Source organism: Mustelus asterias, chromosome 9 (assembly GCF_964213995.1).
Source record: "Mustelus asterias chromosome 9, sMusAst1.hap1.1, whole genome shotgun sequence".
Classification (NCBI taxonomy): Eukaryota; Metazoa; Chordata; class Chondrichthyes; order Carcharhiniformes; family Triakidae; genus Mustelus; species Mustelus asterias.
The window spans coordinates 38,452,236-38,566,264 of record NC_135809.1 but is presented as its reverse complement, the minus strand read 5'-3'; the positions used below and the strand labels follow the sequence as shown (position 1 = coordinate 38,566,264).

Genomic DNA, 114,029 nt, shown 5'->3' with positions numbered 1-114,029 from the left:
CAAAAGGACGAGCTATCTGGTATCTAGCTTAAAATAGAATCAGAGCCAGGTTGAAGAAGCTGCGACTAAGGATATGCCAGTATTGAGAAAGAGGTCTACCTATGATTCTGAAAATGCCAAGAAGTTGTGTTTATAAATAGTGCGGTATTTAGATGTTAATTTTTAAAAATGTTTTTGTAGCTATTCTGTAAAGTTGTCACATACATTGTTCAATAAAATATAGCTGTTGCCTATGGCCAAAAAAAACCCTGCTTTAGTGGTTGGCAACTTCTTAGTAAGACAATGGAATTTTGTCACTTATTTAATGCTCATATATTCCTGCCCCCTCCCCTCCCCCTCCCCCCACCCCAGATAGATAAATGGGGAATTTGGAACAGTGATTCCTTTCCAAAATCTGTAAACACAGGACATGTTGCCGCTTGCCATGGGTTAAAGTTAATGCCAGCAGCATTACCATCATTCACAATTTTCTGTCCCCGTCTTTTTCGACTTTTTGAACCAAGCAGTGGTCGAGTAGGCAGCTTGATTTCAAGCACAAGAGTAAAACACTCCGGAGGGTTGCTGGAAATTGAAAGCAAAACGGAAAAGGGTGGGAAATACTCAGCAGGTCAGGCAGCATCCGCGAAGAAGAAGAAAAATATAGTTTAACATTTCAGGTCGATTATCTTTCATCAGAACTGTGTGACCTGCTGTGTATTTTTCAGCCTTTTCTGTGTACTTCCCCCTCTTAGGCTAAATAGAAACATAAAGCCAAGACAACACCAGACCACACCACAAATCCGGCTCAGTGTGAAGAAAGCAGGCTCCCCGAAAATAAAAATAAATCCAAACCAAGTTAACAAATTTCCCAGGAATATTGAGACAACACTGGGACGATGCTCCCAATGCAATGCTACGATATAGGACTACTTCTTGGAGCCAATCTCCTACCAGCAGGAATTCATACACTGAGGAATGAGATTATTTCTGTACACTCAAATATTCCATCCTGTGTCAATATTCCCCACCCCTGCAGGACTTGGCTGACCTGGAGACTCTTCCTGGGGCAGCACGGTGGCACAGTGGTTAGTACTGCTGCTTCACAATGCCAACGATCTGGTTTCGATTCCTGGCTTGGGTCACTATCTGTGTGGAGTCTGCATGTTATCTGCGTGGGTTTCCGCCAGATGCTCCGGTGTCCTCCCACAATCCGAAAGACGTGCTGGTTAGTTGCATTGGCCATGCTAAATTCTCCCTCAGTGTATCTGAACAGGTGCCAGTGTGTGGTAAATAGGGGGATTTTCACAGTAACTTCATTGCAGTATTAATGTAAGTCTACTTGTGACACTAATAAATAAACTTTAAAACTCTTACCATCTGCCATAGACATACTGAAAAGATTTTGCTGGATGATAATCATGTTATGCCATGTTATGAATGAACCTTCCTGGCCATCAAGTCCAGGAATGGAACTTAAAGCCAGAGTTTCTGGTTCAGAGGCAGACACATTACCACTGCACTCCAAGACCTCACAATAATGACGACACTTAAAAAAAACTTCCTTGGCTTTTGACTAAGATCAAGCATCAGATCAAGCCCAAGATGGAGTGCAACGCGGCACGGTAGCACAGTGGTTAGCACTGCTGCTTCACAGCTCCAGGGACCTGGGTTCGATTCCCGGCTCAGGTCACTGTCTGTGTGGAGTTTGCACATTCTCCTCGTGCCTGCGTGGGTTTCCTCCGGGTGCCCTGGTTTCCTCCCACAGTCCAAAGATGTGCGGGTTAGGTTGATTGGCCATGCTAAAATTGCCTCTTAGTGTCCTGGGATGCGGGGATTGGCGGGTAAAAAGATATGGGGGTAGGGCCTGGGTGGGATTGTGGTCGGTGCAGACTCGATGGGCGGAATGGCCTCCTTCTGTACTGTAGGGTTTCTATGATTTCTATGATCTTGTCAGCTTGGATCTTGTTTGTCTCTCTTGTGGGGACCATGAATTAGTTTCAATTGGAATTTGTTTTTTGGAGCAAGCAAGGAATGGATTTGGGTTTGCCTGGTCCATTCTGAGCATTGGCTTTGTAACTTTAAGGATAGGGTAAAAAATAAAAAAATGCATTGGAATGCTCTGAGAATTGAAAGGTGACATAGGGCTGTAGTGGTATTATCACTAGATTAGTAATCCAGAGGCCCAGGATAATGCTCTGGGGACTGGGGATCGAATCCCAGCATGGCAGATGGTGAAATTTGAATTTGAAATCAATAAAAATCTGGTATTAAAAGTCTAATAACTAAGTCTATAGTGCCATCTTGTTCACCAATGTCCTTTAGGGAAGGAAATTTGCTGATCTGGCCTACATGTGACTCCAGCCCCACAGCGCTGCAGTTGACTCTTAAATGCCCTCATATGGATGGGCAGTAACTGCTGGCCCAGCCACACCCACATCCCTTGAACCAATAAAAGAATGACGTCTTTCTTTCTAAATACAAAAGATGAAAGAAGATCTCAATGGCTGAGAGCGAACTGGGAAAACCAGTAAATAATCTTGAACGTCACAGCATCTGTTCAGACACGGCTGATTACTTTGGAGGGAGAGAGTTGGGAACGCTTTTCCAAACTAGATGACAGTGTTTGCGTTATACAGTGAGCCCGGACTTGCCCCGTTTCTCATGCGATTGTTACACCAAGTGCCAGGGAAATTTCAGTATTTCCACAGAACTTTTTTTCATTGCACAACACGGATCAACGAGAGATCAGTTATATGTAAATAAGCCGTATGATTAATCAATCTGAAACCAACCTGCGATAGAGGGCGTAGACTAACCACTACAGTTCATTGTCGCAGTTTTCACTACTGAGCCAACCTCGAAATGCTTCAATTCTGGCCACAAACCCAGACTACAATCCAAAATTGTATATATCAGGGAATAACTACCACTGGGGGTAGCTTGCCCTAAATTGTATCAATATTTATAGCTTTCAAAAGGAATTAAGAGTAACAGTTTTAATCAGATGTTTCAAAAAATACCACACGTTTAACCCAAAGAAGGAAATCAAAAAAAGGAAATAAAAAATAACATATTAAAAAGTCCCATCAGCTTTCAAGATGTTCCCAAGTTCAAAGTTTAATCATAAGGCACTTGATTCCCAAACACAGCCCTCTCCACTCGCCAGAACAGAACTTTAGCCGTGACCCTGTTTTGGACCTCTCGTAGGCACCTTGCTCCAGGCAGGAAGTCCGCATGACTTACCCTGCAGAGCGAGGCGCTACGTGACTTGCTCCAGACGTAGGTGCTGGTTTTTGCACTCATCAAGTGAAGGATGTCAGTTCGTCACCCTGGATTACTAATCTCCCACAAACTATTTTCCCAACTCTAGTCTGGTCCCTAAATGCCCCACTGTGACAATCAATCTCCGATTCCAGTCACCCTGCGGCATTTCTGCCTCAAAGTGATAGACAGTTGTGTACAGTGGAACTCGAGAGAGTTGAAGTATTCTTAAAGCTGACATATATGTAGGAACCCTACATTTAATCAGTTTGGGCTGCATCAAACCCACAATTGAGACTACAGGAGGAGTTTCCATACAATAGATTAAAGTGAGGGAAAGGGGATTTAATCCATTAAAGTTACCTCCTTCTGCAGTGTGATGTTTAACCTGTACAATCGCGGATCTCACAAATCTATCAATCTCTTCAAGAAGGTAAAGTTCTCGGCCAGAGAAAAGTGAAGCCATTTCTCCCTGAATCTCAATTGAACACTGACTGATTGCCATGCATGGATGTTATTGCTGAGGTTCCCATTTGGTGGCCTCGGGGTAGGTATTCCTGTCCAGGTGCTGACTAAGAGCAATCTGGGTGAAGCAGGCTGGAAATGCATTGCGGCAAGAACACAATCTCAGTGCCCAATCTTCCTGTTGGGCTGCATTGAAATATTAAAGGACAACACCAGGCATGCTATTGGAGCACTAAAGAGAAAATGTTGCCTAGGCCTTAAAAGCCACAGCGGACATAAGGAAGTAGGTCCGATGGAACTTTAATCATATAATTGGAATATGTACACATTTTACTATGTTCAAGTGCCATATAAAGCTAAGTTGTTGATGCCATTGTAATCTTTTTTGAAATGCAGTTTTACCCGCTAAAGTGACAAGTGTGGAGTGACAGGAAAGGACAAGGTCAGAAACCAATACATCATGATGATTGCGAAGCATCAAAGACAGTAGCTGAGAAGGCACTGAAATGGTATGGTCATCTCTTGTGGTGTGAGAGATGGTGAGGTGAGCGATAGACATGAAACTGGCAGGAAGAAGAAGGCCTAAGAGCAGATGGAAAGGTACGGTGGCACATTTAAGGTCCTTAAATGCAGCAGGATTGGAAGAGGAATGGGTGACTGACAGGAGGAGATGGAGAAGGGTGATCGACAAGCATTGTGGCTACCCCAAGTAAAATGAAATAAGATTTATGCCCAATAAAAGTTGTGATGGTGGTACCTATGGTGGTCTTCATGTTTATTTAAAGGGGCTGTACACTGTACCATCCAGGTCACCTGTAGAAGCAGCCCGAACATTCATGAGAAGCCTTTACTATCATGGACGCATCACTATTCCCAGAGTTGCAACATGTAACACAGCATGCACCTCGTGGAATTCACCAACCAAACTTCAATGTTTTGTACTGTTCTCAACACCTGAGTCAAGGGTTAGTGCTCCAAAAGCATCCTTCCTTTAAAAGTCCCACCCTGAGACTTACTCCTCCGGGTCCACAAGGACACCCCAGTTAAGATAACAAAAAATAATTACCTTTCTGGGCCTATTCTGGCTGTCACTACTCTCCTGATCAGCTCTCAATTAAAATAGCTGATTGGGTATATTTAATAAATCCTGCCAGTTTGCCCGCTCGAAGAATAGGTTAACATCAGGACATGGAGAGAAGGGAAATGGATCAGAGGGTGAAAGTTACGCCTTTCATTTTAACTGTCTCTCCTGCCTGGTTTCCACCACACAGTGTAGTTAAAATTGAGACCTCAAAGAAACTATCTGGGATAATCCAGAAAAAAAAGTCATTTTAAAACTGGAGCTAGACTATGTTGGAGTAAAACGAGGAAGCATTTATTTCATGCTGAAGGCAGTGTTAATGTGGGACTAATCCCCTCAAGAGGGTGTGGATACTTAGTCATTTGAAAAGACAGATCGATCTATTTCCGTCAGGTAAAGCAAGCAAGGGACATAAAACAAAAGAGAGTAAGTAGAGGTGAGGTACAGATCAACCGTGTTGAAAGGCAAAACAGGCTCGACCGGCTTAATAGCCTATTTCTGATCCTATCTTATTTTGCTTCCTATGTTAAAATCTTTTTGTATTATGGTCAGAAGTTTTGAGATGCTGATCCACATTTAATTAATCTTTCTGATGGATTCGGTTGCTCACAACAAGACCCAGCAAAGCCTCTCCCTTGCAAGCAGTCAACCCTGCTGGAGGAAGGGGTCCTCCACATATGTTAGGAATTTCCTTCCTTCTACTGCATTTACTTTCCCCTTGTCCCAACTAATAATAAAAGCAAATTACTGCAGATGCTGGAATCTGAAACAGAGACAGAAAATGCTAGAAAATCTTAGCAGGTTGATAGCATCTGTGGAGAATGAATAGAGCCAATGTTTTGAGTCTGGATGACTCTTCATTCTCATATTGTTGACTTCCATGTGGCCATGGCAGCAGCAGGGTGGGGGAGCAGGTATGGGAAGCAGGGTCGGGGAATGGGATGATCAGGGAGTGGGAGAAGAGGAGGCAGGTCAGGAGCAGGGGAGAGAGCCAAAAACCAGGGAACAGATGGGGAGGAGGCAGGGTCAGGAGCAGGAGGGGGGAGGCAGGGTCAGGGAGCAGGAGGGGGAGGAGGCAGGGTCAGGGAGGCAGGAGGGGAGGAGGCAGGGTAGGGAGCAGGGGAGGGAGAGGAGGCAGGGTCAGGGAGCAGGAGGGAGGAGGGGACAGGGAGCGGAGGGGAGGGGGCAGGGCAGGGAGCAGGAGGGAGTGGGAGAGAGAGGGAGGCAGGGTCAGGGAGCAGGAGGGGAGGAGGCAGGGTCAGGGAGCAGGAGGGAGCGGGAGGGAGGGAGAGGAGGCAGGGTCAGGGAGCAGGAGGGGAGGAAAGGGTCAGGGAGCAGGAGGGGAGGGGGCAGGGGGCAGGGCAGGGAGCAGGAGGGGAGGAGACAGGGTCAGGGAGCAGGAGGGGAGGAGGCAGGGTCAGAGAATGGGAGGGGAGGGGTCAGGGAGCAGGAGGGGAGGAGGCAGGGTCAGGGAGCAGGAGGGGAGGAAAGGGTCAGGGAGCAGGAGGGGAGGGGGCAGGGCAGGGAGCAGGAGGGGAGGAGACAGGGTCAGGGAGCAGGAGGGGAGGAGGCAAGGTCAGAGAATGGGAGGGGAGGAGGCAGGGTCAGGGAGCAGGAGGGGAGGGGGCAGGGCAGGGAGCAGGAGGGAGTGGGAGGAGAGGAGGCAGGGTCAGGGAGCAGGAGGGGAGGAGGCAGGGTCAGGGAGCAGGAGGAAGCGGGAGGAGAGGAGGCAGGGTCAGGGAGCAGGAGGGGAGGAAAGGGTCAGGGAGCAGGAGGGGAGGGGGCAGGGCAGGGCAGGGGGCGGGTCAGGGAGCAGGAGGGGAAGAGACAGGGTCAGGGAGCAGGAGGGGAGGAGGCAGGGTCAGAGAATGGGAGGGGAGGAGGCAGGGTCAGGGAGCAGGAGGGGAGGAGGCAGGGTCAGGGAGCAGGAGGGGAGGAGGCAGGGTCAGGGAGCATGAGGGGAGGAGGCAGTGTCAGGGAGCAGGAGGGGAGGAGACAGGGTCAGGGAGCAGGAGGGGAGGAGGCAGTGTCAGGGAGCAGGAGGGGGGGACACAGGGTCAGGGAGCAGGAGGGGAGGAGGCAGGGTCAGGGAGCAGGAGGGGAGGAGGCAGTGTCAGGGAGCAGGAGGGGAGGAGAGGGTCGGGGAGCAGGAGGGGAGGAGACAGGGTCAGGAGGCAGGAGGGGAGGTGAGGGTCAGGGAGCAGGAGGGGAGGAGGCAGGGTCAGGGAGCAGGAGGGGAGGAGGCAGGGTCAGGGAGCAGGAGGGGAGGAGGCAGGGTCAGGGAGCAGGAGGGGAGGAGGCAGGGTCAGGGAGCATGAGGGGAGGAGGCAGTGTCAGGGAGCAGGAGGGGAGGAGACAGGGTCAGGGAGCAGGAGGGGAGGAGGCAGTGTCAGGGAGCAGGAGGGGGGGACACAGGGTCAGGGAGCAGGAGGGGAGGTGAGGGTCAGGGAGCAGGAGGGGAGGAGGCAGGGTCAGGGAGCAGGAGGGGAGGAGGCAGGGTCAGGGAGCATGAGGGGAGGAGGCTGGGTCAGGGAGCAGGAGGGGAGGAGGCAGGGTCAGGGAGCAGGAGGGGAGGAGGCAGGGTCAGGGAGCAGGAGGGGAGGAGGCAGTGTCAGGGAGCAGGAGGGGGGGTGAGGGTCAGGGAGCAGGAGGGGAGGAGGCAGGGTCAGGGAGCAGGAGGGGAGGAGAGGGTCGGGGAGCAGGAGGGGAGGAGACAGGGTCAGGAGGCAGGAGGGGAGGTGAGGGTCAGGGAGCAGGAGGGGAGGAGGCAGTGTCAGGGAGCAGGAGGGGAGGTGAGGGTCAGGGAGCAGGAGGAGAGGAGGCAGGGTCAGGGAGCAGGAGGGGAGGAGAGGGTCGGGGAGCAGGAGGGGAGGAGACAGGGTCAGGAGGCAGGAGGGGAGGTGAGGGTCAGGGAGCAGGAGGGGAGGAGGCAGTGTCAGGGAGCAGGAGGGGAGGTGAGGGTCAGGGAGCAGGAGGGGAGGAGGCAGGGTCAGGGAGCAGGAGGGGAGGAGGCAGGGTCAGAGAGCAGGAGGGGAGGTGAGGGTCAGGGAGCAGGAGGGGAGGTGAGGGTCAGGGAGCAGGAGGGGAGGTGAGGGTCAGGGAGCAGGAGGGGAGGGGAGGGTCAGGGAGCAGGAGGGGAGGAGGCAGGGTCAGGGAGCAGGAGGGGAGGCAGGGTCAGGGAGCAGGAGGGGAGGTGAGGGTCAGGGAGCAGGAGGGGAGGAGGCAGTAAGCTCCAACAGCATATTGAGGACAGGAGGATTTCCCCTGGGCTGATGAGGATCACTTTGGGCAAAGTTCAGAGTTTTCAAAATAATTTTGTAATCTCCCACCCACCCCACCCCGATCGCAACTCCCCTTGCAACTCAACTCCCTCTCACCCAGCTCCCACTCACCCAGCTCCCACTCACCCAGCTCCCTCTCATCCAGCTCCCACTCACCCAGCTCCCACTCACTTAGCTCCCACTCTCCCAGCTCCCACTCACCCAGCTCCCATTCGCCCAGCTCCCACAACCCACCCCCCACATCCTGCTCATAACCGAAAGCTTGTGGCTTGTGCTACCAAATAAACCTGTTGGAATTTAACCTGGTGTTGTGAGACTTCTTACTGTGCTTACCCCAGTCCAACGCTGACATCTCCACATCATAACTCCTCACTCATTCATTCTCCCCCACCACCCAAAATATGTTCGGAGTAGAGAAGCGGGAGAAAAGAATGGAGACAGAGGAAGAAGGGGAGTGTTCGCTGAATAAAGGTAAGTGTATTGTTTGACTGATCCTGAAAGATTGACTAGTTATTAATTAAAATGAAATTGTTGGTTCCAGAATCCAGGCAATACCTGTTACATCTGTAGGTGACAGTACGATAGGTCTTCACAATATCAAATATAAATTAGGAGACAGAAAAATAGATCTAAGCTGTTGGTTTGGTTTGAGTCTTCCTGCATTATTTCACCTTAGTCAGTACATCTGCATCAATGATCCTCTTCATAGTCATTGACTGAATATGTAGTGTGCAAAAATAATATTGGAAATTATTTAATCTGCAATTATCATTCTGCAAAGCTTGACATTTAAAATCTGCCTTCAGACAGGATCTTATATGTTAATCAAATCCATGCAGCCCTCTCAAAACTGCACTTAGACTAACAGCAGTGGGGGAGAAAGAGAGAAGTTGCAACTCATTTAGTAGCATTCTAAAGTTAAAGTTTATTTATTTATCAGTCACAAGTAGGTTTACATTAACACTGCACTGAAGTTACTGTGAAAATCCCCTAGTTGCCACACTCCAGCGTCTGTTCGGGTACACTGAAGGAGAATTTAGCATGGCCAATTCACCTGCACATCTTTGGACTGTGGAAGGAAACTGGAGCACCCGGAGGAAACCCACGCAGACACGGGGAGAACATGCAAACTGTACATAGACAGTGACCGAAGCCAGGAATCGAACCCAGGTCCCTGGTGTTGTGAGGTAGTAGTGCTAACCACTGTGCCACCGTGCCGCCCCAGAGTCACAAGCTTTCAATTCAAGTCCCACTCCTGGATTTGACCACAAAAATTAAGGTTAAACACTCCAGTACAGTATTGAGGGAGTGCTGCACTGTTCAGGGTGCTGTCTTTTGGATGATATGCCAAACCAAGGCCCCAGTGTCTGCTCAGTCAGCCATAAAAGATTCTGTGGCATAATTTTCAAGACGTGCTGGGGGTTTATGTCTGGTGTCCGGTCGATGCTGATCCCTCAAATTAACATCATAAAAACACATTATCTGGTCATTATCAAATTGTAGTTTGTGGGAGTTTACTGCGCATAAATTGGCTGCTTGTGTTTTCTACGTTATATCGTCCCACATCCCATTCCTGCTTTAGCAGTTTGCATTCCTCTCCCAGGTCAATGAGATTTTTCAAGCCTGTCTCCAATACCCCATCCTCTTCACTGACACCGAGATAGGGAGAAAAATAAATTGTCAAAAGGAGGTAGAGAACCTGGAAAGGGATATAGACAGGCTACGTGAGTGGGCAAACATTTGGCTGATGGGTTATAATGTGGGAAAATGTGAACATGTCCACTTTGGCAGGAAGAATAGAAAAACAGTACCTATTTAAATGAAGGGAGATTGCAGAACTCGGTGGTGCAGACTGATCTGGGTGTCCTGGTACCTGAATCCAGTAAGAAGTATGTAGGTACAGCAAGTGATTGCAAAGGTAAATGGAATGTTGGCATATACTGCAAGGAGAATGGAATATAAGGGAACATAACGGAAAAGTAGGGAAGTTTTATTGCAGCTGAGCAGCATCTTGCTGAGATCACATCTGGAATAGTTTTGATTGCCTTATTTGAAAAAAAGCTATACTTCCATTAGAATCAATTCAGAAAAGGTTCACTCAACTCATTCCTGGGATAAAGGACTTATCTTGTGGAGAAAGGTTGGGTCTACACCCATTCGAGTTTAGAAGAATGAGAGGTGATCTTATTAAAACATACAAGATCTTGAGGGGGTGTGATAGGGGTAGGTACCTGGAAAATGTTTCTTCTTATGGGAGGGACTAGAACCAGTGCTCACAGTTTAAGAATAAGGGGTGGGATTATCCCAAAAAATTCTAAGTGTCGAATTTGTGTAAAAACTGGAGTAAATCACGCTGTATTTTTCAGTGGGAGTCTAAATGAATCTCCCACACTCTGTTCTCTGCAGAGTGCCTCAGTGTGAATCACTCCAGCAACCAGTGGAGAGGCTGAAATCAGCACACAGAGCGGAACACTGCGCATGTGCCAATCTGTAAACACCGAGATCGGAGCATGATCAGTGGCCTGCTGGGGGGCCTCGATTGCCCCCCATCACTTCAGCGGGGCCAGGCCGCCAGCTCCTTGCAAGTGGGGAACTATAGTAAACCCCACTGGAGTGAAATACTCTTGGTGGGGAGAGGAGAGGCTAGTGGGCCCGGAGATTTCAGTCCTGGGCCCGCTAATGGGATTTAAATTAGATTCAGATTAGGGCCTGTATACATTAGATAGCTCCGCGCTATTTTCCGGCACAGAGCTGACGGTGCTGGAAATTTGGTGCTGGGAGATGTGCAAAGGCCTTAATGCCCAATGCGAATCGCGCAAATCGTCCGCCACTCGAGTCTCCTTGCCCGCTGCGCTAAAAAAGCAACACAACGGGATGGGAGAATCGTCCCAAAATGTTTACCATTTTAGATGGAGATGAGGAGAATTTCTCTCTCTTAAAAGTTAATCTGTGGAATTTTCTTCCCCAGAAAGCAGTGGAGGCTGGGCCATTGAATTTATTCAAGGCCAAGTTATACGGAGTTTTGACAGACAAGGGCTATGGGGGACTGATGGCAAAATGGAGCTGAGACACAACCAGATCAGCCATCATATTACTGACTGACAGAACAGGCTTGATGGGCTGAATGGTCAGGTCCTGCTGCTAAGTTCTACCACATGATTGTGATTTACAAAGATTCGTTGTCACACTGAGCAGATACTTGCAACCTCAAACCCTTTTCCTCCCAAGATGCATCCCCATACCTTTCTCTCATCTGGCCTAATATCTTATGTGGTCTACTGTCAGTAAGGTTGCTTACCTTTTGGTTTGGCACATAAAGTAGATCACAATTTTTAAATTATTTAGATTAAAACATCCAGCTTTAATATGAGCACAAAAATGAAAACTGTACAGTAAGCAATAGAAAATGTCCACACTCCCAGCCACAAGAGGGTGATAACATAAAATGGCATTTTTCTCTTCCTGAACATCAAATTTCTTCCTGTATTAACAATGCAAAAAAAATCAAAGTTAATATATGAAAGCAGTTTCTTCCCATCAAAGTGAAATCTCAAGTGAGGTGCCCAAAGAATGTAATGTCACAAATGCAAGAAACAAGAATATAACTTTGCCAAAGTGGGAACATGTTATGCAAAATTTTCCCAAAATAATTCTAAGTGTCACAACAGCAAGAAACCGGGAGTCCTCCACGTCAGTCTTTTCAGCAAACTCCGCACTGCAATCTTCCGACAAGTTTTTTGACAGTCTTTGCTGGTGGAGACCAGTAGTGATTCGAGTTGGCGTGTCATCTCGCCGGAGAGGTGGAAAACTTCCAGGAGGGGGAAAGGAGCCATGCTGGACTCGCTAATGAAATGATGATCCATGCACTCTGATGCTAATAAGCTTCGCACCCTTTCTGGGCATGAAGCCGCTCTCGGCAAGAGAAAGGGTCCGGGAAGATAGCAATCCGATTTGCACTGGTTGCGAATCAGTTTTTTGTGGGGGAATTTTCCTGTCCCACCCGCCACGGGAATCGTAGCAAGCGGCGGGGAGGGGGGCGTTGGTATCAGACCATGCAAACGTCCGTTGCCCTCAAGAGGGATTTTCCAGTTTTGAGGCGAGTACAGCCAGAATGTCCGCCCTTGGTGTCTCATGTTATTTTCCCGACTCGCCATGCTGATCGATGGGCCCGGCAAGGTGGTAAGATCACACCCATTGCATCTCAATGAACCTGGTTTTTTAAAATACTTTTCCAATTCAATCAAATCAAGTCCAATTCAGAGTCTCAACAAGTTGAGACATTTCCGATCCAAGCTGACAAGACAGGGCCTTTATACCTGTCTTGGGCCTGATCTACATGAGCCAAGCTGATTGGAGGAGGGGGAGGTTTCCTCCTCCAAGGCTTGATCTCATTTGCATCTTAGCCAAAAGGCCGAGATGCCGCTTTTAAAAATTGCTTCAATTAGACAGGGGAAACTTTACATTGGCGAACAAGGTCTTGGGAACAAGTGCGAAAGTTGAGTCTTGCAGTGGTAATGGACAGGGCTGAAGGTGTTATAGGCTAGCATGTGGTTCTTGACTTTGAAATTCCTTTCCTGTCTTCTCTACTAATGGGTTCTTGTTGGGTTTTTCGATCAATTGAGCTCAATAACAATGCAGTGATCCTGAAGCAGCTGGTCTCTTAACAAGGTAGAAAACCCTCGAGTAAGATCAGTCAATATAACAGCTAGGGAACCACCTAGTGGACAAAACCCAATGCACAACTATAGGAGAACATCCCTCAGGGTGCCAGGTTGTTCATTGACAATGCTGAACGTGGCAGTTTAAATGGCACTCTCTCATCCAACCAACATGAATTGTCGTTCATCAGCAGCAAATGAGATGCCAATCACCTCTGAAGGGTCACTTGAAGAAAGGAGAATGACAGTGTGCGGGTTTGTCCGAGGTCAGCACAAGAGGGAAGAGGGAAATCAGGAGGGCAGAAAGAAGACATGAGGTTGCTTTGGCAGACAGAGTGAAGGAAAATCCAAAGAGATTCTATAGTATGTTAGGAGCAAAAGGATAGTGAGGGATAAAATTGAAGACCAGAGTGGTAGATTGTGTATGGAACCAAAAGAGATGCGGGAGATACTAAATGGTTTTTTTGCACCCGTATTTACTGAGGAAATGGGCATGGAGTCTACGGAAATAGGGCAAGCAGGTAGGGAGGTCATGGAACCTTTACAGATTAAAGGGGAGGAGTTGCTCGCTGTCTTGAGGCAAATCAGAGTGGATAAATCCCCAGGACCGGACAGGGTATTCCCACGGACCTTGAGGGAAGCTAGTGTTGAACTTGCAGGGGCCCTGGCAGACATATTTAAAATGTCAGTATTCACGGGGGAGGTGCCGGATGATTGGAGGATGGCTCATGTTGTTCCGTTGTTTAAAAAAGGTTCGAAAAGAAATCCGGGAAATTATAGGCCAGTAAGTTTGACGTCGGTGGTGGGCAAGTTATTGGAAGGTGTGATAAGGGATAGGATCTACAAATATTTGGATGGACAGGGACTTATCAAGGAGAGTCAACATGGCTTTGGGCGTGGTAGGTCATGTTTGACCAATCTATTAGAGTTTTTCGAGGAGGTTACCAGGAAAGTGGATGAAGGGAAGGCGGTGGATGTTGTCTACCTGGATTTCAGCAAGGCCTTTGACAAGGTCCCTCATGGGAGGTTAGTTAGGAAGGTTCAGTCGCTGGGTATACATGGGGAGGTAGTAAATTGGATTAGACACTGGCTCAATGGAAGAAGTCAGAGAGTGGTTGCGGAGGATCGCTTCTCTGAGTGGAGGCCTGTGACTAGTGGTGTGCCGCAGGGATCGGTGTTGGGTCCACTGTTGTTTGTCATCTATATCAATGATCTGGATGATAATGTGGTAAATTGGATCAGCAAATTTGCTGATGATACAAAGATTGGAGGTGTAGTGGACAGTGAGGAAGGTTTTCAAAGTTTGCAGAGGGATTTGGACCAACTAGGAAAATGGGCTGAAAAATGGCAAATGGAATTTAACGCAGACAAGTGTGAGATATTGCACTTTGGAAGGACAAACCAAAGTAGAACGTACAGGGTAAATGGTAGGACTCTGAAGAGTGCAGTTGAACAGAGGGATCTGGGAATACAGGTACAGAATTCCCTAAAAGTGATGTCACAGGTGGATAGGGTGTAAAGAGTGCCTTTGGTACATTGGCCTTTATAAATCGGAGTATCGAGGATAAAAGTTGGAGTGTTATGGTAAGGCTATATAATAAGAAGTTTAACAACACCAGGTTAAAGTCCAACAGGTTTTCCAACGTCACTTTTAGGGAATTCTGTACCTGTATTCCCAGATCCCTCTGTTCAACTGCACTCTTCAGAGTCCTACCATTTACCCTGTACGTTCTACTTTGGTTTGTCCTTCCAAAGTGCAATATCTCACACTTGTCTGCGTTAAATTCCATTTGCCATTTTTCAGCCCATTTTCCTAGTTGGTCCAAATCCCTCTGCAAACTTTGAAAACCTTCCTCACTGTCCACTACACCTCCAATCTTTGTATCATCAGCAAATTTGCTGATCCAATTTACCACATTATCATCCAGATCATTGATATAGATGACAAACAACAGTGGACCCAACACCGATCCCTGCGGCACACCACTAGTCACAGGCCTCCACTCAGAGAAGCGATCCTCCGCAACCACTCTCTGACTTCTTCCATTGAGCCAGTGTCTAATCCAATTTACTACCTCCCCATGTATACCCAGCGACTGAACCTTCCTAACTAACCTCCCATGAGGGACCTTGTCAAAGGCCTTGCTGAAATCCAGGTCCAACGCCGGCATCTCCACATCATGAAACCTGTTGGACTTTAACCTGGTGTTGTTAAACTTCTTACTGTGTTTACCCCAGTCCAACGCCGGCATCTCCACATCATGAAACCTGTTGGACTTTAACCTGGTGTTGTTAAACTTCTTACTGTGTTTACCCCAGTCCAACGCCGGCATCTCCACATCAAGGCTATATAAGGCATTGGTGAGGCCAAATTTAGAGTATTGTGTACAGTTTTGGTCACCTAGTTACAGGAAGGATGTAAATAAGGTTGAAAGAGTGCAGAGAAGGTTCACAAGGATGTTGCTGGGACTTGAGAAGCTGAGTTACAGAGAGAGATTGAATAGGTTGGGACTTTATTCCCTGGAGCGTGGAAGAATGAAGGGAGATTTGATAGAGGTGTATAAGATTTTGATGGGCATAGATAGAGTGAATGCAAGCAGGCTTTTTCCACTGAGGCTAGGGGAGAAAAAAACCAGAGGGCATGGGTTAAGGGTGAAAGGAGAAAAGTTTAAAGGGAATATTAGGGGGGGCTTCTTCACGCAGAGAGTGGTGGGAGTGTGGAATGAGCTGCCGGATAAAGTGGCAAATGCAGGGTGGGGTCACTTTTAACATTTAAGAAAAACTTGGACAGGTTCATGGATGAGAGGGGTGTGGAGGGATATGGTCCAAGTGCAGGTCAGTGGGACTAGGCAAAAAATGGTTCGGCACAGACAAGAAGGGCCAAAAGGCCTGTTTCTGAGCTGTAATTTTCTATGGTTCTTAAGTATGGCAGTGAGCTTTGACCCGTTCAATGGAAGCATCCTTGTCAAAAGCATGGAATTATTGCTGGGTGACTGATTTGAGTTGATGACATGATGGTTGAACAAGATGCAAGTGGAGAACGGTGATGAGGCCTTCCAGGAATCACATGAAATGATAACACAGTCTATGGAGATGGCAAAAGGCTAATTGTACCAAATGGCAAGTAAACTATTCCATGCAACGGAATTCCTATTCAAGACAGATGAGAGAAAAAGTCTCTCAGCGGGTCATGAGTCTTTGGAACTCTCTTCCTCAAAAGGCAGTGGAAACAGTGTACTTGAATATTTTTAAGACAGAGGTAATTAGATTCTTGATAAGTAGTCTGGGGTGGGGTGGTGGGGGTGAAAGGTTATCGGAGTAGGTGAGAATATGGAGTTGAGGTTACTACAGGTCGCCCATGATCTTATTGAATGGCGGAGCAAGTTCGAGTGACCTGCTCCTAGTTCATATATTTGTAACAACCTGGAGGTAGTGTTTAACATTGCGAATGTTGTAAATTTTTTGAAGGGTGCGTACCTTGCAGCAGGTGAGCATGTGTGCAGCAAAGGAAGGGACATTCGGGACATAGCTAGACAGGCTGACCTGCTGGTGAAACGAAACCTTGAGACTGCCACAATGCCATCAGTAGATACCTGCTGAACAGTGGAATGAGAGGTCTGGTGTATTTAAGGAACAGACTTGGCACATGGGGTCCTCACTGCGGTTTGTAAAACCTGAAGGGATGTTCACACATCCAGCTAGGTGCCTGACTGAGGCGTGGCAGTGACTGACTGGGGAAAAGAAGTTAGTGACATGGGGACTGGCTTGAAATTCTCCCAGCACAGTTTCTCGGAGTCCAGCACGGAGGCTTGCTTTCAGTGGCGACACAAGGATGATAGTTTTGACTATACAATATATGGGCTGAAGTGTATGATAGAAGCTGATGAAGGGTCATCTAGACTCAAAACGTTGGCTCTATTCTCTCCCCACAGATGCTGTCAGACCTGCTAAGATTTTCCAGCATTTTCTGTTTTTGTTTCAGATTCCAGCATCCACAGTATTTTGCTTTTATATAGGGGAGAATAATTAATGGTTTTGGCAAATGAAAGAGAAAATTTTGATGCCTGGCAACAACAGCATTCAAGGGGTTGTGTACAAGGCTCACTAAGGAAGGAATCTCGAAAGCACCTTGTCGCCACAGATCTCACATTGGAGACCTTCTCCAGTAGAAGCAGGTAAAGAGTTTGGCCACATGGTGTTGGCTAGCTTGCAAGGTGCCATGGAGCTAAATCCAAACAAGCCTAGTTGTAGACTTAGGGACAGATAGTCACAGATCATATTGTGACTGGGCATAAAGTACAAGTTGCCAACTGCAGGAATGAGAGTGACCAAACACAAAAAAATTGAAAAGATGTGGTCCAAGTTAAAAAGGTCTGAAAAATTTTTAAGACAAGGACTCAAACACCAATGATCTCACATAAACTCATAAAATTCTTATAGGGTTAGACAGGGTAGATTCAGAAAGAATGTTCCCGATGGTGGGGAAGTCCAAAACAAGGGGGTCACAGTTTGAGGATAAAGGATAAAATTTAAGGGCAGCAGGATGGCACAGTGGTTAGCACTGCTGCCTCACATCTCCAGGGGCCTGGGTTCGATTCCTGGCTTAGGTCACTGTCTTTGTGGAGTTTGCACGTTCTCCCCGTTTGCGTGGGTTTCCTCCGGTTGCTCTGGTTTTCTCCCACAGTCCAAAGATGTGCGAGTTAGGTTGATTGGCTATGCTCAATTGCCCCTTAGTGTCCCGGGATGCGCAGGCTAGAGGGATTAGTGGGGTGAATATGTGGGGTTACGGGGGATAGAGCCTGGGTGGATTGTTGTCAGTGCAGACTCACTCGATGGGCCGAATGGCCTCCTTCTGCACTGAAGGCACTGTGATCTACTATGATCTCACATGATAGCTCAAAGCAGTAAAAACACTGCTGAGTGAGGTACTGGAAAATTATAGAACTTTATCTGACTTGTGGTGAAATGCAAATGCTTCTGGGTCACTTCAAATGCATGGAATTGGAACAGTACCATGAGATGAATGCAGTTGGTCTCATTTTCAGACTCTTAAACCTAACAGCCACCTGATCTGACCGGATGCTGACTTTCCAGTTAACTCATTAAATAGAATACATCAATCATACCCAAGAGAGGGGAAAAGAAAGGAAAAGGGCTAGGTAGGGGGAAAGTGAGAGTCCCTCTATCATCCCCTCACCTACCCTCTCCTTGATCCACATATCTAACCTAATCCTGCTACAGGCAAATAGTGGATTTGGTTTTGATCTCTGGAGGCAGGTCAATTAATTTTTAAAGGTCTTGAATTTTCTGTAGTGCATTTCACAAACCCATGACATCCCAAAGTACTTTACAGCCCATTAAGTAATTTTAAAATGTTAGTAACTGTTCAAATGTAGGAAATTTAAAACATATATTGCAACATACATGAGATCTAATGTGATTTCTTCATTAAGCCACCAGTAGGTCATTCAGCAACATTGGGAACATTTCTAGAGCTGTTCCCTTACAAATACAATCAAATATTGATTTGGAGGTCAGTGGTCCCAATTCTTCTGGTGATTTTGAGTGCTTTCCTTGTCACTATCTCACTCACCACCTGTTTCCTGAACTCATACAGCAAATACTGAGAGTTTAACAAAGCAAGCTCTTCATCTTCCTATTGTAACAGCTGCTCCTTTCCCGCTTTTAGTTTTAGAAACACTGACCTCTTAATAAACAAGTCTTTATCCATTAACAAAACAATAAGACCCTTTACCCCAAGGCACACTCAGAAATGGCCAGTGTTACAATGCATACAGAAGGACTCTCGGTGTTCAGTAACACACTGAGCAGTAACAATGAATGCATTAACAACAATTAAACTTGGCTAAATTTATTCACACTTCTTAAAGAATCAAAATCTCAGTTGATACCTGAGCAGAGATCCCCTATCCCCAGCCAATGTGGGGGGAGCAGAGACCCCCCCCTTCCCCAGCCTGGGGGGGGGGGGGGGGGTGGGGGAGCAGAGACCACCTTCCCCAGCCTGGGGGGGTGGGGGAGCAGAGACCACCTTCCCCAGCCTGGGGGGGTGGGGGAGCAGAGACCACCTTCCCCAGCCTGGGGGGGGGGGAGCAGAGACCCCCCTTCCCCAGCCTGGGGGGTGGGGGAGCAGAGACCACCTTCCCCAGCCTGGGGGGGGGGGGAGCAGAGACCACCTTCCCCAGCCTGTGGGGGGAGGTGGGAGCAGAGACCCCCCTTCCCCAGCCTGGGGGGTGGGGGAGCAGAGACCACCTTCCCCAGCCTGTGGGGGGAGGTGGGAGCAGAGACCCCCCTTCCCCAGCCTGGGGGGTGGGGGAGCAGAGACCACCTTCCCCAGCCTGTGGGGGGAGGTGGGAGCAGAGACCCCCCTTCCCCAGCCTGGGGGGTGGGGGAGCAGAGACCCCCCCTTCCCCAGCCTGGGGGGAGGTGGGAGCAGAGACCCCCCTTCCCCAGCCTGGGGGGTGGGGGAGCAGAGACCCCCCCTTCCCCAGCTTGGGGGGTGGGGAGGAGCAGAGACCCCGAGAGTGTGTGTTGGGGGGGTTGAGTGTGTGCCGGCGGGGGGGGGGGGGGGGCGGGTGAGCGGGGACAGCGCGCGCAGCACCTGCTGCTGTCCACAAGAGCCCCACATCAGCCGGCCCGGCCCCGCCTCGCCTCACCTTCCCTGGGACCAATAGCGGGAGGCAGGAGGAGGGGCCTGATCACAGGGACCAATCGCAAGCGAGATCTGGATATTTAAATCAGCAGGGGGGCGGGGTCCCGCCTTGGAGACCAATAGGGAGAGGCAGGGGCGGAGACTGGGCATTTGGACCAATAGGAGGAAGAGGGCGGGGCGGGTTGACAGTTGGGGCTGGTTGAGTGCGCGTGCGCAGTAGTGCCATCTCTGGTGATGAGGTGATTGTTTGTGTCAGTGAGAGTGGTGTCTGTGGGAGTGTCTGTGGGGGTGTGTGTGATGGAGGGTCAGTAATACCAGGGGGGACAGTGAGGCAGGATCAGAGAGCGGTGCATTCAGACTGGAGCACAACCCCTAGCTCCCGGCCTGAGGGAGGGGGTCGCCAAGCCGCTGATAACACACAGGCCTCCTTGCCTCGTTACCGGTGGATTGTCCAAGAGCAGCTTCGTTGCTGGATTCATTCAGGCGGAATATCACCAGCACATCTCGCTGAGGCCTTCCTCATCTGGTGAATCATCTTTCTTATCTCTTGGGAATGAATGGATTGGCTGCTGGAAGAGTTGAGGCTGCGGTTTGGTGTTTTAAACGCTGGATCCCATGATAAAATAACAATTTGCAGAGCTGCATTGGACCATATGGAAATCGGGAACAACAAATAGTACTTGTTGACTTTCCAGCCTCAATATAAATCTTGTTGGGTTACATAGTTCCTAAAGGATGGCGACCTTTCTCTTCATTTGTAGGATACCTCCAGCAATGTTCAGACCCATGTTGAGAGCCACTGTCTTGATATCAGGCAGTCCTGCATTGAAAGCATCTTTCAGGTTGAGGAAGTTACCAAAGCTCACTCTTGCTTGTCTCGGTCTTGGAGCTTCATCAGTTGCAAACTCCCAGAAGATGGTCACCGTAGAGGCAAAAGTGCTACACCGGCCAAATTCAAGGGCTGCACGCTCATTTTTGAAAGTTCTATTCTGGAAGCTACATTTCACTGTTCATGTGGCTGTCCGAGCTGTGATCCTGCTGCTAAGGTTTGGGCCTTTGTTGCTGCTGTATCCAGTTTGTTTTGCATCCTCCAATTTGACTTTGCTTTGGTGTGATCTGCTATTGAAATCCATGGAGGCTGCAGGCCCTACTTTCATTAAACTGGGCCAGTGGTTCAGCACCAGAAGAGACCTCTTCTCAGCAGAGTTCTGTGATAAGTTCTCCAGACTTCATGTCCATGTCACACCACATTCTTGGGGTTACACTGAATATAGTATGAAAAGGGCCTTTGGAGAGGGCTGGAAGAACATATTTCAGTTTGAAAATAAGGAACCCATCAGATCGGGTTGCATTGCTCACGTCTATAGAGCTTACAGTGATCCAAAGAGCATCAATAACTCTGAATTTCAGAAATTTGCAGAAAGCTTTGAAAAAGAGGATCAATTTGAAGCCTGGGAGGTATTTGGGCTTCAAGGGATATTTCATCACATGTTTGGTAAAAAACAGAATGATTTTCCAGATCAGACCAATGAAGATGGCCATCATGATCCCCAAAATGGGTCTGAACCTGCTGAGGAATTCATTGGAATACCAGAACCGGAGAATGGAAAAGCAACCCTTCACCCTGAGTCAACAGCACAGCAGCATTCTCTCATTCCAGTGGCTATCAAGGTATTACAATTCCTACAGACTACAACCTGTACGATGTAACTAACATTTGTATTTTATAATTCAGTAGAGGGAAGTTCATGGAAAGAAAGAAAAGGTTTTACATATTTTGCACACAATGTCCGCATCAAATAATTAGATATAAATTAAAACTCATACCTCGCCTCACAAGCAGATCTCAAATTGGATAAGTAAATTGGATAAGTAAGAATGCAGGGCAATGCTCCACCAACCCTCAATGTGCCTCATTCCCCAATATCAATAGAACATCTAGCATGAAGACCATTTCACTCCCCATGATAGCTGTCATTGAGTTGGACTGAATTTCAGCGTCAGTTAATGCTGAATTTTCAGCATTTCTGTAATCTTGGCTGAGTTCTTTAAGCTGATCCAAATGCTCTTTTTGGGATCATTTACAGTTTTCAGAGAGAGATGATTTGCATCCCACGATATTTAGGTTGTTTATAATATCTGGCTGCAGAGCAAGACAGTGTGTGAGGCCATTCTACAACCCAGAGGTTCACAATTGTTTCTCTTTTGTAGGTGATGCATCCTGGAATAGTCCATCGAGTCAAAATGGATCTGCTGCTGATGAAAGCATCAAGCTGGGTTCTCGATCTTCTGCCAGGCCTGAAGTGGCTGAGGTGGACTGAAGTAGTGGGAGAGTTTGAAAGGCTCATGACACGACTGGTAAGGACACAAGTTAACTCCATCTGGTTCTGACCAGGATCTTTTTCAAATCTGTGAGCAAGGAGGCAAGAGAGTGTGTTAATGGTGGTGCTCTTTTTTTATTCCATTTGCAACTCAACTGCTCTTCAAAGGCCACTTAGGAAAAGACACGTATCTGTCATGTTCCATTTTTTAAATGCCATATGGCTAAAAGTGTTACAAATTAGTGTGTATTAGTGGGTAAAAACTAGCAGTTGCTGGCATGAAAGTTAAATAATAACATATATCATAACCATGAATGCATCAAATCATCAAAATGATGAACAATTTAACAGCAGAAAACTGAGCAAAGCAAATATTTACATTTTTTTGACAGTTTAACAATCTCAAACTGGCCAATAAGTGCCAATGTTAAAGTGGCAAGTGACCAACCAGATCACACAAACATTTAGCGAACTTGGCTTGTGCTGCCATCTTGCATTCCTTCCCCAACTGAAAAGGTAACATGTTGTAACCATTGAACCCTGTTAACAAAATCAGAAATAATTCTGAATAAAATGCTGATTTGAATCATATAGTTAACTGCATGGTCATTTTATTCTGAGAGAGACCCAACCATGGGTTGAGGGCCTATCCCTTAATCTGAAGCACTTGACGTATTACAGTTGTTGGGTTAAGTGTTTTGCCTGTTCCTTTTGCAAATGCCTTGCTACTTTGTGATTAGTTTGTGATAGTTGACAGAACTATTAGTTTGTGATAGTTGATGGAACATTTACAATTGGAAAACAGAATCTCAAAGTAACAGTGACAGGATTAGCACTTGCTTTCGAGATGTATCTCCATGTTATTTCCTTATATGGAATTTAAAATATTTTTCCCTCTGATCCTTACGATTTGTCTCAGGTTAGTAAGTATTATTTTTTGATAGGAATCCACTCAGAAACAGAATTAATGAGAAATCACTTTGTTCTAATAGTATACCTCATAGGGTGCTTGTCTAAACTAATCACTGTTTCCGGGCATTACCCCACAGATCGACTTGAGATATGAGGCAAAGAATTTGGAAAGATTCCGAGAGAATTTTCAGGATATGGAATCTGTCAAGTTTCCAATACCTCTCAGGCCATTTGTCACAAGAACAGTTCTGGTTGAAACCTTTGAGGTATTTTTTAAAATCTACACTTAGTTGCTAAAATGTGCAGTGCTGGAACAGGGAAAACATGGTTTGAATTTGGTTTTCATTGAGTTCTTAATCCCTGGCAGGTTAAGGAGATGAGAATTTAACCACAGGAAAAGAGGGAAAGCTTGAGTTGATCATATTATGTAGAAAGTAACTCAATAAAGGAAACATCACAATTACATTACTAGCTGTGACACATGTGGTGTGGGAATGAAGTATGCAATCTATTTATCCAGCCCCACATCTACTGCCGCTCATAATAATGAATGGCAATTAATTTACAATTTCAGGACTACAGTATAAATACAAAACTAACTCTTGATGAAAGCTTGAGGTTGGAAGAATTCTTGACAGCTGATCCATATGTCAAATAACATTCAACATAACATGGTGACTACTCCAAAATAAATTATTTATGCAAAAGTCCTTTGAGATGACTTGGAATGATAAAGTACTAAATAAATACATGTATCTTGTTAAAGTTTTAAAAATATCTAATTAGGAAAATTATTAAAGGACTACAGAGGTATGTGTAGTCAAAAAATCTAATCTTACCTGAGGATTCTCAGCTTTGCAAGCAGGGGTTTGACATAATATAAGTTCTCATTTTACACAGGAACATAGTAAGTTACAGGACTGGTAAGGTTAAAATGGCTTGTTAATAATCTGTTCTCCTAAAGAAAGAAATCCAATATGTTGAACTATCATAATTTAAATGAAATAGTTATACTTAACCATTTAAGAGGTCCTAATAATGATGGTACTTGTACTTAATGCATTCTGAAAAAGAGGAAAATTATAAATTCCAGCACATACTGCTGGAAAATATAGATTCTTTGCCTCATTGATAAGGCTGGTGAACTTAATTGCAGAACAGAGCTTCTAAATAATTATCTTTTAACAGCCTTTAGAATGGACTACATCCGTAATATTCTCAGCCAACTCAGTGATATGGAGGCAGATGCATTTGCGTCCATGGACAATACATACAGGCCAGTAAGAAACTGGAGCAATGAAGATAAATATTGCATAATGCATAGATGGAATACACTTGAGGCAGCAATGCAAGTGTGAGGTAGGGCATGGGAAGGGTTAAGGAAAATGTTGCAAAACGTACTGAACACAACACAGCTCTGAAAGCTGGAGCTTTCATCTTTACTGCATGGTCGGTAACCTGGAGGAGTGGATCACTTGTCACCATGGAACATCTCCCCACCATGATTGTTTTCAATGGAATTAAGAGTGGAGCTGTTTATAATGTATGGGGGAATCACAGACTGCCGTCTGTTCGGTAAAGATGAAAAATTACCCCTGTGTATTCAGATTATTTCTTTTCATGTTTAAAACATCAATCTATGTAATATGGGCCTTTTGGCCTTTCATGCATAGTAGAAAATGGGTCGAGGGACAGCAATTTCTCACTGGAATAAGTAAAAGAAACATGATCCAGGTTGTTAAAATCTTCGCAGAAATGGTGGGATTCTTGGTCAGAGTTTTTTGGGCCAAACTAGAAGATAAGTACATGGGAGTAACACTTGTGAAACCAGCAGAATACCACTTAGTGCAATGAATGTGAACTCAGCATTCAAAAAGGGAGTAGACGCGCATGGGCTTTGGATCAGGACAGCGCTGAGATTAAAATGGTCTGAAAGGGTCTCTGTTATGGACCTAAATCAATGGTGGATTGCTCTTTGTACGATTACCTCACTGGCGGATATATCCTAATTCAGTGTCAAAAATGTAAAATATATGAAAATTAATATGGGCATAGGTTTAAACTATATGTGGTCTGTGTTGTGAACCTATGCAGCCCAGAAAGACAAATGTCTGGTAATCCTTCACCTAAATGAGCTGAATGATTGTCTTGTGATCTTGTGCATTGCCCAATGTATAGGTGACTGTGGTGTTTAAGCCAGCAGGAATATTTCTTCTTTACCTCCAAATGTGTAAAGCAGAAGTGTCCTTGGAGTATGCACTCTCAGCCAGAGAGCATGGTTACTACAACATTTCACATCATTCTGCATTTACGCTGGGAATGTGTAAGCTTTGCGTGGTACTAACGTTTGCTCAGTATCTCCTACAGAACAAAATTGTTTGGTTGGTAAACCAATATTCTAGAGTCTGGATACAAAACTCTAAAAACTTTCAACATTGAATTAAATGCCACTGGATGCAATGATGAAAGGTCATGTGACACTAATTCTTCTGTGTTGTAGGAGAGTGAACCCATCTCGATGTACTTGACAAAGGATGTACCTAAAACATTGAAAGAGAGGTTGGCAAGAGTCGGGGTGGAGATGCTGCTGAAGATGGTAACTTGGGGGCAAATGGACACGGGACTGAAAAAGACACGAGAAAGAGAGGGTCAACCAAACATTTAATGTGACAGTCCGCGTTATGTAAAAGGTCCCCATGCACAGGAGAATGTGGGAAATATTTGCTGATTGAACCAGATGGCAATTGCAAATGAGAAAACAAGGTTGTGCTGGGAAGTTGCATCCATTGGTAGTAACCAAATAAACATTTTCCAAACACGAGATTTTACCCTGACATAAAAGTGCTAACTCATGCTGAGTACCTTGCCATTCTTTGTGTATAAGACCAACTGAACATTTCCATCCAGCAGAACCCTAGTACAGACTGGAGTTCAGCTGGGACCTTTTTTAGTCTCTTTGGCTCATGTGAGAGAGCAGACAAACCTCCTTATTCATCGATATGCATGTGTATAATACGTGTAATTATATACCTGTTTGTCTTCCTTAGTATTGTCCGCGGTTAGTCAGAGGAAACAATATGTTTCTTTAAATGTGTTTGTTGTACCAGCCGGAGGGTGTAGTTCAAGCAAAAATAACAGATACTTCCTTGATCTATTATTCCACATCATTTCCCCATTGCTTCCCATGCATTCCCTCAGCCTACTCTTTCTTTGCTACCTCCCTATCTATAACTGCTTCATCTCTCTCAACCCGTCTGACTGTAAAAACCTTACTTTTCAGAGGTTATAGCACCATCAGCTGGAGGAAGTAACAACAGCAGATATTACCGCCATCATACCATCGTTGATTGTAATAGACTGAGGAGTTAAATGTTACCGATTGGTTACAATGTACTGTCAAAATTACGAAAAACTCAAAACAAACAAGCTCTGAGTTTTAATATGTTACTACAATGTCTCTCATGGTCTTGTTCATGGTGAGCCAAGGATTTGATGCAAAATGAGATGCTTATGATGTTTAGTGGATAACACCTGGGCCCCTGACTTACAATAACAAGTCAAATTCCATTGTATTCAAACTGGGCAATCTGCTGTTTGCCCAGGAGATTATTCAGGCCAAACAGATATATTAATAAAGGAATAATTGGAATGAGGGGTTGTTGAAGAGGGAGTGAGCAAGGAGGAACAGGACAGGGAGAAAAAGGGAGTGAGCAAAAGGAAAGGTTCAGTGGAGATGGGGTTCATAGAATCCCTACAGTGCAGAAAGTGGCCATTTGGCCCATGAGGACTGCACCAACGACAATCTCACTCAGGCCCTATCCCTGTAATCCCATGTATTACCCTGCTAATCTTCCTGACACTAAGGGGCAATTTAACATGGCCAATCCACCTAACCCGCACATTGGGGTGTGGGAGGAAATTGGAGCACCTGGAAGAAACCCACGCAGATACGGGGAGAACGTGCAAACACGACTCAGACGGTCACCCAAGGCTGGAATTGAACCAGGGTCCCTGGCGCTGTGAGGCCAACTGCTGTGCCACCATGCCATTGGGGAGGGGAGAGGAGAAATGGGCGAAGAGATGCAGGAGTGGAGTGATAAGAGGGGAATGGGGTGATGAAGGATGGGGATGAGTGAGGAGATGTGGTGGAAACAAACGCAGATAAATGGAGGTTGAGGCTGGGGACGAAGCAGTACGGGGTAAGGTAGGCAAAGAAAGTGCATAAGCTTAGTTAGGAGTGGCATGGGAAGCAAGTGTTGTGCAAAAGTAGTGAAGGAAGTAGTGGAGTGGCACGGGGCAGTTAGGGCTCAAGAAGGGAGTCGATATGGCGATCATGATCAAAAACAGGTGGAAATTGGCAGATATGGTCAGTGAGAGGTTAGAAACCTGAGGGAGCACATGATCCAGAGGCTTGAGAAGTTTATAGTTCAATAACTGTAACACTGTAACTTCTGTCACTGACTGGAAAGACATCAGGAACAGATGTGCAAACCCAGACTGGAGTTCAGCTGGGACCTTTATTAGTCTATTTGATTCATGCGAGTGAGCAGCCAAAACTGCTTATCCATCGATATGCATGTGTATAATACATGTAATTATATACCTGTTTGTCTTCCTTAGTATTATCCACGGTTAGTCGGAGGAAATATGTTCAGATTTTCCCACCAAGGTGATGGGTCCGTGCCATTTCACTCCCAGGCCAGTTTACCACTGCAACGAGGCCTGTTTAACTGAAACTTTGATGTTTTATAAATAAAGACATACAATGTATTTAAACAAATGATCAAGTTGGAAAGGCTTTGTGCAGGGACTTCCTATACAGCCTGGCTAGTTTAGTTGGTAAATAACAGGATTCTTGATCCTAGGATCATGGTATCAAGCCCCATGTTGGGGAATGCGCTTGTCTTTAATTTTTTTAAATTGATGTTACAATGGTGAGGCTCCACTTTAAGGGGACTAATTGGCTGTTCGGGGGAAACACCTAGCTATCACTCCCAGACAATCTTGTATTCACTATTTGAATAACATTTTAAATTTGAAGGGACATTAAAACGGTTGTTGTCTGATTCATTGCAATTTTTGCCATTAACTAATTTTGTTATAAAGGAGACAGTTACAAGGCACCAGCTTGCAAAAAAAATGCATAAGTCCTATGTTCACTGACAAAGCAGGGCTGCACCTAAAGGCACCTCTCACTTTAAACAGGCACTAACACTGCACCTGTCTGTATGCAGGAAGTGCTCCCCCTAGTGCTGTGGCATGAAAAATGTCACTGCCTGAAAGGTGGCTTCAATAGAAAGAAGGAATGTTGTATCAACTCAAATTGCAATAGAAATCTTTTCCCAAAGTATACCAAATGAATGATTCTCAAAAAGAATCCCTTTTTCATCTTTGTGTTATTGTGACATTGCTCTCTGTTAATATATTTGTCTTTTGATCTGTTTGTCTTTCCATAGGTGTTTGTGGATAACTTTATTCATGGAGACCTTCACCCTGGAAATATCCTCATCCAAGGGGTTGATCAATTCAGCCTACAAAACGATGACAAGACAACCATTGTAGACTTATGTGATACACTCATCGTTAATGTGCATCCATCCCAATGTCCATTAAAGCTTATTCTTCTAGATACTGGCATTGTTACTGAACTCCAGCCAGCTGACTTGCATAATTTCAAGGCTATCTTCACTGCTGTAATTGAAGGGCAGGTAGGAATCTGCAAATTCTTCTCCCACTATGCGCACCATCCCATCCTCAAAAGACCAGGCAAGGGACATGCTACATCTTACCTGACAATGTCGGTCACGTGGCTTGTGTTTCTTTTTATCCGAATGTTTAATCTAGCTGATGATTTTAAGTTTTAAATAGGACAAATAATTTATCACTTTGATCCACTTGGAAACTGGAATTTTCACTGTTTCCTTCTGCAAATATTTGACACAAAACTAATATTTGGATAGCAAACCATGAGACATGGCTTTGTGGGGTAGCGTGCTGTGGCCAAAATTACTAGCTCTAATTTGAGCAATATGTGGCACTGGCGGCATTGTGTTCCAGTCAGCAGAAAGGCGTAAATTCATCTGCCTTTTGCTTACTAGAATGACAGTACAGGAAGAGATGACAGTATTGAGGTATTCTGCTCTGGGTGGCACTGTGGGTCTCACACTGACCTTTCACTTGGCGCAGTCAAAGTCAAAAGCTTCTTGTTGCTGAGATTAAGTGACTTTGTCAAACTTAGTGCTATTTCCCTGTATGAGTTTAGCATCATTCAGCAACTTGAATATGGAAGTCATTTAATTAATTCCAGTGTTAAAAAATTAACAGTTGGCTTGCATAATTGACGTTGTAACACATGGTGACTGTTCAGTACTGTGTATTCCTTGATCTTTCCTTTTCAGTCCATTCAGTCCGATATAGTTTCCTGTTCATTTGGTTTTTAGCCATGCTTCCATTTTCTTCATTCTCAAAGCTGGTCTTTTGTTTGGATAGGCCATGTGTTGGGGGTGAGGTGCTCAAACTGCATGCAGGCTAAAACAGGTTTATCAAATTCATCTCGATTTCCAGCTTCAGAATGTGTAATTCTGTGTTTTTTATTTCCAGGGTGAACAGGTTGCAGAATTATTGCTGACCCAGGCCAGAACCAGTGAATGCCGGGACATACAACTCTTTAAATCAGAAATAGAAAAGCTCTTCAGTGAAGCCAAGATGAAGACAGGTTCCCTGGGAGAGGTATTAGCACACTAACATCCCTTAGCTAAGGGATGTGAGGCCATAATGATATAATGCAGCATTGCGGAGCAGGCAATGCCAGATCATAAAGCTTATTCAGTTTCTCTAAATAATGTGTTTCTAGTAATAATGCTAATTTCTACTAAATTGTCCCAGAGTCAAGTGGCTGCATGGAATACTGCAGTTGTGTAGTTTGTTTTAGCTGATGAGATTACTGTCAGAGAGAATGGTAGGTGGGCTGATGCTACCAGTTGATGAGGGAGGAGGAAAGAATTGTTCATTGCCTAGAGATACGTCTGTGTTAGCTGATCTCATTTTAAATACTTTTCCTCTTATCTTCTCAGCTCCATATTGCAAGCTTACTGTCTCAGGTTTTGGAGACACTCCTTACACACAAGGTAGAGTGGAATTCTGGACTTGGTAAAATGTGTAGCTCTTTGTTTTTGATTGATTGAAATATGACTGCAGTTTTATGTTTGTCAACACTAGATCAAGGTGCAAAGTAACTTTGCCTCCATCATCTTTGCCTTCATGGTCTTGGAGGACCTAAGTCGTTCTCTGAATCCTAGGTTGGACTTGCTGGAAGTGGCCAGACCTTTGCTACTGAAAAACACCACAGGTTTGTAATGGCAGTCACAGCTGTCTGTAGCATTCCATTTTTGCCCACCCTTACTATGGGAAGGAGGGAATACATCTACCTGAGTTCTACATCAATTCAATGTTCGATCGTCATGATAGCGGGGATTTACTAATTTATTTAACGACAGGCTGATGCCAAGGCCAGTAATAGTCCATTTGTAGAATAATTCATAATGTATCCCCATGTTTTGAGCTCTTGTGAAACTGTGAGCAAAAAGCATGATTAAATGTGTGAATGTGCACAGAGTTCCTGGATATATTGATTTTATCCCATTGCACTGACAGACTGAACAAATGTGATTTTCAATTACTTAAGTCTATGTAATTAGAACAAAGTGGAGAGGGTTAAAAAGTTGGTACAGTGCACAAATACTGAAGAACTCTGTACCATAAATTAATAAAATGTGACAACCCAACAGATTCCCTGTCTCTTGAGTTCAACCGTATTGTGCCTTCTGTTACATACGAAAGAGAAAGAAAGGAATGCTTGCATATAGCGCACCTTTCATGATCTCAGGATGTCCCAAAATACTTTACAGCCAGTGAAGTACTTTTGAAGTCATCTTCCACCCTGAGGGACTGCCAAAGAAGAAGACGTTAGAAGTGAAATCACTGTTATAATGCAGAAAACGCAGCAGCTAATTTGCACACCGCAAGCTCACACAAACAGCAATGTGGTAATGACCAGATAATCTATTTTTAAGGTGTTGATTGGCCAGACATCAGGGATAAATCCCCTGTTCTTCAAAATAGTGCCATGGAATGTTTTATGTCCACCTGAGAGGGCAAAGGGGGCCTCAGTTTAACATCTCAACTGAAAGACATCATCTCCAATGGTGCAGCATTCGCTCAGTATTGCATTGAATTATACATCTCTAGAGTGAGACTTGAACCCATGATCTTCTAACTCAAGTGATTGTGCTATCCACTGAGCCACAGCTAAGACTCACAGAGTTATGGAGGACTCTGGGCAACATTTTGATTGGGAAAGCTCGATCAGATTTTGCAGGGGTGGAGATCTGAAAAGGAGCTTACAACAATTTGGGTATCACCAAAGATTGGAGTTGCACAACTCTGACAACTCATTTTGTTGGCGAGTTAAAATAATTATACTCTTTCATATATTTTGAGATTCACTCAGTCTCTGTATGTGCGTCTATCTCTGTACGCAGCAGAGAAAGGTATCAAAAAAGCAATGACTATTTCATACATAATGTTTCCTACTTCCACAGACCACCTACAGTCAGCAGGCCCAATACTGTCTCCATTTACTTAGTCTGCTTGTCATACAACATGCCACTTTTTGTTTCTTCCTGCACGTTCCTCCAGCATTCTTAGCCCAACTCACTGCTGCTTCTCTGCTTTCCCATCCCACTTCTGTCATCCCCCTTGGAAAAGCTCATAGTTACCTTCTGTTTGTCTCTCCATCCTTCAAAGGGAATTGATTAAAATGGCAGGGACAATTATTTAGTAGTTTACCTGTTGAGAGATAAGTTTTGTGCTAAAAATGAAGATTCACTCGATTTGAATGAAAATGTTTTTGGAACGCTGTTCGGTGAACTAAAAGAATATGTTAGCATTAATTCTGGAGATAGAAAGGATGATAACAGTCTATACTTTCTAGCGGTTCTACATAGTCTAACTCCCATGGGCACGCCGACAAACAAACTTGGATTCAAGGAACCAGCAGTTTCACCGTTGCTACAAAACTTGAATCCTGAACAAGGACTTTGCCAAGGGACAAGATTGATAGGAAGATGTTTTCTTCAGTGATAGATGTTGAAAATGTAACAGGCAGATTTCAAGGAAAAAGAGTGATTTTTCTTCAAATAACATTGAGCCCTTCAAACTTAAACCTGCCTTTTCAATTCAGGATAAATTAAAAATCCTGTTATTCTGTTGCAATAGAACTGCTAATTTGATCTGCAAATGTTTTGCAGATCTCCGCTAAAGCCTCTTATTCACTAGGTTGATCTGTTACAGTTTTGAAGGTTTGGACCCTGTTGAATCATTCGTGAATAAATCTGAAATCAGAACACAAATATCAGTAATTGTTGGCAACCTGAGATACATACAAATGAATGGAAACATGATTTTAAATTCTGAGTCCAAAACTGCTTGCCATTTCAACAGACTTTGCTCTAACTCTGACAGCTGTTTAGCAAAATAGCTACAAAATTTATCAGGTGCTGAAAATGTCAGGTCCCAACTAAATTTGGAGTTTCCCACTGATCTTGTTAGTAGTGGAGCCTCTGCCACTTACATAACTCCAGACAAGACCACTGTCCATTCTAGACAAGACCACTGAGCCCACGCCAGACAAGACCACTGTCCATTCTAGGCAAGACCACTGATGCCACACCGGACAAGACCACTGAGGCCACGCTGGACAAGACCACTGAGGCCACGCCAGACAAGACCACTGAGGCCACGCTGGACAAGATCACTGAGGCCACGCCAGACAAGACCACTGAGGCCACGCTGGACAAGATCACTGAGGCCACGCCAGACAAGACCACTGAGGCCACGCTGGACAAGATCACTGAGGCCACGCCAGACAAGACCACTGAGGCCACGCTGGACAAGATCACTGAGGCCATGCCAGACATGACCACTGACTATTTCTAAGCTGAGCTGACATTAAGCTTTGCTTGTTACATTCCGGTGAATAGTCAGGTACGCAACAACTTATGTTTATGGCTATGCTATAGTGAGATATCAATCCTAGTTTGGGACATGGCTATTGTGAAATTAAGATGGTTCTTAAAATATAAAGCAATTCTTACTATTGACATTTTTAGCAGCTGATGCACACAGGAGCTTTGCAGGATCCTGGTTGTGCTTAAAAATATATTATTTAATTCAAAAAGTACGCATTATTCTCCCTCAAATAACTATCGTTATTAGCACGAGATTCACAGATCTGTGTTTAGAATAAATTCAAGTTTACAATGATGTATCAATGCCTATCACTACTGCTGTACTTGTCAAGCTGACAGGTTTGTTTCTACCCCTGTTACTTCTCTGTTGGGAATAGCAATTTTGTAATCTGCCTCCTGAATTGAATTTTTTTGGGATTTGAGGGAATGCGAGTACAGAATTATGTTTGGATGGTGGCATAATACAGGCAATATTGGATTGGTCACCGATTATACACAGCAGTTGACAGCCAGCTCTATTGACTGCCATGGAATTTTCTGGAAGCTATTGCTATTCCTGACTACAGTGAAAAATCACTGATAATCTATACTTACACGGTCTGGAGTAACCAGCATTCGTTCAGAGCCCTGTCAAACTATCAAATTAATCACATGCTTAACAATAAACACTACAATCACTCTGAATAAAACTGAGGACAGGTATGTGATTACTACTGCTCTACGAAATTGTATAAAAGTGCCACAAACATCTGAAGAGTCACAAGGCTGTAACTATGAATGCAATTCCTAGAAAATGACACTGGCAGTTTTTTTTTTAATGTTCTCTGGACATGGGTGACACTGGTAAAGATGTATTTATTACCTATTGTTAGTTACTCTTAAAGGATGTTGGGCTTTCTTCTCCAATGATTATTTTTATAACTGAATGGCTTGCCATGGTAGCCAATCACATAATGTGCATCCGTGACTATTAGTGAACTAATGGTTTTAACAATAACCCACAGTTTTTGGGTTATTTTTTCTCTGTCAGCTTGGATATTACCATGTTGTTGAATCAAATTTCACAACTTGACAAAGTGGAGATTTGAACTCAGAACTGTTGCTTTGACTGATCCAGTACCACAATCATTACACTACTGAACTCTATCATCATAGGCCAATGATGTTGCTCAAAATGTGAAGATCCCATTTATTTTATTATAATAGATTGATGCAGCAAACACTCAGAACAGTATAACTGATTCATGATATTTATCTGGTCATTAGAAAAAATGCACAAGCCATGAAGGAGTAAAGTTTATTTATTAGTCACAAGTAAGGCTTATGTTGACACTGCAATGAAGTTACTGTGAAATTCCCCGAGTCGCCACAGTCCGGCGCCTGTTTGGGTGAATGCACCTAATCAGCACGTCTTTCAGATTGTGGGAGGAAACCCACTCAGACACAGGGAGAATGCGCAAACTCCACACAGACTGACCCAAGCCGGGAATTGAACCCGGGTCCCTGGTGCTGTGAAGCAGCAGTGCTAACTACTGTGCTACCGTGCCACCCCAAGGAAATGCAGGATTAAATCTAGGCATACAGAATGCACTTGATCAGCAACTGTCTTCCAATCTTGCGCAAAGTTTCATGATACTGTATGAAACTGATTATAATCGCTCACAAATTCAGATATTAAGGAAAATTAATTTTAAAACTGTTCCTTATTTTTTTTGTTTTCAGAACTAAAAGTGGCTTCCTTCATGGTCAGAATATTTAGCTTGTCTACAAAATTAATAAAGATTAATTGACACTCTTCTGCTGGCTCAATAAGTAAATGTCAGGAAGGTTGCTGGTTAGATATTTGGCCTGTGCTAAGTTAGCTGTTATTGAGATAAGGAGACAAATAGCCAGTGTTTCTGTATGTTATCAATATCCAGCTAATGCTGCCGGAAAGTAGTGTTTGTAGATACCCAGGTCAGAATGCCAGAATTGGCTGTAATGCCCCTTGTTGTCAGCTAACTCTCCAATACTCATTCTTCAGAATGGCTACAGGTGGCTGCCTGCAAGAATGAAACTGTAGCCCAGGAGAGGTGACTCTATCAGGAGGAGGGTATTTTTATCATGGGTAGGAGACCAGGTACTCAGATTGCCAAAATGAGGTGCCTACCATGATTAGGGATGCAGAGTGGCAAATTGTTATTGCAAATGATTGAAACATTGTTCGACACAATAAGGTGTGTGTCTTTACTTAGTGAAGGCTGAGATCTCAATTAATCAAGTTGACTAAAATGATATGACTGTTGATGGAAGAGAAGTAAATTTTCCCTTCTCTTTGTAGTTTCCTAAAGTTCTCGGTTGCTGCTTCTGCTGGTTTCTTTTGTCGGTAACAGCTGAGCTCATCTTATGGCTGGGATTCTTCCTGGAGGCCGTCCCGTATATTCAATAGCCTCCTCAGCTGGGAAAATAAATTGGGTCACCGTGGTGTTGGAGTGGCAGGCAGAAGTTCCGCCCTGCTGCAATACTGCATTAAAGTAGGCAAATCCAGCCCCATTAGAACCATGGAAAAATATTTGACCAATGGAGGGGATATCAGATATTGAGGAACATAATACTAGCTACTAGTTGCCTGATGGACAGCAATGATCATTTCCAATCCTGTACATTCCTGTATCTTTTTAAATGATTGGTCTAACTTTGTTTAAGATGTGAAAACAGCAGCAATGATCTAATCACAGCATTCATAGGGTAAAGTTGCAACCTTTGCCTTTACTGGCCATGCTTAGTTTTTTAAACAAATGTTTCTCCTGCCCCTTCCTTTTCTGGTCTTCATATTGCTTCTGCCACTTCTCTGTTTTCTTCATAATTTGACTTTGTCCATCAAGCTTGACCTTGAGCAAATGCTGAGGAAAGTATACACAAGAGCAAAAGCTTAAGCCATTTCCTGGAACAAAATAACCATGAATCTAAATAACACAAGTACAAAATTCACAACCCTAAAATGAGGTCAGAGATTAGAAGAAATACCCCCTCTTTCCTCTGCCCCCATTCCTTGCAAGAACTTGTAGAGAAAAAATAGATAAATTGGGGATCAATTGGAAACTTACAACCCACATAGCGAAATCGATAACTTTTAAAAATAATTTTTTAATAGTTGAATGGATGACATGACGAGATTTTACTTTTTAAAAACATTTGCTGTAACAAAAAGACTAAAAGCAATATTGACTAAACACCTTTAAAGGCAACTTGTAAGCCTACTTGTGACACTGATAAATAAACTTAAACTTAATTTAAACTATAGGCAGAACTTTTAAGACAACTGAAAACAACACAACATATACATCACACTGTTCTTTAAGCCCAAATTCAATTTTCCTGGAACCAGTCCAAAAGAATTCTTAGCTCTTGAGGGTTTATTTCTGATCTTTTCCTTTCTCAGCATGGAAACCTTCAACTCCAGAACAGTCTTGGTACGAGTTTTCCTGGAGACTTCTCCTTCTAGCTAAAGCTAGCAAAATTTCCAGCTTTGTTTTAATTTCTCATGAACTTGCTCTTTTCAGTCAGAGTGTGAGGTCCTGCCTGCATTCCTGCGTGGTGAATCATAGAGATAGCTGTTCTCTCTCTCTCGCACCCTGGCAGGCTAACCCACCTCTCAATGACATTCAGTGATATTGTAGGAAAGCCTGTAACCTGATTTTTACAATGGCTTCCTCTGCACCCTTCTCCATGGCAACGTGATTCACATGTGTCTTGTATCCAGGTAGAAATGCTGACTAGCTATTCTCTAGGCTTCAAGTCTACCCTATCCTGGAATCAGTTCAAAGATAGTTCAAAGTATACCCTTTTACAAACTGACATAGCACATCCATGGGATGTGGGAGACTCTTAGTCTGTCCTTCATATTGTCATGATGTGGAAATGCCGGCGTTGGACTGGAGTAAACACAGTAAGAAGTTTAACAACACCAGGTTAAAGTCCAACAGGTTTATTTGGTAGCAAAAGCCACAAGCTTTCGGAGCCTTAAGCTCCTTCTTCAGGTGAAGGAGCTTAAGGCTCCGAAAGCTTGTGGCTTTTGCTACCAAATAAACCTGTTGGACTTTAACCTGGTGTTCATAGAATCATAGAAACCCAACGGTACAGAAAGAGGCCATTCGGCCCATTGAGTCTGCACCGATCACAATCCCACCCAGGCCCTACCCCCATATCCCACCCCCTAATCCCTCTAATCTACGCATCCCAGGACACTAAGGGGCAATTTTAGCATGGCCAATCAACCTAACCCACACATCTTTGGACTGTGGGAGGAAACCGGAGCACCCGGAGGAAACCCACGCAGACACGAGGAGAATGTGCAAACTCCACACAGACAGTGACCCAAGCCGGGAATCGAACCCAGGTCCCTGGAGCTGTGAAGCAGCAGTGCTAACCACTGTGCTACCGTGCCACCCTAAACTTCTTACTTCATATTGCCTACATGTATGAATGCCTTGCACCTTTTCCCAGTAAAATGATTTAAGTCTTCCTTTAATCTTGAGCAGATCCATTGCCTAGACCTGTTGTCAAACAGACATCACACAAGTCACAATCCCTTTCATTTTACCACAAACTTAAAGCCACAGTCCCAAAAAATAACTTGAACAAAAGTTTAAGCAGAAGTCCATAGTACAATAATCATACACAGTAGTCTTGATGGGTGAAATGGTCTTATTGTGATTTATTTTATAAAGGGGAGATTTTCCTGTCCTTGTCTGCTCCAGTGCTGGGAACAATGCATTGCAGGATTGCAGGGATTCTGTTCAGGCCAAAAACATGTCTCAGGTGGCACCTTGTATAGACCTGGCCCTGTTCAGGGCCGAGTATCGGTAATAAGTTCAGGAAAGCAAAACACAACCATCAGGTGTAATGACTTCAATGAAGCCATTGAGTTTGGCCTCTTGAAGTATGACCTCCTTGACTGAGTTAATGATTGCCTGCCTAATCAGGGAGTCTCACCTGTGTATATATATTGAGGCGTGTCAGGGCTACTGACACTCCAGATTATGACCTTGTACCTGAAGCACTTTTAGAAATGGAATTGAGTTTGTAAATAAAGGGAGTCTGGTGATGGGACACTGGCCTCTGAGGAGTTATTTGATTGGGCCTCGGGACCATCACAATTTACTACCATTACTGTCTAAACTTGGCTGGGAAACATTGAAGTTGATGCCAGAGAGCAGGCCTTATTCTTATGCAACTGGTTAAAAATATGTGGAAGGATTGGAAAGAGCGGAGATTCCTCTTTTACACTGGGCTAGGAGATAGTGCAGATAGGAAAGTTGAGCAGGCGTCATCATGAGAATATGGTTCTTCTGATATTATTTCTCTCTGCTCTGCTCATGCTTTACACCTAAGTGCTGTAAAAGGGAGATCTCTTCCATTGTTTTGGGCATTAACAAAAGGCGATCTGACCATAATGTGGTTAGAAGGACAGTGGATGAGGGGGCTATAGGAAATCAGTTTCCACACCAAATTTAGAACTCATCTTGAAGAAGCATTGCACAGAAACTCACAAATATAAAACTTGTTGTGGGGTGGAGGTGGGTGAGAATATAAGCATTAAAACAAATGCCTCTGCAGGCTAACACTGGGCTAGTACCTGAGTAGGATCAGTATTTTCAGCTCTTGGTTGGTTTGCAAGTGTTGCTTTGGCAATGTAGTCAGGCTTCAGTGACTGATCATCCACGTCACAAATAACTCTCTGCTCCACAGATCCAGAGAAGGAAACCCTGGGACAGTACTTAATTGTCTGGGATGTTGCCTGAAGAGTACCTGAGAAAGAAAAAAGTAAAGCTGTTAGGTTTTTTACATTGCACACATAGATGCACAGTGGTTAGCACACTGTCTCACAGCGCCAGGGACCCAGGTTCAATTCTGTCCTCGGGTCACTGCCTGTGGGGGTTTCCTCCCACAATCCCAAAGATGTGTGGGTTAGGTTGATTGGTCATGATAAATTGCCCCTTGGTGTCAGAAGGATTAGCAAGGTAAATACATGGAGTTACAGGGATAGGGCCTGGGTGGGATTGTTGTTGGTGCAGACTTGATGGGCTGAATGGCCTCCTTCTGCACTGTAGGGATTCTATGATAAACCGAGTTTTTAACTTAAAATTTCCAAACTTCTGGGGGCAAATCATAATGTAGTTTTGGTGGTAGATTGGCACGGGCAGTGGTTGTAATTTGGTAACAAAGGTATTTTTCAAACTTGCATCTTTGTCCTCAGGATCTCCTATTGGATAGTATAATGCCATCTTAAGTCTCAGACAGAAAAATAGGGTAGGTTGTCCTTCCATAGGTGACAGCCACTTACTAAATATTTAAATGACCCTCTCCTTGAGATTGGGGTTGGGGTCAAAGTGGCAGATGGAAATCCTGCTGCACCAAACTTTTAAAATCCTTACCGAGTTTTTAGTCTTTTGTATCTGTTATTTTCCATTATTGATTTCTGCCTTCAATATCTGAGAAAGCCACCTTGCTTTTAATATTTCTCTCAAATATCCACAATTGAATTTTAAGCCCAAATCATGGGTCAGTTTTCTTACATGGCACATCAGGCGGAGCATCCACTCCGCCCGCCTGATAACATCAGCAGGAGGACTGATCCGCTTTTGTATTTAGGTCTCATTATAATATTGTAATCAAAGCAAGTTACCAGTGCTAATCATACTCCCTTTGGTTGGGAGCAAGAAGAATCTAATGGGAATGTTCAGTAGTAGGGTTAGGTTTGGTTTTATGTGCATTGTAATGGAGTGGTTGTGGAGAAGGTTGAACTCAAAATCTGGCCAACTTGACAAGAATAGGATTGAACTAAGAACTTGGGAATGCTGATTTACTTCTCCAAATGCAGAACCCAGAACTGGAGGGAATGCAAGGCCAAACCTGGCGGCTGGAAATGATGAGAGATTCTTAAGAAGGAAACAGATGTGGATGACATCTGGTCTTAAAACCCCTGTATAGGACCCTCATTTACACATATGCATTAGGCTCTGTTTCAGGTGAAAGCACTAGCTGCCTTAATCCAGGCCTTATTGAAAGCATTGGGCAGGTCCCTGGGACAAGATCAGCATCAAATTTTTTAAAACCTTTGTCCCACTACTGCACCTTTCACACATTCACACTGTTCATACAACTCAACAGGCAGATGAAAATTTCCCTTGCATAGCAGAGTGGATTGTTCAATGCTAATTTTTTAAATTCATTTGTGGGATCTAGTTGTCCCTAGCTCATCCCTAGTTGCTCGAGGGCAGTTGAGAGTCAACCACATTGCTGTGGCTCTGGAATCACATGTAGGCCAGACCAGATAAGGACAGCAGATTGCCTTCCCTAAAGGACATTAGTGAATCAGATGAGTTTTTCCGACAATGGTTTCATAGTCATCAGTAGATTCTTAATTCCAGATTTTTGTTATTAAATTCAAATTCCACCATGTTCTGTGGCAGGATTCGAACCTGGGTCTTCAGAACATTAGCTGAGTTTCTGGATTAATGGTCTAACGATAATACCACTAGGCCATTGCCTCCCCTCCTTATAGTGATATAATATTAGAAATTCAATACTACAGTCACAATTCTAGATCTAACTGTGAGGGAAGCATATGTCAACGGACCCACCAAACATTATCATAAACTTAGCCAATATCTGGCATACTTTCTAGGTATGCTATGGGCAGTAGGTACAAACAAAATGTATTGGTCTCACAACAGAAAAAACTCCTCACCAGATTTCTTCTGAAGAGGAGCTGAGGGGATCCTTTCCCCATATTTCCACGTATCCTTTTCTTTCATCTTGTCTTTTGTGCTCTGATGATGTTTAAACAGACCACAGTCTGTGTTTAAAGCTCTGCCTATAGTTGTGGATTTAGTCCTGTTCATATCAACCACATTAGCAGATTTACACTTTAATGTCTTCTTGTCAGTAATTCTCTCAAGTGAAGTCTTGCTTATTCTCCCATCAAACTCTACAGGCTTAAGTCTCTTTTCTTTCATCAGTGTATTCGACTGAAAAGGCAGATCATGTTGAGTGAGCTGTTCCATTACATTCTGACTCAGATCCTGTCTACTCAGAATTGTCCCAGGGATCTTTTCACCTTCAAGCCCATTTCTAGAGACATCAGACCTGGCAGGACACATTACATCTGGGCCCAAGTAACTTGCTGGATTGTCAGGGATCCAGCACAATACTTGGCCACAATGAGAATGAAGGCCTCGGCATTCACAAGCGACCCTGAACTGACATACTGGCTCAAACACGTCAATGCTACTCTGTGATCTTCGATACCCAGGTGGCACAATCTGTGGATAATCAGGGTAAGTTTCCAGAAGCTTCTGTTTAGCTGTGATGGTCATCTGGAGCTCCAAAATGATTCGCTCACCCAGGAGCACAGGGATCCATATTGCTATTCCGGGAGGAACCTTCTCCGTTCTGCCATTCCAGAAATTTACAATCAAGCCTTCACAGTCATCATGACCTGAAAACAAAATTCGAATGAATTTTCGTTCCTTTTCACTGATTAAGCCTCCTTTGAATTTGCAACAGTTTAGCTAAGCAAATTCATCATTGAGCATTGAAAGTGAATAATATTAACGGCAAAGTTAAAGGCAGGATGAATAGAGAGATGCGGGTGGCACGGTGGTTAGCGCTGCTGCCTCACAGCGCCAGGGATCTGGGTTTGATTCCAGCCTTGGGTGACTGTGTGGAGTTTACACGTTCTTCCCGTGTTTGCGTGGGTTTCCTCCGGGTGCTCCAGTTTCCTCCCACACTCCAAAAATGTGCAGATTAGTTGATTTGGCCATGCCAAATTGCCCCTTAGTGTCCCAAGAAGTGTAGGTTAGGGGGATTAGTGGGATAAATGCATGGGGTTATGGGGATAGGGTAGGGGGGTAGGCCTGGGTAAGATGCTCTGTCAGAGAGTCAGTGCAGACTCGATGGGTCAAATGGCCTCCTTCTGCACGGTAGAGATTCTGTAATTGTATTTAAAAATTCTATAATTCTAGGCCCAAAGGGAAGCACACAGAAGTAGGAATGCAAATGCAAGGAAGCAATGATAATTCTGTACCGCGCTATTAGAAATACTGGGTGGGATTTTCTGGCCTCGCTCACCCTGAAACCGGAAAATCCCGCCCGAGGTCAATCCATGGTCTGCCCTTCGCCTGGTCTGGTTCCTGTGGTGGGTGGGGCAGTAAAATCCCAGCCACTGTGTGCAGTTTTATATTAATTAAAGGGAAAGTTCACCAACATCCCACATTGGGGGGGAGGGGGTGGTGGGGATGTGTGGCAGTGGCATAGTGGTATTGTTACTGGACTAGTAATCCAGAGACCTGGGCTAATGCTCTAGGGACATGGGTTTGAATCCCACCAAAGCACATGGTGAAATTTGAATTACAAGTTTAATGACCAATGATGCCCAGATCCATGAATGAATAAAGAAAAGTGTTGCAAAGCTCACACAAGGCTCATCTCTGCAAAGGCAAATGCTACAAGCATGCTGCAAATTGTGCCCAATGTGTGGACTGGATTCAATGCTTTAAGGTACTGCAGCTATCGGAGGAGGACTGGGACGAATAATAAAATGATTGCTGGTAAGATATAATGTGAGATGTCAATGGTATGTAATACATCAGGTCTACTATCTCAGACACAAATATCTGGCAATAAATATGCTGCGGTGCCTTAGTGAGGCTGCAAGTAAATTGTAGCTGGGGTTTGCCATCTTCTTCATAAAGACATCCAAATGTCAGCCAATGTGTGTAGCATCACATTTTACCAAATTTTACAATATTGCCTTAAATTGTATTATCATAGTTATTCACTGGACATTTAGAACTGCATCATGAGGATGAACAATGCTTTGGAAACTCCTCACTGACTTTCCAGAAGAATACAAGTACCCATGGTTTTGCTGCCTGCTCTACACTCTGGAAATGCCAGTGTATTTCCCCTGTGGCCTATCAAATGTGGCAAAATACAAATAACAGTCACACTGCTAACCCAAGCTGCCTGCATGCTGCATAAAATAGAACTGGATTAGATGATGCACACCTCCTCCCAATCCCATGATACCAATGTTCTACCTATATGCATGAAAATGCCACATGTGACAGGCAGCAAGAATTCTAATGCATCAAGAAAAACACCTTTTCATCTCGGGTAGTCTTTCAGATTGTCAGCTGGGAAGCAATCAAGGGAGTGGGGCAGGGGAAGGTGCTCAGAACTAGAACCATGTTTTATTCATTATTCTTTCTACCTCTATCTATATACTCGCTAGTTCATTCATTGAAACAATGAGAAACTGTGGCTCAAAGGAGCATAAAATACGAATCTAATTTGAAGGGATGTCTTATCAGTAGCAAAAGCTATGTTCTTTCTCAGGGAGACCCCAAAAGGATAATGTACACCACATAACCCCAGCATCTTGCCAAGTGGATGATCTATCTCGGCCTCCTCCTGTAGCCCCCACCATCACAGATGCCTGTCTTCAGCCAATTCAATTCACTCCATGTGATACCAAGAAACGGCTGAAGGAACTGGATACTGCAAAGGATATGGGCTTTGTGAAGAGTACTAAAGACTTGTGCTCCAGAACTAGCCATGCTCTTAGCTCAGCTGTGTTAGTACAACTACAACACTTATATCGATCTGGCAAAGTGGAAAATTGCTCAGGTATGTCCTGTCTACAAAAAGCAGGGCAAATCACACCTGGCCAATTTACCACCCATCAGTCCACTCTTGATCATCAGTTGTTGGAGGTTAATCATCTCAGTCGTAGGGTATCACTGCAGGAATTCTGCAGGGTAGGGTCCCAGCCCAACCATCTTCAGCTGCTTCATCAGTGACCTTCCTTCCATCATAAGGGAAGAAGTGGGGATGTTCGTTGATGATTGCACAATGTTCAGCACCACTTAGGACTCCTCATATACTGAAGCAATCGGTGTCCATAGGCAGCAAGACCTGGACAACAGACGTGAGCTGAAAAGTAGCAAGTAACATTTGTGTCATGCAAGTTGTAGGCAACGACTATCTCCAACGAGAGAGAATCTAACCATCTCCCCTTAACATTCAATATCATTATCACTGTTGAATCCTGCACTATCAACATCGTTAGGGTTACCATTAACCAGAAACTGAACTGGACCAGCCATATAAATATTACAAGAGCAGGTCAGAGGCTGGGAATTCTGCAGCAAGTAACTCACCTCCTGACATCCCCAAAGCCTGTCCAAATCAGGAGTGCGATAGAATACTCTCTATTGCCTGGATATGCCAATCTAACACTCAGGAAACTCAACACCATCCAGGACAAAGCAGCTCGCTTGATTGGCACCCCATCCACCACCTTAAATATTCACTCCCTCACCACCAATGCAGCAGTGTGCACCATCTACAAGGTGCACTTGCAGCAACTCCCAAAACTCTTTCAACAGCACCTTCCAAACCTGCGACTTCTACTGCCTAGAAGGACAAGGAGAGTAGATGCATGGGAATACTACCACCTGAAAGTCCCTCTCCAAGACACATATCATCCTGACTTAGAACTATATCGCCGTCCCTGCACTGCTGCTGGGTCAAAATCCTGGAACTCCCTCATTAACAGCACCGTGGGTGTACCTACACCACATGGACTGTAGCGGTTCAAGAATGCAGCTCTCCATTACTTTCCCAAATGTAATTAGGAAAGGGCAACAATTTCACCTAGCCATCTATGCCACATAATTTTTAAGAAGCCTCACAGTTACCCTGCATTGCTCTTTCCTACATTGGCAAGTACCAACCCAGAGAAGGTTTAGTCAGTGAAAGCCGGAGGTGATTCACTGAGCTTGAGTACGAAGAAGTAAGTGCACATGAAGTTGAAGGAGCAGTGATTCAATGCCAGACATAGCTAACCTTCTGCTGCTGATGTACCTTTGCTGGAAAAGAATGTTAGTGTAAGCTGGGTGACAATTCACAAGGAGCTTTATTCATGATGCTGAAGACCAATTTCACCCCCAGAAAGAATTCAATGGAGAGATGTAAAACAGGTTGCTGATTTGCTGTTACCCATTTTACTGTATCACAAAAAAGTCAAAATCTTCCAACTTGTTCTGCAAGCCAAAAGATTATATTGAGAAATTGCAAACACCTGAAGCACAGACAATGTCATGTAGCTCTAAGTCTCAGCCTGACACAAACTGAGCAGATATTAGGATATCTCACAGACATTTCTGCTAAGAAATCTTTTTAAGCATCATTGCTACACACACAGTGGGGCAGCATGGTGGCACAGTGGTTAGCACTGCTGCCTCACAGCGCCAGGGACCCATGTTCGATTCCCGGCTTGGGTCATTGCGGAGCCTGCACTTTCTCCTCGTGTCTGCATGGGTTTCCTCTGGGTGCTCTGGTTTCCTCCCACAGTTCGAAAGACGTGCTGGTTACACGCATTGGCCATGCTAAATTCTCCCTCAATGTACCCGAACAGGCGCCGGAGTGTGACGACTAGGCGATTTTCACAGTAACTTCATTACAGTGTTATTGTAAGCCTACTTATGAAACTAATAAATAAACTTCAAACACAAGCATTTATTGACACATTCATTCTAGTAGCAATTTTAATGCCTGGTTTGGGGGTATTTTCCGATGGTTGATAATATGTGAGCTCTTTAGTTTAAATGGATTAGTGCTTGCCTTAAAATAATGCTGAATTTAAAAGGTCACCCATTTGAAAACTTCCTCTCATATATATTGCTTGTGTGTTTTGTTGAAATTCAGTACCTGAATTTAATCCTCGTTGTTCTCTTCCCTGTAACACTGTCCCTGGGCCGTACCAGTCCATACCAACCTCCTGTGGTGCCAAGACTTTGCATCCAGGTCCAATGGCATGCCTTCTAGCATCTTCGTAGTGTATTATATCATGGAGGGCAGTTTCCTGCAGACGACATTGGGCTTTTCGTTTTGTCTTCTTACCCTTGTCGAATTGCACCAAAACTCGACCTGGATAACCCTAAATATAATAGTTTCTCAGACATCATGCAACTTAAAGACATCATTTAATATACCTCACTTTGGATTTAGGAATGGTTGGCTCACCAATACTTTCACAACTTTTTTATGAGATTGAAAAGATTGGACAAAGTCAATATATGGTAGATGTCAGTCTGTCAGAATGGACAAAGTGACCATTTTTAAGTTCTTTGCATCCTTAATCATGTACAGCCATTATTTTGGTCTTTTCCTCTACTCACTAGTTTAGCAAAAAGGTAGATGTACATTATCAACAGCTCACATTATAGTCAAATCTAATAGGCCAATTGTATGTGTAGTATTGTTCTGAGGACTGATCACAACCAGCATTAATTCAAGACTGGTAAACAGTATAATACAGATTTTTACTTGTCAAAAACATATTAAAGGCCAATCATGAAAAGGCCATGTGGCAGGTAGATGATTGTAAAAAGTGCAGGTTAGAAGATTAAATCTCTTAAGAATTCACTACTCACAGGAATGAGATTTCACAATTTCTATGATTCCCCTTCTGGACTGAGATGGTTAAGTGGCATTGGAGGAACAGTCAACTCTTCATTATAAAGGGCCTTTGTACTGTTAAGTCCGAACATTCTGTAATTAATGCGCAAATGCAGCAATTGCTTAAAACTGCGTGGGACTTTGATGTTGAACTGCTATTTTTGCCAGGTGAAATATCCAACATGCATTTCTCTGCAGAGTGTTTGGATTTTTCTTTACAAGGGCAGAAACATCACAAATATTGGCCATTATTGGGATAGTTCAGAAGAAGCTTTTTCGTGTGTCTAACCTGGGGTGCTAAATGCTGACAAATTCAAAATAAAAAGAATTTTAAAAAGTAGAAGCTGTTTCTGTCATTTTGCAGTAAAGCACTTGCAAATCACAAGCAACACTGAGCATATACAATGTGGAGTTTTCACTACACTGAAATATCTACAATTGATCTGAGATTGAGAACATGACAAACCTTTTCCCACCAATCGAGTGTGATCTTACTAAGTAGGTAGGTTGAATTAGTGTCATATTGCATTTTTGCACCATGGACCTATTACTTAGAATTCTAATCTGATGGAGAATCTATTGGAGCAAAAGTGACAGAGAAGGAAATGGCATTCCATCTGTCTGGGAAGGGTCTGAACTTTCTGTGTCTCAAGAACATGGGAGAATGAAGGAGTGTTTCATCTTCGTAAAAGACCTAGATCTGAGGAAAGTGCTGTAACTTCAGGGACATTGATGATGATTGATGTGGGGAGGTGGAGATATATACAAACGCATAATCACCTCAACTTCTTGGCCAAGTCTTCCCAGATAATAATATCCATTATCCTCCCTTCGAGCCAATACACAAGCTCCCCTTATGAGCTCTCCAGCACTGGAATCAATTAAATCTCCTTTTGTTATAACCTTCATACCTCTGGGGTGCAATGTACTCCAGCAATACGGAAGAGAGCTGTGTAAGTCAGACAGGCACAAAGGATATATATCAGATATATCGGATACATAGCAGATAGAAAAAGACCCGCTGAAAACGTAAATCTTTGTTCAGCATTTTATATGTAGCCAGAATGTTTGAACATTCTGTTTTTGGCTCAGTGCAGATCTTTGTAATGTAAATGATACTCCTCTTCCACAGGAGCAGGTTCTCCTCTTCAGTGTTGAGAACTGGCAGGGCAAGATTTCTGCCCGCCCTCCTTATCCACCACAACCCTAACTCATTAGACTAATTAAGTCTGGACTGCAAGCAGATTTCTGCTCTAAAAGTGACTAGCAGTCCAAAGGCAGCAAATTCTAGTGGTGTTGCAGTGAGGACATCACTGTAGCATCAGATGATCCACAACGAGCTTAAACTGTCCCTGGCACCCAAAGATGTCCTCTTGAAGGCCTCAGCTTAGCGCGGGGCCTTCAACAGTTAAGCATTTGGGGCCTAAACCTCACACCGTTCACTTGAAAACTGTCCTAAGTACTAGAATTCCCTTCCTACACCTCTCTGCTCTCTACCTCTTTTTCTTTCACCTCTTAAAACCTACCTCTTTGACTATGCTGTTGATCACCTGTCTAATATGTCCTTATGTGGCTCATTGTAAACATTTGTCTGATTTTCGCTATTGGAAAGCCTCTGAGGACATTTTAATCACATTAAAGGTGCTATATAAATGCAAGCTGTTGTTATGGTTGATGATGATCAGCATTTTCTCCAAACTTTGACAGTGATCAAATGTCCTAGCTGAAAACATACATATCAGCTGTGAAGAACATAAATACCATTTTGCTCCCCATAACAACATACCTGAAAGATACAGCTCCATGTAACTGTCTAAGAGGGCTGTAGGGACCTCTATTCAATGCTGCAACCATACTGCAGTATTTCAGATCTGAGTAGCATGGTCTCATCAGGTCAGAATAATTGAGTTGGTAGACTGGGATAAGCTGCAAAAAGATAAGATAGTACAACATTTCCAGGGCTGATGTTAACAAGCTTTGTATTAATTCCTTTCACATTTTATTCTTTAAAAATATTTGTTAAAATGTATTTTAATACTTTGGGATCCTCACAATTAAATTGTCAATGTTGTCTCAAATTTTAGCATCAAGCAATATCTACTGCAAATGATAGAAAGCTTTCTCTACGTTCCCCACTAGATGTATATATTTTATACATAATACACACACACTTACACACGTACGCACAGGTGGATTCCCTGTGGAGTTGCTTATGTTGACCCGTGCAAGGGTTGCTGGGTGTAGAAGTGCAGAACTGGGAGATGAATCTTAGGGCGATGAGCAAGGGTGGAGGATGTGTTGCAGGGTGCCACTGATAAAAACGTTTTGATAAGTGGATAAGAGGAGAAAAGGCATGAGCCTGGCTCAGCGACAAGGTGGAAAAGTTACAAGTGGTTAGGTGGGGTCAGAAAGAGCAATTGGGAGCTGTAGTGAGGAGAGGAAAAGTTATATATCCTTGCCGCAGGTGGACTCAAGTATAGGAAAGACTGTCAGTGGATCAGACATGACAATGAAAGATGGACATAATAATTTTAAAAGTCATGTTAGTAGTCATTACACTAGCCAAGACTTTAGTCACCTCTCTTTGCTTGATTTGCTCATTTTGGCCACTGCATATCTATGACAAATGACCATCATTGTTTAATGGTTGCAATGTATTTTAATGTCTATACCATTTATATCTCAATAGCAATCAGCAGAAAAATGATTAACATAAGAGTGGGAAATTCTAGAACTCTTATTCCAGTGTGAAGGGAAGTATTGAATAAAAGTTCTGAATTTAAATATATTTATTTAACTTTTTGTTTCTAGTAGTGTTGCAGTGATATTTTCACAGTAACTTCATTGCAGTGTTAATGTAAACCTACTTGTGACACAAATAAAATAAATATTTGGAGAATAAGTAAAATCCAAAATAATTTAAACTTTTTTCAAATGTTATATTTCACTGCAAAACATAGGTCTTAAATGGATGCTGTCCATTTATATTTTTTGGAAAGGAACTATATTTGTTACACATATTCTCTAACATGTCCCTTTTTGTGGGCAGATGTTGTAAGGTTGCTGTTGTAGACAGTAAAGACAGTCCTACAAATCACAAACAACCGGTAAATGACGTCATTTTAGACATTTTGACACCCACTTGTTCCACTGATCCACTTCTGTTGAGACTTGCTGCTTGAAAAGAAGCCCCTGTTTGCCATGATAGTTTTTCCAAGAAGTCATAAGCTTCAGGCTTGCTGCAACTTCCCACCACATAAAGTGTGTGTACTGGTCGACCCATGGCTGCAAATGTCAACAGAGTGTAGATTTCCTGAGGGTCGATGTCAGGTATCCCATCAGTTATTAGGTAAACAGCATCACTGGCAGGATCATCAAATGCAACAGCTAAAGCATGTTGCATGTTTCTACCAGTTTTGCATTCCAGAGATTTGATCCACGGGATAGTTTTCTCTACTGCCTGAGGTGTGCAATCAATCAAGCTGTCACAGTATTTTGCAACCTAGTGAATAGGTAAACAAATAAATATGCGTTTAGTCACTCATCAGAATCGCAAGAAACCATAATTGTGCAGCTTCGTAACCTATGGAGGTTTTACATTGGGGCAGAATGAGATGGGCTGTACCCAGTACATGGGACATTACAGCTGGACAACCTCAGAGGCAGTGAGGTAAATACTTAGCATAAAAGTAACAGAATATAAGAATCAGAGTGGCTTAATATGAATTTAACTATATTATGAACAGGCGGTGGTAAGCACAGCCTGACACATATGCTGAAAATACTCAACACTGACATATTTTATCATATCAAATTTATAAATGAAATTTTGTTAAGAAGGCACATTATCATCAATGACCAACATATAAGACAGCAGTCACGTAGCAGTGGTCCAGAGTGTGAGCATTAGCTAAGAAAGCAGTAGGACTTGATTTGGAATCAGAAGTCATCAGGAATATGGTGCATGTATGTGTTTGTCATAGGAATCTGCCTCTCTCTCTCTGCATCACCAACCGTCCCTGAGAGTGTGAGGTTTGAAGGGACAGATTTCATGGGAACTGGGAGCAGTCTGGGCAATTAGGGATGGGCAATAAAAAGAAAAAAAGAGCCTGCCCACTGGCACTCAGTTTGGGTTCCGCCTCAGCTCCTGCCCTCATCACACCCTTTATTCAAGCAAGGACAAAGAGCTGAACTCCAGAGGGGAGGTGAGGGTGACTGCCCTTGACATCAACATAAGAACATAAGAAATAGGAGCAGGAGTAGGCCATCTGGCCCTTTGAGCCTGCCCCGCCATTCAACAAGATCATGGCTGATCTGAAGCGAATCAGTTCCACTTACCCGCCTGCTCCCCATATCCCCTAATTCCCTTATCGATCAGAAAACTATCTACCGGTGATTTAAACATATTCAACGAGGAAGCCTCCACCACTTCAATGGGCAGAGAATTCCAGAGATTCACTACCCTTTGAGAGAAGAAGTTCCCCCTCAACTCTGTTCTGAACCGCCCCCCCCTTATTTTGAGGCTGTGCCCTCTAGTTCTGGTTTCCCGTGGAAAGAATCTCTCCACCTCTACCCTATCCAGCCCCTTCATTATCTTATATGTCTCTATAAGATCACCCCTCATCCTTCTAAACTCCAACGAGTACAGACCCAATCTGTTTAATCTCTCCTCATAAGCTACACCCCTCATCTCCGGTATCAACCTGGTGAACCTTCTCTGCACTCCCTCCAAGGCCAATATATCCTTTCGCAAATAAGGGGACCAAAACTGCACACAGTACTCCAGTTGCGGCCTCACCAGTGCCTTCTACAGTTGCAGCAAGACCTCCCTGCTTTTATATTCTATCCCCCTCGCGATAAAGGCCAACATTCCATTCGCCTTCTTGATCACCTGCTGCACCTGCAGACTGAGTTTTTGTGATTCATGCACAAGGACCCCCAGGTCCCTCTGCACAGTCGCACGATGTAATTTTTCTCCATTTAAATAATATTCCAATTTACTATTATTTCTTCCAAAGTGGATAACCTCACATTTGCTAACGTTATATTCCATCTGCCAGATCCTCGCCCACTCGCTCAGCCTATCCAAATCTCTCTGCAGACTTTCCGCGTCCTCCACGCAATTCGCTTTCCCACTCACCTTCATGTCATCAGCAAACTTGAATACCCTACATTCAGTCCCCTCCTCCAGATCATCTATGTAAATGGTAAACAATTGAGGCCCCAGCACCAATCCCTGCGGCACGCCACTGGTCACCAACTGCCAACCAGAAAAGCACCCATTTATCCCAACTCTCTGCTTCCTGTTAGATAGCCAATCCCCAATCCACGCCAACACCTTACCCCTAACTCCGTGTACCCCAATCTTCTGCACAACCTTTTGTGAGGCACCTTATCGAACGCCTTCTGGAAATCTAAAAACACCACATCCACCGGTTCCCCTCTGTCAACCGCACTAGTGACATCTTCATAAAAGTCCAGTAGATTCGTCAAACACGACTTTCCCTTCATGAATCCATGCTGCGTCTGCTTGATCGAACCATTCTTATTCAGGTGCTCTGTTATTTCCTCTTTAAGAATGGACTCTAGCATCTTCCCAACTACGGACGTTAAGCTAACCGGCCTGTAGTTACCCGCCTTTTGTCTACTTCCTTTTTTAAACAGCGGCGTAACAGTAGCTGTTTTCCAGTCAGCCGGCACTACCCCAGAGTCCAGCAAATTTTGATAAGGCAACATTTGACTGAGTGCGGCATCAAGGAGCCAATAGAGCCACTGGAATCAGTGGGAAATAGGAAAGCACCCCATTGGTTAGAGTTATACACGGCACAAAGGAAGTTGGTTTGGTGGTTGGGGGGGGTCAGTAATCTCAGCTCCAGAACATCACTGCAGGAGTTCCTCAGAATAGTGTCCTAGGCCCAACCATCTTCAGCTGCTTCAGTAATGACCTACCTTTTATCACAAGGACTGAAGTGGGGATGTTTGATGATGACTGCACAATGTTCAGCACCATTTTCAACTCCTCATATACTGAAGCAGTCCATATCCAAATGCAACAAGACCTGGACAATATCCAGGCTTGGGCTGACAAGTGGCAAGTAACATTTGTGCCACACAAATGCCAGGCGATGACTGTCGTATGGTGATACAGTGGTTAGCACTGCTGACTCACAGCGTCAGGGTCCTGGGTTCGAATCCTGGCTTAAGTCACTATCTGTGTGGAGTTTGCACATTCTCCCCATGCATGGGTTTCCTCCGGGTGCTCCGGTTTCCTCCCACAGTCCAAAGATGCGTGTTAGATGGATTGTCCATGCTAAATTGCCCCTTAGTGTCTGGGGAGTTAGCTAGGGTAAATGCATGGGGTTATGGAGATAGAGCCTGGGTGGGATTGTGGTCGGTGCAGACTCGATGGGTCGAATGGCCTCCTTCTGCACTGTAGGATTCTATGATTCTAAGAGAGGATCTAACCATCACCCCTTGACATTCAATGGAATTACCATCACTGAATCCCCCACTATCAACTTCCAGGGGGTTACTATTAACCAGAAACTGAGCTGGACAAGCCATGTAAATACTATGGCTACCAGAGCAGGTCAGAGACTAGGAATCATGTGGCAAGTAACTCACCTCCGGACCCCTCAAAGCCTGTGAACTATTTACAATACACAATTCAGGAGTGTAATGGAATGTTTTTCACTTGCCTGAATGACTTTTCACTTGCTCCCAACATTCAAGAAGCAGCCAGTTTGATTGGTACCCCAACCTCCACACCCTCCACCACTGAGGAACAGTGGAAGCTTTGTGTACCATCTGTAAGATGCACTGCAGGAACTCACCAAGGCTCCTTAGGCAGCATCTTCCAAACCTACAAACTCTACCTCCGAGAAGGGCAAGAGCAGCAGATACCTGGTGCCACCACCTGGAGGTTCCCCTCCAAGTCACTCACCATCCTGACCTGGAAATATATCACCATTCCTTCACTGTTGCTGGTTCAAAATTCTGGAAATACCTCCCAGACAGCAATGTGGGTGTCCCTACACCGCATAAACTGCAACACTTTAAGAAGGCAGCTCACCACCACCTTCTCAAGGGCAACTAGGGATGGACAATAAATGCAGGCGTAGCCAGCAATGCCCACATCTCGCAAATGAATTTTAAATCATTTAAAAAAGCATTTCAGTTTGTTGCTGTAAAAGTCTTAAAACTTGAAATCTTGTGCAATTCCTTTAAGTTGGTCACTGGGAATTCAAATGTCTTTTTAAAAATGATTGATGTCTTTGGGGACCATAACACATGTATATGGTGGGCAATCATCATGGAGACATGGACCGGAAACCAATCAGTGTGAACCCAAAGACCATCAGCCAGTAGCTTACTGCAACAGTGGGCCAGCATGAGGTGGACTGTATCCTTGTCCGCTCCCACACATGCTAGACAATTTTAATTCAGTTAATAAGATAAATTTTGAATAATGCCAGTAATGGTGGCAGTGAAACAACTACCAGATTATCATAAAAACCCAATTGGTTCACTAATGTGGTTTAGGGAAGGAAATATGTCGCCCTTACTTCATCTGGTCTAGTTGTCACTACAGACCCAAATCAATGCTCCAGCATTAAAGGACCCAATAGATCCTCCCTTTCCCAACACCCATGTCACTGACCAAATGTGAGCATCCAGGTGCGACCAAGAAACCTCGAGTCACTCCTGAAAGAGCCTTCAGTGTACCCATGCGCATGGGCAGGAGGCTTAGAGCTGCCCTCATCGCAACATGGTTCCAGGAGGTTCAGGATTAGGGAGGACACTTGGGAAGATTTTCTGAACATGGCCCCTCCTATGTCAAAAACGTTTTTTCCCCCAAGTGTCTAACAATTCTGGGCTAGATTGTGCCGACAGGGCCAGTGGGATTCACTCTAGTTTTTGTACCAAAAATTAACCAAACTTTGGGAAGATTCCGCCCTTACTTTTTTTATTCCATATGTTTTTATTGATTGAATTCAAATTTCACTAGCTGCCATTATGGCATTTGAGCTTATGTCCCCAGAGCATTAGCCCGGACCTCTTGATAACTAGTTCAGTGACATTACCACTACGCCACCATCTCCCCCTGATCTGGTCTAGATAAACTAGAAAGTAAAAATAGGAACAGGACATTGCACATAAATAATGAAAAGTGTTAAAAGGAGACATGATTAGTGTTCAGACTAGATGCATTTGCAGGAGAAAGTTGGTGCAGAAAAAAGCTAGAGTTCCTTGAATGAGCAGAGAATCAAAAATTAAAATTAAAATGAAAACTTGAAAAGGAAAAATGTTAATGAGAAAGAGCAGAGGAGGGGGAATACTTGGATAACACTTTCAAAGGGCCAGCTCAGCACAATGGATCAAATGGCCTCTTTCTGTGCTGGAAGATTCTGAGAGGTTTTAGAAAAGAGTACATAACAAACCTGGAGCCAAGAATACAGAAGAAAATCAAATACAAAAGTGAGTAGAAAGGCTAAAAGAGAGGCTGAAGAGTAACTGACAATAAAATAAAGAAAAATAATCAAGACTATTCTGTTCAAATAGAAAGTTGTGGCTATAATGAAAGAACAGGGCCCATTAAGATGAAGAACAAAATCTTATTCAAGCTAAAGAAGGGGCATGAAAGAAAGTGAGAGTAAAACACAAAGGAAGCAACTTGTTGCACCACGTACCTTGCCAGAAAAGGCAATAATATTGAATTTGCAGTCATTCACTGTGTGTGCCCACGTGTACAGGGTCTGGATCAGGTAGTGTTTCACTGCATCTAGCTTGGAATGCATACTCTCAGATATGTCCAGAACAAAGGTTACATTCTTGTCTTTAATATCTCTGAAGAGAATTGACGAATTCCCAGCAAAAAGCAAAGGACACCAGATTGACATAATGGCACCCTGAAATGAAAAACATCCAATTAACTATATATCAAGTTTATCTTCCAGTTCAGCTTCCTGAGGTCCAATAAAGTGTCAAGAACTTAAGCTCTGGAACTCAATAAAACACAGACCCTTTCATGATGTCTAAAATCTCATTTCCAAATTATTTCACGCAATGACAATTTTGTACTTCCAAAGTATTTTATTTAAAATTAATCTACGCCCTCCAAAATACTATACCCAATAACATCATGCTGATTCTAAAGTTTCCTCTACTGCAAACCATCTTCTTAAATCCCTCACCCTTGTACCCTCATCTTCAGTAAGATTGACACTATCCAATCAGCTGTCTCTTATCAATTCCTTTCTTTCCCCTATCCCACAGGAACAAACTTCCTTAAGGTTTCCTGTTGTCCTAGCTCTGAACTTGCACCTTCCTCTAGTTTCTCTCCTCATGCCTTCTCCGTGTTTATTTTGTCTATGAGACCACCTGCACCCTCCGCCTTATTCCCACCAAGCTGCCTGAATTCCACTCATAGCTTCCATGCTAGCTACCAATAACACTTTCCTCTTCTCAGGTCCTGTCCCCTTCAAAACTGCTGCTATCAATTTTTGACCTCATTATTGCTGACTACTGCCCCTTATTTGAAATCTATGGTCTCTAAAGCACAGCATTCACCTGAACTGTGCACTCTTCATAGTAGATATCCAACAACAATCTTCAATTTCCATTGCTTTTATTAACATTTACAATGTATAATTTGTGAGTAATAAAATTAGAATTTATATCCTAGCTTGTGATAAATATTACTGTGATAACCCTGATGCACTATCAGTCGAGCCAAGACTAGTTTTGAGCAAGACAAATAGGCTTTTATTAGCAAGAACTTGGAGCCATCCCTGTCGGTGATCTCGTCTGAACTGAGAGCAAGGGGGAGGAGCCACTGCCTTTATACCCAGACCAGGGGGAGGAGACTTGGGCGGAACCGACAGGGATGTGCCACATATACAGGTACTGAGAAATACTAACTATGTTAACCACTATAGATAACATATAACAGTGGTTTGCCACAAACCCCATGAGTTCGATGGGGAATCACTGATTGATCTCCCTGTGGAGCTCGTTAAGTATGAGTTTCTCTGGTAACAGGCAGTGATCTGCCCAGTGGGAACTCATTTTATAAGGCAGGCCCAGGACTGAGCCTGCTGAGCGATTGTCCCAGGCAGGGACTAGTGTGTGTACATCGAGGTAGTGGTTTTACTTTGCATTCTGTAATAAACTATGTTCCTTTCTACTTGGGCTTCCTGAGTCATTACAATTACATTTGGACACATGGTTTCACTGATGCTATGATTTTGAATTAAGGAAACCAGGACATTTTTACATTAGTTGCCCAGTCTATGCTGATTGGTTGACCTCTGTTTGAAGGACTACATATGGCTTCAATGCTTTGGGGTTAGGGAAGATAAAAATCAGCTAGGATTCACAGTTACACTCCATGCCTAGTGACCCCTGCTAGAAAATTTGATTTTGATTTGATTTATTATTGTTACATGCATTGGGATACAGTGAAAATTATTATTTCTTGCGTGCTACACAATCAAAACATACCCTTCATAGAATACATAGGAGAGAAGGAATATGTGGACACCAGGTTTGGTCAAGTTTAGACTCAGCTGTGGTGCCTCCGCCATGGTCAAATAGCTAGCTGACACTTGAATATGTGAATTCACATAATCAAGAATGGTCACTTCTTTCTCCCCTCTATCCTGGATGGAGCTTTCAATATTTGGTCCATTTGTGGCATCAAAAAACTTAAAGATCTATATGTTGATGACTTATTTGCATAATTTCAACAGATTATGGACAAATTCTCCTTCCCAAGACCCACTTTTTCCGATACTTACAGGTACTTAACTTTGTACACAATTTGACCCCTCAGTTCCCGACACTTCCCTCACATTCCCTCATTGATCCATTTTTGACTCCAATCCCAACAATGAAAGGAGTTATATCTATTCTGTGAGCTAAAATTGTTTATTTTCATAGTCCTTCATTATCAACTGTAAAGAGCTTATGGGAGCAAGACTTAGATGAAGAATTCAGAGATGAGACTTGGGATGCACTATTATATCACATTCATTTCCCATCCATCTGCATTAAGCATGGTGTGACATAATGTTCCATTGTTTTCATCTGACTGAATATCAAGGTATTGATCCATTCTGTTACAGGTGTCATCAGGCCTCTGCTACTGTAGTACATATATATTGGCCTTGCCCATCCTTTCACAGTTACTGGACGGCCATCTTTAAGACTATTTCTGAAATATTGCAAACACCTGTTGACACGATTTCACTGATGTCACTTTTCGGTGTGCTACCAACAATCCTTCCATTGGCCAAATATGGAACTGATTTCATGACCTTCGTGACTCTTCTGGCAGGATGTTTAACTTTACTTAGATGGAAGTCATGTGCTCCTCCATCCCATTCCTACTAGATTAAAGATGTTATATTTCATTAAATTAGAAAAAATAAGGTGCACACTACATGGTTCTACTACAAAGTTTTACAAGATTTGACTACCATTTTTAGCATATGCAGAGAAATTACAACTCACACCAGTAAATTCCTTGTTGCTTTCTATTTTCATTTAAAAAAATCTTATTTCATTAGCCCAAATTCCCATTTTATTTCTGTTTGTTTATTACGAAGACCAGCATGCATGTTTTTTGTGGTCTGTTTGTGTATTTGTTGGTGGATTTTTCTCTTTAGTGTATGCATGTATTTGGAGCGGACGATGTACACAAGTTGATTCTTTTCTATGATCATTGACTTTATTCTGTTCTCTCTCCTCTGTTTACCACAAGACATTAATGCAACTTGATGTTTACATTTTGTGTTCCTGTCTGGAAAATCTTAATAAACATTACATTGAAAAGAATGGTCATTTGGAGAAGGCTCCAGAGAGTAGCCAATGCCTGCAGAACCACAACCCAGCACACAGGAGCATCTTCAAAAAGGAGAAAGTCATTGGTGGTGAGGGTGGATGTATTTCAGTGTAGAGACAAAGACAGAAATGGCTACCTAAGAGGGTTCAATATTTCTTCTAAATACCCAAATTTCCAACAAGAAGCCTGAGCTTAAATTGAAGTTACAAGGAATCACCTTTGGCCTCTTCCAGGGAATAAGCCTGCATCTGGAGCACAAAGATTAAAGTATTCAGGAAAGGGCTGTTTGAGGGGGAGCTCCATGCAAGTGCTGCCAGAAAGTTGAATAAAGACTGGCACCAGCATCAATGACCCACACCATCCTAAACATCCACAGGGCAGATAGGGGGTAATAAGCTACCGAAGCATTATTTCATAACCATTCTAAATTAAGGTGCACTTATATATATATGTAAAAATGCTCCTATTACAGACATTGAAGAATCTTCAAGTACAATATTTCACAGTGAAAAAGGACTCACCGCAAGATGGAATAATCTTTTTCCTTTTAATGTTTGGATTGCTTCTTACCTTATGCCAACTTGTTCTGTCCAGTATTCTGCTTGGGCCTGTATGAGGGTTTGCCTTCACCTCTCTATATTGGATAATTCTCAATCAGTAAAATTACTCTCTCAACTTGTCATTTTTTCTAACGTTTATGTCTCTCTCTATGTTTTACTTTCTATTACAACGAGTTTCTCTCGAACCACAATTCTGAATATGTGTGCCTCACCTTTTGTTTTGGTTATTCCTGTGTGTTTGTCTACCTGTGTGTTTGTCTACCTGTGTGTCTGCAACGCTGCATGTGGTGTCTCTCTCTATGCGAGTAATTTTGCATGCACGTCTCTTCTACGTGAATGTTTATTTATGCTCATCTCATTGTAATTGCATGGATCTATTTCAAATTACCTGCCCGTTTGTAACTTGCCGACTAGTTTGTACTTTACTGTGCATCTTTTTGTAACTCTGTTTTCACACTTCCTATAATTCCGTTTTTATTTCTAGACATTGAGCACAGTAACTCTGCGTCTATTCTCTTCTCTTGATTTCTATCTTTAAGCCTCCCTCTAATGAGTTTGTGTTTCTGTTGTTACCTGGGAGACCACATACAAATGGACTGTACCAATCTGTCACCACAGAGGTAGTTTTAAATTACTCTTACTATGCGTGCCTTATCATTCTCCAGCTAAACAATCAGGTTGCTTCCTGCACCACTGTAAGTTACAATTTTGTTTTAAATCACAAGCTGAACAAATAAACTTCAGTGACTGAATGGATGAATTGAACTATTAATGTACCTAGTGGTCTCACCCCGCTTTTATTTCACTACATGTTAAGGCAAAGTCATTCCAGTACGTATATAACACGATTTTAATTAAATATATCATCAGGACGCTGGAGATACAATTCAGCTGCTTGTGCAGATCTAGACGCAACCTGAGGTTTGCTGTGCCTTGCACAACATTGCTCAGCAGTGAGGACTGGAGCTTAAAGAGGGAGATCATGATTCCTAGAGGCAATTCATAGAATCCTACAGTGCAGAAGGAGACCATTCGGCCCACCCAGGCCTTATCCCCATAACTCCCTGCATTTACCCTAGCTAGTCCCCCTGACACTAAGGGGCAATTTAGCATGACCAATCCACCTAACATCTTTGGACTGTGGGAGGAAACGGAGTACCCGGAGGAAACCCATGCAGACACGGGGAGAACATGCAAACTCCACAGAGACACAAGCCCGGGAATCGAACTAGCGCTAACCACTGTGCCACCGTGCTGCCCCGATGATGTACCTGCCACTTCAGAAAATGAGTCCAATCTACCACTTAATTAGCTGCCAGGGATGTCATGGTGGACTGATTCAGGCACACTTTCAGCTATTTATTTTAATGCTTTCAGGTAATGTGGGAATCACTGGCAAGGTCAGTATTTGTTGTCTGTTCCTAATTGCCCTTGAGAAGGTAGCAGTGAGCCCCCTTCGTGAACCGCTAGTCCATCTGGTGTTGGCAAATTCACATTGCCATTTGGAAGAGAGTTCTTGAATTTGGATCCTGTGATAGTGAAGGAAGGGCAATATAGTTCCCAAGTCACAATGGTGAGTGACTTGAAGGTATTCCCATGTGTCTGCTGCCTTTGACCTTCTAGGTAGTAGTGGTCATGAGTTTGGAAGGTGCCATTGAAGGAACCTTGGTGAGTTGCTGCAGTAATTGTTGTATAAAGTTCCTACTGTTGACAATGCGCTTTGGTGGTGGAGGGAGTGAATGTTTAAGATGGTGAATGGGATACCAATCAAGTGGGCTGCTTTGACCTGGGTGGTGTCAAGCTTGTTGATTGTTGTTGGAGCCGCTCTCATCCGGACAAGTGGAAAATATTCCGGCACACTCCTGACTTGTACCTTGTAGATGGTGGACAGGCCTTAGAGAGTCAGGAGTTGAGTTGCTCTCTGCAGAATTCCCAGTCTGTGACCTGCGTTTGTAGCCACAGTATTTATATGACAGGTCCAGTTTGGTTTCTGGTTAATGGAAGCCCCCAGGATGTTGACAGTGGGGGATTCAGTGATGGTAATCCCACTGAATGTCAAGGGGAAATGTTAGATTCTCTGTTGCTGGAGATTGTCATTGCCTGGCACTTGTACTTTACTTGCCACTTATTAGCCCAGGTCTGAATGTTGTCTAGGTCTTGCTGCTTCAGACTGCTTCAATGTCTAATGAATTGGGAATGGTGTCACATCTCAGGCTGAACGATCAACACTCGGGAGTCACATATTTAACTGCAAAACATCATTTAAATTGTCATAACAAAAACAGAAAATGCTGGAAAATCTCAGCAGGTCTGACAGCATCTGTGGAGAGAGAATAGAGCCAATGTTTCAAGTTTGGATGACCCTTCATCAGAACTCAAGATGTTATATAAATACCAGGAAACAAATGTTATCCTTACTTAAAATTAATGCTACCTGGAGCTACAGTTCAGTAAATGGGATGAAAAGTACCAAATGTTACATAGAAATTTAATGTCAGAACTCTATCGGATCCCAGCCCTGATCATGAAACTAAGTGTCCAGCCCTGCAGACACCACAGTAAGATTATATTCCACACTTAATTCTCTCTCCCCGCAGACCTGCCAGAGCTGCTCAGTGTTTCCAACATCTTCTGTTTTCATTCAGAACAGAGGCTTCGGGCGTAGGAGCTGCCACACCCCTAGCAACAAGCCGCTTAGCAACAAACTCTGCCCGAGCAAAAAGCCCATAAGACCATACGATATAGGAGCAGAATTAGGCAATTTGGCCCATCTTGCCTTCTCCCCATAACCCTTGATCGCCTTATTGATCAAGAACCTAACTATCTCTGTCTTAAAGACACTCAATGACCTGGCCTCCACAGCCCTCTGTGGCAATGAGTTCCACAGATTCACCACCCTCTGGCTAAAGAAATTCCTCCATATCTCAGTTTTAAAGGAGGTCACTTCACTCTGAGGTTGTGCCCTCGAGTCCTAGTCTCTCCCACTAGTGGAAACATCCTCTGCACCTCCACTTTATTTAAGCCTCTCAGTATTCTGTAAGTTTCAATTGGATCCCCCCCTTCATCCTTCTAAACTCCCACGAGTACAGGCCCAGACTCCTCAACCACTCCTCATATGACAAACCCTTCATTCTTGGGATCATTCTTTTGAACCTCCTCTGGACCTCCTCCAAGGCCAGCACATCCTTCCTTAGGTATGGGGCCCAAAACTGCTCACAATGCTCCAAATGGGGTCTGACCAGAGACTTATGCAGCCTCAGAAGTACATCCCTGCTCTTGTATTCTAGCCCTCTCGACATGAATGCTAACATTGCATTTGCCTTCCTAAGGGCTTACTGAACCTGCACGTTAACCTGAAGAGAATCTTGAACAAGGACTCCCAAGTTCCTTTGTGCTTCAGATTTCTGAAGCCTTTCCCTATTTAGAAAATAGTCTACGCCTCTATTCTTCCTACCAAATTGCATAACCTCACACTTTCCCATATTGTGTTCGATCTACCGCTTCTTTGCCCCCTCTCCTAACCTGTCCAAGTCCTTCTGCAGCCTCCCCACTTCCTCAATACTACCTGTCCTTCTACATATCTTTGTATCATCTGCAAATATATAACCAGTTCCATCTTCCAGAACATTAATATAAATAGTGAAAAGCCTTGTCCCTAGCAACAAGCCCCACCCACTAGCAACAAGCCACGCCCTAGTAACAACCCCCTAGCAACAAGCCCCACCCCTAGCAACAAGCCCATAATAACACGCCCCCTAGTAACAAACATCCTAGTAACAAACCCCAACAACAAATCCCCTAGCAACAAGCCCCGCCCCATCAGCAAGCCCCGCCCCCCCCGTGACTCGGCTTCTCTGACGGGCTGGAAGCGGGTCGCCAGGTCTCGTCCAATCGAGGTCCCCGTTACTGACTATAACCCAATGAGAGACGCTGTTACTGGCGGGTTGCTGTTCTCCAATAGGGGCTGTTGTTACTGCGATGTACTGTAGTGAAGGGGGCGTTGGGTAGCGGGCGCGATGTCCTCGGTCAGGGCGCTGCGGGCGGTGCTGAGGAGCGGCTCCCGGTTACTGCAGGGCCGCAGTGCAGGGAAAGTACCGGTCAGGAGGTGAGTGTCAGCCCTCCAACTGGACCCGGGTGGGTGCAAACAAGTTCCCAGTGACTGGGAGCGAGGGAGAGCTGGGAATCCTGGTAAAAGTCGGCAACTTTACTATAGCTATAAACTCCAGATTCTCGGGATGTGTTGTACAGGATGGGTCGGACCATATTCTCACAGAACCCTTCATTCAGTTGGAGCATTTGTCTCTTGTAGAAAAGTTTGTGCAGAACTCCTGTGACGAGCAGTCCAGAAGAGACACAATGCCCTTGGGGCCCTGTAGATAAATGAGATGTGGATCATAGAATCCCTATAGTGCAGAAGGAAGCCATTCGGCCCATTGAGTCTGCACTGACCACAATCCCACCCAGATCCTATTCCTGTAACCCCACCATATCTGCCCTACTAAACCTGCTGACACTAGAGTCAATTTAGCATGGCCAATCAACCTAACCCGCACATCTTTGGATAAAAGCAAATTACTGTGGATGCTGGAATCTGAAACCAAAAGAGAAAATGTGGGAAATCTCAGCATGTCTGACAGCATCTGTAAGGAGAGAAAATAGCTCATATTTCCAGTCCATATGGCCCTTAGTCAAAGGCCTGCTGAGATTACTTGCCAGACCTGCTGAGATTTCCCAGCATTTTCTCTTTCGGCTGCACGTCTTTGAACTGTGGCAGGAAACCGGAGCACCCAGTGGAAACTCACTCAGACATGTGAAGAATGGGCAAACTCTACACAGGCAGTGACCCAAGGCTGGAATTGAACCCGGGTCCTGCGTGCTAGCCACTGTGCTGACCAGATCATGTTGGATGGTTCAGTGAACAGACTAAAAGGATATGACAGAACTCTCAAATGTAGTTTGGGCTGTTGGTAAGAAGTACCCCCCCTGTCAGATCCTGATGACATCTGGAGCCTCAGCGATGCTATATGTTGCCCTTGTGGCAGCAATGGGGACGATTGCTGCACGGTAGCACAGCGGTTAGCACTGCTGCTTCACAGCTCCAGGGACCTGGGTTCGATTCCCGGCTCGGGTCACTGTCTGTGTGGAGTTTGCACATTCTCCTCGTGTCTGCGTGGGTTTCCTCCGGGTGCTCCGGTTTCCTCCCACAGTCCAAAGATGTGCGGGTTAGGTTGATTGGCCATGATAAAATTGCCCCTTAGTTTCCTGAGATGCGTAGGTTAGAGGGATTAGTGGATAAAATATGTAGGGATATGGGGTTAGGGCCTGGGTGGGATTGTGGTCGGTGCAGACTCGATGAGCCGAATGGCCTCTTTCTGCACTGTAGCATTCTATGATTCTATGATTGTTGCCCAATTCCTTCTGGAATGTGCCCATGCAGAGATGTAGTAGCTTTAGTTGTGTTTCATCCTGGGCTGTTCCATAATGCAGGACACTGCTCTATGCTCTATTGCCAGGGATGCACAGCATCAACTTGACACACTCTTTGGTCTGCCTGAAATGTGTCATACTCTCACTGCAAAGTCCATGATTGAGGGTTGCAGTCTGACATGTTTCAAGGTCCAGGACTGTGTACTGAAGGATACACAAAAGCTTGGTGCAGTTGCTGCAAAGACTATTGAGGAAATGCCACAGCTTAAAGGCTTCCCAAAATAATACACCATGGGTCTGAAACCTGTGGAAAACTTCTCCAGGCTCCATTTACCAGAGAATATGATGTGCAATGTATATTGTAAATATAGACTGTAATTATGTGGAATGGCACCTCAATTCCATGCACTGGATTGAAAAAAAATTGAATTGTGTTTCAGAGTTGTAGAGCTTTACAGCACAAAAAGAGTACCTTTGGTCCATGTTTGTGCCAACCATCTATTCTAATCCAATTTTCCAGCACTTGGTCTGTAGCCTTGTATGCCATGACGTTTCAACTACTCGTCTAAATGCTGCTTAAAATGTTTTGAGGGTTCTTGCCCCCACTACCCTTTCAGTAAGAAGTCTCACAACACCCGGTTAAAGTCCAACAGATTTATTTGGAATCACAAACTTTCAGAGCGCTGTCCCTTCATAGGTGACTCACTTCTTACTGAGTCCACCCCAGTCCAACGCTGGCATCTCCACATCATGGCCACCCTTTCAGGGCAGAGAGTTCCAGATTCCCACCACCCTCTGGATGAAAAAGATTTTCATCAAATCCCTTATAAATCTCCTGTTCCTGGACTAAGGGGAGAGGTTTCAATTTACATACAGTTCAAATTGGCATTTACAAAATGTACTTTTGCAAATTTTATGCGCAAAGTATAATTTTTTAAGGACATTTCTAGCAAAATAAAAACTTGCATTTACATAGTGCCTTTTGCCACCTCAGGATGTTCCTATGCATTTTTCAGTTAATGAAGTTGAAGTGTAGTCACTGTTGTTATAAGGAATGTGGTACAGCACAGCATTGCTTAGCATAAGAGACCGTTGGTCGTTCTAACCATTGATCATTTTCCTTCCTAATTCTAGAACTGATGGCCTTGGACCCGCTTTATTAATGAATGAATCCAGGTCCTTTAAAAATAAACTCCTTGTACATTTGTGTCATTGTCCTAACTGTTCATTCCACAAATTGGTCACCCTATTAAACTGCACTTCTTTGGCATTAAACTCTTGTCCACCTTGTCATCGGATTCTGTACCAGATGTTAAGAACTTCCCTGAGTATAAAATCTTCACATCTGAGAAAATCATGCGGTCTCTTTTGAAAATCACAGACTGTTCCCAATTTCCCGCTTCCACCACCCACTCCCTCACTGTTCTGCAGAAAATAATGCCACAGGATTGATCTGCTTTCCTCGTAGATCAGAAATCAATAATGTAGATCTTCGTCTAGATTCCCTTCAATAATTATACAATTTTCCTTTGATATGAAGACCAGAACTGAATAGAATTTCACATGCAAGATTAAGTACAACTTAGATCAAACCAGTATTTTATTTATTTTCTTGGACACCTATGAATATTGAATAACTTGTTTGAATGGCCTATTAAAGAAAATTTAAGAATTCTTTCTGACTTATCTCAAATGGGAGATAGTAGCGTAGTGGTGCTGTGAGGGAGCAGTGCTAACCACTGTGCCAACATGCCGCCCTGAAATTGTATGGGTTGCAATAATAAACTGACGTCCTGGAATATCCCCTACAGTTCAACTCTTGATTGTTTGAACTCACCTTACTCCTTTGAATTTCTGTGGGTGGTGGCAGACAATACTGCAGGAAGCAGTGAAACGTGTATTGATCAGCCTGTTCAGGTGAGCAGAAAGGCCCTTGTAGCCTTTCTTGTCTGTTGTTGCTTTTCAAATCTTTTGTCAGCTTAAAATAAAATATTTGAAAAGAAAGTTGTCTTAGAGACATTATTGTACCCTGAATGTTTGGTTGGTATAATCTTTTTCACTGCTCTGCAGCCTCGATTATCTGCCAAAGGATTCTCCACCTTTATAGTGACTAATTGAGGTTCGGTGAAATTTGAGCATTCCTTGGAAATTTTACCTGGGTTTATTGCCCTTCCTCAGAATGTTAATTAATTAGGTTTCAATCCATGGCAATATACATTTTCTAACATATGCCTATCTACTCCCTCCTTTTCCAGAGCTGGTGGTGGGGCCCACATTGAACCTCAATATCGACAGTATCCACAACTGACCAAGAATCAAGTACTGCAGTCGGAGTTTCTCAGTGCTTTTATGTGGTTCTGGATTTTCTGGCACCTATGGCATGATCCTGATGCAGTCTTTGTGAGTACTTCTAGTGTTATGATTTTCACTTCACCTCTTAGGAAAGAATGAAGTCTTGCCTGGCTCTTAATATTCACCATCAATTTGCCAATTGTTTAAGGGATGGTTCTGTAAAAATAAATTTATTTTCCCAGTTCTAGTACTTCAATGTTATTCCAGACTGTATGTCTAACTGGTACTGTAACTCTATCAATTTAAGGACATTCAAAGCGAATGGAAGACATCTGAGCTCCTTACTTATTCAGTTGGAGATTGTTTTTTCTTCCACACTATGTTGAAGTTTTGATTTGTATATTAGAGTGACAATACAAGTTTTAAAGGGGTGCAAAACAGAGACCCTTGGGGTGTTGGTGCATATAATGTGTCCTGCCACCTTCAATGTTAACAAAACAGTTAAGAAAGCATTTCAGATCTTGGACTAAACCTACATAAAACACTGACTCAGCCCCCAGCTGAAGTATTGTATTCAATTCTGTATATTACATTTTATGAAGGACACTAAAGTTTTGGAGAGGGTACAGAAGAGCTTTACCTGAATTTGTTCTAGGAATAAGGGACTTCAGTTACAGGGATAAATTGGAGAAGCTGGGTATTTTGTTTTGAGAACAAAGAAGGCTAAGAAGAAATTTGATAGAGCTGTATAAAGTCATGAGGGGTTAGAAAGAGCAAATGAAGAGAATCTGTTTCCTATTGCGGAAGGGTTGATGACAAGAGGGCACAGATTTAGTCAGAATGACTCGAAAGAGAAAAGAATTGCAGGGATGTGAAAGAGTGGGAGATTGAGACTAACTGAAGTGCTGTTCAAAAGAACCAGCAGTATAGATGGACTATCAAGGTCATCTTCAGTGCTATATTATTCACTTCGAACAACAACTTGTATTTATATATCATCGTTATTGCAGGAAAACATGTGAATCACAGGAGAACTATTAAACAACATTTGACACTGAACCATGTAAGGACTTAGGACAGATGATCAAAAGCTTGATCAACAAGATGGGTCCCAAAATGAGAGAACTTGGAGAGGGAAATCCAATTCTTTGGTCTGGTGACACTGCCGCCAGTTGGGAAGTTAAAATTGGGAAGGTGCAAAAGGCCAGAATTGGAGGAACGCACAGATCTGAGGTTTGTGAAGCTGGAAGAACTTAGTGATAGGGAGGCGTTAGATCATTAAGGAATTTTTAAAAAAATGATTGTTTTCAAATTGAGGCATTGTTGAAGCAGGAGCCAGTGAAGGCCGGAATGCACAGAAGTGATGGGCAAACAAGACCTGGTGCCAGCTAGGACACACGCAGTAGAGTTCAATAAACTTTTCTCATTGTGGTAGTATTTATTCTGGTGGATTATGATGCAGAAGTTAATAGAAATTTATGAAGATTTGGTAGACTTGACATTCTATTTGATCCTACTTCTTGACACAACTCACATTCAACAAGTGGCACAAAATTATAGCCAAAACTACTTTAGATAAAGGAACAGATGCCTCCATGCCTTATTAAAGGGATAAAAGTAGAGACTGTTGAAAGCAGAGTTCTGTTAGTTTCAAGAATTCACCGACATCTCGTGGTCTGGTACAATCGTACGAGTTTATTAGGAGTTCCTTCTCTGTCTTACATGATTGTTCTCTTTCTTAGTCATTATTATACATTATTTCAGAGAACACCCATTCACGTTCATTGGTTAATTAAACACACTTGCAGAGGTGGCCGACACTAATTGATTCTGATCTCTGATCATGCACTGTACACGAGTTAGTGGTCTCTGCCAAAGTTAGCTGATCAGTGCTATGAATGTACATGCTGGTCTCATTATGTGTAACATGTCCCAGCACAAGTAAAACCTGAGGCCTCAGCATAATTCATCCCGTGAGTAAATGTTAATACAAATACATTGTACAAAATGGTATAAAAATTAAAACAAAACAGTTAGCTTCCCTCAGTTCTGACTGAATACATTTGTACATGGGTGGCACGGTAGCACAGTGGTTAGCACTGCTGCTTCACATCTCCAGGGAGCTGGGTTCGAATCCCGGCTCGGGTCGCTGTGTGTGTGGAGTTTGCACATTCTTCCTGTGTCTGCCTGGGTTTCCTCCCACAGTCCAAAGATGTGCGGGCTAGGTTGATTGGCCATTCTAAATTGTCCCTTAGTGTCCCAGGATGCATAGGTTAGAGGGGTTAGTGGATAAATATGTAGGGATATGTGGATAGGGCCTGGGTGGGATTGTGGTTGGTGCAGACTCGATGGGCCCAATGGCCTCTTTCTGCACTGTAGGATTCTATGGATTCTACATTTTATGAAATAATATAAACACATCCATATAAAGTAAAATAAAAGCAAATTACTTTTGTTTGATTCCAGCAAATTGCTGGAATCAAACAAAAACAGAAAATGTTGGAAAATCTCAGCAGGTCTGACAGCATCTGTGGAGAGAGAAACAGAGTTAATGTTTCAGGTCTGGATGACTCTTTGCTCTGATCTCTTTCCACAGATGCTGTCAGATCTGCTGAGATTATCCAGCATTTTCTGTTTTTGATCCATATAAAGTAATTAATGTGCACATAAATAAAAGTACACAGTTACCATTGCCTGTTTCTAGAGAGCAAAATATTCCTGTTGTTTGTTTTAAAAGACTACAAAAAAGCTTACATTTTCAGAGTTTGTTTATTTTTGTTTCCTGTTAATCTTTAATTATTTGTCCATGATTACAGCAGAAGTAAACAAGCTGTAACAAAAATCTACCCTTGCATTCTGGATATATTATTGATTTCAAGGGAAGATTGTGTTTAAGCTATTACATCCTGCTCCATTTATTAACAACTAATATTTTATAACAGGGTCATTTTCCTTATCCTGATCCCTCCAAATGGACTGATGAGGAGCTTGGTATCCCTCCAATTGATGAAGAATAACTTGAACTTGCTTCCCTGAAATGGTAGGTATAATGGATCTACAGTCTGTACTTGCAGAGTTGGCAAAGTACCTGCTGCAACAACTTGTGTTTATATAGTATCTTTAACATAAAATTTCATAGGAATATTATAAAGCAAAATTTAATACCAAGCCACATAAGGTGGTATTATGGCAGATGGCCAAAAGCCAAGAGATTTTTAGGAGCTTCCAAGAGAGCCCTTGCTGACCAGAGTAATCATATGCTGGAACCATTGCCCTTAATGACAAGCACAGATACTTCCACGCAGGAGCATGTGTGGATCCTTTGTCATGTCTAAGCCAAATCATGCTGTTTTGTCAGATAGTCTTCCACTATTCAATAAATTAGTCACCTGCTTTCCCTTAATGTCAATATTATCTTGGAAATTGGCCTTGTGTGTTGTTATTTCTAGGAGGTTGAGACTCATAAGTCACTACTGTAGATTTTTATCCGAATTATTTTGTTCTGTATCCTGTCGGTGATAACTGACATTGTCCACTCATGTTGTCTGTAACTTTAAGACTTGATTACCTGTAAAGACTTGCATTCCAACCATTATTTTGTAAATTGAGTTTGTGTCTCTGTATGCCCTGTTTGTGAACAGAACTCCCACTTGCCTGACGAAAGAGCAGTGCTCCGGAAGCTAGTGGCTTTTGCTACCAAATAAACCTGTTGGACTTTAACCTGGTGTTGTGAGACTTCTTATGGTGATAACTGATGCAGGGGTTTGTTTCCCTGGGAGTCAGTTCTGCAAGACCATTCTTCCTGTCTGAGTGCCAGAAGACTATTTAATTGTGATGAGCCCACCATGAAGTTTGATCCTGTCCTCACCCTGCATTCAGATGAACATGTTCCAGCAAGGGGCAAAGTCACTGCCAATCTACTTTGTTTCTTTCCCTTCCAGTTGCCCCACCAAGCAAAAGTGTAGAACTGAGCTAATAGCCACAGTAGGAATCAAACCATGAATCTTTCTGATCTGTATGTCCCAGTACTGCATTAAACAGTCACTTACCTGCTGAGCCATTAAGCAACAGTAGATTTTTCTTGTAAATATTTGTAGTTCATAAAACTTGAATGCTTTAACATTGGTTTGTATTTTTCTTCCACAGTGTTTCCTTTGTGGACATTTCTGGGGAAGTTTATCTGACACTTGGAGAAACCACCTTATTGTAAAATAAATTGGAATAAATATATATGACCTGGACAGTCATCCTTTATGCAATTTCTTTCCTTGGGATTTTTAGTTGTGATTTTGGCACTGTACAAAGCAGTCCTATGTCAAAATTAGTGCTCTCTGATAATTACTTTGGTTAATTCTTTGTTTTTGGTCTGGATGTGGGGGCAGCAGGAGATGCAATTGGAAACTTGTTTAGCGCTCTCCCTAGTGATTTATTCTATACCTCTGGCCATTAAGAGTAGGAATTCACTTAACTAGAACTATTACTTGGTAAAGCATACACCAATTGCATAACTGTCTTGGGAGCTGGTTTAGCTCAGTTGGCTGGGCAGCTGGTTTGTGATGCAGAGCAAGACCACCAGCATGGGTTCATTTCCTGTACCAGCTGAGGTTATTCATGAAGGCCCGCCTTCTCAAACCTTGCCTTTCACCTGACATGGGGTGATCCTCTGGTTATAATCACCACCAGTCACTTCTTTCCCCCTTAAAAGGGGAGAGCAGCCTCCAGCCATCTGGGACTATGTGACTTTACCTTTATTACTAGAGTGAATATTTTCAATTAACCTAACATAAGAAAATAACTGCTCATGTAATTAGGTAGCTAGGAGTTCATTTAATTTGTAAACAACTGGAACTGCATTAATACTTTAATATGAACTCAGATTATGGTAATTAATGCCGTATTGGTTATGGGTATGGCTTTAAGAATAGTAGTAAAACTAGGTAACAGTTTTTAAATAAGTGGGGGGAGGGAGTAAACTAAAATGCCTGAATGTGGAAAGCAATTTGAAAATATGTCCTTCAAGAAGCACTTGCATACAGAATAAATCTTACTGCCCTGAATGTCAAACTCACCTTCAGTATTGTAACTATCTGAATACAAGCCCAATCACTTTAATCACCTGTTTGAAAAGGGCAGTTGTTTCATATTGGCCAAAAAGAGGTAATCGTTTAGAAATCACCTGAACCCCATGTCATAGCAGTATTAATGTGATAAGAATTCAGGAGCACTTACTAGGCCAAGAGAGAGAAAATCACTCATCTGATGACAGGGAACAGAAAATGGTGATTGCTGAGCAAAGACCTGCTCAACACTGCAAGGCAAGTGCTCAGTTAAATAAACTTGATAAATCTCTCTGCAGCCCTTTCGCAGGTAGTGGGAGGCTGTGAAAGGAGTGCTTTATTAAATTATTTTTTGGCCACTTTACTTGCTCCCAATGCTGAGGTTGATCCTGGTCGTCTTGCTGTCATAGGCCAAGCTACCCACCAACTCAGGTTGGTGGGTAGCCTGGTAACCTGAGGATACCAGCCAGCTGGACAGGAGGTCTGGTCTGCAAGTCTTGACAGCTCTTACACCAACCATCATGTTTGCAGGAATACACCTGCTTAAAGGGATGTGATCTGTACTTCGAGTTCCAATTATAGACATCACGTGATCTTAGACATTACAATTTAGTGCCCTGATCTTGTACTCTCCAGAAATGATCACAGTTACCCAAAGGGGCTTTCCATCAATAAGGCTTAAGTTGGAATCCAGAGGAGACATTTCCTCCCAAACTATCCCAATTGCTAAAAAATATTTCTGCAGGATAAAATATCTTCCAGTGCATCAGGCTTGGATACTTTTCCGGGTCACCTAAAGCATTTCAGTTTAGCAAAATATACAACTGGAGAATAACCACTTGTCCCCATTACATTTTCACTTAAAGGCTAAACTTCGCCATTATTATGGATTTTGAATGGAACACTTAGCTGTGAACTCTTTGGGAGCAATCAACATATTTCACACAAGTATAATTGTATAAAGCCCACTGCTAAAAGGATTTGTATGACAGTTCAGCCTACATAGACTCACAGTCTGCATGGTTCCCCACATGATTAGCAACTTTGGTTGAACAGCTGGTTTTGGAAGAAGTACCAAGAAAAAAGGACTTCTGGTACCAAAAACTGGTTTATTTGGCTTTTTTGTAGATCAGTTTTGTAAGGCAAAATGTTGAAACAAGATTATTTATTTTGCCTTTAACATAAAAATGATGCTGCATTCCAATTCACATTTTATATTAGTTTGAATGGAGCATAAAGGAAAATATATTACAGAAAAATTTACAATATATTACACAAATGCACAGGCTATAATGTCCATTTTGGCTAACAATCTGGATAAAAGCAAATTACTGAGGATGCTGGAATCTGAGAAAATGCTGGAAAATCTCAGCAGGTCTGGCAGCATCTGTAAGGAGAGAAAAGAGCTGATGTTGCGAGTCCAGATACCCTTTGTCAAAGTTAGGATTAGGTAGCTTTGACAAAGGGTCATCTGGACTCGAAACGTCAACTCTTTTCTCTCCTTACAGATGCCGCCAGACCTGTTGAGATTTTCCAGTGTTTTCTCTTTTGGCTAACAACCTTCTTACCTGCCCATCCACCATCTATCTGCTGATAAGCATGCATTTTGTCTTAAGCCATATAGAGTCACAAGAACTAAATAGTTATGAGGCAGCTCCACAAATTGAGATTTACAATCTCCTGAAGCTTCTCACTGTTCAGTTACAGTTAGAAAAGTGTGGGACTGCTTCACATGCCATGTAATATTTATCATCAGCTAGTGTGCATATGGAAAGCTCTTTTACAGTGAACAGTTAATTTCTAAAATGTTAAGACAGAGAATCAGCTCCTATACAAGATATCGACTGTGATGCTGGTAATCAATAGGCACATGTTTGTCCTCCACTGGGCTGGTCACTCTGGACTAAGTAGTCCAGAGTAAAACAGTAAATTGTGCTGATTTAACTTGAATATACAATCATGAACTTTCAGCTTTTATACTTAATACCTTGAAGCAATGTTCTAAGTTCTTCGATTTATTTTGCATGTTAACCAAGCCCTTCATTTATCCTTGATATCACCATTAATGGGCTGCAAGGAGCTATGCTCCAAATCCCATAGCAGCAATAACCACGGGACAGCAAGTAACTACTCTTTTTGTCCATGTGGCAGAGATTGCAAAATATCTTGAAAGCTGGCATCTGTGGGCTCGCTCAGGGCAGTAATCTTACTGGTCAATCTCAAAAATGTTTCAATGATTCTATATAGAAATGAGAAGACACTCATCTGGATACATATACATAATCAAAGGATTGACCTTGTTTGAGAACTTATTTTAGAATCTGACCATTTATAATCTGTTTCATATTCAGCAGTAACAGACTGCTTGATACAAACTTTACTGCTACATTGCTGCTCTGCTCATCCACTCTTGCTTCATGCTGCACTGTCTTCAGTTCTGCATTAGGTGCACTTTTTAGTTCAGGGAAGATGGACTTCAGACTCTTAATGCCAATCATTTACAATTCTGTAACCTTTCAGATGGCACCCATTAACTTTGAGACGATGAAAACTGCATTTGGTCCATGAACAAGTTCTTGCTCAAGTTTTCAGCCCCATGTGCTTTGCTCTTATTACACAACCACTGAAGTACCTTGCAATTACTACTACTGAGCACTGTCTTCTGTGGTGTAGTCTTCATTGTTCAACTGGCAAGTCCCAGCACTAGATTGCAACAGTTCTTCATCCTCACTATCTACTTCCTCTTCCTCCAGATCTTGCATAGGTAGGCATGTCTTGGAGCCTTTACAAATCTTTAAATGTCTAGTCAAGTGATATTTTGTCAAGTATGCTTTTGAGCACTTCTCACAGATGAAATCCCTTCTTCCTTCGTGTGAGTTGAGATGTTTCTTTAAGTGAGTTGTCCTCCAGAAGAGCTTGTCACAATTTGGACACTTGATTTGTCGTTCTCTGCACAAAAACGTATAAAAACAATTCTTTAAAAAGGATGCTTTTTAATTTGCACTCTTTATTTTTAGTAGATACCATATATGATTATATGTAAAATCAAAGATCCTCCACCTCTAATCTTCAATGATGACCTGAAATACCCATTAACAATATTATTTAAGCTAACCTACTTGTAGAGTTTTCCCCATGATTGGAATCTATAGCAACTTGCATGAGTGAGCAGTAATTCTGTCATTACGTTTGGGGCTGGTCTACCTACCCCTGTCAAGAAACCAGTTGACACTGATTTTAATCCTTTTGAGGTGATCCTAGTGCAGGTGTCTGGGCTCAGTGACAGTATTTTTGCCTTAGTGTGTGTTCAAGCCGCATTCCAGTGGCATGAGCATATAATCTAGATTGACATTTCTGTGCAGCACTGAAAGAACGTCTCTTAGTCACAACCAGTGTCTTTTGGATGACACATTAAACCAAGTCTGCATGTTCAGCTCACATGAAGAAATAATTCATGGTACTACTCAAGGAAGAGCAAGAGTCTTCTAGCAACATCAAAAACATTATCTGTTCATCTCATTGCTACTTGTGGGACAAACAGAATTACATTACACAAGATAAAAAAGTAGAGAAACAGGCCATTCCCCCATTTTTTTCATTTAATCTGCCATCTCCCTCAAGTCCATCTATACTATTCCCTTCAGCCAGTTCCTGTGGTAGCAAGTTCTACTTGTGACTATCTGGTATTGATATACTCGAGATATGCTTGTCCCTACAAGAGGAAACATTGTCTCTACATCGCTCTCTGTATCCACTCTATTAAAACTATTCATAATAGATGATTTTAAAACCAGATCACCCTTCAGCATTTTTTCAAGAGAAAAGATACCCAGCCTGTAATCCTTTCCTGATATGTATCCCACGCGTTTCTGGCATTACCTCTTTACAGCCTCAGTCCCAACATGGACAAAAGAGCTGTCCTCAACATTAAGGCAGCATTTGACAGTGTGTGACATCGAGCAGCCCTAGCAAGATTAAAGTCAATGGGAATCAGGCGGGGGTGGAACATTTCTCTGATTGGAGTCAGACCGTGCACAGAAAAAGGTGGTTGTTGGAGGCCAATATTTCAATCCAGAGTATCACTGCAGGAGATCTTCAGGGTTGAGTGCTCGGCCCAACAATCTGAGCTGCTTAATTTTAAATGCATTCATCTCATTACTCATCTCAGCATTCAATGTCATGTCCACCTGTTCTATCTCCTTGGTAAATACTGAAGGAAAATAATTATTTAAAATCTAGGCGAGTCGGTTTGCAACATTTTGAAGCAGTTGATGTTGCAGCTGTATAGAACGCTGGTTAGGCCACATTTGGAGTACTGCGTCCAGTTCTGGTCGCCGCACTACCAGAAGGACGTGGAGGCGTTAGAGAGAGTGCAGAGAAGGTTTACCAGGATGTTGCCTGGTATGGAGGGTCTTAGCTATGAGGAGAGATTGGGTAAACTGGGCTTGTTCTCCCTGGAAAGATGGAGAATGAGGGGAGACCTAATAGGGGTGTACAAAATTATGAAGGGTATAGATAGGGTGAACAGTGGGAAGCTTTTTCCCAGGTCGGAGGTGATGATCACGAGGGGTCACGGGCTCAAGGTGAGAGAGGCGAGGTATAACTCAGATATCAGAGGGACGTTTTTTTACACAGAGAGTGGTGGGGGCCTGGAATGATCTGTCAAGTAGGGCGGTGGAGGCAGACACGCTGGCATCGTTTAAGACTTACCTGGATAGTCACATGAGCAGTCTGGGAATGGAGGGATACAAACGAATGGTCTAGTTGGACCAATGAGCGGCACAGGCTTCGAGGGCCGAAGGGCCTGTTTCCTGTGCTGTACTGTTCTTTGTATGTTAATAAATGTGAAGTCTTCTTATGAACATCTCATGGTAAATTATTCTCCAACTACACAAATATTACTGACTGGGAGGCACGGTGGCACAGTGGTTAGCACTGCTGCCTCACAGTGCCAGGGATCCGGGTTCAATTCCGGTTTCGGGTCACTGTCTGTGTGGAGTTTGCACATCCTCCCCGTGTCTGCGTAGGTTTCCTCCGGGTGCTCTGGTTTCCTCTCACAGTCCAAAGATGGACGGGTTAGGTTGATTGGTCATGCTAAATTGATCCTAGTGTCCGGGGATTAGCAGGGTAAATGTGTGGGGTTACGGGAGTAGGGCCTGGGTGGGATTGTGGTCGGAGCAGACTCGATGGGCTGAATGGCCTCCTTCTGTACTGTAGGGATTCTATGGACTAGGAGCATGGGAAAAATTACATGACCAATCCCACACTGCTGATAGTATGGTGTAAATTAACAAGTTTTTGCTGTTTATGCTACTTCTTAAAAGCCTTTTACATACAGGGTTGTTATTGAGTTCAGTGAATGTGTGACTGGTCATCTTTTAAAACATAACAATAGATAATTGATTCAGCTTCAGTTAATTAATATTAGCTCTATGATTATATTGTATCGGGAAACATATGTTAATTGGAGGATGTCTAGTTAATGTAAGACTTGCAATTTTGTATCGTGTCCAAATAATAATGCAATAAATCCAGAAATTACAAATGTGGTGGTGCAAGAAGCTCATGTTTCAAAGTAACACTACACACGTATAACAAAATTGTATTTAGTAATTTCTCGGTGTAAAATGTTAAGCATTTGTTTTGCAATATAGTGACTAAGAGGATCATAATGTATTTTCCCAGATGCTTTTGCTACTTTCAAGAAAAGTATAAATTGTGCACTGCTGGTTAACAGCAATGAAAAGTCCTGTGGAAACCCAGAGATTCTGTAGGATTCATCCAGGGGTTCCACTGTAGATCTGGCCGTTTTTATTTTGAAAGAAGCTGTCTTTCTAGCTTGTCTAATCAAAGATGGTTTTCACACAGCCTATCAGCAGTCAAGGCACTGAGAAGCTAGCTTCTGATTGGATGAGCAGGAAACAGCCAGCAAAGACAGTATTGAAAGGCCAGGGTGAGAGTGAAGGCGGAGGGGGAAGACAACACAAGGCTAGGGCAGGCTGACTCAGGGGGTACGGGACAAGAGCTATGTGTGTGTACGCTTCTTTTGGGTGTGAATCTGTGTGCGTGTCTAATATGAGAATCCAGTTCTTCAGCAGCACTCCTAATATTAGACAAGTTTGTGAGCAAATGAAGCAGCAACACTCCGCCCAGTAAAAATTGCAAAAAAGGCAAGATTTAACTATTTGCTGAAGAAGATTAAAAAAATAATAATTATGGTACATGTATACATGTCAGAAATGGAAAAGGCTTTTATAAATTTGCTTTTGTATGTTTATGCCTATTGTTCAAAAACAACTAATAACGCTTCAGCATAATAAGAATAATTAATAATTCTGTCAGTACTCTTGGAAGGTCAAAAGAGTTCTGTGGGTGGGAAAGTTTGGGAAACACTGATCTGGAGAGTGTGTATTGATTCAGTTTACATATAATTGGTACACTAGATTCTGCAAATACCCTTACCAAATGCTCAATACTAACAGGGAAGAAGAACCACATTTCGAACAATAGGTGACTTACTGTGTGTGGGTCAGCACATGCTGCCGGAGATCCTGCCGCCGCATGAACATTTTCTCACAATAATCACATTTCAGGTTCTTCTCTCCGGTGTGGATTATCATGTGGGAGGCCAGGTGAGCCTTCTGGGTAAAAGACTTGTCACACATTTCACAGCGGTAATTCTTCTGACCTGGAAGTGAATGTAAATATATGGATGTGTTTTAATTAGTTATTCAGGATATAAGTCACTTACATTTATTTTTGTTAATATCCCATTACTTTTCTTATGTTTCAGTTCAAAGGAAGGGTAAACTTATATTTACTTGCTGAAACTTTGAGTCGTGCCTTGGTCACCCTCGGCTATTCTAATAGCTGGCCATCTATGCACTAAAGACTTTCAACTTCAACTCGTCCCAAATGTGCCATAATTAACCTATCCTACATGTCCCACTTGCCCATTGAATGGTCTTGGTGACCTGTAATGGCTTCTACTTCCCCAATGCCTGCAATTTAAAATTCTCATCTTTGTTTTTGAGGAAGAGAAGATGTTACAGGCTAATAGGCTGGAGGAAATAGATGTTCGGAGGGAGGATGTCCTGGTAGTTTTGAATAAACTGAAGGTCGATAAGTCCCCTGGGCCTGATGAAATGTATCCTAGGATTCTTTGGGAGGCAAGGGATGAGATTGCAGAGCCTTTGGCTTTGATCTTTGGGTCCTCGCTGTCCACGGGGATGATGCCAGAGGACTGGAGAATGGCGAATGTTGTTCCTCTGTTTAAGAAAGGGGATAGAAATGACCCTGGTAATTATAGACCGGTTAGTCTTACTTCGGTGGTTGGTAAATTGATGGAAAAGGTCCTTAGGGATGGGATTTACGACCATTTAGAAAGATGCGGATTAATCCGGGATAGTCAGCACGGATTCGTGAAGGGCAAGTCGTGCCTCACAAATTTGATTGAATTTTTTGAGGAGGTAACTAAGTGTGTTGATGAAGGTAGGGCAGTTGATGTCATATACATGGACTTTAGTAAGGCGTTTGATAAGGTCCCCCATGGTCGGCTTATGATGAAAGTGAGGAGGTGTGGGATCGAGGGAAAGTTGGCCGATTGGACAGGTAACTGGCTGTCTGATCAAAGACAGGGTGGTGGTGGATGGAAAATTTTCAGATTGGAGGCAGGTTGCTAGCGGAGTGCCACAGGGATCAGTGCTTGGTCCTCTGCTCTTTGTGATTTTTATTAATGACTTAGAGGAGGGGGCTGAAGGGTGGATCAGTAAATTTGCTGATGACACCAAGATTGGTGGAGTAGTGGATGAGGTGGAGGGCTGTTGTAGGCTGCAAAGAGACATAGATAGGATGCAAAGCTGGGCTGAAAAATGGCAAATGGAGTTTAACCCTGATAAATGTGAGGTGATTCATTTTGGTAGGACTAATTTAAATGTGGATTACAGGGTCAAAGGTAGGGTTCTGAAGACTGTGGAGGAACAGAGAGATCTTGGGGTTCATATCCACAGATCTCTAAAGGTTGCCACTCAAGTGGATAGAGCTGTGAAGAAGGCCTATAGTGTGTTAGCTTTTATTAACAGGGGGTTGGAGTTTAAGAGCCGTGGGGTTATGCTGCAACTGTACAGGACCTTGGTGAGACCACATTTGGAATATTGTGTGCAGTTCTGGTCACCTCACTATAAGAAGGATGTGGAAGCACTGGAAAGAGTGCAGAGGAGATTTACCAGGATGCTGCCTGGTTTGGAGGGTAGGTCTTATGAGGAAAGGTTGCGGGAGCTAGGGCTGTTCTCTCTGGAGCGGAGGAGGCTGAGGGGAGACTTAATAGAGGTTTATAAAATGATGAAGGGGATAGATAGAGTGAACGTTCAAAGACTATTTCCTCGGGTGGATGGAGCTATTACAAGGGGGCATAACTATAGGGTTCGTGGTGGGAGATACAGGAAGGATATCAGAGGTAGGTTCTTTACTCAGAGAGTGGTTGGGGTGTGGAATGGACTGCCTGCAGTGATAGTGGAGTCGGACACTTTAGGAACATTTAAGCGGTTATTGGATAGGCACATGGAGCACACCAGGATGATAGGGAGTGGGATAGCTTGATCTTGGTTTTAGATAAAGCTCGGCACAACATCGTGGGCCAAAGGGCCTGTTCTGTGCTGTACTGTTCTATGTTCTCTGTGTTTAAACCCCTTCCTGGCCTTGTCCCCCTCCATCACTAAAACCTTTTCCAGCCTTACAAATCCACCAGCTCCCATCTCCATATTGCGACCCCTTGCTCTGAAACTTCCTTCCTAAACCCCTCGCCACACACAACTTCATTAAGACTTTTCTTTAAATCCATCAGTTAGATCAAATGTTTATGTCATTCTGCCTAACGGTTAGACATTTACATCTTCACAAATCTCGGAAGAGTCTTTTTCACATTAAAGGCATCACATAAATGCAAGCTGTTTTTGCAGCACCTTATAGCATCTTTCAGAAGCAAATACTTCAACGATTAATTATTCTATGTGGGCAAATGTGGTTCCCTCCATCGTAAGATCAGAAATGGGGATGTTCACTGATGATTACACAATGTTCAACACTATTCACAACTCCTGAGATACTGAAGCAGTCTGTATATGCAGCAAGACCTGGATAACATTCAGACTTGGGATGATAAGTGGCAAGTAACATTGTGCCACACATGTACCAGGCAACGACCCGCTCCAATAAGAATCTAACCCGTGACATTCAATGACATTACCATTGCTGAATTCACCAACTATCAAAATCCTGTGGGTTACCATTGACCAGAAACTGACTGGAACAACCATATAAATACTGTGGATATGAGAGCAGGTCAGATGCTGGGAATTCTGTGGAGTGTAACTCGCATCCCGACTTCCCAAAGCCTGTCGACTATCTATAAGGAACAAGTCAGGAACATGATGGAATACTCTCCACTCGCCTGGATGAGTGCAGCTCCAACAACACTCATGGAGCTTGACATCATCTAAGACAAAGCAACCCCACTTGATTGGTAATCCATCCACCACTGCAGTGGTAACAGTGTGTACCATCTACAAGATGCACTGCAACAACTCATCAAGGCTCCTCTGACAGCACCTTCCAAACACGCAACCTCTATCACCTCAAAGGACAACAGATTCATGGAAACACCACCACCTGCAAATTTCTTTCCAAGTCACACACCATCGTGACTTGGAAATATATTGCTGTTCATTCAGTTCCTGGGTCAAAATCTTGAAACTCCTTAACAGCACTGTGTGTGTACCTAAACCACATGGGCCACATTGGTTCATCACCACCTTCTCATGGGCAATTAGGACACCAATAAATGCTGATCTTGCTATTGATACAGACATCCCGTGAATGAATAAATTTTAAAAATGCAAGCACTACAGCAGAACACACAGTAATGAGACCAATGCTCAGTCTTTTTGTTTGGTGTTATTAGTTGAGGGTAAATCGTTGGACCTTCAACATTCATTGGAACCACTAAAACAGGCAGATGCACAGTCCTTTTAATAGTACAGCACTGGAGTTTCATCATAGATTATATGCTGAAATTAGCTAGATAGAAAAGGGCATATTTGTATAGCACCTTTCATGACCACCCCACACCACTTTACAGCCAACAATGTCTGAAATGTAGTCACTGTCATAATGTAGTAAACAAGGTGGGCAATTTGAACCCACAAAAAGTAATGTGATAACCAGATGATCTGTTTTCATTATTTGGCACCTGATTGCTGGTAATATTCTGTACTAATTACAGAGGCTGGGTTTAGAGATTTATCTATGTAACAAAGTTAATTATTCCAAGCTGTGAAGTTTCAAAAAGGCCGCAGATGGAAGTTCACCAGTTTTATGTGGTGAAAAACATTCAGCGAAATAGGAAAATTGTATTTTTTGCTTCCAGTATTATCCTTGCTCTGGGTGCAGGGTAAATTACAGGAAAAAATGTTTATGGTAAATAAATGTCCTTGATCAGTTGCAATGACCAGTGGTAAATTTAGCTGAAGCTGAGAATAGTAGACCTACCTGTGTGGATTTTGAGGTGTGTTCGCAGGTTGCTGGGATCACTGAATGCCTTGCTACAGAACTCACACTTGTGTGGTTTCATCCCCATGTGCCCCATCATGTGAACATTCAGTTTGGTAGAGGAGGTGAATGCTCTTGGACAGATGGAGCACTTCCATTTCCTTTCTCGGCTCTGTCCATGGCTGCTCAGATGCAACTTCAGCTCACTGTATGTGCCGTACGCTTTCCCACAGTGACACATGTGCACATCTGGATGTTCTGGAACTCCTTCAACAAAATAAATGCACATATGTACATATTCCACTCTAGGTCAATGGATGCATATCAAGGTCTGGTACTGAGCTATAAAGAGAAGTGTTTTTGTAATAAGAAGCAGCAGTAGGCCATTTGGCCCTTCATGCCTGCTCTGTCACTCAGTAAGATCATGGTTGATCTCATTGTGGCCTTCCTTTCCTTCCTGACCCCCATAACACTCAAATCATTTGTAGATCAAAAATCTGTCTCACCCAGCCTTGAATAAATATTCAATGAGTCAGCCTCCACTGCTCTCTGGAGTAGATAATTCCAAAGATTAACGACTATCTGAGAGAAGAAATTCCTCCTCATCTCCATCTTTAATGGGAAACCCCTTATTTTGAAACTGTGCCCCCCTAGTTCTATATTCCCTCCCGAAGAAAAACATCCTCTTTGCATCTATCCTGTCAAACCCCTTCAGAGTCTCATGTATTTCACCACTCATTTCTCCAAACTCAAATCAGCGTAAGACCAACCTGCTCAACATTTCTTCATAAGACAACCCTTTCATTCCAGGAATTATCTAATACACTCTCTCCATTATAAGTATAATCCTTCTCAAATAAGACCACCAAAATTTCAGGAATTTTGTGGTCTCAATTATCGTAAGACTTGCCTAGTTTTATACTCCCCGTTCATTGTAATGCAGATCAATATTCCATTTGCCTTCCTAATTACTTGCGTACTAACATTTTGTAGAGGACACTCAGATCCCTCTACTGCAGCATTCAGTTTCTCCAATTAAATAATTTTCTGCTTTTCAATTCGTTCCATCAAAGCAGACCACATCCTTTTTTTCCAAATTACACTCCATCCACCAAAACTTTAGAGAAAGAAAGGAATAAAAATAATTTTCTTTTTACTCTTACAACCAGCTTAATTAGGGGCCCTATCATATCCTTGAACAAATGAAAGAGGAAATAACATAACTCCAAATACCTACCCTACACCCCCATGACACTCCCCTGAATTTCACAAAGTAGTAGATCATGGAGAACAGGGACTTCTGTACAGCAGCATACATTTTCAGAAATTACATAAGTCCTATTGCTCAAGTAAACATCAAAAAACTCAAAACTTTGAAGACATAATGCCAACTTCTAATTCCTAGGGATGCCAAACTGTGTGGCTACGTACAGTGATAACAACAGAATCATGTTGCAGGCTTTGCAATGCTTGCTAGATAGAATTTCCCAGCTGTTATATGAATTGAGTTGGAGGATAATTAAAGATGAACAAGTGAAAAGGAATGAACAGTAAATATTTCTAAACATAACAAGAAATAACCACATTATTTCTGATTTCAGTCTCTGGTCTAGAGATTTTGAAATATGGCCCCCGGTTCCTATTCATAAAGATTTTGACCAGTAAACAGAAAAATAGCAGCCGACTCCTAAAACACTTGCATGCTTGCTGCCCAAGTATATATCCATGTTCCGTGCAGAATTATTACACTGTACTCAGAAGTCCAATGGGGTACCTAATGGAGAGATTTCACATCTGCTGCTGAGTATGGGTAATAACTACTGCTATATATGCGTGATACCAAAATTTCCTTTAGATTGGGATAAGCTGGTATTAAACAGCTGCACAAATGCTCGGGGTTTGGCTATTGCTTCTTGAACTATCCAGAGTAATTAAGTAAATCTAAAACAAATGAATGGTAAGACTGACCCAGTCCACTTACCAAGTTGCCTTGCGTAATCCCTGGTGTAATAAAACAGTAACTCATGGTCAGGAGGGACCTCCCGGGATGTACAGAAATAAATCTTCCCATTATGAGGATAGGCCACCAGGTTTTGCTCCTCCCGAGTCCTACAGGAAATAACAGACTAAACAGACTAAAAATGTTTCATTTTTAAAATCCCTCTAATTCACCATGCCAAGATCTTTTGCTTTCATGGCACTGGCAGAATAAGGAGGCATTATATTTTTGTCTGTTTTGAGTAGCACATCAGCGGGAGGCTCAGAGATGTGACACTGAAAGAAACCTAGAGTTGGAAGGAAGTTGAGCCCAACCTCCTCAAACAGGCTTCCAATTAATTAATGCTTTGAAACTGAACCTTATGCACCGTTCTTGTGGAATATGCATCTGCCTTCCCCATGCAAGTAACTGTTTATCTTGGTCAAATTTGGCTTTCTTACTTATAGCTGGATATACATGCATTGGAAACAATTCAGAAAAAACTCAGGCTAATTCCTGGGATGAAGGGATTGTGCCATGAGGAAAGATTCAGCAGGTTGGGCCTATACTCATGGGAGTTTAGAAGAATGAAAGGTCATCATATTGAAACATATAAGATTTTGAGGTGGACTGACAGGATGTTTCCTCTCATGGGACATTAAAACTAGAGGAGACAGTTTCAAAATAAGGCTCTCCGATAGAAGATAGAGATGCAGAGGGATTTATTCTCTCAGAGGGTCATTAGTCTTGGAATTCTCTTCCTGAGAGAGTAATGGAGGCTGGGCCATTGAATAAATTCACGACTGAATTTTACAGATTTTTTTATCTACGGGGGGGGGGGGGGGGGGCAAACATTATGCCCCCTGCAGGCAGGAAAATGCAGTTATGCCCATAATCAGATCAAGCATCATCTTATCAAATGGTGGAGCAGGCTTGATTAGCCAAGTGGCTGACCCCTGCTCCTATTTCTTATGATGTAAGGATCTAATGAGGTCATCTTGGAATGAAAGGGAAATTTTATTACAAACAATTACTAGTGACCCTGGGCATGTCTGGAAACCTGGACCTCTGCATTTTCCTTTCCTAGATTTCGTCAGGAATCCAGTAATAAGTTACATGGTTAAAAGTATTGATGTCAAAAGTTATTACAAGACCAGGCTTGTTATGCAAACTCAATTATTCAAGTAATGGATTGAGGACTTGTGTAAATTACAAATTATTGTCAAATTATTTTGGGGGAGTGTTAAGTGGCAATCTGATTCTCTGCATGCACGTACAACCACACAGTAATTGGGCATGAGACACATAGAGGGAAAACAGGCTACAGACAAGCAACATTCCATTTAAGATTGGCACTAAAGGATACAGTAAGAAGTTTAACAACACCACGTTAAAGTCCAACAGGTTTATTTGGTAGCAAAAGCCACACAAGCTTTCGGAGCCTGAAGCCCCTTCTTCAGGTGAGTGGGAATTCTGTTCACAAACAGGGCATATAAAGACACAAACTCAATTTACATGAATAGTGGTTGGAATGCGAATACTTACAACTAATCAAGTCTTTAAGATACAAACAATGTGAGTGGAGAGAGTATCAAGACAGGCTAAAGAGATGTGGATTAGCTGTAAGTATTCGCATTCCAACCATTATTCATGTAAATTGAGTCTGTGTCTTTATATGCCCTGTTTGTGAACAGAATTCCCACTCACCTGAAGAAGGGGCTTAAGGCTCTGAAAGCTTGTGTGGCTTTTGCTACCAAATAAACCTGTTGGACTTTAACCTGGTGTTGTTAAACTTCTTACTGTGTTTACCCCAGTCGAACGCCAGCATCTCCACATCATGACTGAAGGATACTAACATAGAGAAATACAATAGCTAATTTGCACATTGCAAGGTCTCATAAGCAACAGTGAAGTAATCAACCAGGGCAGAATTCTCCCACGTTGAGGCAAAATATGGTAGCGGGTAGCGCCAACCAAAATGGCAGGATCCCAAGCCAAATTTTGCATTTGGAACCTGATTAATTCTGCACAGGGGAGTTCCTCTCCGAACTCCTGGTGGGCCAGCAGCTGATTTGTCCACCCACCACCTAAGCCAACTGAACCTTATGCACCGTTCTTGTGGAATATGCATCTGCCTTCCCCATGCAGAATATATGGAGCTATATTTAAATACCAGTCCAGCACATCATCTCACTTTCTCCAGCCCACTTGTCTTCACCAGATCGTGCAGGATGTCAGTAACCCAGAGGGAAAAGGATAGCAGCCTCAAAAAGAAGTCCATTCCTTGATTTAATCATCACCCCCCTGAGCCTATCGCCTGCCCATACCCTACTGGGACCTCCAACCACCACACCTGGAGTCTTCATGTGTCCCCTTCCAGTAAACAATATGGTATCCCTTTGACCCCCCTCTCCCCCTTCTTCATCCGGTAAACCCCCCCAGGCCGGTCAAACTTTGGACCTTTGTTGGGGTGGCTGTGCAAGTCCCACAACATAATGCTGTCCAGATAAGTACTGGTGTGTGGCACCAGGGACAAGGAGACCCCCCCTGTACACCCCTATCCCAGGCACTGTACTGATCTGATTCTGACACAGGAGGATCTATGGGTCCAGCAGCATGGTGCTGTCCATGAAGACCAGCTCGACATGGAGATGGAGGAAGGATCTGGTCTACCCCAACAGGGTGGTGAATGGTGCATTAGCAGCAATGCAGCACAATGACAGAAAGTTGTTACACTCTCCCCAAAGTCTCTGGCAAACTGAGGAACACTCTGTGCACAGCACTCATTAGCAATTGGGTTTGATGCCAATATAAATTCCCGTTGACGTAATGTAAGATTGGAATGCCTGACAGGATGCCAACGGGCAGTTGTTCAGTCAGGATTCATGAAATGCAAATGGAATTTGCGTCACCTGGCAGCGGGAAGTGCGATCCACCATAACCCGCCATTGAGAGAATTACAGCAAGATTTTATGCCAGCGGATTTCGGACTTTTTGGCTCTTGCCAGATTCACTGTGTCCTCCCAAGACCAAACCCACCACGGGCTGGTTGAGAGAATTCTGCCCTAGACGTTCTGTTTTAGTGATGTGGAGTGTGGGATAGTACACTTGGAGAATTCCCCCATCTTCTTCAAATAGTTCAGAAATCCTTTACATCCATTCAAGAGGGCACATTGGGCCTCAGTTTAAATTCTCAACCAGAATACAGCGCTTCCTTAGTATTAGCCTCACTGGCAGCCTAGATTGTGTGCTCAAGACCTGGAGTGATTCTTCCATCACTGAAGCAAGGCTTACATTGAATACAAATAAAAAGAACCAAATGTAAAATTCACAAAGTCAATGCTTCCAGAACAATTGTAGCATCAGGAATAAAAATGTCATCCTCAAGGCCAGCTACAACCAACAAGTGTTTGTATGAAGTGACTGCACCACATGAAAGAAGGAAAATGAATGGGAGAAGGAAACAAATGATAGTGAAAAATTATTTAAAACTTTCTGCAAGAGGTATGTAACAATGCAAACATTATGGAGAATTATGCACAGTGACAAAGGGCATGTGCTCTGGGAATGCAATATTTTTGCACCTCACATCAGTGTCAAACATTCACAGCTCAGGTACACCTGAAGCCTCCTCTGCCCTTGCCCCATCAAATACTCCCAGCCCAATAAAGCATCAGCGAAATGCAAGGGTTACTCTGCAGTGCACAATTCTGCACACTCGGGGCGAGTACAGGGTGGGAAGAATTCCATTACATTAACCACAGCCCCTAAAGAGCACTCCCTTCACACCAATACAATCCTATTTCCGTTATCTTACATAAATTATCCACCAGAGATGGAGCTGAAACTGCCCCAAACATGCTTCACTTTCCTTTATAAGGAAGAGGAAGCATTTATCCCATCAGCCTGATTTTCAATATGATCCAGAGGTAAAATGCCAGATAAATGACCATGCGACTCAAGCTCCAATTTTACTCAACAGCTCTTTCATCATTCAGAGAATCTAACCTAAAGACAGTTGGCTCCCTGCCACTGGTAAAATGCCAGTTGAACTACAGGCGTGGCACTTGCTGCTTGTGGGGAAAAGGGGTTGGGGAAACAAAAAATTCAGTCCTTAGAGCTTTTTGTACATAATGGGCTACAAATTGCTGCAATGGTAGATTTAGCACTGAGCAACATTAATTATCAGGAGTATACTGTACACTTGCTCCTACATCAACTGAATCTGTTCCATTAAATGCTGCTGACCCTTTTGAAAAACCATCCGATGATCCCAAAGCTTTTCAGCACCTAATCACTGCTTCCTATTTTACCATATTCTCTTTCAAGTTTGGTGATGCCATACCCCACTATTGGCATTGGCACTTATCCAAAGCATTCAGTGACAGGATATTAAAGAATATTGTGTCAGCCATGGCTCAGTTGATAGCACTCTCACCTCTGAGTCACAAGGCCCTGGGTTCAAAACCATTCCAAGGTTGGGCACAAACATCAAGGATGTCACTCCAGTGCATTACCGAGGGAGTGCTGCACCATTGGGGAGGCCATTTTTTGGACAAGACGTTAAACCGAGGCCTCACTTGCCTGTTTGGGTGGATGTAAAAAAAGATCCCCACAGACTGCTTCAAAAAAGAGCCCGGAGTTATCTCTAGTACCCTAGCCAATATTTATTCATCAATTAACATGATTAAAAGCAGATTATCACATTGCTTTCTTGTGTTCGTGCACCCAGGTGTCAAGTTGGAGAACGTTTGCCCAGAACATCCAGAGACACTATTTTTAAAAAAATGCAACATGTTTTTATACCAGATTTGCATGGCTTTGGGTTGAGAATCGTACACTGGGATGAGTAGGAATTGTCAAATTCATGGGCTCTACGTAAGCATGTTGTAGCCTTTCAATCAGTATTTTACCATTTGTGTGATCCGTATTGCTCGCTTCCCCACATTCCATACATCTAGTGGAAACTGTTATGTATTTAAATGGGTGGACGGTTGCGTTAAGACCTGATCACATGATTTGTTGGTGATGTCATTAGGGTGTTGCCACAGACTCCTGTTTTACTTTCAGTTTTGGTACTCAGTGCAGTGCAGAGAGCAGCTCTTCAATAAATCTGTTGTTGTTAGTTGTTTCTACGTGTGCAAACCACGTTTCTTTTTGTGCAAAAACCCAAACCCTTACATAGTTAGGACATTACAGAAATTGACTCACCTAGCTCTGTGTACAAACATCATCCAGTTACAGATGTTCTCATCTGCTGTTACTATTAGGAACTCCAAAACATAATTGTGAAATATCTAGATTAAAAAACAAAGAAAATTACACCATTGGATAGAATGCTTAGGGGCTGCAAGAAGACATAGATAGACTAGCAGAATGGGCAGACAAGTGACGGGCAGAATTTAATACAGAGAAATTGGGTGATAAATTTTGGCAGAAGAGATAAGGTGGTCTTCATAAATAGATGTACTGAGTACAAAAGCAGGGAAGTTAGATTGAACCAGTATAAAGCTCAGGTTAGGCCACAACTGAAATATTAAGGATAATCGTGGAGGTGTTGTTGCCATCCTTACTGATTGCAGTCTTCAGATTAGGAAGTCTAGGATCCAGTCACAGACAGAGGAGCCGAGCCCTAGGCCACAGAGTTTGGAGATAAGTTTTGTAGGAATAATGGTGTTGAAGGCTGAGCTGTAGTCAATAAATAGGAGTCTGACCTAAATGTCTTTGTTATTCAGGTGTTCCAGGGTTGAGTATAGGGCCAGGGTGATGGCAAATGCTGTAAACCTGTTGTGGCAATAGGCAAACTGTAGTGGATCCTGGCAATCTGGGAGGCCAAAATTAATCTGTGCCACGAATAACTTTTCAAAGCACTTCATAATGATGGACACCAGACAATAGACATTAAGGCACCTGCCTGGCTTTTTGTTGGGACCGGGATGATGGTCATCTTCTTGAAGGAAGTAAGGACCTCAGGTCAGTGTAAGGAGAGGTTAAAGATGTCTGTGAATACCCCCACCAGCTGGACCATGAGTGCTCGTCCAGGTACCCTATCCAGGCCAGTCGCTTTCCATGGGTTGGCTTTCGAGAAGGCCGATCTGACATTGCGATGGTGACCTTGGATACCGGTTCGATTGAGGCTTCTGAGGCGGAAGGCGTGCTCTCGCTGACGTCTTGCTCAAAACAGGCCTAGAATGTGTTGAGCTCACTGGGGAGGGGTACATTGGTGCTGGCGATCTACATGCCTTCATCTTGTAGCCTGTTATATTTTGCAGACTTTGCCCTAGTCGGTGAGAGTCCATGTGGCTAGCCTTGAACTCTAGCTTGGTCCGGTACTGTCTCTGCATCTTAGGTGGTTCTCCATAGATCGTATCTGGATTTCTTGTATAGGTCAGTGTCGCCTGACTTGAAAGCCTCAGACCTGGACTTCAGCAAGCAATGGCTATCCCTGTTCAGCCATGGTTTCTGGTTGGGAAACTGGATTTGCTTCTTTGGCACACAGTCTCGTATGCACTTACTAATGAAGCCTGTTACTGTAGTGGCGTACTCATTCAGGTTGGTCACTGAGTTTTTAAATATTGACCAGTCTATTGACTCAAAGCAGTCCCATAGGAGATCATCCGATTCCTCAGACCAACATTGCATGACTTTGACTTTCTTTATCTGATTCTCCCTATTCAGTTTTTGCTTGTAAGCTGGGAGCAGGAGCACAGCCTTGTGGTCTGATTTAACAAAGTGCCCTTGTCTCTGTACCATAACTTGAAGTAGTGCTTTGGGTTAACCTTTCCTATTCCGTTTATTATCTTAAGCACCTCCATACGGCCCATTCTCATTTCCTTTCAAAGAGGAAGGGTCAAAATTGTTCAAATCTTTCCACACATGTCTGTCCTCTGGGATAGGCTTTGTGGCCCTTTTGTTTCCACATACCTCCATTCATGAAATGAATGCAGTGCTTACACAGTTGGTCTGACAGGAACACAATGCAGCTTCAAGATAACTTTTGCAGATTTACATTCTGCTAATCTGACAACAGATTTAGCATTCTGTTTGCTTTGTTAATCACTGCTCTGCAATGAGTCGGCATATCAATGATGGGTCAACTAGCACGCCTGATCTCTCTGACCCTCTTTCCTAGCTAATTCACCAAGTATGTAAGATATAGCATATGCCTTGTTTATATGAGTATTGAAGTCACATGCCAGCTACAGTATCTATTATTTATTTTTCTAAAGTTTAAAGTTATTCATTAGTGTCACAGGTAGGTTTACATTAACATTGCAATTAAGTTACTGTGAAAATCCCCTAGTTGCCACACTCCGGCGCCTGTTCGGGTACACTGAGGGAGAATTTAGCATGGCCAATGTATCTAACCAGCATGTCTTTCAGACTGTGGGAGGAAACTGGAGCACCCGGAGGAAACCCACACGAGGAGAATGTGCAGACTCCGCACAGACAGTGACCCAAGCCGAGAATTAAACCTGGGTCCCAGGCGCTGTGAGGCACAGTGTTAACTACTCTGCCGCCCAATGTTTACTATTCATAAAGTCAATTGGTTACACCTGCATTCCCAATTAGCTATTTATTGGCAGAGGCTAACATATCAGACAATACTGTGTCAGTGACCCTCCACTTTTCTGTCTTTTAGTATTACTGTATTAAGATACTATCACAAAACATTAAGTACAAGGTTTGGTTTTACAGTATATTTCTGTCACACTAACCTTCCAGATATTAGTGTTGCTTTTGTTTGACCAATCGGCGACTTCCAACAAGTTAATCTCTTCTCCAATCAGAGGTCCAAAACAGGTGCGTACAGGAATTGTTTCTTGACTCCATACACCTGTCAGACATCAGAGCCAGTGAAGCTGGGGCAGTCTCAGTAAACAGACGCACTCAGTGCTCTGAGGCAATCCGAGTGACCAAACATTATTAATGGTGCCACTAGATTTGTCTGCTGCTGCTGGGGCGAGGTGCAGGTTGGCTGGGTGAGAGGAATGCAGAGCTCGGAGGAGGCACCAAGATGGTTAATGGGCGCAGGGGAAAGCACAGATTACCCGAGTATGGGGCAGGGTGGAGGTAAGGAGCAGTTGGATTTGGGTGATTTGGATGGAAGCGCAAACCAGCTGGAATTGGAAGAGACGTTTGGAGTCTGAAAAGAGGATAAGTAGATTTGGGGCAAGTCGAATGTGGCTAAAGAAAATACATTTTAAAATTATGCTTTATGGAGGATGTCTATAAATCTCCATTAAAATTAAAATATACTCCCTAAAATAAGCAGATGGACAAAAACATTACAAAGACTATAACCATAAAAAAAAGGTCATCTGCTACAGTTTAGTTTGTTCCATAGCAGCCAATGCAATTAATTTTCAATCTCGGCTATTCCAGAAATTCCAGAAGGTTCTCAAAAGAATCCTTAAGGTGACAACTTCCTTTTATAAATAGGCAGAACATATAATGAGATGAAACTTCCTGCATACCAACATCTTCTCCCGTGACGGACTGCCTGAGGCTTAGCTGTCTCGGGATCGACAGTCTGGCTCGGCTGCTGACCGGTGTGTCTGGAATGAAAGTTACAGCTCCGTGCTCAGGACAGTCAGCAGGATAAGCCCGGTCACACAGAGTACACCCTGAAGAACAGGGAAAAACAAAACTTCAATATCAACAGTGGTATATTTTTATCAGTGACAGTTAAAGCTGCTTTTATGTTAGTCCTCAGCTGCCAGCTCCCAGGTCTTGTACAGCTGGTAGCCATCAAAGATAAATGGACCAGACATTTTTTTTTTAAGGCCACAAAGATCAACTTATTAAACAAAGTTTTTCTGGCTGCCTCGGGTCATTAAATAGGCTGCTCCCTGATGGTGGTCAAAATGTCACCCGACCTGCACTTCAGCAGGATGGCAAACTCCACAACATGGTCAATTTACAGAATTTACAAAATTTTCCAGGAGGAAAAACTAGAACCAGAGGACACAACCTCAGGCTAAAGAGACAATACTTTAAAACAGAAATGAGGAGGAATTTCTTCAGCCAGAGAGTGGTGAATCTGTGGAACTCTTTGCCGCAGAAGGTTGTGGAGACCAAGTCATTGAGTGTCTTTAAGACAAAGATAGATAGATTCTTGATTAATAAGGGGATCAGGGGTTATGGGGAAAAGGCAGGAGAATGGGGATGAGAAAAATATCAGCATGAATGAATGGCAGAGCAGACTCGATGGGCTAAGTGGCCTAATTCTGCTCCTATGCCTTATGGTCTAAAGCCTGCAGGAGAATGTTGTACTTAGCGCAGTCTACTAAGACCCAGATTGTAATGTAAAAGCAGTTTAAGTATTATTTGAAAATATTTGCTGCTATTGATGAAACATATCCAAATTTAAAGCAGGATTGTCATAGTCGTGGTACCCATGTCCCCGTTGTATGAGTTACTAGTCTGGGACACTTATTGAGAACTAGCTATATAAACTGACAGATATCAGATTTCCTGAAGTTGAAACAAAACAAACCATTAAAGGATCAACCCCACCAATGTAACTACTAGATTAAAAGATATCAAACAGAAATGCAATGTGCAATTTCAGTCACCATTTATATTACAATGAAAATATGACGACTGGTGCAGTGGGTTCAACAATATCCCTGTTGCCTGTGTGAGTGACGTTGGAATCCAGCAGAGAATAATAAGGTGAGAATATCCACTCCTTAAGGGTAAATGTTTGGACAATTTCAACCTGACAATACATCCTTCATAATTCAACGCAAATTAGCATGACGATTGAGAGGCCAAGAAGACGGCTTTTGTTTAAATTCAAAAAAGACAAGTTGACTCTGATTAATTGAAGCTAAAAGATTAAATGTTATACAAGGGAATACTCTTCTGGGTCAGGAATTAAAAGGTACCGTGTTTGGACATGCATCTATATCCATGGTGTCCCTCACCTTGGAGATACTGGATGTGAACACCATCTGTAAAAAGGAAAATAGTGTTCCATTCCCAATATTAACAAAATTGACACCACCAGAGGATGCTGACATTAGAAAATGGCTGACACAAGCTGCTTTAGTACATCAGCCAGGCTGCTGTAGTTTAAAAATGAGAGGTATTCTTGTGTCCAGGATTCAAAAGTGAATACAGATTTTATTCTTCAAATACTAATGTTAACAAAAATTGCTACTTACAGATCGTAAAGGAATCTGTGAGATTCTCTTTGTTAGAGCTGGAGTCCTCCATCTGCAGAGATCCTGATACAAATGAAAGGTTTTCTGAGGACCCATCCACCCGATTGGTACCCATGGAAACCTCTGTTGTAATGGTTGAAACGGAGACAGTGTCCAGTCCCACGCTGGACCCATGAAGCGAGACTGGCTCAAGTGAAGGCAATGAGTGCGAGGAAGAAAGTGCCACTCCTACTGGGTTCGAGTTCATTGCAGCAGCATGGATGGAGTCACTCAGAGTATTCTCTGGCAGGTTGCTTACTCGACCAGTCATTGGTTCTGGTTCCATGACAACTGGCAACTCTATTGCATTGGCATGAATTGGAATCACTGTGTTCTGCCCTACTACTGCCTCTGCCTCCAAATTATTTCCCACCGAGTCCACAGTTATTGTTTCGTGGTTTCTGGAGCCAGAGGGCAATGCTTGTGGCTCACCTGTGACGCCATTCAAGGTCAAATCTTCACCCATCCCTTCCGTAGAGATGGGACTATTTACTCGAGAAACCGTTTCCATGGAGATGTTAGCATCCAATGGGACCTCCTGGTTGTTGCTCTGATGCAGACTTTGGGAGTCGTGGGTGCCTACTTGTCTCGAGTCTATGGAGACGATGCTGGACTCCAAGCCCACTGCACCACTCGGTTCATAATGGTCAAGGGTCGGCTGGTTGCCAGATACCGGCAGTGCAGGGCTGCCGTCCACGCTGATAGCACTGGAATGGATGTACTGGGGAGGTGGTCTGTCAGCCAAGTAAGACAAAATACCTGCAGGAAATAACAAATGTAAATCAAGAAAGATTACCTTTACTTCACATCAAATCATGACTCTTCCTTATCGATGTGCGGTACAAGAAGGAATAAAAAGAGTGGAATGGGGAGAAAGAACTGCATTTCCTGGGCAGAAACAGAATTTTTCACCTGGGGATGTGAATATGCAAAGTGGAAAAGGATTTGAATTTTTTGTTGTTCACCTGCCCGAAAGTTATGCAAGTGTTTTGAAGAATACTTAAAAAATCAAATATATCTGTTGGAAATAACATTACGCATAATAAAAAAAAGACCAGTGACCCAACTTGTTATAGATTTCATGGTGTTCAAAGATATAACAGACTGTTTCTGGACAGCGTGTTCTCAGTCTCAGCGCTACCATCATAAAGGTGTGAACTGTGGAGTCCAGGCCTCCCCTACAGGATTGGAGATCCTGCCAGACTGCTGTCACAGCCCTCACAGTGACCAATAATGAGGCACAGGAACAAATAGTCTGTTTATCTTTCCATTGGAGGAATTGTGTTTTGCTTAGAGGTTAGGAATTGAAAACAAAGTGGTAACTATCATTGACAGTAATAAAAAGGGCTGTAGCTACTGAAAAGTTTACTCAGAACACATTTGATTCCATAAACAACATGGTGAGAAGGAAAAACTAGTCCAAAGTATTGGAATTACAGGTGAAAATGAACGGCAGGTCAGCAATTCAGTCACCCATCTGAAAGGGAAAAGAGTTGGAATGTACTCTCTAAAAGTGTCAAACAACAGCAGTGCAGAGGGGGCAGCACGGACACAAGACGGGAATATGGAGGCAGCACGGACACAAGACGGGAATATGGAGGCAGCACGGACACAAGACGGGAATATGGAGGCAGCACGGACACAAGACGGGAATATGGAGGCAGCACGGACATAGGACGGGAACGTGGAGGCAGCACAGACACAGGATGGGAACTTGGAGGCAGAATGGACACATGACGGGAACATGAAGGAAGCATCACAGACACATGAAGGGAATGTGAAGACAGCAATAAAGAGAGATGGAAGGCTAACAGAGGACAGCACAGTGTCACAGTGGTTAGCACTGCTGCATCACAGCGCCAGGGACTTGGATTCGATTCCCGGCTTGGGTCACTGCTTTTGTAGAGTCTGCATATTCTCCCCGTGTCTGCGTGGGTTTCCTCCAGGTGCTCCGGTTTCCTCCCACAGTCCGAAAGACGCGCAGGTTAGGTGCATTGGCCATGCTAAATTCTCCCACAGTGTACCCACTGTGGCGACTAGGTGATTTTCACATTAACTTCATTGCAGTGTTAATGTAAGCCTACTTGTGACTAATAAATAAACTTTTTAAAAAAACTTTTGAAATAACAGAGACTGTCATTCAAGGGATTGAGACAGACAGCGGAGAGGCACCGAGAAGAAACAGACATGGGGTACATGGGGGAGCAGCACTGATAGACTGGGAAGCATGTGTGCCTGGCAGTTGTTGGAATACACAATATTCTCCCATCCTGACCCACAACTTTTCTGGCGGGTCGGGGTGGGAGATGCGCGTCGCCGGGAGTACTTCATTCCAGCGAGGTTTAGAGTAGCTCCCCACATTCGGGGAACCAGCGGGAGACCCCGCCAGAATTAAGAGGGGGCAATTGGGGCCCCCCAGAGGGTCAGGCAGCAGAGGGATCGTGCCCCCTCGGCATGGGCACCCTGGCAGTGCCAGCCTGTGCCCCCAGCACTGCTCATGGCCAGGGGCACCTTGGCACTTCCCACCGGACATCGGGCAGTGCCAAGGGGGTGGGACCTATTGTGGGGGGGGGGGGGGGGGGGGGCGCTAGAGGTGGGGGTCCAGCTGCCACTCTGCATGGGGATCGGTCTGGGATGGAGGGAGGGCAGCGATTGGGGTGGGCTGGGGGGTGGGGGGGTGGAGGGGGATCTGACGGAGTGAGGGGGGGATCGTTACTGCTGTGGGGGATGGGCTGGACATCTGGGTGCTCTCGGACAGTTGGGAGAGGGGTTGGGGAGGGGCGGTCAGGACTGGCCCGGGAATTGTTGTGGGAGCCGCGATTGGACTATTGGGGAAAAGTGGGGGGGAGGGGGCTGGAGGGGCAGCACTGCGGGGATCCCGGGCTGGCCAGCGATTGAGCTGGCCAACAAACGGGGGAACTGACAGATCGGGACCACTGCGCATGCGCAGAGTTCCAGAGCTTTCAGATTCTGGCGTGAATAGGCACCCCGCCCCCCCACCCCCCTGCGTTTTTAATGAGATTCCCAATTGGGACCTCTGCATTGCACAAAGTGGGGAGATTCGAGTGTGAAGCTAAACTGACAAAACAGTCGTGATCTAGAACAGTTTTCCCGCCAACTCAGCACTTCTCTGAGAATCACCCCCTATATTTCTGACATGATGTTTAGAAGAAAGCAAACACTACATTGTTTCCCTTCTGCTGCTGATCGTTACTTACCTGGCAGAATGTGCCGAAAGTAGCTGTTCTCCAAGTGTGAATATGGAGGAGGCGGTAAGGTATAATTTCGCTCTGGAATGCTGCACATTACTCCACGTTCTCCAATGCTCATTGGAAGCATTAATGAGAGGGCTGACGGGAGGGAGCCTAAGGAAGGACTAAGATTCGGTATTGCCACTGGCATTCCTGCAGTTTAAACACCAAGAAATGAATTAAAATAAGCACAAAAATAATCAATGCTTTCCAAACTTTCTGCGCAGCATGTTTTGCTTGAATAAGCACAGACTAATTGCTAACCCTTCCAATAACATCACAAAACGCTATACTTGTGAATAGCAAATGCACAGTCTGTGATAGTACACTATCATCAAGGCTGCCAATTTATGGTTTTGGTGGGAAGGAGGGTGAAATCAAAGAATTAGATCCTTAAATGCCAGTAAGACTGCCAAACCCTATGTTACAAAAATAAAAATGAATTTGGCATGTTCAGTTATTGCATATCAGTGACCCTGATTACGATTTCACACAATACAGGTATGGTATTTACAGCAGTGAGGCATTGGATTAATCTTTCAGCATTTACCTGGCACTAAAATTACTTAGCAGACAAAACATCCTGGTTACGATGCATCAAAACTCCATAAATTGTGGAACCTGAGGAAATCAAATTATCTACAGACATCTGGGGTAATTTTCTGCGTTTCTTCAAATGTAGTTTGTTATTCACTTCCCACTTTCTCCTTACTCCTTTAATACTTTAAGTGTCTCACCTTGATCCACTCTTTTTGCCTCTCATTTAAACTCCTCATTCTTTCTTGTCCACCAAGTGCCATGCACATTTCTCACCGAGATCGCTTCACTGCTTTCTTCCCTAGAGCCTCTGTGCCGAGTGAGTGACTTCTCAATCTTGTTAATTCAATCTCCATCTCAATTCATCAGCTATCAGCCTCTTGAGTATCCCACCCTAAGCCCTAACTGTGGAATTCCTCCCCTTAACCTCTCCATCTTTCTTTAAGGCATTCTTTCAAACCTACCTCTTTGACCATCTGATTTAATATCTCTTTATGTGGTTCAGTGTCAAATTTTGCCTTGAAATGTTTATTATGTTAAAGGTGTTACATAAATGCAAAAAGTTGTTAGTTTGCACGCCTATTGGTCTCTGGGCTAAATTGACTAGTCATGATGTGGATTTGCTACCAAATAAACCTGTTGGACTTTAACCTGGTGTTGTTAAAACTCTTACTAAATTGACTAAGCAGTTCTCAGGTCCCACATATCGTGAAAGCCCCTCCCACAACACCAATGCTATACAAAATTCCTATACAGCATGAAGTAACCACAAACCCTGTCCTTGGATCATGGTCTTTTTGAAGTGACTCTCCATGGCCATTTTGCAACTCAAGCTTTATCAGTGCTTGCAACTCTTAGAGCTTCCCAACAAGTTGCTGAAATGGAGCCAAGGGAGTAACATCCTAATCTATGAACTCCACTTTGGCGCAGCTAGGACCTGTTGCCAAAACTTTTGTTGAAAAATGTGTTTCCAAGGCACATGATTGACATTTGGCCCATTCCCTTTTTTTAGATAGGTTGTTGGTCTTTCAATTTGTGACAAAGATGCACATTCCACGAGGAAGAATGATGGGGCCACCTTGCGAGTTAATTTCAAATTGAACAAATATCTGTCTCCATTTATATAGTTCTTTGGGCCCACTAAAGCCGAGTTTCAGAGACAATCACTTAGTAAAATTTGCACTCCAACTCTAAGGAATACTGAGGCACTGTGTATTCAGATCTAGCGAGAAAGAAGCATCCTGAGGCATCACGAAACATCAGTTGAGACTTCAATAAAAGCCAAATGCAAATAAAATTAACGAGAGTGCCTATGGCGCAACGATTTTACAGGCAAAACGGTTATAAACTGGAGAATAGGTTTCAGACCATCAAACAGGGGTGGCCCTAAGCAGCTCTTTGACACAGAATGCAGCTCATTCCTTGTCCTGTCAAACCCGTTAAATCACATAATAGCAGGAAGTAAACAGCCAGGTGCAGCCTCAGCAGCCAACAGCTTCATAGAAGGAGCGAACCGCAGAGTAGGCCGCGGTACTGGGAGGAGAGGGGGAGGAGTTTTTTTTATAAGATCAACAATTCGTTCCAGCATCCTAGCAAGAATTTCATAGTTTCCCGTTGGCCTTAAGTAGAATCGTATGACCCTCAGTCATGTTAGCAGCTCCCTAACCCATCCTCTTGCTGCTAGCCCTTCAACTTACAGCCCGGAAAGTTGAGGAAATAGTTCAATACAGTACAGGAAAGCAAGAATCTACTGTGTTGGAACACAGGTTCTCTGATTCGAATTTGTTGTTCTGTAGGTGGTTACAACATTTTATCAAGTAAAATGCTTTTAAAAATATCTCCTGACTGATTTTCCACATTGGAAGAGCAAGATTACCAGAGTCAGTTGATCAGTGAGTACATGCTAACTCTGAAGTGTGTCAATGAAGCAGATTTTCTTCTGCCATGATCTGAATTGTGTGTGAAGGAAGCCTGGAAGATATGAGAGGGAAAAGCCGAAGCTTTCCTCACATAAGTGTGTGCAATAGTAATAAAAATGGTATCTGTAAAGTTTGTCTGTGTCTTGCAGCTCTAGAATATCTGGAGATTATTGTATGTGGGCTTAAGGTTTGGCCACGTCTGCTATGGAATGATATAAGCTCAAAAAGGCAAACAAACCTTCAGTGAAAATAATATTAATATTCTAGAATGCTGTTGATCCAGTCTGGAGCTGGCGTGTACAGCAAGGAGTTATTATGTATTCGATGAGGCAAATACAATGAGAAAAATAAATGAGAAAACACACACTTGCAAGAAGTAATAATCCAAAGGAAATAAAAAGTGTAACTGGCACTCGAGTTTGGTGGGTGATTGATCAGTAAGGAACATGCAGTCCGCTGGCTGATCAGTGACAGGGAATATCAGTTATTGCACACTGAACTCTTCCAGTTTATATCAGCTTTTCATACCTGGAGCTGGGAGAGGGTTGTGAGTGGGTGAACCCATGCCTAAGTGACTTCCTGTAACAGGTAAGCTGCTGCTAACAGATGAAACACTCAGCTGATCCATCCCCACAGAGCTCAGGTTGATGTCATTCATGCTGCAAAATACACAACGTTTGTGTTATTAATTGTCGATGTGGCCTGAGATTAACCGCCAGTGTAGCAATCTCAAACACAGTTCATTTCAACAAAAATTTCAAAGTACATACAATGTAACAAAAGACATTTCACCACATTAAAGAAAATACATTAATTCAATATCTCCAATGGCATTCACTGACGAGTGCAACTCCATATGATGGCCACCTCCACCCCACAAATCCAGCAGAGAACTGGATTTAAAATCCTACATTCATTTACCGAGTCAGAGATCTGATTATGTAAGCTCTGGAGAAATCACCCTGTCCTGTAATGATCCTGACTCTGTGCCTCTGAACAGCACTAATTTACTTCATTCTGGGGTTAGAGACCTGAGGCCAAATGAGTTGATGGCACTAGCTCTATGGCCTAACTCCAAGGCTTTTCAAAATAAAAGTGCCACCCTTCCAACCATTGTCATTTTACACTCTTCCTTATTTACTCACTCCTCACCGAACAACCAATAGAAATACCAAATAAAGAAAAACATCCAGGTACTGCACTGTAGAGAAGAGAAATTGGTTTCCTCAAACAGTAATCACACATTTCTAAGACAAAAGCAAGAATTTACCTTAAGGTGTCTCCTGGTTTATCCTATCCCAGAAGGTTTTCTCTCCTGAAATATCCATCTATTCCCACTGTGGAAGGCAAAGGAAAATCAGGAGAAAGACAAGATATGGACCTCCATACAAATATACCCCCGATAGCCCAGTTACAATACAAATCCATTTGGTACGTATCTGCCTACACTAGCCCATATATGATCCCACACAATACTGATACCAGTCCAGCACAGACCTACACGTCTCCAGAACCAGCACATATTAATCCTACTAAGGTCATACACCAGCACAGACTTTCTCAGAATATGCCACAATTACCCAACAAGCTTACACCAACAAAACCCATTGAATACCCAACAGGAACCCAGAACAAATGCACAAACAACCCATAAGGATACAACTACCAAATCCAATCTATTAATATTTACCATAGGCTCTCAGTCTGTGGAGCAGAAAGAATTTTGAGCAGCTGCATGTCCTGCTCAGAAAAAGGTCAATTCCACCCTGGCCAATTAGTCTTATCAGACGTGGGTTCATGTCTGCATGAAGCTGGTGCAAGCACAGGCTGGGCACAGAGCAAATGCAGATAGAGGCCAGGCACCCAGTGGGTGCTGGCACAGGCTGGCACAGGCTGGCACCCTGCAGGATGCAGGAACAGGCCAGGCACCCTGCGGGATGCAGGAACAGGCTGGGCACCCTGCGGGATGCAGGAACAGGCTGGGCACCCAGCAGGTGCTGGAACAGGCCAGGTACCCAGTGGGTGCTGCAGCAAGCTGGGCACATCAGTACAGTGAAGTTAACACAGAGTAGGTGTGTGTGGCAGCCCCAGGCTGGCTCAGGCTCAGTCTCTCAGTGTGGGTGTCAGGGTAGCTGCCTCTTTAACCGGGTTCATAATGCCTCAGGCCGGCTCTGCAGTGATGCTCGCTGTGAGCGGCCCCTCTCAGCCTGGCCTGGCTGGCTGCCCTGTGCCAGGCTGCCCTGTGTTAGCTTCTCTGTGCTGATGTGCCAGGTTCGAGCTCCTCACTCTCTCTCCACTCACTTTGCTCCTTTTTTGTTGTCTTTCCCCCGATTGTTTGTCACTGACCTGACACTCTGCGCAGCCGCACATCCACGCCTTCTCCACACAGCCGTGCTGCGCCTGCGCCGACCCACTGCCTCCCCCTGCTGCCCATCCCCAGAAGTGACTCCATTCCCCATCCCCGGGTCAATGGACACTGATTGACCAGGCTGAGAAAGTATCAGGAATGCTGAAGTTACTGGGGAAGCAAAGAAAGAGCTTGCGTTGTTTAGTCATATTCTCAGGACTTGCAAAGCGCTTTGCATCCAATGAATTATCTTTGCAGTGTGGCGAATGTTGCACAGGCAAGTAAGTGTTCACTAAGATACCACAAGTAAGGATGAAGCCAAGCTGGGGCTTTTAAAGTTCAAATCTGCAAAAGAAAGGAAGGACGTTTTTTCAGTTTTAGCCTTGGAATTAATGAACTGTAAGAAGAAACTGTGTGATTCCAACACGTAGAATTGTTTGCCATGAAAGAAGAAACAACTGTTTTGGAGCCAACATCAGCAATGGAAGTGAGGTCCATTTGAAATTGGAGGCAGCTACTTTCTTACTTCCAACTTTGTAAACAGTAAAAGACAGAGAAATGCAGTGAATTTCCCAGTAACCATCATTTCTTCACTGCCCTGCCTATGTAATAATCTCCTCAGAGTATGAATATCAAACAAAAAAGTTTTTGACATCAATAAAAACTTGTCCCGCACAAACTAAATGTGGAAGCACGGACTCCCACATCTCCTTCCTCAGTTGCCTCTTCTAAAGCAGCCAACAGTATCTCAGTTGTCTTCTGCTGCTGAGTTAATTCCTGTTTCTCACCCTGTAGCTCACTGATCCCATTCAATCTTCTCCTACATGAGATCAGAATAGCTGTTACTTTCAGTCACAGATTTGTTTATTCACTTACTGGAGAGCTCCAATGACTTATAATATGGAGTTCCCACAGAGAAAATGAACCATCAAAAAGCTTACACGTGGCAGGATTCTCCAAGGATATTGTTTAATTGCTCCAGGTGAAGGAGTCTGTACATTTCGATCAGATGTATATTGTCTTAAATTTGTACTGCATGTTTAGGATTAATATTAATCTGTCATGTTTTCAATATTGAGGGACAGCAGTCTGCGGCTATCACACTTCTTTATATTGTGAGGCCATTAAAATTGTTCCTACACCCAAGGGGATAGACATGGGGGTTAGGGAGCTCATGCAAAAGCCCTGATATTTTGCAGGGAGATGGGAGGAAGTGGGCGAGCAGAGTAAACACAGTAAGAAGTTTAACAACACCAGGTTAAAGTCCAACAGGTTTATTTGGTAGCAAAAGCCACACAAGCTTTCGGAGCTCTAAGCCCCTTCTTCAGGTGAGTGGAGTAAAACCCAGCCAAACAGGGATGGGGAGCTTCTATTAAATTTAACATCCAAGCTGGCTAGCTGCTGGGTGCAAGGGAGAAAAAGCCATAAGTGACAAATGTTTGCTGACTGTCCCAGCAATTGTGAAGATGAAGGGAGTAAAAGATCAGGGGTCAGTGAGGAGGAAGATCAACGATCATGGCGGTTGGGTTGGGGGGGTGGGGGCGGAGTTAGGCCATGATAGACACAGTGGAGGTAGAAAATATTCCAGAGGAGCCGAATAGAACATTCTTGCTGCTTCTGACCCACAAGGCACTTATTCTCTTGAGACAGCTGCTCCTGTCTTCCTTTCACTGCTGGGTTTTCTGGACTCACATACAGCAGTTGTTACATTTAAATTAAGCTCCCAATTGCTCATTTCTAGAGCTTTCTGTTCACTGTTTTTTCTCTGGTTTAATTGCAGATACAGCAGTTATACAAGCTCTTCTTTTATTCCCCCATACGTTTCTGAGCCTCCTGATATAACTGGTTTGGTTATATCTTTAACCCATTGGGCAGTATTCTAATTAGTTGCCTCTGGAATTTCTGATGAGGGAGTGTCAGGGATGTCCGCTAAGTGGAAATGCTGGACTGCCAGACTTGCAGAAGGTGGGTCATGGAATTTCAGGAACCTATAGTTTTTAGAATGTTCATTATGGATAAATGTAACAAATTCAGGGCAGCTTTAATAAATTGTGATCACTTATTCTACAATGGAGCCCAGATTGTGGCACCTGATTTATATAAAGGTAGGATGTTTTTTCCTTGTAATTTTGGGGGACCTCACAATGTCCTGTCACTGTTAGACAGGTGAGCTTTTTAGAATACAGTGCTGCTGCCAACGACACTCATCTCCGAAATAATGAACTATGTAGAATTTCACAGTTTACTCTGACTGAACTCAAAGGCACTGTCGTGATATAATGCTCATTTTATATCACAAAGAAAGAATTCTAGAATATGTTGGGTTGTCAATGCTGTGGTACCTACTCCTTCTGTGTTGCAGAAACTAAGAAACAACTGGTCAGAGATTTTAAATGTCAGGATCGCTCATGGGGAAAATCTTGATCGCAGCTGCACTTTAGCAATGTAGATACTGCCATTACCTCAGAGAACAACCTCAAGAGGCAGCAGTGCTCCACTCAATAAAACTAAATGCTTGACATTGAAGAAAAAAATACTCAGGACTACCATTAAACGATGGTGCTGTGGTTTTCATGTTGCTTGCCAGGACACATCTTCTCCCATAAGAGTGCAACATCAAAAGCCTTTGAGGTTAGCAGTGGGTCAAACAGGGTTGTGTTCTGGCACTGGTACTCTTTGGTATATTCGTCTCTTGGCTGCTGTCCTGTGCTTTCAGGTCTCCCACTTACCTGACGAAGGAGCAGCACTCCGAAAGCTAGTGGCTTTTGCTACCAAATAAACCTGTTGGACTTTTACCTGGTGTTGTGAGACTTCCTTCAGGTCACCCACAGAGGATGTCTACTTATACACCAGAACTGACAGGAAGCTGCTCAGCTTTGCTCACCTGAGATCCAAGAGAAAGTCCTCATCAGAGAGACGCTTTTCACTGACAATGTCACACTACCATTCCATCCCGAGGAACCTCTTCAGCGGCAGACTCTATCATGCCTGCAAAAAGATTTGGTTTGATTATCAGCATCAGGAGGATAAATGTCCTCGTCCAGGATGTTGCCATACCATCAATCAACATTGACAATGTGACCGTTGGAGGTTGTGGATAGCTTCACATATCTAAGCTCAACAACAATCTGTCACTTGATGCTGAAATCAACTCACATATTGCAAAAGCTGCAGCCGTTATGTCCATGCTAAGTAAGAGAATGTGGAACAACAGCAACCTGACTGAGGACAGAAAATCACCAGTTTCCAAGACTGCATTCTTAGCAGTGAGAGCTGAACAATATATGCTAGATGGAGGAAGAAGATAAACAGTTTCTACCTTCACTGTCTCAGACATATCCTTTGCATCTTTTGACAGGACACGGTTATCAGAGGTCCTGGAGTATGGTAATTCCATCAGCGTCCACTCACTGCTAAACCAACAACATCTGCGCTTACTCAACCACGTTCATCCAATGGTTGACAGCTGTATGCCCTCCTGTCCAGTGAATTGGACACCAGATCATGACCTCCTGGGTATTAATATCTCTGCTACGAGAACACCTGCAGTGAAATATGAAGATGAGACACTGACGCTGACAACTGGGAGACAGTCACTGACAGCTGTGACCTCTGGAGGCTGACTGTTTTGAAGGGTATTGGAAGGGGGGAGCAGAAATGAAAAACTCACCTGGTTGAGGGCCCAGAGAAAACAGAGACCAGTGAATCGTGCACCTTCTCAGGCCACTGTTGTCTTCTGCAACAAATGCAGCAGAGACTGACATGTCAGAGTGGTGCTTCTGGGACACACCAGGTGATGCTCAACACAGAGTTGACCACCACAACGTCTTAGGAGACAGAAGCTGCCATGGCGCAGCAAAAATCATTTTTAAAAAACTGGAGTGTAATCAGCTAATATTCTAACAAAGTACTGTCCTCATCATCATAACCTGTCTGGTGAACATTTTTCTACCAATCTGTCTAGCCTTCCGTCTCTCACTTTAGCTACCACTTTGTATCTATCTTTATTAATGTTTCCATCTGTGTTTATCTGTTGTGCTATCTTTTTTATATCTATCTCTCCCATCCATCACCATGTGTATGTTTTCATACATTTGTCTTTGTATTATTACAGCTCTATATTTCTGACTGCGGGTCTGATTTTTCCAGCTTCCTTCTCATTTACCCACCTCTTCTGCCATACACTCTGTAAAACTGAAATCTGATCACTGATCTATGCTGTAGTGAAGTTATTTCAATCACCGCTATTCAAACATTTTCCAAGTGTCTGGGTGGGAGGAGGCAGGGCTCTGAAGAATCTGTGCTACTCTTTGATCTGAGTGGAATTATCTGATCCCAAAACACAGGAGCCTGAAACAGTCTTTGGTATACCTTGCAGAACAGAGGAAGAAGCTCTCCGTCTGCCGCTTGCAAAGCTTTCCTCAACTCTTTGGACCAGGAACTTGTAAAGCTGCTCAAACACTGGGAAGACTTTAGAAAATTTTCCAGGCTCTAAGAAATCAAAGACTGTGTTCCCGTTTCCCTTAGGAAGGCTACAGGGAATGAGGCAAACAGTAAAAATGACCAGAAAATCTTAGAGCCAAAGGTAAGAAAAATTGCACACAAAACAATCACAGCAATTGAAAGTAAAATTCCTGGGTATTGTGCTTTTCTCATCAAACTTTCTTTTTATTTATGCAACCTTTTCTTTTCATCTTACTTCATTGTTCTCTCTCTCTTTATCATTTTTTTAAAAAAAATCCACATCTTGTCTTTTTCCAACCTTTTCTTTCTAGTTCTCTCCCTTTTTCATTCTTTTCAGATTCTTGTTTTCCATCGCTGAATTCTCCAGATGGATTGTGCTATTATTTAATTCTGAAGCTTGTTTTTTTTAGTATAAACTCAATATTGAATTTTTTTCCAAAGTTGCAATAGTTGACATAAATTTCCTAATCAGAGACACTTGAACATTTTGCTTTCTTTCTCCTTTGCGATACTCAATAAGTATTTATTTCATTCCCTTTGTTTTCTGAGTACTAGTGTTCAGATTAAATACTATTTCCTCTTTCTCATCTTGACCCTCTGATGTCTACCTTCAATTCAATGCATTTCATTGTGTTACATTTCTCATTTTACTTCATTTATTTGTTAAGATTTATTTCTAATCCCACTCATTTTAATGCAGAGGCACAGAGACATTTTGATCTCTTCCTTTCCTGAATATCCACGTACAGTAAACCCAAAAGATAAAATATTTAACCCATTACACTGATTGACACCATATCCTTTTGCAGTATTGGCAAATTGAAATTTAAACAGTGATACAAGGGAAAATGTCTCAGACCGAACAAATATATGTCCACTCAAAATCGACTCCAAATCACACCTATCCTTGAATTTCAGTGTTTCACTATCTCTCGCTTACCAATCTCTCGCTTTGAATAATCTTTTTCTTGATACAGTCTCAGCCTCTGTCTCATCTGTGTGAGTTAATAAGGTAACAAATGACTTTTGTTTTAACTTATAGAAAATTTGGTGATCTGGAGTATTCTTGAAAGTATATTTGTTCAAGTTGGTGAGTGTCTTGTGAATCTGAAAGCCAGGCGGTTAAGGGTAGACATGGTACCATATTTTTCACACACTTTATGAGCCATTTATACACATTAAGAACAAAACTTCCAAATCCATCAATGACAGTTTCAATCTGCTGTTATCTATAGGAGCACAGGTGAAACCCCAGTTAATGCCCACCACCTGAATGCAATTAAATGCTTAATTACTAAATAATTAACAGTGAGGGTGAACAGTAGATCATCCAGTCTTAAGGCAGAATGGTGATTTAAAGTAGCTTTAGAACAACATTATAAGTAAGGATTATTTTTCATATTGTGCAAAGATGTTGGATCCTCTTGGGTGTGAATATTACCTCGTGAATGGCTGACCTGTCCAGGAGCACAACGGGGAGGCTGAGCTGATTTTAATGTTCTACAGGACAAATTTGTAGCGGAACTCAATGGGAATACCAAGGAGGCCAGCAGGCAGGAATGGATTTTGGGTGGCAAGAAGCCTGGGACCCATAGGCAATGGTACCTGGCATCAGGCCAGGGAAGGGGGGGGGGGGGGGGTGCAAAGGTGATCATAACTTTTGGGGAGAGTGGTAGAGGTTGGAGGGAAATGGAGGCCCAGAGCAGGGTTGTTCAAAGTTTCCTCATGAGGTTCATCCTTGCACTCATTTCCCTCCTGTACTGCAGAAAAAAAAACTTTTTTAAAAATCCTAACTTGCTTGACCCTTTCTAACCATGGTTCGTGTTCCAAGCAGTTTGGTTTCCCAGGGTAGGTCATCCAGTGGTTAATGTTGTAGTAGGGTCCGAATTGTGTCATCTGGACTCATTCTGCATATTGAAACAAGGACCCCATTTGCTTTGCATGGGTGTCCTTGGTCAGCAGGTAAGTTTCCAGATTAATTTGAACTGACCACCCCCTTTCCCTCCTCCTCTCCACCCCTCTCTTCCTCCCCATCGTCCCCCTCTCTTCCTCCCCATCGTCTCCCTCTCTTCCTCCCCATCGTCTCCCTCTCTTCCTCCCCATCGTCTCCCTCTCTTCCTCCCCATCGTCTCCCTCTCTTCCTCCCCATCTCCCTATTTCTGCTGGGTAGGGAAGAGTTAAATTCCCCTCCAATTTTGCAATTGAGAACAGGTGAACAAATAACATTTATTCAAAACATCTCCTTACAAGCATAGTGTAAGGAGCAACCTTCTAGACCTTGGGTTGCTAGGCCACACAGTAAGTCATGGTTACTACCCCAGGGTAATTAGACCAGGTCTTTAATTCTCAGTAACCACCAAGTTTAATTTATGAGTCATTTGGTCTTATATGTAACAAACAAAATAAGTGTTATTTCTACCAAAGTGTTAAAACATTGTTTGCTATAATATCATGTACATGATGGCAACAAATGCTGTGAGAAGTTAAGTACTGACAAAAACTCAGAGCAAGCTAATTTAAGTTTCTTTTGGTGTAACTTACACTCTGCATTTTTATTTTAGGACAAACTACTCCATCAAGGACACACAGAACAGCTTCTGCACTATTTAATGTTTATCCATCTTTTTTCTGAAGTTTGAAAGAGACTAGTGTAACATGAGGTGTATTTGAGAAGTTCAAACAAGGAAAATTGACATTTGAAACTTTTACACAACTGTTGACGGCAAATTGCCATAAAGTTGGAAGTGAGCTGCAGATACTTGAATCTGAAATGGATGGCGATCAGCGAGGATCATCACTGGAAAGAATTCCCTACCCAAGACCCATTGGGATGCCCATGGCTAGGGTACATGACTGCCTTGCGATGCCCTTTGCAGAGGGTTTGCCATTATCTTTTCCTGTTGATCCTGCATATCTGGATGGCACATATTGTGAAGGATATGCCAACAGGCTGTCTTACCTACCTTTTCACAGCCACTTGGGCATCTATGATTATTCCTTTGAGCCAGCTTTTATCAGGAAACGCAATGAAAGGGAGCGGCAGAGGGTGCGCTATGTCAATGAAGGCTATGCACGACTCAGGGAGCATCTCCCGGAAGATTTTGCAGACAAAAGACTGAGCAAAGTGGAGACCTTAAGGGCTGCTATCAGCTACATCAAACACCTTCAGGAGTTACTGAACCCTTCAGAGACTAAGGAGAGAGGGTCACTATCTCCGAGGGCTGTGGAGATTCATAAGCTTCCCTGTCCTGCACCAAGAAGAGAAGGCAATAGTGATGGAGAGTCTAAATCCTCTTCACCCTTCAGTGATCTTGGTGAGCTAAGCAGCTAACCAACTAGTTGATGCAATAGATCCAACCCATTTCACGTACAGTCACCCACTACAGATTGCCAGACCTTTTTTTCGGACAAGCTATACATCTCTTCCATGCAGTGACCCTTCCTGACCTGCAGTATGTAATACATTCCTCATTCATGCATCATTAATGCTTTGTCATCAAATCAATGCACCTCCGCAGATTGGCGGGTAAACAGAGGGCAACAGGCAGGCAGAACGCGCAAGAGTCTCACGTAGCTTTTAAATATAAAATTCACGAAGTGTAACATAGCAAAGACAATTTTGGACAACAGCTTGATGTGCAGGCAATGGATACTGTTTTAGAGATTGCGCACAGTGACATTTTCAACTGGAAGCTCAATTATTTCTCTCACCTTCCTCAAAGCAATAACCATATATAAGAAGTCTGGAAGAGGACGGAGGAGAGAAACAGAAACTTTGTTCATGACTGAGGTCCGGATATGATGCAGATACTGAACAGCATGTTTACACAAAACAACCCTTCTTCACAAAACCAGATCTAATGAAATTCAAGACTATTGTATAGTGCAGAAATAAAACTTATGAGGAAATAATATGTTTTTATTTGTATAAAACAATTACAACTTAACGATTGCATTTCAAACAGCAACAACAACCAGACTGGGCCTGCTGAATGGTAGTGCCAGGCAGGGACTAGTGTGTGTACACCACAGCAGTGGTTTTACTTTGCATTAATAAACTATGTCCCTTTCCAGTCGGGCTTCCTGAGTCATTATGGTGAATATCAGGGTTTAAGTACTAAAGGGGCTAAGGTAGATTCAAACATATGAAATGTAGCCTTTGTATAAGAAAATAAATGGCATTTTGAACAGGGCCTCAAGATTTTGATCTGAGTGAGACTAGTATCCAATAGGGGGAAGGGAGGATGGAGTTGATGCAAGAGAGCAGAATTTGTAGTGGGGAAGAAGGTGATGACTCAATTCATTCTCATGAGCTAAAGGAAATTGTGAATCAGATAACTAGTCTGACAGTGCAGAGGCAGTTGATGGGTTGAGAGGAGTGATGGAGATAATAGATGATATCAGAGTATGGGCAGGATGGAGTGAGCTTGTAAGGGCAAGGCTGGGTGTAGGCACAATTTGAAATGGTGCTCCCAGATGGCATTTCAGTCTTCTGAAGCCTCCAGGATGGACTGGAATTTTCAAAGCAATGGCAGTAGTGGGGGAACGAACAACTCACGCACCTCCAATTAACTGGCTGCTAAACTTGTTCAGGGACTCATTAACGTGCTGGAGAGGGACAAAGGTAAGAACAAGAAGAAGAAATGGTGTGGGGCACATTACTGCACAGCTGTTGAGAGCACAGCAGGGAGCCATTATCTGATGTTGCTGAAATAAAGGTTTTACAAAAACAGGGTTAGTTAAATTGAGTTGCTCAAGTCGTAGGCAATATTAGCTAGCAAAGAAACTAGGAAAAGGACAACCGCAAAATATTGTGAATGCTGGAAATCTGAAATAAAATCAGACCTTCACTGAAGTTAGGAGTGAAAATGGAAGCAAGAGAGTTGAAGTGAATCTTATAGGTAAAGTTAACTTGGAAAACATGGGTAGAAGAAGGGGGAAAGCTCCAGAGAATTGGGGGTTCTAGGTTAGAATGAATGTATAAATGATATTGGTTATTATCGAGAATGAGGAGTTGTTTACTGTCCAAGCTAAGGGATGAGAGAAAGAAGAAAATCTTAGGGAGTAAATCAATCAGTCATCATTATGGGATTTGGGGGTTCAGAAACATACTGGATTTCATTACTAAAGTTATGTGTTCTGCTTCACTTTATGCTTATTGTTACTTCATAATTATTAAATTCTGATTTTTAAAAATGGAAAATTTGAAAATTTTATTGTAAAATCCATTTCCATCCATTTTCCTTTCACTCATTTACCACTGTCCCTCCTCCCCCTATTCTTTCACTATTGTCCATTCTCCTCTCCTGCACTGATATACTTTCTTCTACCTCCTCCTTCACTGCTATCCAAACCTGTTCTCTTCTTCTGTTGCCCATTTCCCCCTGCCCATATCTCAGTCTAGTGGTTAGCATACAACCCTGTTTCCATTCAAGAGTATTCCCTGCTCTAATTATCAGCATTGTGGCCTCACTTTACAGAAGTTTCCACCTATAGTACACATAGGCTGCAAACTCAGATTGAGAGGAGCTTGACCATTGTGAGTTATTGCTATTGGCTTGCTTTGTGAGCCCCCAAGACATTAAAATCACCAGAAAATGTTGGTGGTTGGCATGTATTACTCTAATCTTGGCTCAGGATTCTGATTAAACAAAAACCACAACACGCTGGGTAAAATTATCCAATCTGAGGACTAAGTCCTTTAGTGGGAATCGAAACATGGAGGCTGGGATTCTCCCAAAAAATTCTAAATACCCACTACCCCCGATCGCTGGCCTCCCCGGATCTCTCAGGGCCAGCCCCTATTTCCCCTGCCCCGGTCCAAGATTTGATTTGATTTGATTTGATTTATCGCAAGAAACTACATAAGGTTGTGAATGTAGCCCAATCCATCACACAAATCAGCCTCCCATCCATTGACTCTGCTCCCTCGGCGAAGCAGCCAGCATAACTAAGGACTCCACACACCCTTGACATCCACTCTTCCACCTTCTTCTGTCGGGAAAAAGATACAACAGTCTGAGGTTACGTACCAACCGACACAAGAACAGCTTCTTCCCTGCTGCCACCAGACTTCTGAATGGGCTTACCTCACATTAAGTTGATCTTTCTCTACACCCTAGCTATGACTGTAACACGACATTCTGCACTCTCTCATTTCCTTCTCTATGAACGGTGTGCTTTGTATAGCACACAAGAAACAATACTTTTCACTGTATACTTATATATGTGACAATAATAAATCAAATCAAATCAAATCATTGCAATTTGCACTGCTCAGCCCTATAACATGACACCCTTTGGCAGGCAGGCTTACCTATTGGGAATGCATGCATGTTAAAAGTATGAGCACATGCTCTCGCAATTTTCAAGCTATTTAAAATAAGGGTTAAATCACACAAAATGGGCATTCAGTGGAGACAATGGGTGTTTCATTTTTCAAAGGACTTGGGCATTGCTGGGTAGGCCAGCATTTTTATTACCCATCCCTAATTGTCCTTGAGAAAATGGTGGTGAGCTACCTTCTTGAACCACTGCAGTCCATGTGGTATAGATACACATGATGTGGAGATGCCGGCGTTGGACTGGGGTGAACACGGTAAGAAGTCTCACAACACCAGGTTAAAGTCCAACAGGTTTATTTGGTAGCAAATTTGCTACCAAATAAACCTGTTGGACTTTAACCTGGTGTTGTGAGACTTCTTACCGTATAGATACACCCACAGTGCTGTTTCAGGAAGGAGTTCCAGGGTTTTGATCGAGTGACAGTGAAGGCGCAGCAATATATTTTGAAGTCAGAATGGTGAGTGATTTGGACGGGAACTTGCAGGTGGTGGTGTTCTCATATATCTGCTGCTCTTGGTAGAGATTGCGGGTTCAAAAGGCGTTGGTCGAAGGATCCTTGCTGCAGTACATCTTATGAATGGTACATACCGTGTGTCTGTGGAGGGAGTGGATGTTGAAGGTGATGGGTGGGGTGCCAGTCAAGTGGGCTGCTTTGTTCTGGCTGGTGTTAAGCTTCTTAAATGTTGGAGCTGCACTTACCCAGACAAGTGGAAATTATTTCAGCGCACTTTCTAGCTTGTACTTTTTAGATGGCAGATAGGCTTTGAGGAGTCAGGAGGTGAGTTACTCTCTGCAGAATTCCCAGCCTTTGTCTTGTTCTTGTATCTACAGTATTTATATGGCTGGTCCAGTTCAGTTTCTGGTCAATGGTAACCCCTAAGATATTGATGGTGGGGATTCAGTGATGGTAATGCTATTGAATGTCAAGAGGAGATGGTTGGATTCTCTCTTGTTGGAGATAGTCATTGCCTGGCACTTATGTGGCATGAATATTACTTGTCACTTATCAACCCAAGCCTGAATGTTGTCCAGGTCATGCTGCAGTATGACGGATTGCTTCAGTATGTGAGGAGTCACAAAGGGTGA

At 43.3% G+C, this 114,029-nt stretch overlaps 4 protein-coding genes across 6 annotated transcripts; 3 read left to right on the top strand and 1 right to left on the bottom strand.

Moving 5' to 3' along the window:
• Positions 1 to 19,613: 19,613 nt before the first annotated feature.
• On the top strand, positions 19,614 to 57,402 carry adck2 (aarF domain containing kinase 2). Of its 2 annotated transcripts, XM_078220019.1 has the most exons (9): positions 19,614 to 21,066; positions 21,607 to 21,753; positions 22,766 to 22,894; positions 25,129 to 25,224; positions 28,085 to 28,336; positions 29,229 to 29,357; positions 29,702 to 29,755; positions 29,847 to 29,976; positions 57,292 to 57,402. In XM_078220019.1, the coding sequence occupies exons 1-9, from the start codon at positions 20,131 to 20,133 to the stop codon at positions 57,315 to 57,317; spliced, it is 1,899 nt and encodes a 632-aa protein (XP_078076145.1). In that variant the 5' UTR covers positions 19,614 to 20,130; the 3' UTR covers positions 57,318 to 57,402. The 2 variants fall into 2 exon arrangements, with proteins under 2 accessions (XP_078076145.1, XP_078076146.1); XM_078220020.1 differs by lacking the exon at positions 22,766 to 22,894 and having other exon boundaries at positions 19,626 to 21,066.
• Positions 57,403 to 62,529: 5,127 nt separating this feature from the next.
• On the top strand, positions 62,530 to 70,530 carry ndufb2 (NADH:ubiquinone oxidoreductase subunit B2). Its single transcript, XM_078220018.1, has 4 exons — positions 62,530 to 62,675; positions 66,253 to 66,397; positions 69,232 to 69,329; positions 70,436 to 70,530. The coding sequence occupies exons 1-3, from the start codon at positions 62,587 to 62,589 to the stop codon at positions 69,304 to 69,306; spliced, it is 309 nt and encodes a 102-aa protein (XP_078076144.1). The 5' UTR covers positions 62,530 to 62,586; the 3' UTR covers positions 69,307 to 69,329; positions 70,436 to 70,530.
• Positions 70,531 to 72,440: 1,910 nt separating this feature from the next.
• Positions 72,441 to 102,185, bottom strand: prdm4 (PR domain containing 4). 2 transcript variants are annotated; one of them, XM_078220016.1, is made up of 12 exons: positions 102,134 to 102,185; positions 101,058 to 101,124; positions 100,316 to 100,446; positions 97,299 to 97,484; positions 94,042 to 94,839; positions 92,347 to 92,496; positions 91,588 to 91,706; positions 89,081 to 89,166; positions 83,873 to 84,000; positions 81,892 to 82,158; positions 77,866 to 78,034; positions 72,441 to 74,295 (listed from the first exon to the last, which is right to left on the bottom strand). In XM_078220016.1, the coding sequence occupies exons 3-12, from the start codon at positions 100,443 to 100,445 to the stop codon at positions 73,992 to 73,994; spliced, it is 2,337 nt and encodes a 778-aa protein (XP_078076142.1). In that variant the 5' UTR covers position 100,446; positions 101,058 to 101,124; positions 102,134 to 102,185; the 3' UTR covers positions 72,441 to 73,991. The 2 variants fall into 2 exon arrangements, with proteins under 2 accessions (XP_078076142.1, XP_078076143.1); XM_078220017.1 differs by having other exon boundaries at positions 102,089 to 102,165.
• Positions 102,186 to 109,368: 7,183 nt separating this feature from the next.
• On the top strand, positions 109,369 to 109,929 carry LOC144499218 (achaete-scute homolog 4-like). The gene has a single exon (XM_078221336.1). The coding sequence runs from the start codon at positions 109,369 to 109,371 to the stop codon at positions 109,927 to 109,929; it is 561 nt and encodes a 186-aa protein (XP_078077462.1).
• The last annotated feature ends 4,100 nt before the right edge of the window (positions 109,930 to 114,029 follow it).

Coding starts and splice junctions, on each gene's coding strand:
- prdm4 (XM_078220016.1), bottom strand. CDS start 100,445: ATGAATGACATCAACCTGAGCTCTGTGGGGATGGATCAGCTGAGTGTT. Junction 97,485..100,315: donor CAACCCTCTCCCAGCTCCAG/GTATGAAAAGCT, acceptor TTTAAACTGCAG/GAATGCCAGTGGCAATACCG. Junction 92,497..94,041: donor CACAGATTCCTTTACGATCT/GTAAGTAGCAAT, acceptor CCTGTTCTTCAG/GGTGTACTCTGTGTGACCGG.
- ndufb2 (XM_078220018.1), top strand. CDS start 62,587: ATGTCCTCGGTCAGGGCGCTGCGGGCGGTGCTGAGGAGCGGCTCCCGG. Junction 62,676..66,252: donor GGGAAAGTACCGGTCAGGAG/GTGAGTGTCAGC, acceptor CTCCTTTTCCAG/AGCTGGTGGTGGGGCCCACA. Junction 66,398..69,231: donor ATGATCCTGATGCAGTCTTT/GTGAGTACTTCT, acceptor ATTTTATAACAG/GGTCATTTTCCTTATCCTGA.
- LOC144499218 (XM_078221336.1), top strand. CDS start 109,369: ATGGATGGCGATCAGCGAGGATCATCACTGGAAAGAATTCCCTACCCA.
- adck2 (XM_078220019.1), top strand. CDS start 20,131: ATGGCGACCTTTCTCTTCATTTGTAGGATACCTCCAGCAATGTTCAGA. Junction 21,067..21,606: donor TCATTCCAGTGGCTATCAAG/GTATTACAATTC, acceptor TCTCTTTTGTAG/GTGATGCATCCTGGAATAGT. Junction 29,756..29,846: donor AGACACTCCTTACACACAAG/GTAGAGTGGAAT, acceptor TGTCAACACTAG/ATCAAGGTGCAAAGTAACTT.